This window comes from Cervus elaphus, chromosome 11 (assembly GCF_910594005.1).
Source record: "Cervus elaphus chromosome 11, mCerEla1.1, whole genome shotgun sequence".
Classification (NCBI taxonomy): Eukaryota; Metazoa; Chordata; class Mammalia; order Artiodactyla; family Cervidae; genus Cervus; species Cervus elaphus.
The window spans coordinates 985510-1112926 of NC_057825.1; the positions used below are offsets into that span (position 1 = coordinate 985510).

The 127417-nt window shown below is 64.2% G+C and overlaps 13 protein-coding genes across 33 annotated transcripts; 8 read left to right on the top strand and 5 right to left on the bottom strand.

The window, feature by feature from the left end:
* Nucleotides 1-3447: 3447 nt before the first annotated feature.
* Nucleotides 3448-8300, top strand: DPP7 (dipeptidyl peptidase 7). Its single transcript, XM_043917118.1, has 13 exons — nt 3448-3790; nt 4187-4300; nt 4378-4517; nt 4602-4765; nt 4969-5104; nt 5181-5262; nt 5984-6150; nt 6301-6361; nt 6767-6885; nt 7147-7303; nt 7441-7505; nt 7766-7836; nt 7942-8300. The coding sequence occupies exons 1-13, from the start codon at nt 3709-3711 to the stop codon at nt 8048-8050; spliced, it is 1467 nt and encodes a 488-aa protein (XP_043773053.1). The 5' UTR covers nt 3448-3708; the 3' UTR covers nt 8051-8300.
* A 1483-nt stretch (nt 8301-9783) lies between these two features.
* On the bottom strand, nt 9784-18975 carry LOC122702633 (endoplasmic reticulum mannosyl-oligosaccharide 1,2-alpha-mannosidase-like). Its single transcript, XM_043916262.1, has 10 exons — nt 18880-18975; nt 18523-18632; nt 17019-17204; nt 16204-16352; nt 15632-15820; nt 12797-12987; nt 12177-12297; nt 11529-11726; nt 11320-11451; nt 9784-10711 (listed from the first exon to the last, which is right to left on the bottom strand). The coding sequence occupies exons 3-10, from the start codon at nt 17041-17043 to the stop codon at nt 10508-10510; spliced, it is 1209 nt and encodes a 402-aa protein (XP_043772197.1). The 5' UTR covers nt 17044-17204; nt 18523-18632; nt 18880-18975; the 3' UTR covers nt 9784-10507.
* Nucleotides 18976-25340: 6365 nt separating this feature from the next.
* On the bottom strand, nt 25341-31815 carry UAP1L1 (UDP-N-acetylglucosamine pyrophosphorylase 1 like 1). Its single transcript, XM_043916261.1, has 9 exons — nt 31056-31815; nt 30251-30455; nt 29870-30045; nt 29388-29560; nt 29020-29213; nt 28443-28583; nt 27716-27901; nt 27105-27171; nt 25341-26650 (listed from the first exon to the last, which is right to left on the bottom strand). The coding sequence occupies exons 1-9, from the start codon at nt 31342-31344 to the stop codon at nt 26567-26569; spliced, it is 1515 nt and encodes a 504-aa protein (XP_043772196.1). The 5' UTR covers nt 31345-31815; the 3' UTR covers nt 25341-26566.
* Nucleotides 31816-37453: 5638 nt separating this feature from the next.
* SAPCD2 (suppressor APC domain containing 2) lies at nt 37454-44930 on the top strand. Of its 2 annotated transcripts, XM_043917219.1 has the most exons (6): nt 37462-38150; nt 40557-40669; nt 41591-41737; nt 41970-42077; nt 42163-42273; nt 42418-44930. In XM_043917219.1, exons 1-6 carry the CDS (start codon nt 37574-37576, stop codon nt 42544-42546), a joined length of 1185 nt encoding a protein of 394 aa, XP_043773154.1. In that variant the 5' UTR covers nt 37462-37573; the 3' UTR covers nt 42547-44930. The 2 variants fall into 2 exon arrangements, with proteins under 2 accessions (XP_043773155.1, XP_043773154.1); XM_043917220.1 differs by lacking the exon at nt 41970-42077 and having other exon boundaries at nt 37454-38150; nt 42125-42273; nt 42418-42552.
* Nucleotides 44931-50613: 5683 nt separating this feature from the next.
* Nucleotides 50614-52008, top strand: LOC122702571 (dynein axonemal assembly factor 10-like). The gene has a single exon (XM_043916139.1). It carries the CDS (start codon nt 50660-50662, stop codon nt 51743-51745), a length of 1086 nt encoding a protein of 361 aa, XP_043772074.1. The 5' UTR covers nt 50614-50659; the 3' UTR covers nt 51746-52008.
* Nucleotides 52009-54328: 2320 nt separating this feature from the next.
* ENTPD2 (ectonucleoside triphosphate diphosphohydrolase 2) lies at nt 54329-59754 on the top strand. Of its 2 annotated transcripts, none has more exons than XM_043917098.1 (9): nt 54329-54556; nt 55811-55928; nt 56522-56672; nt 56865-57024; nt 57103-57330; nt 57648-57902; nt 57996-58115; nt 59026-59091; nt 59195-59754. In XM_043917098.1, exons 1-9 carry the CDS (start codon nt 54440-54442, stop codon nt 59396-59398), a joined length of 1419 nt encoding a protein of 472 aa, XP_043773033.1. In that variant the 5' UTR covers nt 54329-54439; the 3' UTR covers nt 59399-59754. The 2 variants fall into 2 exon arrangements, with proteins under 2 accessions (XP_043773033.1, XP_043773032.1); XM_043917097.1 differs by having other exon boundaries at nt 54330-54556; nt 58957-59091.
* Nucleotides 59755-61452: 1698 nt separating this feature from the next.
* Nucleotides 61453-67322, top strand: NPDC1 (neural proliferation, differentiation and control 1). 2 transcript variants are annotated; one of them, XM_043917099.1, is made up of 9 exons: nt 61453-61724; nt 64403-64549; nt 65631-65765; nt 65853-66026; nt 66097-66163; nt 66348-66432; nt 66521-66600; nt 66697-66847; nt 66955-67322. In XM_043917099.1, exons 1-9 carry the CDS (start codon nt 61613-61615, stop codon nt 67021-67023), a joined length of 1020 nt encoding a protein of 339 aa, XP_043773034.1. In that variant the 5' UTR covers nt 61453-61612; the 3' UTR covers nt 67024-67322. The 2 variants fall into 2 exon arrangements, with proteins under 2 accessions (XP_043773034.1, XP_043773035.1); XM_043917100.1 differs by having other exon boundaries at nt 66751-66847.
* A 2294-nt stretch (nt 67323-69616) lies between these two features.
* FUT7 (fucosyltransferase 7) lies at nt 69617-73425 on the top strand. 7 transcript variants are annotated; one of them, XM_043917958.1, is made up of 4 exons: nt 69617-69736; nt 70723-70938; nt 71639-71750; nt 71819-73425. In XM_043917958.1, exons 3-4 carry the CDS (start codon nt 71738-71740, stop codon nt 72856-72858), a joined length of 1053 nt encoding a protein of 350 aa, XP_043773893.1. In that variant the 5' UTR covers nt 69617-69736; nt 70723-70938; nt 71639-71737; the 3' UTR covers nt 72859-73425. The 7 variants fall into 7 exon arrangements, with proteins under 7 accessions (XP_043773893.1, XP_043773895.1, XP_043773892.1 ...); XM_043917960.1 differs by lacking the exons at nt 69617-69736; nt 70723-70938 and adding an exon at nt 70261-70575; XM_043917957.1 differs by lacking the exon at nt 69617-69736 and having other exon boundaries at nt 70600-71179.
* Nucleotides 73426-75175: 1750 nt separating this feature from the next.
* ABCA2 (ATP binding cassette subfamily A member 2) lies at nt 75176-94662 on the top strand. Of its 3 annotated transcripts, XM_043916264.1 has the most exons (50): nt 75176-75328; nt 78730-78823; nt 79069-79071; nt 79761-79872; nt 80005-80168; nt 80396-80523; nt 80730-80816; nt 81183-81401; nt 81664-82031; nt 82236-82395; nt 83165-83293; nt 83382-83549; nt 83617-83713; nt 83994-84167; nt 84267-84369; nt 84446-84560; nt 84706-84896; nt 85002-85152; nt 85228-85432; nt 85548-85712; nt 85802-85982; nt 86057-86269; nt 86351-86547; nt 86628-86810; nt 86965-87149; nt 87353-87473; nt 87732-87968; nt 88047-88253; nt 88475-88577; nt 88675-88970; nt 89041-89254; nt 89345-89450; nt 89547-89658; nt 89809-89869; nt 89950-90124; nt 90260-90375; nt 90476-90623; nt 90697-90820; nt 90911-91043; nt 91157-91274; nt 91373-91551; nt 91629-91770; nt 91845-91979; nt 92276-92379; nt 92453-92545; nt 92792-92894; nt 92961-93098; nt 93172-93378; nt 93902-93956; nt 94400-94662. In XM_043916264.1, the coding sequence occupies exons 1-49, from the start codon at nt 75263-75265 to the stop codon at nt 93935-93937; spliced, it is 7266 nt and encodes a 2421-aa protein (XP_043772199.1). In that variant the 5' UTR covers nt 75176-75262; the 3' UTR covers nt 93938-93956; nt 94400-94662. The 3 variants fall into 3 exon arrangements, with proteins under 3 accessions (XP_043772199.1, XP_043772198.1, XP_043772200.1); XM_043916263.1 differs by having other exon boundaries at nt 93902-94662; XM_043916265.1 differs by lacking the exon at nt 79069-79071 and having other exon boundaries at nt 93902-94662.
* A 2258-nt stretch (nt 94663-96920) lies between these two features.
* Nucleotides 96921-99254, top strand: CLIC3 (chloride intracellular channel 3). The gene is made up of 6 exons (XM_043916274.1): nt 96921-97045; nt 97756-97865; nt 97938-98063; nt 98182-98288; nt 98364-98539; nt 98621-99254. Exons 1-6 carry the CDS (start codon nt 97010-97012, stop codon nt 98777-98779), a joined length of 714 nt encoding a protein of 237 aa, XP_043772209.1. The 5' UTR covers nt 96921-97009; the 3' UTR covers nt 98780-99254.
* A 144-nt stretch (nt 99255-99398) lies between these two features.
* PAXX (PAXX non-homologous end joining factor) lies at nt 99399-101436 on the bottom strand. Of its 8 annotated transcripts, none has more exons than XM_043916268.1 (7): nt 100797-101435; nt 100656-100716; nt 100381-100430; nt 100111-100301; nt 99956-100058; nt 99701-99785; nt 99399-99599 (listed from the first exon to the last, which is right to left on the bottom strand). In XM_043916268.1, the coding sequence occupies exons 1-7, from the start codon at nt 100919-100921 to the stop codon at nt 99564-99566; spliced, it is 651 nt and encodes a 216-aa protein (XP_043772203.1). In that variant the 5' UTR covers nt 100922-101435; the 3' UTR covers nt 99399-99563. The 8 variants fall into 8 exon arrangements, with proteins under 8 accessions (XP_043772203.1, XP_043772206.1, XP_043772207.1 ...); XM_043916271.1 differs by having other exon boundaries at nt 99399-99603; nt 100797-101434; XM_043916272.1 differs by having other exon boundaries at nt 99956-100030; nt 100797-101430.
* Nucleotides 101437-109962: 8526 nt separating this feature from the next.
* On the bottom strand, nt 109963-113364 carry LCNL1 (lipocalin like 1). Of its 3 annotated transcripts, XM_043917472.1 has the most exons (6): nt 112121-113317; nt 111675-111814; nt 111058-111131; nt 110827-110937; nt 110484-110585; nt 109963-110253 (listed from the first exon to the last, which is right to left on the bottom strand). In XM_043917472.1, the coding sequence occupies exons 1-6, from the start codon at nt 112217-112219 to the stop codon at nt 110228-110230; spliced, it is 552 nt and encodes a 183-aa protein (XP_043773407.1). In that variant the 5' UTR covers nt 112220-113317; the 3' UTR covers nt 109963-110227. The 3 variants fall into 3 exon arrangements, with proteins under 3 accessions (XP_043773407.1, XP_043773408.1, XP_043773406.1); XM_043917473.1 differs by having other exon boundaries at nt 110827-111131; nt 113079-113364; XM_043917471.1 differs by having other exon boundaries at nt 110827-111131.
* Nucleotides 113365-113464: 100 nt separating this feature from the next.
* Nucleotides 113465-116592, bottom strand: PTGDS (prostaglandin D2 synthase). Its single transcript, XM_043917475.1, has 7 exons — nt 116332-116592; nt 115470-115609; nt 115286-115362; nt 114811-114927; nt 114567-114668; nt 113965-113990; nt 113465-113615 (listed from the first exon to the last, which is right to left on the bottom strand). Exons 1-6 carry the CDS (start codon nt 116443-116445, stop codon nt 113965-113967), a joined length of 576 nt encoding a protein of 191 aa, XP_043773410.1. The 5' UTR covers nt 116446-116592; the 3' UTR covers nt 113465-113615.
* Nucleotides 116593-127417: the final 10825 nt, after the last annotated feature.

Here is a 127417-nt window from a genome sequence, read left to right on the forward strand (position 1 = left end):
TGATGCCATCCAACCATCTCATCCTCTGTCGTCCCCTGCTCCTCCTGCCTTCAGTCTTTCCCAGCATCAGGGTCTTTTCTAGTGAGTTGGCTCTTCGCAGCAGGTGGCCAAAGTATTGGAGTTTCAGCTTCAGCATCAGTCCTTCCAATGAGCACCCAGGACTGATCTCCTTTAGGATGGACTGGTTGGATCTCCTTGCAGTCCAAGGGACTCTCAAGAGTCTTCTCCAACACCACAGTTCAAAAGCATCAATTCTTCGGTGCTCAGCCTTTGCCTGACTACTGGAAAAACCATAGCTTTGACTAGACCTTTGTTGGCAAAGCAATGTGTCTGCTTTTTAATACGTTGTCTAGGTTTGTCATAGCAGTGATGTTGGAGTCCAAGAAAAGAAAGTCTGTCCCTGTTTCCATTTCCCCCCATCTGTTTGCTTGGCTGTCATCAAAATAACCTCTGCACGCTAGAGGACGCTGTCAGGAGTTCACAGGCCCCACGGGACAGACGGGAGAAGACAGTTTCCAATAAGGGTTTAATAACCAAAATATACTTTTTAAAACCTCTAAAACTCAAGAACAAAAACTCTTGAAACTCAACAACAAACGAAAAAACTAAAAAAAAAAAAAAAACCCAAATTAAACAACAAAAAAAACACAACAATGAATAAACGGTGGAAACACTTTTTATGTTAAAAGGGCACATTATGTGTATAATTTAATACATGCACACACATGTCAGCTTTGACACAACTGCGGGTGCCCCTTGGATCAGAGCTGAGAGCACTGAGCCCTGCTTGGAGACGCCCCTCGCCCCTTCAAACGTCTCTCCAGAGACTCACACACGCTCACAAAGTGCATGAGAAGGTGACGTCACTAGTCAGGAAAATGCCAATCAAAGTCACAGTGAGAGACCACTCCCACTGTGGCAATGCTATCTCTCAACAAAACAAGTGTTGGAGAGGATGTGGAGAAATGGAAACTTCTGTGCACTGCTGGTTGGGATGTATAATGATGCAAATGCCGTGAAAAGCAGAGTGGAGCTTCCTCGGAAGTGAACAGAATTACCACGTGGTCCTGCACTCCCACTTCCAGGCGTACCCGCCCCCACACTGAAAGCAAGGTCTTGAAGAGATTATCGCACACCCGAATTGACAGCCGCGATTTAAACACGGGTGAGAGGTGGAAACAATCTGGTGTCCACTGATGGATCAATGGATATGCACAATGTGCTCTGTCCATAAACGGAATATAATTGATATTTATCTGGAAAAAAGGAAGGGAATCCTGACACAGGCTACAACATGGATGAGCGTTGAAGACTTGATGCTCAGTGAAAGCCAGAAACAAAGATAAATTGCGTGTGATTCTACTTGTGTGAGGTCTCTAGAATAAGCAGACTCATAGAGACAAGACAACAGAGGTCATCCCGGGATTGGGGGGAGGGGGCTCAGTGGTAAAGAATCCACCTCCAGTGCAGGAGACACGGATTCGACCCCTGGGTCACGAAGATCCCTGGAGAAGAGAATGGCAGCCCACTCCAGTGTTCTTGCCCGGAGACGCCCACGGACAGAGGAGCCTGACGGGCTGCTGCCCATGGGGGTCTCAGAGTCAGACACGACTGATGACTGAACCATCAACAGCCTGGGGGAGGTGTTGTTTAATGAGTGAGGAGTTTCTGTTTGGGAAGATGAAACAGTTTGAGAGTTAATGATGATAGTTGCACAACAGTATGGATGAACTTACAGCTGATGTATTTAAATGTGGTTGAAGCGTGTAATTTCACACACACAGATGAACACGGCCTTAACTGCAGGTGCTGCGTGGGTCAGAGCTGAGAGCCCTGGGGTCTACTTTGGGAATCTCTGTGCATCCCAAGTGCCCACCTCTGGTTCCTGGCGGCTCTGAGGTCTAAAAGGGGTAGGGTAGACTCTGGTAAGGGGCTGGGCCTGGCTTCCAGATCCAGGGGCTGTGGAGGGGGAATCAGGCCCCAGCTTTGTCCCCAGAGTCAGTGGCCCTGGGCAGTTGGGGAGAGGGATCTGGTCCCCCAGACATACCTGCGTGCTCAGGGCCACAAGTCGTGGCTGGAGTCTCAGAGGAATCAGATGCTCCTCTCTGGGACTTCCCGCTGCTACCCAGGCATGGAGGAGCCGCCTGGAGCATCTGCAGGGGTTATGCGGTGGGCCTGCGGTGGGTCGGGGTCCAGCCTCTTAGCTGACAGAGGAGGGGCTGCCATCCATGGGAAGCGACTCCTCCGTGAAGAGGCGGGCCTCTCAACACAGGACAGGCGCCCCTAGATGCAGGGCCGGGAGCACAGGAACAGGCCCAAGGGGACGCGGGAGCAGGGCCACTTTGGCATGCAGAGATAAGAGGTGGGGGACACGGGGACGCAGGGGCGGGGGCACAGGGGCACGCAGGGGCGGGGGCAGAGGGGCGCGGGGACGCAGGGGTAGGAGCAGAGGGGGACGCAGGGGCGGGGGCACAGGGGGACGCAGGGCCGGGGGCAGAGGGGCGCGGGGACGCAGGGGTAGGAGCAGAGGGGCATGGTGACGCAGGGGCGGGAGCAGAGGGGCGTGGGGACGCAGGGGTAGGGGCACAGGGGCATGGGGACGGGGGTGGGGGCGCGGGGGCGCGAGGGACCCAAGGGTGTGTAGGGATGGGGACGCGGGAAAGGGACTGGGGTGATTGTGCTGTGGCCCTGGGTGACCTCAGGGCGGCCACACCCACAGGGCGGAGTCAGCTGGTGGGCAGTCATTGTCACCACACTGAGCCCAGCCTGGGGCCCCGCGGGGCGGGGCACGCGGCTCCCTCCCCGCCCAGCCCCAGGCCAGCTGCTTTCCAGCGGGTCCAGCACCGGACAGGCGAGGCCTGGGCAGGCACCAGGGTCCCGTGGGCCAGGGACCGTCCTGGGAGTGGGGACGGGCGGCTCCCTCCCCTCTGCCACGCGTGCGGGGCCACCCCCCACCCACCCGCTCCGGGCCCGGCTCACAGGCCGCATCCCCAGCAGGACTGTGGTCAACACAGCCCTGCCTGAGACCTAGCAGGCCACCTGCTTGGCCTGCCTGGCCCCTCCAGGCCCTGGACTGGCACCAGGGCAGTGGGGGCCCTTCTGTCCTCTGGGTACCGGATCGCCAGAGAGGGGCTGGCCTGAGGGGGCGGGAGAGGGTCCCAGGTTCCAGCTCAGCATCCGAGCGAGCCGCCCAGCTCCTGCGTGGGCTCTGAGGCCCGGCCCACCCTCCTCTGCCTGCCACGTGGCCCTCGAGGTCTCTCAGGCGCTGGGCTCCTTTCCCAGGGCCACTGACCCCACCCCTCACCCCAGGGCTTGAGAGCTGTCCTCCCGCCGGCCCTGTCTTCTGAAGTCTCCCTTCCTCCCCCCTCAAGGGCAGGCCTTCCCCAGCCGGGCTCTGGAGACTGGCTGGGCCGGGAGGGGGCCGGGCGGCAGGGAGGTCCCCTCCCAGCCACACGCGCGTGGCATGGCGCCTGAGCTCGCAGCGGCCGCGGAGGATGGGAGGCTGGGCAGGCACACCCCTGCCCCAGCACGGACCCTGCAGCCCTCAGCCCACTCCCGTGCCCCCACGGTGACCGTCTCCACGGTGACGCAGACGGAAGGGCGAGTAGGGAAGTGCTGCTCACAGCCCCGCCCGAGCCGTCACGTGAGGGGTTCCCGCTGGTCATGTGACCCCAACCGCCTGACCCGAAGCTGCGGGGCGAAGTGGACATGAGCCCCCATCCCTGGCTGACCCTGCCCTGGGCCCTGGTCCTGCTGCTGGGACTGCAGCTGCGAGGCCTGGAGGCCAGGGGTGAGTGTGGCCCAAGGCCCCCACCCCGCCGGGCCCCCTCCCATCCCCCTCAACCCGCGCCAGGCACCCCCGCACTCACCCCCGGGCTGCAACCCCCATCCCCCACGACCCCACACCGGACCCCCAATCCCCGCGCCCCCCCCACCCGGCTCCCTCCCATCCCCCGCGACCCCCACTGGACCCCCAATCCCCGCACCCCCCCACCCGGCTCCCTCCCATCCCCCGCGACCCCCACTGGACCCCCAATCCCCGCGCCCCCCCACCCGGCTCCCTCCCATCCCCCGCGACCCCCCCCCCACTCCCTCCCATCCACCTTGAACGCTCCCCGGGCCCCCCCACCCCGTCCCCTGCGGCCCGATGGCTGCCCCCACCCCTGCTGAGCGTGGTGCCCTCCAGCCCACAGACTCGGGGACCCTGAGTTTCAGGAGGCCTACTTCGAGCAGCTTCTGGACCATTTCAACTTTGAGAGGTTTGGGAACAAGACCTTTCTTCAGCGGTTCCTGCTGACAGGTGAGTGGCCCCGGGGACAGCGCCCACTGCTGGTGAGGGGGTGCCCTCCCCCCACCTCACCCACCTCCACCCGACAGAGAAGTTCTGGAAGAGGGGCGAGGGGCCCATATTCTTCTACACCGGCAACGAGGGGGACGTGTGGTCCTTCGCCAACAACTCGGGGTTCATCCTGGAGCTGGCAGCGCAGCAGGGGGCCCTGGTCGTCTTTGCCGAGCACGTGGGTACCGGCCAGGCCGGGGGGCATGGGGGGGTCGCCCTGGGGGCTCAGAGTCAGTCTGCCCACCCGCCCACCCGCCTGCAGCGTTACTACGGAAAGTCTCTGCCTTTTGGCGAGCGGTCCACAGGGCGCGGGTACACGGAGCTGCTGACGGTGGAGCAGGCCCTGGCTGACTTCGCGGGGCTGCTCCGGGCGCTGCGGCAGGAGCTCGAGGCCCCTGACGCCCCAGCCATCGCCTTTGGTGGCAGGTGTGTCCCTGTCTCCTCTCTCCCCCCAGCAAGCGTGCTTGGCCCCGCCCAGAGCTTCTGTGGGTCTGGGACGCTCCTGGGAGGCACGGGGTGGGAGGACGTGGGTGTCGGCGGCACAGCCTGCACGCTGAGAGGCCGCCGAGTCTCCCTTGCAGACGGTGGGGCACTGGGGGTGCCCTGAGCTAACTCCGCAACCGCACCAGCTACGGGGGGATGCTCAGCGCCTACCTGAGGATCAAGTACCCGCACCTCGTGGCTGGGGCCCTGGCGGCCAGCGCCCCTGTGGTCTCGGCGGCAGGCCTCGGCGACCCCTACCAGTTCTTCCAGGATGTCTCCGCAGTAAGCCAAGGCCCCGGCCCCTCCCTACCCTGGGCAGCCCCGATGGTGGGTGCAGCCCCACCCTTCTTCCCTCCAGGACTTCCAAGGCCAGAGCCCTGAGTGTGCCCGGGCCGTGCAGGACGCGTTCCGGCAGATCAGGGACTTGTTCCAGCAGGGAGGTGAGGTGGCTTCTGCACCCCGCCACCATCCCGCCTCCCTGCATGGGCCTGCAGCCCCCACAGGCCCGCGTCCCCCCCACCGAAGTTCCCACAGCCCCGCGTCCCCCCCCGCAGCCCCCACAGGCCCGCGTCCCCCCCACCGAAGTTCCCACAGCCCCGCGTCCCCCCCCGCAGCCCCCACAGGCCCGCGTCCCCCCCCACTGCAGCCCCCACAGCCCCGCGTCCCCCCCCACAGCCCCCACAGCCCCGCGTCCCCCCCCACAGCCCCCACAGGCCCGCGTCCCCCCCCACAGCCCCCACAGCCCCGCGTCCCCCCCCACTGCAGCCCCCACAGCCCCGCGTCCCCCCCCCCACTGCAGCCCCCACAGCCCCGCGTCCCCCCCCGCAGCCCCCACAGGCCCGCGCCCCCCCCCGCAGCCCCCACAGCCCCGCGTCCCCCCCCGCAGCCCCCACAGCCCCGCGTCCCCCCCCGCAGCCCCCACAGCCCCGCGTCCCCCCCCACAGCCCCCACAGGCCTGCGTCCCCCCCCACAGCCCCCACAGGCCTGCGTCCCCCCCCACAGCCCCCACAGGCCTGCGTCTCCCCCCCCGCAGCCCCCACAGCCCCGCGTCCCCCCCCACTGCAGCCCCCACAGCCCCGCGTCCCCCCCCGCAGCCCCCACAGGCCCGCGTCCCCCCCCCACAGCCCCCACAGGCCCGCGTCCCCCCCCACCCCCCCGCAGCCCCGCACATTGTCAGCCAGGAGTTTGGTACCTGCCAGCCCCTCTCTGGACCAAAGGACCTCACCCAGCTCTTTGGCTTCGCTCGGAACGCCTTCACCGTGCTGGCCATGATGGACTACCCGTACGCCACCGACTTTGTGGGCCACCTTCCTGCCCACCCCGTCCAGGCACGGCGCCCGCCCCTGCTGTCTGGAACCCGGGGCGGGGCCCAGCCACCCTGGGTGCTCAGAGCGGGCCGCCCCAGGGCCTTGTGCCCGCTCAGCCCTGGGACCGGAGGGGGGCGGGGGGCGCGGCTGCTGAGGCACCATGTTCCCCAGGTTGGCTGCAGCCGGCTGCTGAGCAAGAGCTCAAGGATCGCGGGGCTTCGCGCGCTGGCCGGTGCGTCTGCCCCCCTGCCCCGGCCGCTGCTGAGTGCAGGGGCCCCGAGTTGGTGGGGGGCAGCCAGGCCCAGGGAGGGCGGTGTGGGGTGGGGAGCACGGAGGCTGGCACTTGACCCCTGGGGAGGAAGAGGCCATCCCCCGTGGCCATCCCCCCGCGGAGCACGGCCTCTGGAAGGCCCCCAGTGCAAAGGGCGGCACACCCCACCCCAGACCCCCCTGCTGGGAGGGGCATGTCAGGTGGGCTGTCTCGCAGCCCTGAGCAACCCAGACAGAGCGGACAGCACAGCCCGCCCCCCGGGACCAACACCCCACTCCTCGCTGGGCCCACGGGGCCCCTGCAGAACCCCTCTATGCAGACAGGGTGGGTGTCCAGGCACCTGGTCCCAGCAGCCCTCTCCCCCAGGGCTGGTGTACAACTCCTCTGGCACAGAGCCCTGCTATGAGATCTACCTGCAGTACCAGGCCTGTGCCGACCCCACGGGCTGCGGCTTGGGCAGTGACGCCAAGGCCTGGGACTACCAGGTTCGAGTGGCTGGGGGCCCGGGGCGGCCGGGTACGGGGGGTGCTGGGGGCCCGGGGCGGCCGGGTACGAGGGTGCTGGGGGCCCTGGGACTGCCGGGTACGGGGGCTGCTGGGGGCCCGGGGCGGCCGGGTACAGGGGGGTGCTGGGGGCCCAGGGCGGCCAGGTACAGGGGGGTGCTGGGGGCCCGGGGCGGCCGGGTGCAGGGGGCTGGGGGCCCGGGGCTGCATGGGCCGGCCTGATCATGGCGCGGCATCCCGCAGGCCTGCACTGAGATCAACCTGACGTTCTCCAGCAACAACGTGTCAGACCTCTTCCCGGAGCTGCCCTTCACTGAAGCCCAGCGCCAGCAGTACTGCCTGGACACGTGGGGCGTGTGGCCCCGGCAGGACTGGCTGCAGACCAGCTTTGGGGGGGCTGGTGAGGCCTATGGCGGGGGTGGGGGCGCGGTTCCTCCCCCTGCACTGAGCAGGCTGTTTCCCAGGCTCCAGGACCCGGCTCCTGGGTCAGGCTGAGGGGGCCCCCCGTGCCCACCACGCTCCCTCCGCCCCTTTCAGACCTCACAGCTGCCAGCAACATCATCTTCTCCAACGGAGACCTGGACCCCTGGGCGCGGGGCGGGGTGAGTCACACGGGAGCTGGGCCGCGGGCGTGGCTCCTGGCCGCACTCCCCACACATCGCTGCTTCCTCTCCCTCCGTTGGTTCTCCTTCTCCTTCCGGTGGCCTGGCGTCTACTCGTTCACAGTCACCTTTCCTTTATAACGGAGCCACTTTCCTCAAGCCCCTGCGGGGGCCACATCCTACCTGCCGGGACGAGCAGCCGGGGGGCTGGGGGCTCAGCCCCGAGCTCGCGCCCCTGACGCAGTCTCCTCCAACGACAGATCCAGAGTAACCTGAGCGCATCTGTGCTCGCCATCACCATCCGCGGGGGGGCGCACCACCTGGACCTCAGGTGCGGCCCGCCTGGGGAGGGGGCGCGGTGCCCGGTCTGGGCGGGCGAGGGTGGCAGGGCTCAGGGCCGGCCAGCCCAGCTGAGCGCCTCCCTGCCCGCCTCCAGAGCCTCCCACCCAGACGACCCTGCATCCGTGGTGGAGGCCCGCAGGCTGGAGGCCGCTCTCATCGGCAAGTGGGTGGAGGCGGCGAGGGGCACTCGGCTCCGGGGATGAAGGCTGCCCGCCGCAGGGCCAGAGACCACCGGCTGGGGCCTGAGGCGAGGCAGGGGCAGGCGCCAGGCCCCAGCTCCTGCAGCCGGAGCCGTGCCAGGGTGGGCAGGGCCTTGCCCAAGGAGGCGCTGGACAAACACTGCTGGCCTGTCAGGCATGCCGGGTCCTACCCCTGTCCCTTCTGAGGCCCTGGACCCTGGCAGGCTCACACCACCTCCTCAACTCAGCTGTTGAATAAAGCAGAGTCCTCGGCTCCGCGTGCTGTCCTGCGTGTTGGGCGCGGGGCCTTTACCGCTGCAGGAAAACCCGAGCCACAACCAACGGCCGCCCCAACGAGCCTCCACCCTTCTCAGCCGTCCTCTCCCCCTAACTACTGCAGTGGCCCCGCAACCCCCAAATCCACCTGCTTGGGGCCAGGCCTGCACAGGGTGGAGGGCAACCTGCTTCCCTGGGCCGACTGTCCCCGCCGGGCCGCAGAGCGTCCAGGAGGAGGCCTGCAGTCCGGAGTTCGGACGAACCACTGCCTGAGCGGCCCCTGGGCTGCGGCGTGGGGGTGGGCGCACCGTGGACCCTCGGCTGGGCTTCTGCACACAGGCGGCCAGCAGCCACAGGAGGCAGGCCCTGCAGACCTGAGAGAAGCCCCGCTGGGCTGTGGGCGAGAGGGGGCGGCGGCCTCACAGGACGGACACAGGAGGGCCGCCGGACAAGTGCCCACTGTGGGTGAACCAGGGCGGGCAGGCCCTGGAGGCCGGGGGCTGCTGCGTAGGCAGAGGCTGCCAGCAGCAGCAGCATGTCTCCTCACACACCCGGGGAAAGGGTCAGCCCGGCCCACAAGGGCCCAGCCCAGGGATCTGGCTTCTTGCTGGAAAGCCACACCCTAGTCACTTCAGTTCAGTTGCTCAGTCGTGTCTCTCTGCAACCCCATGGACTGCAGCACACCAGGCCTCCCTGTCCATCGCCAACTCCCGGAGTTTACACAAACTCACATCCATTGAGTTGGTGATGCCATCCAACCATCTCATTCTCTGTCGTCCCCTTTTTCCGCCTTCAATCTTTCCCAGCATCAGGGTCTTTTCAAATGAGTCAGCTCTTCCCATCAAGTGGCCAAAGCGTTGGAGTTTCAGCCTCAGCATTAATCCTTCCAACGGATACTCAGGGCTGATTTCCTTTAGGATGGACTGGTTGGATCTCCTTGCAGAACCAAGGGACTCTCAAAAGAGTATTCTCCAACACTAGTTTGAAAGCATCAATTCTTCGGTGTTTAGCCTTTATGGTCCAACTCTCACATCCATACATGACCACTGGAAAAACCATAGCTTTGACTAGACAGACATTTGTTGGCAATGTAACATCTCTGCTTTTTAATAAGCTGTCTAGGTTGGTCACAGCTTTTCTTCCAAGGAACAGGCATTGTTTAATTTCACTTTCACACCCCGGGCAGCCCTAAGGAATGGGTGCTGCCGGCCACACAGGACCGTGACAGGCACCTTGAGAGGAGCAGCAGGCGCTGACACCCCGCACCCAGGGCAGCGGGCAGAGCACAGGCCCACTGAGGCCCACAGCCAGCATCTCACAGCCTCACCCTGGGGCCGCCTCACCCAGCGCCGGCGCTGTGGGAGGACATTTCCAAACTCCCCGGGCAGAGCCAAAGCTGACGTATGGACACAGGGGAGACCGGACCCACCGCTGCCCCTTGCCCCGACCTCACACTTGAAATCAAAAAATAGACGAAGCAATGCCATTCAGAACAAGTGTACTTTTAATGGATTAGAAGTCTGTCTGTTGGGCTGGGAGCTGGTGAACATGCCACCCAGCCCTGCCCAGCCTTGCAAAGGCAAGGGTAGATCCCTGAGTCCAACGTGTAAACACCGCAGCCAGCCAGGAGCCCGAATCCACATGAGGTCAGGACACCCCGAGCCCCTGGGTCGGGCGTGTTCACAGGCTGTGACCCCGAGCTGGGCTGCACCGGGCCGTACCCTCAGCCCGTCTCTGATCACATCGCGGGCTCTGGGCCAAAGTGGCCTGGGGTGACCAGACGCCCAGGACCCTGAGGAAGCCCTTGCAGGGCAGCGGGAGTGTGTTCAGGCTTCAGGAATGTAGTCATGATTTGATTTTCTAGGAAGAAGGAAGAAACTCGCTGAGTGGACAGGATCCCCAGAATCACACCGCCCATTTATTCCAACGTGTTCCAAATGGTGATCCAACAGGAACCAGGCGAGGAGCACAGAACCAGCGGCAGAGCACCGGATGCCCAGTGGCCACCCCGAGCAGCTACGAGGCCCCGAAACATCCTGGCCCTGTGGCCCACTGGCCTCTGTCACCAGCCCGGCCCGGAGCACGTGCCGCCAGCTGGGGGGACACCACACAGCCAAGGTCAGGGCCCGGGTCTTGCCGACAGGCATCCTCGCGGACAGCACACGTCAGCCTCCTGGGCAGCGCCTACTCGAGAGCCGTCCCGCCCTAGGAGGGGGCCCAGATGGGCAGGGGGTGAGCCTCTGTGTTGAACACGTAGGTGTCCAGGCTCAGCAGGTCGGGGTCGTCGGAGAAGAGCAGATACAGGTATTTGAGCGTCTCCCCCAGAAAGAAGCTCTCCATCTTATCCCTGGGCTGGGGGTGGCGGGGGTCCTGGACGTTGCTGATGGAAGAATAGCCGCCCGAGGGGACCTGCTCGAGAGCCGAGGCCACAGCATCACAATGCTGGCTCAGCCCTCTGGAGGGCTGCCAGCCAGAGGCGCCGCCCCCCCACCCCAGAACACACGGCCCCCCAGGGCAGGGCCTGGGGCGGGGAGGACACCAAAGCCAACAGGGGGAACGGCCACCCTGGAGGTCAGCCATGGTTCCCTTCAGTGATCAGATGCCAAGTGCCACCTCCAAAACCCGTGCAGGCCTCACAGAGGCCCCAAGGCCACCCGAGGGGTGTAGAGTCCACCTCAGGGGCCACAGGGCGGAGGTCAAGTCTCAGCCCTGCTAGGGTGGGCAGTGGGCCCTGGGCATAGCAGGGGGTGCAGCTGGTTGTGGCCCCCGGCCTGGGGCGTAGCGGCCCAGAGGTCACCCACCCGCTGAGTGGAAACATGCTGCCCAAGCCGCACAGAAGACCCAGGAGAGACACGTTCTGTGTGCCTCAAGCCACTGCAGGGACCCTCCCGACACAGCTGTCCCCCAGACAGGACAGACGGACGCCCCGACCCCCCGGGCCCTCACGGCAGGGCAGGGCCTCCCCATGCAGCCCCTGGGAGGCGACACTGAGGCCCTGGGGACACTGGGGGGCTCACCCGCGTGTAGGTATTGAAGCTATGCAGGATCTCCCAGCCCCAGTCCTGGTACTTGCGGTCGCCCGTGAGGCGGTACAGGTAGAACAGGCTCTCCACGGTCTCGGGCCGCAGCAGGTTGTGTCTGTCGGCCGCCTGGGGAGGCACATGGGCTCAGGCGGTGCCTCCCAGCACTCCCCTCTGGCCCCAGCCCTGGGCCCAGCCCGGCTCACCTTGACCTGGACGTCCTTCACAGCCTTCGTGTGGTGCAGGTTGAAGTGTGCGATCTCAGGGCTCAGCCCCGTCTCCATCTGACGGTACATCTGGTAGCAGGTGTCCATGAGCGCCTGGGCCAGCTCCATGTGCTCAGCAGGCAGGCCGTGGTGGGCACCCAGAGCCAGTGTCCCCGGCAGGAAGCACACCAGGTGGTCCTGAAACCACGGGGTCACCGCATCAGCGGGTCCAGCGCCGTCGGGCCTCAGACAGGGCACGGAGCTGCAGGCCAAGCACCTGGGGCCCCACACGGGCAGGGAGAAGCTTCTGGAAGGACCACCTTAAAGGTCGATGGAGCCCTGGCTGCAGGAGGGGGTGCAACTGGGAGTGGGGGTTCCCCGAGAGCATGGAAGCGGAGACTCGCTGCAGGGCAGGGGTCCTGGAGGAGGTGGGGGCTCTGGGTTGGGGGTCCTGGCACCCCACAGACCTCAGCCCCTCCTGCTGCTGTCACGGGACACCCACATCCACCCGGGACCGCTCACACTCCACAGCCAGGATCACGAGTTTCCCCGGGTCATCCCCGCTCTCAGAGCCATCAGACATCAAGCACAGAGGCTGGGTCCCCAAGCTGCCTTGAGGCCGGATCGGGGAAATACGCTCCCACTCACCATCTTGGCGCTGAAGCGGCCGTGGTTGAGCTCCCCCACAAAGGTCAGCTTCCTGGGCTCAGATTTAGCGAGCAGGTGCTTCCTGATCCCGTCCACGGCTTCCAGGTAGTCTTCCAGCAGCCTGTGCAGACCAGCGGGGCCTGTGTGCTCTGGCCAGGTGGGCGCACAGCCCTCAGTTCCACAAACAGGGCGTGACCCCAAGCTGCGGTCCCTGTTCTGGGATCTATGAGGCCCGGCCCCGCCAGCCCCATGGGGGGTCAGCCTCATGGGCTTCTGGGCCGCCCCCACTCCAGTGAGGCCAGTGCCTCCCAACCAGCCCCAAGGGGCCACTGGAGACCAGCCTCTGCCAGCCTGATTCACCCGGAACCAGCCTGCGGGCTCTCCTGTCAGTAACACTTCCTGGGCCACAGTCACCCCCAGGCTTGAGGCTGAGAGAACCCAGCACCCCACGGGGGTTTATCTCTGTTTTATAATTGGACAAGGAGCGACCACACAGCTCTCGGGGAAAGGGTGCGCTTTCCATGTCAAAGCGCTGAGTTCAAGGATACCCCAGGCCCTGGCTGGAGACACCCTTCCCCGAGCCCCAGGGGCCACCCCGAAGGCAGAAAAACAGGCCTCACTGGCTCTCCTTCTTCCCGCCCTGGATCCACTGCTTCAGCAGGTACTCATAGTAGCTGTCGGCCCTGGCGCCCAGGGTGAACACGCCCAGGTGGGTGAAGCTGCCGCTGTTGGTGTTGATGAACATGGGCACCAGCCCGTCCAGCTTCCCGCGCAGGGCATGCACGCGCCTCGTCACCTCCTCTGCGGCGGCCTGGGGCAGACAGTGGGGGCGGTGAGCGGGTGGGCTGCGCGGAGAGGCTGCCCTCCGACACAGTGACCTGACGGCCAACCACGGGACTGAACCCGTCCTCGAGACACTTCCCAGCCCCGAGCTGGGGGGACAGGTCAGGAGCAAGAGGCCTGCATGGTGTGACCGTGTCCCAACGACAGGACAGCACAGGACCCCCAAGTCAGTGCCTGGCGGCCAGGGACCTGCTGGCGCCCTCCTACACAAAAGACCGACGGCACACGGACTCACAACACGGAAGACACATGGCACATGGACTCACAACACGGAAGACACATGGCACTCGGACTCACAACATGGAAGACACACGGCACTCGGACTCACAACACGGAAAACACACGGCACACAGACTCAACATGGAAGACACGTGGCACACGGAGTGAAAACACGGAAGACACACGGCACTCAGACTCACAACACGGAAGACACACGGCACTCGGACTCACAACACAGAAGACACACAGCACACAGACTCACAACACGGAAGACACATGGCACATGGACTCACAACACGGAAGACACACAGCACTTGGACTCACAACACAGAAAACACGGCACACAGACTCAACATGGAAGACACGTGGCACACGGACTCAAAACACGGAAGACACACGGCACTCGGACTCACAACACAGAAGACACACGGCACACGGACTCACAACGCGGAAGACACACGGGACACGGACTCACAATGCGGAAGACACACGGCACACGGACTCACAACACGGAAGACACGGCACACGCACTCACAACGCGGAAGACACACGGCACACACACAACACGGAAGACATGGCACACAGACTCACAACACGGAAGACACATGGCACATGGACTCACAACACGGAAGACACACGGCACTCGGACTCACAACATGGAAGACACACGGCACTCGGACTCACAACACGGAAAACACACGGCACACAGACTCAACATGGAAGACACGTGGCACACGGAGTGAAAACACGGAAGACACACGGCACTCAGACTCACAACACGGAAGACACACGGCACTCGGACTCACAACACAGAAGACACACAGCACATGCACTCACAACATGGAAGACACACGGCACACACACTCACAACATGGAAGACACACGGCACTTGGACTCACAACACGGAAGACACACGGCACTCGGACTCACAACACGGAAGACACACGGCACTCGGACTCAACACGGAAGACACGGCACACACACTCACAACGCGAAGACACATGGCACACGCACTCACAACACGAAGACACACGGCACACACACTCACAACACGGAAGACACGTGCCATATGGACTCACAACGCGGAAGACACAGAGCACACACACTCACAATGCAGAAGACACACGGCACATGCACTCACAATGCAGAAGACACACGGCACACACACTCATAACGCGGAAGACACACGGCACGCGGACACACACACACACAGCAACATACCACTGATTAAAAAATCAAATCCAACTGGAGACAGCGTCACACACCCATATGGACAGACAACTGACAGCTGGATGGTGGACCAAGGCACGTCTGGACAGGTGGACCCAGCCTGGAGCCCTCCTGCCAACGTCCCCAGCAGCACACCGGCTGCAGCTTGGCAGTGACCAGCCCAGAAATGAGTCCACCACGTCAGGGGTTCTCTAAGCTGAGAAAGGATGGACCCTGACTGGTCCCGCCCCCTTGAGACAGCAGGCTACTGAGCACCCAGACTGCAGCCAGGGCACGAGAGGGCGGGGCCTGCGAAGTGCCAGGAAGCTCCGGACAGCAGCCTGTGTCCGGCTGCCCAGGGCGGTGGGGTAACGAACGGGGTGTTGGTGAACAGTGCTGGGGTTGCTCGGGTGGAGGGAACAGTTCTAGAGGGTGACGACGGCCAGACACGAGGGCACAGACAGCCACAGTCACAGGAGAGAGCGGGACCTCTCAACACAAACATCTCAACAAAAAAGATGGGGATGAGCGGAGAGAACAGGGAAACCTGAACAGATGCCGATACGCAGACAGACCCGCCACAGGAGCGGCCCTGGGGAGGAAGGTGGCAGACGCTGCTGAAGACACGGAGACAGCCAGACAGACACACAGGCCCGCCACGGCGCCACATGCACGGTCAGCACCGCGGGACGGGCCATGCCAGCACAGCACCCCACTGCCCCCAGGACAGCATGCGGGGCCCAGTCAGGGCGCCACAATGGGACCACCACGTCACCTACGCTGACCTGACTACAGAGCCCAGAGCTCCAACACACCCCGTGGCACTCAGCCACAGCAGAGCAGGCGGGCCTCGCCACTGCAGGAGGGCCCAGGACAACGGCAAGTGGACTCCAGGCCACGCCAAGCGCGGCAGGACAAGCCGTCAGCTGTCAGGGCCCTGAGGACACGGGACTGCACGGGGGCGGGCCAGGCAGAGGACTCAGCCTCCGGTCAGGGCATCTCCCGTCTGCACCTCTGGTATCACCAGAAAACGCGATTCTCCAGGAGAACGTGGGACAAGAACCAAAACCGACAGGACTCTCATGGCCCAGGACCCATGACCACACAGACCTGCACGTGCCTCCATGAGCCAGAGATGGCCCCGCAGAAAACCCGCACCAGCCGGAAGCAGAGCCCCTCCATACCTGAAATTTCTTATCCCCCGTGAGACGAGAGAGCTCTCGGAACTCCAGCTGAATGCTCGTCACCTCAGCCACCGTGCTATCAGAGGTCCATCGGGGTGGGTGAGCAACTCCGGTGCCGATGTTTACATCGGAGTATGGAATCTTAGAGGGTGTTCGGAAGGCAGGCATTAACCGATTTCCAAAATCCTCCTGATACACAACACAGCGATCAGTCAACGAGTCCTGCTGCTCAGAGGCTGTGTCTCCATGACACGACAGTAAACCCGATACCCATTTTCATGTAATTCAGTGGACAGACCCAAGTGTGCTGGCTTCACCTGACCTTAACCCTGCCAGCTACAAAACCCGAGCTGGACTCAATCAGTTCAGAATGACCTCACGGGCAGGCAGCAGGCTGGCACAACGCTGCTTCAGCCACCCATGTGCTCGGAAGCAGACTCAAGAGCGGGAGGAGGCAGAACTGGAAACAAACGCCTGCCGCAGCCCAATCCCACGAGAAAATCACTGACTGCTGAGCACTTGAGACCCCAGTCCCCCCCGGACGCGAGCAGCCCTGAGGCCGGGACACTCACAGCCTTCGTCAGGAAGAGGATGTCCCCAGACAGGTGGAATGCACTCAGCAGCCCCCCCAGGATCCGGATTGTGCTCTCAAACAGGTTGACGTCCACATCTTTCTGAAATAATAACCTCTTGGACACCCAATTCCTGGCTTCTTGAAATTCTACCACGTGGAACAGCAGAGGTACAGGAACAAATTAACAGTCCAGCATCCGCCTGACCGCTCCCTCTGGGGCTACGCACATCCCCTGCAGGGTTTCGGCACCACCTCCTCATGCAAGAGGGGGAGCCCAGGAGTCCTCCAACCGCACGGAAAACACGGGGCCAGCGGGCAGTGGGGGAAGGCCGTGCAGCGTGAGCACAAGCGCTCGACGTCAAAGCCACACGACCGAGGAGCACGAGACAGTGAGTGGTGGAGGCGGCAGTGCGATTGGAAGACGGACGGGGCCGTGAGCGCGCCGGCTCAGAAACATCTGGGGCACGCCGCCCGTCTTACCCTGTCTGCACCGACAAGCACTGAGAGGGAGACTTAGGGCGCTGCCGGCCGCTGCGGCGGCGCACGTGTCGCCTCCCACCACAGGGCCCTCCTGACCGCAACAGAAACACGGGCGGCAAACAGCCCTGCACTCCGCCCTCTGCCACACTCGGCGCTCTGCCGGAGGCGCAGGGCGCACGGACGTGTGAGGACAGAGCACAGCCACGCTGGCAGCCAGGACGGGGAAGCACAGCCCAGCAGGACGCGGCGTGTGGTCACCTCCCAGACCAGGCTCACTCGGGCCCGAGGGTCACGCGTGGCGAGCTCAAGCCCGCCGCAGGGACGAGCAGGTACCTTTCTTTAGCCCCAGAATCCACATGGTGTCCAGGGCGTCGATCAGCGTGAGGCCGAGGCCGAACCACTCGCTGAAGGACCTGGTCAGGGGCTTCAGCTCGTCGTGGCCCCAGGCGAACTTGCGGTATCCAGCCCACGCGTGGAGGAAGGCATCCACCACGGCCTTCTGGCGCTCGTTCTGGGAGGCTGGGAGGAGGAACGCAGGGCATGGGCACCCAGACAGAGCTGCCCTGTGGCCCCACAGCGAGTGAGGCTGCCGCAGGGGCTCCTTAGGCCGCAGTGAAGGCCCAAGCGGAAACTGCACCCGGCCCAGGCTCGTCAGCCTCCACCAAGTCCCAGCAGGGACCACCCTCCAGGAAACAGCGAAGGAGCGGAAGCAGAGGAACCAGTAAGCCTGGGTGTGCAGTCTGGTTTGTGGACATCAATCGTGCCAGGCGCTGGTGACCCGGACAAGAAAGCCTTGTCTGAACAATACAGAAGTTCCTTAAAACACTAGTAATAGAGCTATCATATGACCCAGCTACCCACTCCTGGCCATACCTCCGGAGAAAAACATGACTGAAAGGATGCAAGCCCCCCAATGTTTACTGCAACACTGTTTACAGCAGCCAAGACATGGAAGCGACGTAAATGTCCGTCAACAGAAATAAAGAAAATGTGTTGCATGCATACAACAGAATATTACTCAGCCACTCAAAAGAATGAAATAATGGCATTTTCAGCAACGTGGATGGACTTAAAAATTGTCATAGTGAATGAAACAACTCAGACAAAGAAGTATCCTATGACATCCCTTATATATAGAAGCTAAGAAAAACGATACAAATAAACTTACTTGCAAAACAGAAAGGGACCCATAGGCTGAGAATGAACCTTCCTTCCGGAGAAGGAAAACGGGGAGGAGACAGGAAGTTGGGACAGATGCCTGTCACGCTCTACTCTAAACGGGTCAACAACAAGGGTCTGCTTCACAGCACACGGAACCCTGCTCAGCGCTACATAGCCGTCTACATGGGAGTAGAGTTTGCCGGAGAGCGGATACATGTGTATGTACGGTTGAGTCCTTTCCCTGTTCATCTGAGACTCTCACAACAGTTAATCATCTACGCTACTGCTGCTAAGTCGCTTCAGTCGTGTCCGACTCTGTGCGAACCCATAGACGGCAGCCCACCAGGGGCCCCCATCCCTGGGATTCTCCAGGCAAGAACACTGGAGTGGGTTGCCATTGCCTTCTCCATTAATCATCTATACTAGAATACAAAATAAAAGCTAAAATAGCTGCAGCACTGGACCCTGAAAGACGTCTGTCCAAGAGCCAGACACCGTCACCAAAGCTACAGGGACGCCTGACCCACAGGAGCCTGGTCCACCTGGCTGTCCGAGGCTGAGCAGACTTTAGACGGATGGCAGGAGCTGCAGCGCGGCCCCAACTCTCAAGTGTGTCCTTCGCCGTGACCCTCGGAACCAAGCCAGCTGAGGCCCGGAGGGGGCAGGCAGACCCTACCTGGGTTGGCCTGAAACCTCACTGCCTTCGGGGAAGGCCTGGGGGGGAGCTCTGCCTTCTCGCCAGGAGGTTCAGTGCCCTGCGGTGGCTTGGTCCCTGCGCCCCTCCAGCTGTGGGGAGAGAAACGAGAATACTCAGGACAGGGACAGAGGTGTGGATGCCGCAGGCCGCGCCGAGCTCAGGCCCAAACGCGAACGCCGCCCAGGGAGGCCGCGAGTAGACGAGCCAGCAGCCGCCCTGCTCCACGAGGGTGCGCAAAGTGAAACAAGGAAAACACTTGTTAGCAATTTCTCTTATAAAAAAAAACACCAGGAAAAACTGGTGCCCACATTCAGACCATCTCTAAGCTCCCGGTACCTGAGGCCGTCTCTCTGCGCCTCTGCTCTCCAGCCAGCCTCTCCCAGCACCTCTGCCCTCCTCTGGGCCTGGGCCTGCCTCCTCTCCTGGGTGTCTCCATCGGGCGCTCTCGTCTGCAGGTTGGGGGGGTCCTCGTCGGAAATGCCTTTGGGGCTTCTGGACAGAGACAAGGGTCACTTGTGCGATGATTCCATCCCGCTTCTAGGACGCTCCCCCTCCCCAGTCAGACCTGGAACCACACAGGGAGCGCTGTGGACTGGCTGAGCAGCTGCAGTTTCCTAAAGGAAATGATTTCCATTTTTCCTACAATGCGCAGCTTTGGGAGGAGCCCCTTTCTCAGCAGCTCCTGGCTCTGACTGCCTGACGGAGGCTCTGCCAACGGGCGAGTGTAGCCCTGGAGGGTCGGTTAAGCCCCTGGCCAGAGCGTGTCTGGGAGTCAGACCCTAAGGGTAGCAGGGCAGGGTTGAGCCACCCCATCCCCGTCGATGGAGCCACAGAGGACACTGCCCAGGCCTGCGCCCGGGACTCCCACCTCAGCCTCGGAAGTCTGCGGCAGAGGCGGCCGGTCAGTGACAAAGCGCTGTGGGAGGGCGCACTCGTCCTGGCTCCAGCCGCCCAACAGGGGCTGTGACAGCAACTCCTCCAGCTCACAAGGACACAGACTCGTGAATGGAAAAGCCTCTGGCTGCAGCACCCATGGACACCTTGGAGGAGGATCCGTGAAGATACCCCCCTTCCAAGATTCAAACCCCACCGAGCCGGGCCCCCGGGTCACGAGAGCAGGTGCGGCCGAAACACAGCCCCACGGATGAAGCAGGTCTCGGGGACGAGTGTCGGACCCAGAGAGGAGGTGCCAGCAGCCTCAGGGTGCGCAGGGGCCCCAAGACTCGCTCCACAGGAGACGGAGATGTTCACGCCTTCATTTCCAGGCCCCTCCTGGACACCAGAGTCCAGGTCACCGAGGCTGAGGTGTGGAAACCTGTCTCTTGGTGGGGAGACAGCCACGTTCTGTGTCACGGACCGTGAAGTCAATACACAAGAGAGTGGCCACAGAAGTGACAGAAGGAACGCGCTTGGCTCTAAAGGGAGAAACCACTCTCTCACACACAGGCCTTCCAGAGAGACGGGGTGAGAGCAGCCTCCCGTCCCTCCCAGGCACACTGTGGGGCGTGAGGCCGGCATCAGTCCCAGAGCCTCTCCCTGGGGGCGCCTGGGCCCACGTGGACACCCCAGCCCGTGGGAGTGTGTCCCCACAGGGAGCATCCTGGGCTCTCAAAGGCCGGCTCCCCTGGGGGGGACTCTCCCCGGCTCTGGCTGACCCCATCACCCTCTAGGCTCCACGTGCTCTCCCGCCCACGCCCCCCACCCTGGACGGCTCCGGGCCCCCAGGACGAGGCCTCACCCCGCCCCACCCTTTGTGGATGGCAGGCAGCACGCACCTGCCAACTCCCAGTCCTCCCTGCTGACCCCACTGTGATGCTGAGGCCCCAGCACCTCCATCTGGGCAGGTCCAGAGTGGAGCCCCCGCCTGACCGCCCCCGGCCAGTAGCTCCCAGAGAAAAGGCTCGATCTGTCTCACCTCCCAAGGACCCGGAGCGCCACACGGGCAGAGGACGGAGGACAGGATGGCCCTCCTCCTCTCCCCACGTCTCCTCCGTCCCACCAGCCCAGAGCAAGGAGGTTAGGTTAAAACCTCAGACACAGGGCAGGAAGCAGAACTCTTCCCAGTCCCTCTCAAACAGCCCACGCTGTGCTGAAGCGCTTCTGGCCTGGACCCCAGTTACGACTCCACGTTGAGTTTACTCCAAGTACCTGAGGCGACAGCCCCGCCACGGTCTCTGGGTTCTCAGCTGCTTTCCGAGGAGCTGGCAAGACGGGAGGATTTGCTGGTCTCATCTGCCATGCTGCCGCCGACCTGCTGTCCACAGCTAAACAGGAGAGTCTATTTTATCTCAAATACACCTCAAGGTCCAGAGGAGAGCCAAAGGGCGCTGGAAACAGCACCTACACAGCCAGCACTCCTGGAAAGGGACAGGCTGGGACCTCCGAAAAGGGCAGGTCAAGGAATTCCAGAGTGGTCACAGGGAAGCAAACCCTGCCCATAGCTCCTGGCAGCTTGTCTTTATCCCCACCCACAACCCAAACACTTGGCTTTTATTTTTTCCACTTCAAGGAGGGCCCACAGTGGCACACAGGCCATTCACAGGAGCAAGCCGCGGGGCTCTGCAGCTGTCCTCCTCCGAGAAGCCAGGAGGGAGCTGCCCCTCCTCCCGGCACCTGCGCTTGCTTCCCAGCACTGCAGTGCACGCAGACTCCGCGTGTACCCTCGGACCTGGATCTCGGTGTGAGGCGGCTGGGACGTCACCCCCGCTTCTCACAGCATGTCTGGGAAACAGTCACACACCGCAGATTAACAGCCACCTTATAGCGGGGGACTGGGAACATTCTAGGTTTCTCCTTATCTCGCTTCCTGCCAATGCGCTGAAGTCTACACCTCCCGCCGCTGCCAGATCGCTGTGCCACCCCTTAGTCAGCCCTCAGGACCCCCGAGGATCACGCAGCTGGTACCTGTCCACTCATCCGCCACGTGGACATAGGACCGGAGGCCGAAGAGCATCAGGACTGCCAGCAGGAAGAGGACCACCGTCCGCTGCAACCTCGACAGCTGCTTCCATTTCTGAGGGACAGACGACTTTTTTACTGAAAGGGGCACAAGGAGCAATCTCTCCTTCCATGTCAGACTCCGGGAGGACGAGGAGCAATTCCCGAGGCCCAGTGTGGGGTCTGCTGCTTCTGAACTGGGGACGTTTCCTCCAAGCGGGGGCCGCAGGCTGGAGCGGTACTGCAGCCGACACCCAGCACCGGCTTCGTGGGTGCTCTTGGCTAGTAGCGTCCCACTCCATTGGAACCCCATGGACTGTAGCCCGCCAGGCGTCTGTGTCCATGGGATTTCCCGGCGAGCACCCTGGAGAGGGGAGCCACCTCCTCCTCCAGGGGGTCTCCCCGACCCAGGGATCGAACCCGCGTCTCCTCTCGACAGGCTGGTTCTTTACCGCCGAGCCACCTGTGAAGCCCCATTGGTCAGAGCTGGAGAAAGGAAACCCCCGCAGAGACCGTCTGTGCCCACAGTGGACGGCGGAGAGGGACCCGCAGCCCTCCTCGCCTGGGCCCCGCGAAGCCGGCCGCGCTCGCGCCCGGACCCCAGACCCCGGGCCGGGGAAGCGCCGACCTGGCCGCCCGGCCCGCCCCTCACCCGCCAGCACGAGCGACGCCTCAGGCCCTGGCCGCCATCGTAGCTCCGGCCGGGGCTCAGCGTCACCGAGATGAAGTCCCGACGCGCCGGCGCCGGCGGCGGGTACATGACGGCCGCGGGGGCCCGAAGGGCCTCGCCCTCCGGCGGCGTCAGGAAGCCCAGCTTCGAGCCGGGCTGAAAGACCAGTCGGCCTGAGTCGGGTGTCCGGCCATAGCGGCGCCGTCAACTCCCCGCCCATCGCGCCGCGCCGCCAATGCGCCTCTGCCGCGCCTCCGGAGCCCCACTGCGCCTGCGTCCGTTGTCGCGGCTCTGCTGAAGGCAAGCTCGGGTCCTACGCCGCTTGCGTCGGCTCGTGCGCGGTGACGTCACGCCCACACGGCCGCGTCTGCGCGCAGCTCACTGCCATGGCTTCCCGGCGCTGCGACAGGCTTCTTGAGGGGTTTAGGGCCGCTGAGCCGTCCTGTGCCCTCGCGCGGCTCCCCCGGGGCCTGTGGGCATCGAGGATCAGCCAGGGCTTCTCACGGCAGTGCTGACCGCGGGCAGGTGTCCCCCTGCTCCACGACGTCAGCCGGGAGCCCCTGAGCTGCGGACCCCAGGGCTGGACCCTGCCCTACCCAACCCCACGGGGGGATTTGACCCAGTTGATGCCTGGGTGGGCAGGAAGAAGCGGGGCCGGCTGCGGAGTTAGAAGCCCGGGGATTTTCATCCATCGGACCTGTCAACCGTAAAAGTAGCCAGCTGTTTGATCAGCAAAATGAGTTTGTTCGGGCATGGCGAAGGGTTTGCAGTTAAGAACGTGCAACTGTAGCAAATAATAGCTATGTCGAGACCAGGAGAGGAATATTACTTTTGTTGGTGTTTTCCAAGATCTGGCGGCCTAAGTATCGATGCTGAGTTTGATCAAATGCAGCTTTTCATGGAGACTTTATGTCCCTGTAAAACCGAACAGTTTTAACAAATTGGTGATGGCTTCCTGTGAAGAGGTTTGAGAAGAGCAGAGTAGTAAGTCGTCCCAATGCTGTCATAGCATGGAGCCTGCAGGAAACCTTGTATCGTCCAAATCAGCCTTTAAGGCTTGTGAAAGGAAGGAATTTCAGTGAAACCTCGGGGCATTCATGTCCAGATGCGTTGTTGTCCTTCCCAAGTGGAATCTGAGCTGTCTTGGTTAGCCTTATCAGCTGGCATGCAGGCGCACCTCATCTTATCATACTTTGCTTTATTGCACTTTGTGCATACTGTGTCTTTCAAATTGAAGGTTTGTGGCAACCCTGCATTGAGCAAGTTCATGGGCACCATTTCTCCAACAGCATTTGCTCACTTCCGGTCTCTGTATCACATTTGGTAATTCTTGCAACTTTTCAGTGAGCAGTTTTTTGCAATAAAGTATTTTTTAATGAAGTACATACATTGGTTTTTTAGACAATGCCTTTGCATGTTTAATAAACTACAGAAGAGTATAAACAACTTTTATATGCACTGGTACCAAAAGGTTCATTTGACTTGCTTTGTTGTGAGTCCTTGTTTTCAATGGTCCTGAATGAGACCCACAGTGTTCCTGTGCTAAAGAACACACAACATAACTACAGTGAAAATTGTTGCTTTCAGCAGGAGTGCTTGCAGAGGGTGGGGGTTAAGAACAGGCTGTTGAGGGGCAGCAGCGTTGATAATGGCCTGCAGGTCCTGGACAGACCTCCACCCTCAGTCCCTGGGCTTCCTCACGAGTTCCACTTAGCAGTGTTACAGGCACTATGCCCTGAGCCCTGGAACCCTGTCACGGGCTTCAAACCTGGAGGGGCTTCTCTACTTAGGGTGTTGGTTTGTTCTGGGGAGAGGATTTGAGGGACTTAAATTTGAGTCTTGACGGGAAGAGCACTTTGGCTTTTGTCAGTATCAGGTGGAGATGTTGCCCATAAGGAGAGTGGTAGCTGATTCAATAGGAACAAATGGTCAATGTCTCCAGAAACAGCTCCAGGACTGAGAGACAAAGCAAAGGTGGTGAGCAGTTTACGTTGTTGGCTATTTTGATTGTTACTGTGAATTCCTAGAATTACTTCCCCTTTTGGAAGAAAGAAATTTCCAGCACGGTATTTTCTAGGATGTCTTGGCCTAAAGAATGGAGGTGGAAGAATTGAGGAGAGGGAGTGGTGGGTATCTTGGGGAGCCTAAGCAAAAAGAAACAGGTTCAGAGACAGGTTGAGGTTCATCAGGGACCACCACCATTTGGACCACTTTAGTTTTCCAAGACAGGGGCTACTTTACCACAGTTGAGCTGAGTGTGGTAAGAGATTCATTCCCAAACTGGAAACTTGTTTCTCTGAGCTGATGATGAGCAAGGTTTGGAAAGAGCCTCATCTCTGGGGGCTAGGAGGGCGCTGGAAAGGCTGGTTAGAACCTGAAGGCACTTGAAGTACTTAAGCTTGTCACAGTCTCTTTCCAGTGTCCTGGCTTTTTGCAACACTAGCAGAAACTAAAAGGGTTTTGTTTAGGGACCATTATTCACTGGAGTTGAAGGTTAAGGATTTGAGAGGTCTCGCTTGGTTGAATAATGTAGGCTAAATTTGCTAAATCTGGAGTAGACATGGTTTCCTGTTTGATGCCAGTCCTTTGAACTAAAAGGGAAGGATCTCCTTTCAGCCAGTTAATGAACACAGAGCTGAAGGCTGCCTCAGTGAATCTGTTTTGAAACCAAACTCAGGTCCACTTGCCCACACACTATAGTCAGTCTCCTGATACCAAGATCAGCCTGCGGGCTCTCGTTTCCGCAGGGCCAGCAGGCTGCAGCCCCTGGACGGACGCAGACCTGGGACACCCAGCGCTGCTCCCACCACACTCGCTGGTCAGACAGTGCACCCGCCAGGCCGGGCTGGATCACAGCACCTTGTTTACTGGAAAGCCCAGCATTCTGGGAAAACTGAGCTTGTCCATCCTTCAAAACTCAGTTGCTTCAATTAGCAGCTGTCTGGGTGAGAGACGATGGGGGCACGTGGCTCCTAAGGAAGCAGGACGGAGGTGCTTGTAGCCATGGGACCCCGCGGCCCACAGGGAGCCTCAGCCGGGAGAGAGGACTCAGCACGACCAGGGTCTCCTGGTCACGGCGTTCGCGCATCGCAGCAGGACAGACATTGCAGGAGACGGCGAGGTGTACCCGGGACCTCTCTGCACTGAGCGAAACCTCACATGAAGGTGTAATTATTTGAAAATAAAAAGGTTTTGTGAAAGCAAGCTGTTTTAATAGTTTACCCAACAGACTCGATGTGGTAAAGAGGTTGCCCTGTCATGGCAGTGAGGAGCCAAGCGGGACCCTCAACCTCCTCCTTGGTGACCCTCTGCCCCAGGCCCTCTGCTCGCCTGTGGAGCAGCTGGGGGAAGGCAAGTAAGGCACAGTTAGGACTGATGGCAGAGCCTGGATGGATGGAGGCGCAGTCATCCTCCTGGCCCTGGCCCCGCCGTCACACCCGGGGCGGGAGGCGTGGACGAGCCACCGTCCACTCCAGGCCCCTGGAAGGGTCGCTGCCACTGAAGCTCCCGGGACAGCACCCTTCCTGGGGAAGACGGCTACACGTGGGCTGGAGGAGCGGGGAGGGGCGGGGCGAGCCTGGCTGAGCTGCGGCCGCACTTAGGACGCTCTTCACAGGAGGAGGGGGCAGGTGCCCCGTGCTGCTCTCCAGGCGGGAAGCAGGCAGGGCCCGAGACCACAGCCAGCCGGCTTCTCCCCGCCTTGAGCAGGCCGGGGGTGTGCAGTGAGGGGCTGTGCCCACCCCTTCCTGGGGGGCTGTGGGGGGAAGGAGTGTGAGCACTGAGTTGTCAGAAGCTCCCTATAGGCATGAGGCGTCGGTGAGGTGGGGCACCCTCCATGGGTCCCACTGTTTTCTGGGGGCTGAGGCCTTGGACGGAACTTGAGAGAACCCTGCCAGGCATGCAGGCCAAGCTTCCCAGAGAGCCAGCTCCGGACCTGCTGTGGGCCTCAGCCGGGCAGGGAAGGCGGGCCAGGTTGTGACCCACAGGCTCAGCTGTCCCCCCCAACATGGAGCCCTGCAGGTGCTGCCGTCCCCTCATCTCTGCAGAAAAGCGCAGCATGGCTGCTGCTGCTCCCGCCAGGTAGGTGTGCAGGGGCCCAGGAGCCCCCTCAGCTGACAGGCCCGTGCGCCTCTCAGCACCTTCCGCACCCGCCTTGGCCCCACCCCAGTCCCCTCAGTCCCTCTGCCTCCAGCCTGGACGCCACAGCAGGAGTGAAGCCAGAGCACCCCAGGGGCCCCGCAGGCCTGGGGTCACCTGGCGCCCGGGGACGGGGTGGCGGGAGGCCTCCCACCCCGGTGGAGGAGGCCTGCTCCCTTCTGGGCTCCCCGGTCTGCAGCCAGAATCGCAGAGCAGCTCTCCTGACCGGAGCCCAGGCGGGGCTGCGTCCTGGGCCTTGGGCCCCGGGGCTGGCGGAGGTCAGGGCTGCAGCTCCCTCGCCGTGGTCTCATCCAGGATGAGCGGGGGCCGGAACTCGCGACCTCGCAGGTACTCCTCCAGCCCCTGGAGAGAAGCAGGTCGTGATGACCAGATCCCACGTCCTGGTCCACCAGGCGAGGCCCCAGGTCGGCCCGGAGCCAGCGGGAAGCAGGGCCAGAGGGGCTTCTGGGAGCAAGGGCTGGATGCCACCTGGGTCCCCAGGCCCAGGTGGCCCTCCCACAGGGCCGGTCAGAACTGCCCACGGGAGGCAGGGTGGCTGTCCTCCCACGGAGAGGCTCCCACTGGCTCAAACCCCAGGCCCAGATGGACCTGGTCTGCCTTCCCCAACCCTTCCAGGCTTCTGACAGCTCGCTGCACCCCAGGTCTTGGACAGTCCTCTGCCACTGAGGGACCGCTGACCCTGCCAGTTGACCGTGGCAGAGCTGTGACTTCCCAGCCAAGCGCCCAGCTCACCCTGCCCCGTCCGACCCCGCCAACCCAACCCCAGGGGAGCCCCTGCTGGCTGGCCGGCTCTTACCTCTCCAGCGTATGACACCAAGGGTGAGATCTCACAGATGGCTGGAGGCTCTGCACTGCCAGGCAGGCTGGGGGGTGCACGCGTCAGCATCAGCTCAGGGTCCTGTCCCAGCGCCCTCCCTGGCCCCACCCACCAGGGAGCTGGCCAGTCCCTGCCCACCCGCAGCCCTTCTCCAGGCAACCTCCTCTTCCTCTAAAACCTGGCCCCGGGCACTGCCCCAGAGCAACAGGCCCTGACTTAGTCTGGAAAACCCTCCTTGCCTCCTGCAGGCATCTCACAGCCTGAATAGCCAGACTCAGGAGGTGGCTGTGGGCATTGGGGTGGAACCTAAGTTCCTGTTCTTTCCCCACCCTGCAAAGTGGCCTGCCTGCTGTTTTCTGGGTGCCCCGCCTGGGAAGGTGCAACCCTCACGTCCCCGGGGCCCTGAGCAGACCTCGAGGGCCGGGCACACGGCCACCTGCTTTCAGCGTGGTGCCAGGGCAGCGGCTCCCACCCCAGCTCAGCAGCTCCCACCTCAGCTCAGCAGCCACGCCAGCAGGGCCTTGGGGTGAGGCTTGGGCTGTGACACCCTGACACCACTGTCCGGGCCACACTCCGCAGCCCACACTCACCTGGGCTGCTCGGGGAGCTGGGCCCCATGCACGTCCAAGAAGCGGGCGCCGGCCTGCAGGGCCCACCGGCAGTGCTGGGCGAGCAGGGCCCGCCGGGACGTGGAGGGGCTGTCCCTGTCGGCCGAGTCGGCGTTCTTGAGGGGGGAGAACTCCTCCTCCCGCAGCACTTGGAAGGCCACGAAGTTCCTGGGGGGCAGGGGAGACAGCTGCAGACTGGACGTGCTGGCCCAGATGGCCTGGGCCCTAGCAGCTGAAAGCCAGGCCGGAGTGACACAGACTACGTGGGGTCTGTTCTCTGGGCCCCCGGGCATGCATGAGTCTTTATTCCAAGACCCTGGAGCTATCTTTGGTCCTACCTTCCCTCCCCTTCCCACCACCCTGACCCCCAGAACCTGGGACCCCCAGAACCTGGGACCCCAGCCACCTACCTGGGAGCTCCAGCTATTTCCCCTGTAAACAACTTCAGGGCCCCAGGCCAGGGCAGAGGGGGGCTCATGAGGAAGCACAGGTGTCCCCCCAAGTCCACAACCCCGAGGGTCCGACTGCCCTAGATGTGCCCTCCGCTCCCGCCCCAGGGACTGCTTCCTCTGGGCTTCTTGCACCAAAACCCGCCTGCAGCCCCCCAGGCCCGCTGTGAAGGGGCATCTCCATCTCCCTGCCTGTTGGGCCTCAGAACCACCACAAGTCGGGTGCGGGGGGCAGGAACAAACACGGCTTCTGCACTGACTTGGCAAACGGGAGCACGTCAAACACGAACTTCTCCATCTTGATCCCGTTCGGCTGGAGCGGTTTTACCGGGTTCCCGTGTTCATCCACACAGGGCACCTTCTTCACAGCCACGTGTGGCTGCAGCAGGTGCTCGAGTTCCCTGGGGACGCGAGGCCCACAGGAGGTAAGACACAGTTCAGACAGGACGCCTCAGGGCCCCAGCCTACCTCCCGCAGGCCTGGCCAGGCGGGGCACCTGGACAGACGGACGCAGCGGACACAGGGCGCTGAGGGCCCAGCTGAGCCCTGTCTCTGCAGAGCCAGAGAGCCGGCCACCATCAGCCTCACCCCTGCCCAGGCACAGAGGCAACGGCAAGCCCCGGGGTGGAGGTGGGCAAGCCCCGGGGTGGGCAGCACCCGCTGGCACAGCCTCTCTACAGGAGGGCCAGGCCCACTTGGCCGCACTGGCTGCCGAGCTCTCTGGTGCCTCCAGCTTGTTTAAACTCAAGAGCCTTTCTGCACTGCAACCCACAGCAGCTCAGGTCTGCTCCCGGGCCCCGCAGCCAGGCTGGCCGGGAAGCCACCTTCCACGCACACCTGGTGACCATCCGCAGGAAGTCTCGGGTGAAGAAGTGGTTGCAGATGTTGCCTGCGTTGTACAGCAGGCCCCCATCTGGCGCGCGCAGCTGCGCCACCTCGGGGCTGATCTCGCTGTACTCCACCACCTGGGGGACGCCGTCCACCTGGCACACCACACCCACCGGCTCCTCAGGGTACGCCTTCTCCACCACCTGTAGCCGCAGCAGGATGGATAGATGCCTGGCTGGGCCGATAAACTGACTGACTGGGGCGGGACCGGGCAGGGAGGGCGGGGCTGGGCGGGGCTGGGCGAAGGGCGGAGCTGGAGGAGGCGGGGTCAGGGCCGGAGGAGGAGTCAGGGCAGGGAGGGGCGCGCGCCGGCTCACCTTGGCTCCACAGTCGGCGCCCCGCAGCACGCAAAAGCCTATGAAGACTGGGTCGGCCAGCCGCACCAGGATGTTGTCCACACAGTACACGTGCACGAACTCCACTCCTCGCCGCTCCATGTCCTCTAGGATCTGGTGGTCCTCCAGCGCGCTGTACAGGCCCCCATTGCCATCTGCCAACGGAGGAGAAAGGGCCTTGCAAGGGCTCCGGCCGGCCTCCAGCTGATGGTGTGCTAGAGACAGGGGAGGCCCCTCGGGGCTGGACCTTGCGCCCAAGGACGCGCTCGATCGCTATCCAAGTAGCCCTGTGACTGTTCCACGTGACAGATGGGAATCAAGACCCAGAGAAGGGAGGCCACTTGCTCAGGACTACACAGCCTCTGGGCAGGGTATTCTGGCCTCTGTCCCAGGCCTCTTGACCCCGAGCTAGCTCCCCATTCTCGGCCAGGCAGACCCTTCCTGCCTCAGAGACGAGGGCGTACCTGGCGCCATGGCGACCTTGTCTTTCCTCTCCAGGATGGCCCTGCCATCGAAGGTCACAGCAGGCAGCATGCGCTGTTCAAACATGATCACGTTGTTGGGATCCAAGTGGAAAAAGTCATGCTCCTTGAAGAACTTGGCCGTGGGCCCCAGCGTGAACTCACTGGTCATGATGTACCTGCAAGGGAGGTGAGGCTGAGCCAGCCTTGCGGAGGGCCTGGTCCCCCGGCAGATGGGGCTGGCAGGCCTCCCTCTGGGTGGGGGCTGGGCTCCGTCTGGGGCTATGCTGGGGTTCAAGTCCCGGTGTGGAGCAGGACTGGGGCTACACAAGGTGGGGGACGGGGAATCACTCTGGGGCCCAGGGAGTGCAGGCGGGCGCACACCAGGGCACGGTGCAGCGGGTCCCGTGGCGCTCGCCGGCCAGCTGCTCCACCCGCCGGATCCGTTCCGCCTGCAGCTGGTACAGGGTCTTCTGGCTGGGCAGCCCGACCTGATACATGCCCTTGGGGTAGGTCACGCCCAGGCGGGTGCCCTGCCCACCGGCCAGCAGCAGCACGGCCACCTTGTTCAGGGCGATCTGATGGAGACCTGGAGGCAGGGGGCACCATGAGGGGTTCCCGAAACCCAGCACGCAACCACCGCTTCATTTTAGCGCAAACCAAACGAGCCTGGGGCTGCGAGCCACAGCGCACAACTTTCCAGATGACACTCTGACCTGGGCCGGGGCCGCACGCACCCCTAACCCTACCCCGGCCCTGCCGAGGTTCTGGCCACGCCCTCCTGAGTCCTTCAGGGGAAACACCCCGCGGGCCTGTTCGGGACCCGGGGCCGATCCCCTCCAAGCGCAACAGCCTCACCTACGGGCCCAGAGGCAAGGAGCACAGCTCGCCAACGCCGCTGTGAAAAGGAGCCTGTGCAAGCGTCCAGGGGTCCCCTGCTGTTAGTTAGCGGCAGCTGGCCATCCAGGGGCGCCCAGCACGAAGCACAGCCCCCGGGAATTCGGCCTGGGGGCGGCGGCCCCAGAACCAGCCCGAGCCGGTACGCGCGAGACGGCAGGCGATTTCACGAAGAAGGCAAATTGAGCTCCAATCTCCGCTTCCCCGCGAGCCCCGCTCCGCCCGCTCCGTGGGCGTGGCCCCTTCCGGCCGGCCGCCCGCGGCACCCGCCGCCCGGACCCCCACCGCCTACCTTCCTCCTCCCAGAGCCGCCGGGTCTGCGGGTCACCCTCGCTCGCGCTGCCCACGCGCTCAGGAGGCAGGGGCTGCAGCCGCGCAGCCAGGTCGGGCGGCGGGCCCGGGGGGCGCGCGCAGGCGGCAGCCGCGCGCTGGCAGTGCTGGCGCAGCGCCTCGGGCTCCAGGGCCTCGAGTTGGGCCAGCAGCGCGGCTCGGGGCTCCGGCGCCAGCTCGGCGCAGAAGCGCAGGAGGTGCTGCTGGCCGGCGCGCTGCAGCCGGGCGCGCAGGTCCGCCTCCGAGGCCATGTTGCCGCCACCGCCCCCGCCGGCCGCGCTGGCGCCTGTGACCAGCGCTCTCCGGCCGGTGTCACGGGACCCGGCTGGCGGCCCCGACTCTAGCCGGGCGGGCCCGGGGCGCCCCGCCTTGACCCCGCCCCGGCCCGGCCCGGCCGGGTCGCAGACCCCGGCCCACTCCGCCTCTCTTCCGCCCCCGATCCGCCCCGCCCCGCCACTATTCAGCCTGGGAGTCCGCTCCGAGCCCCGCCCCTGCCCGCGCTGGCGCTGGAGGGCGGGCTTCACTTTTAGTTCACCTCCTAGCCCACAGGCCCCAGGGGAGGCTAGGGTCCGTCCCTGCCAGTGCCCATGTTTGCGTCTACCAGGACACCTGGCGCCAGGGACCACAGTCCGGGGGCTCAGGGCCGGCAGACTGAGGGCTGGGCGGGGGCGGACAGAGCCAGATCCCCAGCAGGGCCCCCCAGAAGGCCAACCTTCCCGCTAGTGGGCCCCCTCCTTCTCATTCCCCCTCCTTCCCATGGCCGTGTGACCGGAAGCACGCAGGGGCTGCCCCTCGCACTGCCTTCTCACTTTAACCACCAGGTTTTAAACCTCTTGCTGTTTACAGCCTCCTTGGTGAAAAATATGAGGACAAAATTTTCCTTTAGAAACTAGTTTCATTAAGTCTAAAAGTCATAGGTACCCACAGTTAAAACAAGTTAAAATGGTGCTTTAGGACCTGAAATGAAAATATCTCTGGGACTTCCCTGGTGGTCCAGAGGCTAAGACTCTGATCTCCTGATGCAGGGAGGCTGAGTTCAATCCCTGGGCAGGGAACTAAGATCCCACACGCTCCAACTAAAGATCCCAGATTGTTGTTCAGTCATCAGTCGTGTCTGTCAGTGACCCCACGGACTGCAGCACGCCAGGCTCCTCTCCTCCACTGTCTCCTGGAGTTTGCTCAAATTCATGTCCATTGAGTCCATGATACTATCTAACCATCTCATCCTCTGCCACCATATTCTCCTCCTGCCCTCCATCTTTCCCAGCATCAGGGTCTTTTCCAATGAATTGGCCAAAGTAGTGGAGATTCAGCTTCAGCGTCAGTCCTTCCAATGCACATCCAGGGTTGATTTCCTTTAGGATGGACTGGTTTGATCTCCTTGCAGTCGAAGGGACTCTCAACAGTCTTCTCCAACACCACAGTTCAAAAGTATCATTTTTTTCTGCTCTCAGCCTTCTTTACGGTTCAACTCTCACATGCATACATGACCATTATAGCTTTGACTGTATGAACCTTTGTCAGCAAAGTGATGTCTCTGCTTTTTAATACACTATCTAAGTTTGTTATAGCTTTCCTTCCAAGGAGCAAGCATCTTTTAATTTCATGGCTGCAGTCACCATCCCCAATGATTTTGGAGCCCAAGAAAAGAAAATATGTCACTGCTTCCACTTTTCCCCTTCTATCTGCCATGAAGTGATGGGACTAGATGCCATAATCTTAGCTGTTGTTTCTGTTGTTTTTTAATGAGTTTCATGCCGGCTTTTTCACTCTTTCACCTTCATCAAGAGGCTCTTTAGTTTCTCTTCACTTTCTGCCATTAGCATGGTATCATCAGCATATCTGAGGTTGCTGATTTCTCCTGGCAACCTTGATTCCAGCTTGTGATTCATCCAGTCCAGCACTTCCCATGATGTACTCTGCATTTAAGTTAAATAAGCAGGGTGACGATATATAGCCTTGCTGTATTCCTTTCCCAATTTTGAACCAGTCAGTTGTTCTATGTCTGGTTCTAACTGTTGCTTCTTCTTCCTTTTCTTTTATTTAAATAATTTTATTCATTTACTTTTGGGTATGCTGGGTCTTTATTGCTGCATGGGCTTTTCTCTAGTTTCAGAGAGCGGGGTCCACTTTCCAGTTGCAGTGCATGAGTTTCTCACTGTGGTGGCTTTTCTTGCGGAGCACAGGCTTTAGGGCGCTCGGGCTTCAGTAGCTGCAGCTTCCAGGCTCTAGAGCACAGGCTCAATAGTTGTGGTGCACAAGCTTAGCAGCTCTGCAGCATGTAGGGTCTTCACAGAGCAGGGATGGAACCGGAGTCTTCTGTATTGGCAGCCTGATTCTTTACCACTGAGCCATCAAGGAAGCCCTAACTGTTGCTTCTTGACCTGCATACAGGTTTCTGAGGATACAAGTAAGGTGTTCTGGTATGCCCATCTCTTTAAGAATGGTCCACAATTTGTTGTGATCCACACAAAGGCTTTAGCATAGTCAATAAAACACAAGTAGATTTTTTTCTGGAATTCACTTGCTTTCTCCATGATAAAATGAATGCTGGTAATTTGATTTCTGGTTCCTCTGCCTCTTGGAAACCCACCTTGTACATCTGGAAGTTCTCCATTCACATACTGCTGAAATCTAGTTTGAAGGATTTTACCTTGCTAGCGTGTGAGATGAGTGCAATTGTGTGGTAGTTTGAACCTTCTTTGGCACTGCCCTGCTTTGAGACTGGAATAAACACTTAACCTTTTCCAGTCCTGGGGCCACTGCTGAGTTTTCCAAATTTGCTGACATATTGAGTGCAGCACTCTGACAACATCATCTTTTAGGACTTGAAATAGTTCAACTGGAATTCCATCACCTCCACTATCTTTATTCATGGTAATGCTTCTGAAGGCTCATTTGACTTCACACTGCAGGGTGTCTGGCTCTAGGGAAGTGACCACGCCATCGTGGTTTTTCCAACTTACAGTTCTTCAGTAAATTCTTGCCACTTCTTAATCTTTCCTCCTTCTCTTAGGTACTTACTATTTTTGTCCTTTACTGTGCCCATCCTTGCATGAAATGTTTTCCTGCTATCTCCAGTTTTATTGAATAGATCTTTAGTCTTTCCCATTTTGTTGTTTTCCTGTATTTCTTTGCATTGTTCATTTAAGAAGGCTTTCTTATCTCTCCTTGCTATTCTCTGGAACTCTGCATTCAGTTGGGCATATTTTTCCCTTTCTCCCTTGCCTTTCACTTCTCTTCTTTCCTCAGCTGTTTGTAAAGCCTCCTCAGACAACCACTTTGCCTTCTTGCATGTCTTTTTCTTTGGGGATGATTTTGGTCACTGCCTCCTGTACCATCCCGCATGCCACAACGAAAGATCCTGCAAGCCGCAACTAAGACCCAGTGCGGCAGGAAGGAGACAGAGAAAGAAAGAGAAGAAAAGAAAAACCTCCTCCGGCCTGTCCAGTGAGCGCCTGTTAAGGTATGAGCCCCATCCCTTCCAAGGACCCTTCCTGGGTTAGGAAGCAGAGCTCAACAGCCCCTTGAGGGCCCCCTGCACTTGCTCGGGACCTGAAAGAAGTGGGCCTGCCTCAGGGCCTTTGCACCTGAATGGCTTGTTTTCAGAAAGTCAGAGGACTTCCTGCTCCACTTTGCTAGATCTCTGCTCACAAGTCACACTTGGGGAGACCCTTCTATCTTTTTCTGTTCCTCCTTGCCTTTCTGCACCCTCCCCTGCCCGGCTTCCCCATGGGAATTGAACCCCCCAAGAGCTGGCTGTTGTCTGCTTCACTGCTGTGCGCCATCACTTGATCCATGACCAGCACACAGTGGACACTCAGCCAATGTGTGTTACCGGAATGATCATGCTGGGCCCCAGGTCTTGCACTGTGACTGGGCCGGACGGCTGTGAGGGTGCACGTGCTGTGTGAGGGGCTGGTCCGCTCCGTCAGTCTGTGGCCCTGAAGGGAGGTCTGCGGCAGGTGCTGCAAGTGGACAGTGTGCGTGGGAGGTTGGGACTCAGCTGAGGTCAGAAGGATTTGGACAGTTGAGGCCACGTAGCCAGAGGCACCTGCAGGGCCAAGAGTAGCGGGGCCGGCCCACCTGGGCAGAGGGGGCAGTGACAAACGGGGGTACCTAGGAGGCGCAGGTGGGTGACAGCTTCTTGGGCCACAGAGGACAGCGTGGTCAGTGGTCAGTGGTCAGTGCCCCTGCCGGCTCCAAAGAGCTCCTGGCTGCCACAGAGAAAATTACAACGAGGGTGTGTACCTCACAAGTTTAAAGGCCACAGAGGACCTACCTCTCCCATCCCCCACCAGGGTGACAGCAAACCTGAAAGCTACAGGTGGGAAGCTGTTGGGCAGGTTGGAAAGCAACATGGAAGGAGGAAGCGATCAGAGTTCAGGATCAGAAAGACATGGGGACCACGCCTTAGTCCCACGTCCAGAGCTGGCACTGACTCCAGCTTCTCCATGCCTTTCTCCAGTGCCTAGTGAGGGGCCATCGGAACACCCATGGACCAGGAGCCGGCAGGGCTCACCTTTTCCACGGCTCTAGAAGCCCTACGGGGCTTTTGCTTCCTTGGCACAGCGGGCTCAGGCTCACAAGGGCCGTGGCCTAGCCTGGGTCCCGCTGGGCATGCCGTCTGAGAGACAGCAGCATTGCCCGCTGCCAGCCGCCAACCTCCACACCCACGCTAACCCCACAGAGCTGTCCCCAGGCCGCCCCCTCCCACAGGCCTCACCCTGGTTCAGCGTCCCACCCAAAGATGCTCTTTCCGCTGCGACCTCCAGGGAGGTTTCCACTGAGCACCACTGTGGACCAAGAAGCACAGGGCTCAGCCTTCTGAGCAGGAGGGCGTTCCTGGCAGGAGACCCCCCAGTGCAGAGACTCAGAGCTGGAGGAACGCCAGGACCCTGAGCACAGGGGGCTGGGGTGGGGTGGGGGGTGGTTGCTGGAAGCAGAGAAGGGGAGACGAACGGGAGGACAAAAGACCTGAATGCCTCTGGGGACTTCGGCTGGTCCTGCCACTAAAGGGGGAGGCAGGGACAGACCAGTCTCCATGGGGTGACTCTAGGGTCACAGCTTTCTAGGTACCCCCCAAATTCCTCACCATAAGAGTCCTCACTCTGAGGGGTAACCCCAGGGGAGAAGTGGACCCAGGACACTCCCTGGCCAGGGCAGCTGCCCTTACAACAGCTTGAGACTCAGACCAGTGCCTGGGGCCCAAGGACAGAGGCACAGGTAGGCAGGCCAGCCACGGGGTGGAGCCCATTCCCGCACCAGGAGCCTGTCTGGAGGAGGTGGCCGTCAACTCTTTGTTCTTTTACCCGCCAAGGTAAACAGTCTTCTTCTAAAGCGGCAGGTAACTCATGTGCTCTGTTCAGTGGCAAAGTGGGGTATCAGTTACATGGAGAAGACCATCAGTGGAGGAAAGGGAGCGGGGCAGGGCCTCAGGGCAGGCTAAGGGGAGGGCAGGGTCCCAAGCGGGCAGCATCTTGGGTCCTTCCCTGATTTGGGGAAGGTCCCATCAGTGGGCCCTGAGATGAGCCCCTCCCAGAGTGACCAGGGAATGAAGCAGGGGCAGTGGGCCGGGTGCGAGGGGGGTGCACAGGCCTGCCTAGCTGGCTTCAGGGGGCCGTGAATGCCCTGGTTGCAGCCGGAGGAGGTGTCCAGCCAGAGGATGGGGCCACAGCAGAGGACCTTGTGAGCACACGGCAATCTGGGGACACAGGAGAAGTGTCTTTGTCCTGCGGCCGGCAGGAAAGGCCAGGCTGTCCCAAGGGGCCCGGCGGAGGAGCGAGCAGTGGCGGGAACAGAGAGGCTTCTGTGAGCGGAAGCGCCCAGCTGGCTGGAGCCCACAATCCCCTCGGGGCCCGCCTGGCGCAAGAGAAAGGAGCCCCAGGGCTGCGCCGAGGCAGCTGCGAAGAGCGCGCGGGGCAGCTCGAGGCGGAAGGGGGGTCCCTGGAGGGCTGCTCTCCCGCTTACCCCGGGAGGCCACCTGGGGACAGGTTACCGCCGGCCCCGGGCCCCGCCCTCCGGAAGGTGGGCTGGGCGGCCAAAGCCAGCGAGGTCGGGACCGCGGAGGGAGCGGCCGGCGCGGTGGGGTGGGGACAGGGGAGTCTACGGGGGTGCTCGGGGATCCCGCCCCCACCCGCAAGCTCGGGAGGGAGGCGGACTTGGGGGACCCCGCCCCCTGCCGCCGGGCGCCTCTGTGCGCCCCCGGCCCCTGTGGGCACGGCGGGAGCGCGCGAGCCACCGGCCCCTCCACCCGAAAATCAAACTGGGGCTGCCGGCCCTTCAGCCAATCAGAGAGGAGAAGAGCTAGCCTCGGCCAATGGCCGCAGAGAATGCTAATGAGCGCTGACGCCACGGGGAGGCCCATTCAAAAAGTCGCCGCTATTGTCGCGGCGGGTCGCGCGCCGCCGGGCCCGCCGTCGGGCCGCTCGGAGGCCGAGCCGGGGCGGCCCGAGGCCCGAACGCTGCGGGCGGGCGCCCATGGCCGGAGCCGCCATGGCCGAGCCGGGCGGCGGGCCGCCTCCGGCGCCCGGCACGGAGGGGCTGCCGCGCGCCTTCCTGCAGAGCCTGCGCACGCTCTTCGACATCCTGGACGACCGGCGGCGCGGCCTCGTGCACCTGCGGGAGATCGAGTCCCGCTGGCGGGGCGCCGACGCGCGCGAGCTGCCCCGCGGCGTGCTCGAGGGCCTGCGCCAGGTGGCCCCAGCCAGCGGCTACTTAACCTTCGAGCGCTTCGTGGCCGGCCTGCGCACCGCGCTGCCCAGCGCCGACGGCGGCACGCGGGCCCCTGCACGCGCCCCGGCCCGGGGAGGCTGCTCGGTGCCGCCCGGGGGCCAACCGCCGCCCCAGCGCCTGGTGTTCGCGCCGGCCGACGAGCCGCGGACGGTCCTGGAGAGGAAGCCCCTGCTCCTGGGCGCGCGCCTCCCGCCGGCTGGCCCAGGCGTCGCGAGTCGGAACCTGGAGAAGCCGTGCGGCCCGGCGGAGGCGGCGCCCGGTCCGGCGGAACCCGAGCGGCCCCAGGGCGCGGCGCTGGAACGGAGCCCGAGCAAGGACTCTGGTGAGTGCGGGGCGGCCCCTGGGCCCGCCCCGTAGCTCCCCGCGGGCTTGTGAACCTGGGTCACCCCGGCTTCCTGGAGGGAAAGAAGTTCCTCCGCACCTCGGGTGCTCGGGGACACGGCCAAGGAGCTGGTGGGAGCCCCCACAGACCCCACCAGGAGCCCACTTCGAGCTAAACCCGAGCGGGGAGCCGTTTCGGTCTGAGGGCTCTCCACCTCAGTACTTGCTCACACCCGGGCCCTTGGGTTCATCTGGTGAGTCAGGCATAGGCAGTTCTCACTGGTGTCGAGGGAGGGCCCCCTGGCACCTGGGAGGGATCAACCACAGCCCCTGGGGTTGGCCCAGCTTCCGGTCCAGTTGGCAGGGACAGGGCATGACTGAATGGTCCCCTGTTTATCCCCCAGAGAGCCTGCCCTAGGAACAAGACTGGCATTATGGGGGAGGGGGGGTGGGGCTCCTCCGCCCATTCAGCCTGGGCAGGTGCAGGGCTTCTGCTGGGCAGCTGCGGCCATTTCCATACTGCCCACCGCTCTGACAGCCTTGCTGGAACCCCTGCCCAGGCTCAGACATACTCCCCAACCCCATGACTGCCAGCTGGAGCTGCGGTGGCCCCTGCCTCCCTGTCGAGCCCCTCAGATCCTCGGCTGGGGGCTCCCGAATCCAGGCTCCTCGCTGCCCAGCCTCCGCATCCCCCCGGGTGTGAAGGGGAAGCGGGCTTCGGGGCGTGCGGCCCTGAGTGCAGCCCATGCTGTCCGCGTGGTTGCATGCGGTTGGGAATCCGTCATGGGACTGGGGTTTGCAGCCTCAGGCCTGTTGTCACACCAGGTCCATCACTGCAGTCCTCTAAGGTCCAGCTCCGGCGTCCACTGTCACCTTTAACTGGCCGAGGCCCAGATGGGGCTCATGACATACTGTTTGGGTTCAAAACCTGGAGGTCCAAGAACCCTTAGCACCGCAGGAAGAGAAAGCTGCCCCACGTTCACAGCCCCCCAAGCCCTCCCTGCCGTCCAGGCCCTCCTTTCTGTTCCCTGTTGGGGTTCAGTATGCACCCCAGGCTGGCCTTGAGCCCCATAGGTACAGGCTGCTAGATCCCGCTCATCCAGGGTCAGGTGGGGTGGGGTGGGGCGGGGTCAGGGATGCCTCTGCCTGCTGGGCCCCCAGCGTGCTGTCATCTGGGGGCCCTGGGCTGCAGACCTGATGGTGCAGACCAGCCCAGGTGTTCCGGGGTGCCCCCAGCACCCCTCTGCTGTGCCTTCTCTGCCTGTAGCACAGCTCGGCAGGTTGGAGCGTGAACTCAGCCTGCCTGGAGCTGGGCTGCCAGGGCTGGCTGGTTGGAGCCGGTCAGCCAGGGCTGGCTGGTGGCCCACGTGACCAGCTGGTGCCAGCCCTCCGGATGTGTCCCTGTCAGACATACCTGTGCCTGCTTCTTGCGTCACCTGCCCACCGCCGTGCCAGGCAGGGTATAGGGCTCGGGAGCCCAGGGAGGGCGCCCTCTTCACCTGCACCCCACTCCCCCCTCACGGGCAGCCCTGCTCGCCCACCCTGTCCTCCAGGGAAGCTGGTGGCCCTCCAGGAGGTCTGCCCAGGGAAGCCTCTGGCCTTCTGGCTGCACGCCAACTCTGCGGGTGGCCACGTGTGCGTAGGAGTTACTGCTGGGGCTCCGCTGGTGCAGGTATGCAGAGACCATGCTGTAGTCTCCTTCCTGGGAGAACGCTGGGCTCTGCTACCTATATGTCCTACATTCCTCCTGCTTGAACTCCGTGTGTGCTAAGTCGCTTCAGGCATGTTTGACTCTTTGCAACCCCATGAACTTCTGTCCCTGAATTTCTCCAGGCAAGAATACTGGAGTGGCTTGCCATCCCCTCCTCCAGGGGATCTTCCCGACCCAGGGATTGAACCGAGTCTTTTTGTGTCTCCTGCATTGGCTGGGGGGTTCTTTACCACCAGCACCACCTGGGAAGCCCCAGTCACCCTTAAAGGGCCCGGGCGGACAAGGAGAGAGGAGTGGAGGCCAGAGGTCACCTCTCTGGCTCCGAGTCCAGCAGCCTTTGAGCCCTTGAGTTATGGGCCCTGGGTGTGCAGAGACGAATGAGATGGAGCCCCTGCCCCCCGGGAGCTCGCACAGATGGTGCAAGTGCAGACCTGCACCTCAGTGGCCGCACGGCTGTCTGCGAGGCAGGTGTGAGGGCTGAGGGAGGGCCAGACTCCGCCAGGCCCCGGCAGGGTGTGGCCGCGGCAGAGGCTCTGGATCGCTGAGGATCCCAGAGGCACGCAGGCCTGGGCACCTGGCTTTGTGCAGCCAGGGTTGGTTGGGGCGTGGCTCCTGGATGGATCTTTGGGGGCTTGGGGGAGGCAAGCTTGCCTCACAGGCCTGGAAGTGAGCCAGGCTGTCACTTCTCTGCTGCAGGAGCAGTGACCTACAGGGCCCAGGAACTTGGCATGGGGGATGCCCCCTGGGGGCCCCGAGCCCGAGGGGAACGGCGGAGACACACCATCACCAACGGTGTGGACTGCGACCTGGTGAGTAGGGCCCGGAGGGTTCTACCATCTTTCCTGGGTTTGGACTCGGCCCCCACACTCGTGGTTTCCCAGACCATTCCTCTGCCTGGGAGGGGACAGCTGGGCTTGGGTTCCAGGGGACCCTGTGGCAGGAATGTCGGCGGTTCTAAACCTCAGTTCCTGTCCTGGGTTTGAACCCACCTGGGAGCTGGCCCACGGTCAGGTCAAGAAGTCCTTTGGTCAGCCCCTCCCTGGCACTGCACTGGCCCCTACCTGCTTCCCTGGCACGTCAGGCCAGCCCACTCGCTGAGAGTGACCACGTGCCATAAAGAGGGGGGAAGGTTCCCTTGGGGACGCTGTGTGGAGGGGCTGAGGAAGGCCAAGACTGCCCCCAGCCCCCGGAGGAGGAGCAGGGCTGTGTTCCCAGTGCAGAGGCTCACAAGGACTCCTGTTGGTACCGGGGTGTGTGAGTGCAGGCGTGCAAGGAGGCGTGTGTGAGCGGGGGTGCGTGCGCGGGCCGGTAGTGAGTTCCAGGCACGGGCCGGTGCAGGCCATCCTGTCCTGCTGCGTGCCGCGTGGTGCCCGTGGGTGACATGGTGCGTGCCTGTGTGTGCCCGTGGGTGACGTGTGTGCCCGTGGGTGACGTGTGTGCCCGTGGGTGACATGGTGCATGCCTGTGTGGTGCCCGTGGGTGACGTGTGTGCCCGTGGTGACGTGTGTGCCCGTGGGTGACATGGTGCGTGCCTGTGTGGTGCCCGTGGGTGACGTGTGTGCCCGTGGGTGACGTGGCACGTGCCTGTGTGTGCCCGTGGGTGACGTGTGTGCCCGTGGGTGACGTGGCACGTGCCTGTGTGTGCCCGTGGGTGACGTGTGTGCCCGTGGGTGACGTGGCACGTGCCTGTGTGTGCCCGTGGTGACCTGGCACGTGCCCGTGTGCGGCAGCTGAAGCAGATGAGGGAGCTGCAGCAGGAGCAGGAAGTGCTGCTGCAGGGCCTGGAGATGATGGCGCGGGGCCGGGAATGGTACCAGCAGCAGCTGCAGCGCCTGCAGGAGCGCCAGCGCGGCCTGGGCCGGAGCAGGGCCGCCTCGGTGAGTGACGCTGCTCCCGGCCCATCGCCACCCCCACCCCCAGGCGCAGCCACCCTCCCCCCGCAGAGCCCCTGCCCAGGTGGCGCAGCGATGGGCAGGGGACAGTGGGTGTCTCTCTACCCAGCATGCTGGGCCACCCCCCCGCCGCGATACTCCCCACCTGTGACACCCCTGGGCTCCCTGCCCCTGGGGCCCCCCTGCTCCCTGACTGCCCCTCCGCGCTCTCCTCCAGGACCTCGGGGCTGAGGGCAGCCCCCGCCTGTTGGGGCAGCTGCTGCCCAAGGTGCAGGAGGTGGCCCGGTGCCTGGGGGAGCTGCTGGCTGCAGCCTGTGCTGCCAGGGTGAGTGTCTCCCAGACCAGCTCGTGCCACCCTCGCCCTTGTCCTAGAGGCTGTGCCAGGCCCGCCTGACCGTGCCCTCCTGCAGGCTCTGCCCTCGTCCCCCTCGGGGCCCCAGGGCCCTGAGTCGCCCTCGGCCCCCGACTGGCAGCAGCAGACCATCCTCATGCTGAAAGAGCAGAACCGGCTTCTGACCCAGGTGAGCGCGGGCGGGGCGAGGGGTGCCGGCGGGGGCTGGGGGCGTGGCGGGGACTGGGGGCGGGGCTGGAGCTGGGGCGGGGCGCGGGCGGGCGCTGGAGGCCGGGTGCAGGCGTCGGCCCTGACCGCCCTCCCACCTGCCCAGGAGGTGACCGATAAGAGCGAGCGGATCACACAGCTGGAGCAGGAGAAGTCCGCCCTCATCAAGCAGCTGTTTGAGGCCCGTGCCCTCAGCCAGCAGGATGCCGGGCCCCTAGACTCCACCTTCATGTAGCCGGCCCCGGGCACGGACATGGGACTTTGCCGCCTGGCCGGTCTCTCAGCTCCGGGCAGGGGGGCATTTCCTTGGCCCCCGCTCTGAGGCAGAGGTGCCTGGATGTCGCCTCCCTCCTCCCTTCCCATCTGGGCTTCGGGGCTGGCCGGGGGGAGACTCCGTCTTGCTGGCACACAGCTTGGAGCTGCCGCCGGTGTCAGTGGGGAGTGGGGACCCTGGCCTCAGCAGCTCTGGGCAGGCCTGCTCCCGTGTTCTGCTGGCCTGTGTCCCCTCCACCTGGGGTCTCCAGTCCATGGCCCTGCTCACTGCGCTGCTAACTGGCCTTGGAGCCTGCATTTGGGTGTCTCGGATGGGGCCTGGAGTAGGCGACCCTGGGGTGGGACGCCTCAGACCCAGTGGTGATTGGCCCCGCGGGTCCACCGGCATATTTCCTCCCTCGGGATGAGGGGTCCCGCCTCAGCCAGGAGTCCAGGGGCTTCTACTGGTGTCCAGCTTTGGGTTCACTGCATTCCTGCCTGAGCCAGAGCTGGCCTGCTTTCCCTTCCTCGCGGACCTTAGACACTAGACGAATGGGCTGGCAGTCATCCCTGCTGGCCCAGACTCCACTGAGCAAACAGTGACCTGGGCCCAGAGCCTTCCTTGGGCTTGCCAGGGCCGTGGTCACCAGGGAGGCTTAGGGTGCCCTCCGTGGGGAGGGCCCTGTCCTCAGGGCGGGTGGTAGCCCTCTGGCATGCCCCAGGAAGTCCCATAGACCCAGCAGCCTTAGCAGCACCCCCACCAGATGCCCGCTTCCCAGGGAATGAAGACCAGCTGCCCCACTCCAAGCCCCAGCTTGGGCCTGGGTCTGGGTCCGAGGAAGGGGGACCTGAAGGACGCTGGAAGAGCCAGGCAGCGGGGCCCCGCCGGGGGTCGTTTGTTGCTTGTTCCCCCACGCCTGGCCTGCTCTCAGGGAGACCACCTGCTCAGCTGGCCTGTCGCCACCCCGGGAGGGGCTCCGAGCGCCCCCAGGGCCCTCCCCTGGAGCTGAGGGTGCCCAGGCTTTGCAGGCAGGCCATGTGGTCAGGGGCCTGGACACGCGTGGGTGCTTACAGAACTGGGATCTGAGGGCTGACTGCACAACCTCATGTGCCTGGGAGTGGCAGCCTGCCCAGAGAGGAGGGGCCCAGGGTGCTGCCCCATGGGGCCCAGCTCTGCCTGTGCCAGCTGGAGCCCTCCCCACCACCGGCAGCCAGTGGAGGAAGGTGGTTGTCTCAGGTCCACACGCAGGCTGCTTGACCTTGACCTGGGCAGGTTCCCAGGGATGTGAGGCAGAAGGGGAGCTGGACCCAAAGGGCGGCACTGGGTCTCCAGCATCCAGGCCAACTTGCCACGCGGTGACTGGGCCAGGCCCCACCAGGACCGCCCGGAGGCTGCCCCTTTCCTGGTTCCCCTGGTCGTCCCCCTCTGCCAGCCCTTGACCAGCCCCCCACACCAGCTCAGGCCCTGAGCCCCTCACTAGGAGTCCACTTAATTCCAGAACTGAAAACAGCCCTCCCCAGCTCCAAATCCTTCTCCACCCACGAATGACTCAGGCCAGGCCAGGCCCCAGGCCGCGGGCCATCCTGGCTCTGGGCTCTGCAAGTGCTGCTCTGGCCCCGGGAGCTCCCTCCCCCGCTTCACCTGACCAGCTCCTGCCCAGCCCTGCCCGAGCCTGCGGGGGCCGGAACAGCAGAGGTGGCAGCCTTTGCCCTGAGGGGCTCTGCATCCCTGCTGAGAGCTTGGTGTTCACCCCAGGGGTACCACCCACTGCAGGCGGTCCCTTCAGTTGCAGGGTGAGGGGGAGAAACCCGTGACTCGCAGAGTGGCCTTTAGTGATGATGCTGGCCTTCCATGCAGGATGGAAGATGCACCCTCCTTATTTGCAGCCTCACTGGAGGCTGCCCTGGAGACCCCAAGGGAAGAACTGTGAGCGCCTGCAGGCTGGTGAGCCCAGGTGGCTGGCAGAAGCAAAACAGCCTTTCCAGAGCAGCGAGTGTTAGCCACACAGGCAGCGTCTGGGAACGGGGAGTCTTGGGGGCTGCCCGTGCCCTGAAGAATGTTGAGCAGCATCTGTCCGCTAGATGCCAGCAACACTCAGTGTGATGCCAGCGCGGGGGTGGGGGGCGGGGGCGAAGTTGCCCTTAGCTGAGCATCCCTGCCAGGGCAGCTACATTAGGCCTCGGGGATTCCCTGTGGACTGAGGCCCAAGGAAAAGGAGCATCTCCAGATTAAACCTCACAAGGGAAGGGGCCACCGTGAGAGCCAGGAGAAAACAGGCTGTGACCATTTCAGATACTGGGATGATCAGAGAAGACACCGATGTTCCGTATAGCTGGAGAAATAAAAGAGATGCTTGAAAACACGAACACGGAATAGCCTGTAGTTTCTTACTCCAGTGAAAGTGTCAACCTTGACTCTATAAAGGTGGCCAATAAAATGAAAAGAATCTAATAGAACTAGAAATTTGAAAGTAAAATTTAAAACTTGACTGGGCTTGACATGGAAAATTTCAGCACAGCTGAAAGGAGACAATGAAACAGCTTAGGGAATGATTTGAGGACCATTCAGTTAGAGAGTCAGGAACTATGAATGACAGGAGGGTCTTGAGAAGGGGAGGGCTGTTTGATTAAATTTCCTGAAAGAGGATGGGGAGGAGAAACAATATATGAAGTTAAAATGGCTTAAATTTTTCCAGAATCATCTTAAAAAACCCATTCCAGAAATCCCAGTGGGTCCCAGGCAAAGATGAATTTAAAAAAGGACATTTTCTCTTATGAGATCATTAAAGAATCCAGAGACAAAGCCAGTTACCTTCAGAGGAGGTGCCACAGTGACATCAAAGTCCAGAGACTGGAAAGCCATCAGAGGCTGATGTTACTAATCCAGAAGCCTACACTGCCTTTCAAGAGTGAGGGGCAGGGTGGTCCAGTGGCTAAGGCTCCACGCTCCCAGCGCAGGGGGCCGGGGCCGATCCCTGGTTGGGGAACTAGATCTCGTAGCCACAGCTGAAAGATCCCATGTGCAGCAAAGTCGCTATTTTTTAAAACACAAAACAGTGGCTTATGTACGCACACTGGTGTCCGACTCTTTGCGACCCCATGGACTGTATGTAATAGCCTGCTAGGCTCCTCTGTCCATGGGATTCTCCAGGCAAGAGTACTGGAGTGGGTTGTCATTTCCCCCTCCAAGGGAACTTCCCAACCCAGGGATTGAACCCACGGCTCCTGCATTAGCAGGTGGGTTCTTTACCACAGAGCAAGCAACACATTTTCTTGCCATTTCTGTGGGTTAGGAACTGCTGGCGTTGGCCTGGAATTGCGTGAGGCTGTGGCAGAGGCAGTCCTCGGGACTGCAGTCTTCCCGGATGCTGAGTGACCAGGGAGGACTCACTCCCGAGACGGCGCACCCACACGCATCAGGGGGCCTCCTCCCTTTCTTGTCTGCTGTGACAGTCATTCTAATGAGGACGAAGGTGCTGACCTCAGGGAGTCGAGTAGAACCCAAATGTGGGGGGAGCCGAGGCATTCTCAAGTATAATTGTTTACAAGGCAGGAAAAGACACCAACTGTATTTATTTTACTAAGTCTGTAAGTTACAATAACTGGGAGAACCAGATAAGATAATAGCTAATAGTATACCTTTCAAAAAAAAAGGGAGGGACAGGGAAATGGAGGAGAAAAGGGAAAAGAAATTGAAATCTAGAAGAAAAAAATGTAAAAATCAGAAAACACATAAGGTCGAAGAAATATATTACTGTTCACAGTATATGTGAATAGATTAACTCTGGTGAGTTATCACATTGGGTTTCTAGAAATTCAGATATAAGCTGTTTTAAGAGACACACCTGAAATATAATGATACCGAAACAACAACAAAAAAGAAAAACTCAAGCAGTTGTATTAATCTAAAACAAAATAGATTTTAAGGCAAGAGATGTTAATAACATTGAAGAGAGCAACAATCTCAAAAAGTTTAATTTACCAGGAAGATACAGCAACCCTAAAGTTGTACTCCCCCGACTGTAAAATATAACTCACAAAGACATGCAGACATTTCACCGAGGAGGACATAGCTTGTAAGCATGTGAAAAAATGTTCAACATTATTAGCCATTAGAAAAATGCAAATTAAAGCTACAGTGAGAATGGGTACACCCCAATCAGAGTGGCTAATGCGAAAATCTGTTAGCACTACACGCCAGTGAAAATGTGGAGAGACTGGACCGCTCACATATTACTGGTAGGCATGTCCAACGATACAACCACCCTGGGAAATAATTTGGTCATTCCTTTCAAAGCTGAAATCACCACATGTGATGGCTAATTTCACGTGTCAGCTTGACTTGGGTATGATCCCCAGTCCTTTGGTTACAACACAGAGGTTGCTGTGAAGGAATGTTTTAGACGTGACTGACTTTTACATCAGTGACCTCTGAGTTAACCAGTCTGTCTTCCGTAATGTGGGTGGGCTTCGTCCAATCAGCCGAAGACCTTAAGAGAAAAGACTGCGATCCCCCAAAAGGAAGGAGGTCTGCTTGCAGGCTGCCTCTGCACTCAAGGCTGCTACATCACATCTTCCTGGGTTCCAGCCTGCTGACGAGCTTTGCAGACTTCAGACTTGCTGGCTCCCACAACTGCGTGCGCTAGTTCTTTAAAATAAAGATCAGTTTCTCCCCTTCTCCCTCCCCAAATATATATTCCTATTTGCTCCCCTTCCTTTCTCGGGGGCACCCTGACTAATACATTATATGCACAGTGATGGCATTCCTGGGCGTTTTTCCCAGAGGAACAAGACTTGTTTTCACGCAGGAACATGTACGAGATGATTCACAGCAGCTTCACTGGTCGTCGCTCCCAGCTAGACACAGCTCAGATGTCCTTCCTTCTCCGGGTGTCTGTTCGGACACTGGTCCATCCACACCGCAGGATGCGAGTCAGCAACAAGGAGGAAGGGACTGCTGGTAACGCAGCAACGTGGGTGAGCCTCAGGGAAGCGATGCCGGGTGGTGAGACCCAAACTCAAAAGGACACGTGACGCATGACCCATCCCTATGCCAACCGGGACGCACACGGACGGAGCGGGGCGGCGTGGGGCGGCTGGAGCTGGTGCAGGGACCTCTCCGGGACAGTTCGGTCGGATTTCCTAATTGTCACGGTGGTTACACAGGGCTCCACACGGGATAAAACTGCAGAGAGCTACACACACGCACACGCATGCAAGTAAAACCGGTGAAATAAAGTGAGCGCCTCAGATCGTACCACTGTCAGTTTCCTGGTTTAGCTGTTGTCCAGTTGCTAAGTCATGTCTGACTTTTTGCGACCCCATGGACGGTAGCATGCCAGGCCTCCCTGTCCCTCACTGTCTCCTAGAGTTTGCCCAAGTTCATGTCCTTTGAGTCTGTGATGCCATCCAACCATCTCATCCTCCGCTGCCCTCGTCTCTCTCCTTTCGCTATTGTACTATGTGTTTATATGTGTATATATACATATATTTATATACATATATACATTTATATACATATATTTATATACTTAATTATTATACATATATATACAGCAAGACTTGTCAGAACTGTAAAGAAAAATGAGCAAACTCATCATCACAGTGAGAAGTTTTAACATATCTCTTCATAATTGATAGGATATAGTAGATTTGGACGTTATTGGTAAAGGTGATGTAGTGTACAAATCCAGGCCAATGCACTCACTAATTGGAGAACACACATTCTTCTCCAGCACACGAGGAACATTTATATCTCTTTATGACACACACTGGGCCCAAAACCCAATCCAACAGATACCAGAAGACTGCTCGCAAGCAGACTACATGATGTAACCACGATGCAGGTACCTTAGAAAAAAGCCCAGGGACTTCCCAATTCAGGGAAGACTCCACGCTCCCAATTCAGGAGGCCCAGGTTCAATCCCTGGTCAGGGAACTAGGTCCCGCGTGCCGCAACGTAGACCCAGTGCAGCCAAATAAATAATTTTTTTTAAAAGCCCAGACTTCTGGGTTTTGAGACACACACATGTCCTCAGAAAAACAAATCCAAAACAAAGCAAAAGCAAAAAGAAACAATCAAAAAAGGAAAAAAGAAAAAACATGAAAAAAGAAATTTAAAAAACACACCCATATCTAAGCAATTCATGTGTCAAATAAGAAATCACAATGAAACTGGAAAAAAAAGGTAAATGAAGACAAAAAGTGCATCAAAAGCAGAGACCAGAGGGAAATGTACAGACATTTAGACATTTACACTAGGAAAGAAGAAGCCTTGCAAAGCATGAATTAAGCACTGAACTTCAGATTCTGGAAGAAGGAACCAATGCACAGAATATAGAAGAAATGGTAACACGTCAGTTTAAAACATTTTTGTTGAGTGTACATATGTGCCTGACAGGGCTTCCCAGGCGGCTCTCGTGGTAAAGAACCCGCCAGCTAACGCAGAAGGCATAACACACACGGGTTCGATCCCTGGGTGGGGAAGATGCCCTGGAGGAGGGCATGGCAACTCACCACAGTATTCTTGCCTGGAGAATCCCATGGACAGAGCAGCCTGGCGGGCTAATGGGGTCGCAAAGAGTCGGACACGACTGAAGTGACTTAGCATGCACGTACATGAACCTGACATTTCTCTTGATGCTGGGTCACCGCTGAAAGAGATGCGAAAACTCCTGCTCACGTAAAGTCATATCTGAGTATAAATAATAAAGATTAAGGCAGGAAATAGTGAAATAGAAAACAAGCATCCAAGGACCTCCCTGGCAGTCTCGGGGTTAAGACCTGGTGCTTCCAGTGCAGGCGGTGCGGGTTTGACCCCTGGTTGGGGACCCATGCTCTCACGCGTGTGATATAAAACATCCACAAAGGGGCAAAAACTTGACTGAGAAAACTCGCAAAGTGCAGAAACATCTGCCTGGATTAGTGAAGAATAAAAGACATAAATTTAAAAAATGATGTTTGTTAGGAATTAAAAAAAACCCAGAAATAACAACAAATGCTGCAGAAATAAAGCAGACAATAACGAGATTTTAAACAAAATCACGCCAATCCACTAGCAGTGGATAAACACCTCATGGCAGATTACACACACAAGACCCAGAGGGGGCAGAGGACAGAGCAGAAAACCGATGCGTCAGACTAGTCAAGAGCTCCCATGATTTCACCGCAAAGGACTCACGGCCAGAGTGTGCATAAAAGCCCTGCAAATCAGCAAGGAAAAGATAACCATCCCCGGAAAATGAACTAAAGATTCAAACGGATGCTTCACGGAACACAAGAAACACTCGACTTCTCTAGTAACTGATGAAACAGCATGAAAAGCTCAAAGAGATTTCTTTCTCACCAGCGTCTCAAAAATCCAAGAGTTGCAGGGGACTTCCCTGGAGAGACCAGGTGGCTGAATGCTTAAGAATCTGCCCTGCAATGCTGGGGACGCAGGTGTGATCCCTGGTGTGGGACCAAAGACCCCTCACGCCTCGGGCAACTAAGCCCGCGGACAGCATCTCCTGAAGCCCGCTCGCCTCAACCAGAGTCCATGAGCCACAATGAAAAACCCCTCACGACAGTGACGGTCCCACATGCTGCAACTGAGACCTGACGCAGCCAAATAAATAAATACATAAGTGTTTTTTTTTTTTAAAAACCCAAGAGTTGCAGAATACCAACCAAAACAGTGGCGCGCGCCCTTGAGGCCACCAGGTGGCGCTGCCGTGCTGTAAACGGCGGTACTGGCGGGCGACGCCGAACGCACGCGTGCTCTGGTCCCCAGCTCCCAAGCTCTTCCCCAGGGAAAGGCCCGTGTGCAAGTGTGTGTAGCAGCAATCTTAGTGAAAACAGCCTGACGCCAGGACCACGAACACACCCACTATGAAATGTGAGGTTTGCGACCCTCGTACCAGAAGACAGTGTTTCGCTTGTCAGCGTTACAAATCTCAAAAATCCAAAGGCAGAGGACGAAGCAAACTCCAGAAGAGCATTCCAATACATTAAAAAAAAAAAAAAAGGAGAACGTTTGGACTCTGGTTTCCAGGTTAGTTTCTCAGGGTTTGTCGGCCGAGTCCCGCTTGGCGGAGGCGAAATCTCTCGGCTGAACCATGTCGGCCTTAGAGAAGCCTCAGATCATCTCGCATATCCAGAAGGGTCTCAATTACACGGTGTTTGACTGTAAGTGGATGCCCTGCAGTGCCAAATTTGTGACCATGGGCAACTTCGCACGGGGCACCGGCGTCATTCAGCTGTACGAGATCCAGCAAGGGGACCTAAAGCTGCTGCGGGAGATTGAAAAGGCCAAACCCATTAAATGTGGAACATTTGGCGCAACATCTTTACAGCAGAGATATCTGGCCACTGGAGATTTTGCTGGAAACCTTCATATATGGAATTTGGAAGCTCCAGAGGTCCCGGTGTACTCTGTAAAGGGCCATAAAGAAATTATAAATACTATAGATGGTGTTGGTGGACTTGTAATTGGGGAAGGGGCCCCTGAAATTGTGACTGGCAGCCGAGATGGAACTGTAAAGGTGTGGGACCCAAGGCAGAAAGATGATCCTGTTGCTAATATGGAACCTGTACAAGGAGAAAACAAGAGAGACTGTTGGACTGTGGCATTTGGCAACGCTTATAATCAAGAGGAACGTGTCGTGTGTGCCGGCTACGACAACGGAGACATCAAGCTGTTTGATCTCAGAAATATGTCCTTACGGTGGGAGACAAATATAAAAAATGGGGTGTGTAGCTTGGAGTTTGACAGAAAAGACATAAGTATGAATAAGTTAGTAGCTACATCTCTGGAAGGAAAGTTTCATGTTTTTGACATGAGAACACAGCATCCAACCAAAGGTTTTGCTTCTGTTTCAGAAAAGGCTCATAAATCTACTGTGTGGCAGGTCCGACACCTGCCCCAGAACCGGGAGGTCTTCCTGACAGCGGGGGGCGCCGGCAGCCTGCACCTCTGGAAGTACGAATACCCGATTCAGCGATCAAAGAAAGATTCCGAGGGTGTAGAGATGGGAGTTGCAGGTTCCGTCAGCCTTCTGCAGAATGTTACGTTGTCTACTCAGCCCATTTCAAGTTTGGACTGGAGTCCAGATAAGAGAGGTCTGTGCATCTGTAGTTCATTTGACCAAACGGTGAGAGTACTGATCGTTACAAAACTCCAAAAAATTGATCTTTGGACTTGAAACCCTCCAAAGCAAATACTCAGAGAATGTAGAATACGTTCTGGGATCCTCTAACCCTCACTGAACAAAGTGCGGTTTGACTGATGGGAAAAGGCCCCAGACAAACCTCTGGGCCAGCCTCTTTCTGGCTGTGAAAGGTCACACGGCCTGACCAGCGTCCTGACTGGGTGGTGGTTTGCTGTTGCACATGGAGTACCAAGGTCTCCAGAGCCAACTCTGTTTCTCCCCCCTCCATTTCTAATAAAAAGTTGCAACTTTTCTATAAAAAAAAAAAAAAAAGGAAAAACAGCGTAATAGATTATTTAGAGATGCATCGAGGGGTGGAAAGCTATAAACAAAAGCAAGGGAGTCAGCAGTACTAAGGTTGGGCCAGGTCAGGCCGGTCAGGGCTCTGTGATACGCCAGCCCCCAAACAGGACTCTGCCACCGGCCCGGGGCTGCACCTGCCATGTGTCTGCGGCGCCTCGTGAGGCACCCCTCCCCGGCAGGCGGCGGGTCCTCCCGAACACCACACAGCCTGCGGGGCCTGGTCCTCAGAGGGTCCCGCAGACGTCTGCTGAGTGACTTCTCCAGCACAGTGAGTGGCGACGAGTTTCAGCCACAGGAGGCCGTGACTCCCCACGAGGGGACGGAGGCAGGGGCGGTGGCGGCCTTGGCCGCCGGGACCCCTCCCCGGGAGGTCTGGGTCCTGCGAGGGCAGCGGGTTGTGGACCCTCCCCCAGGCCCTCTCCTGGCACCCCTCTGCAGCCACATTCCTCTGCCTGGAGCCAGGGCCAAGCATGTGCAGAACATCTGGAGCCCCACCTCTGCCGAGGTTCCCAGAGGAGGAGGTTCCCTGCCAGGGCCTCCCTGTCGCCTGCCCCCAGCCTGCCTTCCAGAGTCCAGTGGTCGTGGTCGAAGGGAGTCTCTAGGCCAAAAGGCGGTCCTGCCCCGGCTCCTGTGGGGAGAACTCGCTCCCGTCTCGCCATGGCTGTTCCATGCCCCCACTTCCTCCCATTGGCTCTCCCCAGGCTGGTCTGGGCCCTTGGCATGAGCATGGGGGCCAGGCCTCGTCCCTGTGGCCCCCTCCCCTCGGGCCTCGAGGGCTGGGGGCAGTCAGGGCCGGCCGGCCGGCACACCAGCTTCTGCCAGGCTCCCTCTGGGCTGCCTTTGTCTCCTCCTTCTCAGCCTTAAACGGCCGGCCTCTCCCTCCTCCGAACCTTCCGGGGTGGAAGAAAGGGCCTGGGGTGGGAGGGCTGGTGGGGGAGCTGGCGGGAAACCAGGGCCTGGAGCCCTGAGTCGGCCGCACCCAGTGACTCTGCTGGGCCCCAGCCAGGAAGGTTTGGGGAGGCCAAGCGAGGTCCCGGGGCTCCCACCCTTCCCGCGGGTCCTGAGCTGGGAACAAGGCTCCATTGCTGGGCCCGAGACACCAGACCCTCAGCCTGGGCAGCCGGCCCGGCAATCCCGATTGTCCCCTCCGGCTCCAGCCGGCCGCGCCACTGCCCAGACCCTGTGCCCATCGAAGGCTGTCCTTCTGGGCCCCTCCCCCCTCCACTGTTGCTGGCACTCCTGGGTGGCCTTGCCACACAGCTCCCTGCCGTGGGAATTCCCGTTTTGCACAAAGTGGGGGTGGCCCTTGGCCCGGGTAAGGGGTGACGCTTGGCCAGGGTGGCACGCAGGGTGGCATAGGGGTTCAGAGCAGAGCAACCAGACATGTTGTGGGGTGCAGGGGCAGAGCTGGGGCTTCGGCCAGTCAAGCACTTGTCCACCCCCCAGTGTGCCCACCGGCCAGCCTGCGGCCCGTCTCCCACCCGCCCCGCCCCACGGCCGACGGGATGAGGCCTCCTGTGCAGAGGCCCCTCCTCCCCGGTCCAGGCTTCTGGGCTCCTGGGCGAGGGCCCTGCGCTGGGGAGTGGTGGGGGGGCCCCAGGCCCCTGAACAGGGCTCCCTGTCTCCAGGCTCCGTGGGACTGTGGGCTCCCCGCTCTGCTCTCTGCCTGCATCCTCACCCGTCTCCTTGGAACCGTGTGAAGTATGTCTGGCTTCCCCCTGCTTGGCCCTCAACTCTCAGCTCTCAGCACCTCCAGGGCAGGCAGGCCCAGCCTGGGTCAGCACAGTATCCTGGGGCTTGACTGGCACGGTGCCCTGCCATGAGCCCAGGACTGGGTGGGAACCGCGGGCAGGTCGGCCCTCCCCTGCAGGGACCCAGCCGGGAGCCCCCGTGGTTCCTGCAGCTGGGGTAGTGCCTCTTTCCTTCAGGATCAGGCCAGGGGAGAGCCGGCTCTCCAGGAGCAGGACCCTCCAAACAAGTGCGCCCAGGAGGCCGCCAGGCCAAGGCCTCAGAGGGCAGGGTGTTCTCTGGGTCCTGCGGGAGTGCCCAGCGGCCCAGCGTGGCTGGCAGGCTCTTAGAGGTTGGGGTGGGGGTCCTGTCAGGAGGGATGACTCTGGGGCAGAGCAGACAGGAAGGGGAAAGTGGGCAGCGAGCCGGGCGCCTGGGCTGAGGCCGGGACGCCGAGAGGGGCGGTGCGGGTGACTCAACAACCGAGACTCTCACCTGCGCTCGGGGCAGGCTGGAAGTGGGCGGCCCATCCCGCAGTGGGCGTGGCCTCCGCGGACGGGTCCCCGCCCCGGGTGCCAACCCCGAGGTCCCCCGACCTCGCTCGGCCTCCAGGCTGCCAGCCGCCGCGCCGTGCACGCCCGGCCCGCCTGCGCACCCATGGCCGGGAAGGCGCTGTCGCTGCTGCCGCCGCTGCTGCTGGCCGCCGCCGGCCTCGCCGGCCTCCTGCTGCTGTGCGTCCCCACCCGCGATATCCGGGAGCCGCCCGCCCTCAAGGTGCACGCTCGAGCTCCCGGGCAGCCCGGCGCAGTCCGCGGGGACTTGGACCGAGCTGGGCCGGGCTGCGCCCGCGTGGCAGCCGGGACCCCGCGCGCTCCGCAGCCGGCCCGGCGGGGTGGGGTCCGGGCCCCTCAGCCGCCCTCCGGCCCCGGCCCAGGGCGCTGCAGCGGCGCTTCCGGGGGACGCGGTGCGGGAGGCCGAAGTGCCGGGATCTCTGCTCGCTGCGCCCGCCGCGGAGCCGTCTCGGAGCGGCAGACGGGGAGTCTCCCCGCACCCCCAGGGCCCAGGCCGTGGCCGGGCCGCGCCCCCAGCACACTCGGCCTCCCTCGGGGTTTGGCCCAGATGGGGTGCGACAGGCGCTGGGCCCAGGGACCCCTCCCCAACCTCGCCGCTGGCTCTCACGGTGCGGGGGCAGCCCTGGCCGGTCCTAAAAAAAAAGTTGGAGCGGACTGGGCCTGATTCCCCCACCCGCCCCCGCCAGACTCGACCTCCGGAAGCCTGGGCTCCCTTAACCCTCTACTGCACTGAGGGTCAGTCTGGTGCCTGGGTGGAGGCGGGCAGTCGCAGCCCCAGGCGCTGGGGATGCAGAGTGAATGCTCTGTTGCCAGGGGAGACCCCCGGCTGGGGTGGGGTGGGGCGAGGCCGGACCGCTGGCTGGTTCTGCTCCTGGCGTTCCAGGCTCCCCCTGCTGGAATGCAGGCCCCTGGGGCAGGTGCCAGAAAGCGGTTCTGGCAAGCTGGGTGCTGTCATCTTCTGACCCTCAGGAAAGACCCCTGCGCTCCCCTGACCCTGCCCTTGAGGCCCAGGGATGGGGCCTCTGCTCATTGGCCAGTGATCAGCCTCGGTCCTGGCTTCCCTGGGGCCTCCATTTCACATCCTCAGATGCGGCAGAGATCAGAGAGGCGGGATGGAGGGCTGGAAGGAAGGAAGGGCCGGTCTGAGGGGCTCTTGCTGCAGCCTGAGGGCCTCAGGCCCCCGGCCAGGGCTCCCAGGGTGGCCCCCGACCCCTGACTCTGACTGCGCCTCCTGCAGTCAGCGGGGGCACGGCCGATGGTCCTCCACCCCCATCTCTGCCCACCAAGCCGTGTCCCGGCAGTTGTCCCGGCCTTCTCGGAGCCTCAGAACTTCATTCTGAAGCTTCCAGTCTGGACACAGGGTCGGGCAGGGTGGGCCAGATAGCTGAGAGAGCCACAGGGCATGGCTTCACGCCCTGCCCCACTCCTAAGGCTGACCCTCCCCCCTCACCCGCAGTATGGCATCGTCCTGGACGCGGGCTCTTCCCACACATCCATGTTCATCTACAAGTGGCCGGCGGACAAAGAGAACGACACAGGGATCGTGGGCCAGCACAGCTCCTGTGACGTGCGAGGTAAGGGTCCCCTGAGCGCTGGACGCCCCCGACTGCATACCCGCTCACTGTGGGGCCTCGGGAGCCCTCCCTGGTCTCAGCTTCTGCAGACTCGGGCCGTCAGACCCCTCTGCTTGGTGCCAGGGGGCCACTCCAGGCAGGAGCTGCAGGAGCCCCCCCCAAGGGAGGCTGTGTCCCTGGGTCTCGGAATGGCTGTGGACAGTTCCCAGAAAAGAAGCCCCAGGGAACATCTGGAAGGTTTGGGCCTTGCCTGGCCCGAGATTGGCTCTACACCCCAGGTAGAGCGGGAGGGGTCCCGAGGAGCTGGTGGGCACACCCAGGCAGGCCCCGGGGAGGCCGGGCCGGGCGGACAACACCCAGGGCTTTGTCCGAGCACCTGTGTGCACACCCACTGGTGTGGGTGTGGCGGCTCGGAAACCATGGGTGGCCCACAGGCAGCCCTTTTATCTCTGAGCCGGGCGTCTCTGAGAATTGAATTTGGGAAATTTGGTGTAAGCTGCCACCTGGCTTGGGAGCACAAGCCCCCCCAGTCCTGCTGGCCTGCGGACCACCTAGAGGCTGCCCACCAGGCCCATCCTGCTGCCTCCCTCCAGGTGGGGGCATCTCTAGCTATGCTGACAACCCTTCTGGGGCTGGGCAGAGCCTCGTGGAATGCCTGAACCAGGCGCTTCGGGACGTGCCCAAGGAGAGACACGCGGGCACGCCGCTCTACCTGGGAGCCACGGCGGGCATGCGCCTGCTCAAGTGAGTGTCCTTCCCTGGCTGCTGACCTCCTGGCCCTGGGGACCATGGCAGCCTGAGCCCAGGGTGGGCCCTGCACACCCCCAGCAGCAGCCCTAGGCTGGGGCCCCTCAGCTGGCTGGGCAGACGCTGAGCACCCCAGCAGTAGGATCACGGCCACCTGGGGAGGACTCTGAAGTCCTCCCTGTGTCACAGCCTGACCAGTCCAGAGGCTTCAGCCAATGTGCTCGCTGCCGTGACGCAGACGCTGACCCAGTACCCCTTTGACTTCCGCGGTGCCCGCATCCTCTCAGGCCAGGATGAGGGCGTGTTTGGCTGGGTGACCATCAACTACTTGCTGGAAAACTTCATCAAGGTGGGCCCGGCGGCCAGCCCGATGAGCCGGGGGTGTGGGCACCACCCGCTGGCTGACCCCAACCTCCACTCCCCACAGTACGGCTGGGTGGGCCGGTGGTTCCGGCCAAGGAAGGGGACGCTGGGGGCCATGGACCTGGGGGGCGCCTCCACACAGATCACCTTCGAGACGGCCAGCCCCGCGGAGGATCCGGCCAACGAGGTCCAGCTCCGGCTCTACGGCCAGCGCTACCGAGTGTACACTCATAGCTTCCTCTGCTACGGCCGTGACCAGGTCCTGCGGAGGCTGCTGGCCAGTGCAGTCCAGGTACCCTCTACTGAGTCCTCCTGGAAGTAGGGCTCGGGGAAAGTGGGGGCCAAGGGCCCAGAGCAGAGCCTGAAGCGTGGCCAGAGCGGGGCTTCTCCAGGATCCCAAGTGAGTAAGGAGGGCTGGGGCCAGCTCTCAGAGGACCTACACTGCCTAGCCAAGTGCTCTGGGTTTTGTCCAGGAAGCGAGGGGGAGCCATGGATAGCTCATGTGTTGAGAAGAAATGCTGTCCTCTGGGGTGGCCCTCCAAGGGTCCTAGGGCGGGTGTGGCTGGTAACGCTCAGAGCGGAACTGATGCACACCCTCGTCTTCCCCAGACCCGTGGGCCCCACCCCTGCTGGCCGCAGGGCTACTCCACCCACGTGATGCTCCGGGACATCTATGAGTCGCCCTGCACCGCCGCCCAGCGGCCCCAGGCCTTCAACAGGAGCGCCAGGGTCAGCCTGGCGGGCAGCAGCAACCCTGCCCTGTGCCACGGCCTCGTCTCCCAGCTCTTTAACTCCTCCTCCTGCCGCTTCTCCAGATGCTCCTTCAATGGCGTCTTCCAGCCCCCTGTGGCTGGGAAGTTTATCGTGAGTCCAGAGGACAGGAAGCGTTGGGGGGGGGGGTGCCGTGCCCTGAGGTGCCTGGGGTCTGGCCACAGTGTGACTGTCCCCGCGTTTCAGGCCTTCTCTGCTTTCTTCTACACGGTGGACTTCCTGAGAACGGTGATGGGGCTGCCCGTAGCAACTCTGCAGCAACTAGAGGCGGCTGTGGTCACCGTCTGTAGCCAGACATGGAGTGAGGTGAGGCCTGCCCCCCTACTCCACCAGGGCTGTGCAGGGTGGTGCTGGGGTTTCTGTCAGCCGGCATCAGACCTCCCGATCTTTCTTTTGCCCTGTGAGTAGAAGGGTGTGGGGACACAGTGCCAATCAGACTTGAAAAGTGGCCAGGCTACAGCTGGGAACCCAGCAGTCAGATGAGATGGGATTGCAGAAGCCTCTCTGAGGCCTGACTCCAGATCCAGGATCTGGAGGGTGGAGGGGACAGCCAGTGCAAAGGCCCTGGGGCAGCAGGGAGTGTGGAGTGGACAGGGCAGGGAAGAATGTGTCTGGGAGAGCGTGGGGGAGAACAGACAACCCGGGGAGAAGTAGAAGGACCCGGGGAAACTCAGCAGGTAGAACAGGCACGGCTTGGGGGAGTCAGGAGTGGAAAACAGCTGTGTCGGTCCCAGGTGAAGTAAGACGGAGGGGTTTGGGCCTGCGGAGGAGGAGGTGATTCCGGAGAAACACGCGCGTGTCTGTGGGGCTCGTCCTGTCCTCTCTGTGTCTAGTCCCAGGCAGACTCGGGCAGGTGGGGCAAGCCCAGCACCCAGGGCCAAGCTGGGAGCTTCTGCTCCCCTGACCTCTCCAAGCCCGCTGCAGCCCCTGCTCCCAGGGGCCATGCCGCTGTCCCCTGGCCTCAACCTCACAGGCACGGCACCGCTGCCATCCAGAGGTCAGGCTGCTCCTGCCCAGGGGAGAGCCCTGCCTGCTTCTTTCTGGGACCTGCAGCACCGTCTCCAGCCCCGCACTGCCCTCCTGTGTCTGGTGGGGCAGAGACCTCCGGGGGGGTCACTGGCCCTAGAGTCTCCCACTTGGGTCCCAGCTGCAGGCTCGGGCGCCGGACGACCGGGCCCGCCTGCCCGACTACTGTGCCGGGGCCATGTTCGTGCAGCAGCTGCTGAGCCGCGGATACGGCTTCGACGAGCTCTCCTTCGGAGACGTGACCTTCCAGAAAAAGGTGGGAACCCGGGAGCGGAGGGGCGGGGCCACCCGGGCCGCGGTGCAGAGGGGCGGGGCCGCCTGGGCTGTGCAGAAGCTCAGGCCGGACCTGTGGCCCGCAGGCCGGGGACACTGCGGTCGGCTGGGCGCTTGGCTACATGCTGAACCTGACCAACCTGATCCCCGCTGACCCTCCTGGGCTGCGCAAAGGCACAGACTTCAGCTCCTGGGTCGTCCTCCTCCTGCTCTTCGCCGCCATGCTCCTGGCCGCGTTTGCCCTCCTGCTGCAGCAGGCGCGCTCCACCAAGTGGGCGAGCACCATCTAGGGGCCCCCAGCGCCAAGCCCCCCATCTCTATATCCCCTCACCCCTCACCCCACCCCGCCACCAACGTCTCTGCCCTAATGCACCCCAGAATCAAGGCAGTGCCGACACCGGCATCCGGTCAGGATGGGCAAAGGGAACCCAGCCCCCCCAACTCCAGCCTTGGTCTCACCTCAAGGCCTCCTGCTCCCCCTCTAACTGAGGTTGGGGGTCCTCAGGCTGTGAGAGCAGAGTCTGGTCCCCGGGAGTGGAGTTCTGAGGACGCCTCCCACCCAGGATTGGGTATTGGAGGGTCAGGGTCACAGCCCAGGGCCTACTTGTACACATTTTTTAATATTGAATAAAAGGATTTTCGTAGAGCAGTGGCGAGAATGTCCAAGGGGCGGAGCCTCTGCTGCCTCCCTCCTCCGCTGCCCCAGCTGTGTGGGCCACACAGGTGCCCCCCCACCCCCCACTCTGGTCCCGGGGGAGGACCCTGGATCTTCCTACTTCCTTCCTCTCTGGGCTCAGGCTGGGGGAGTGCTGACTCTGGTCCCTTGCTGCACCACCGTGGCCTAGAGTAGCTGTCTGGTGGCTGCTCTAAAACAGAGTTCCTGAGACTCCTGCCAGACTGGAGCCTGGGCCCTGGTCTCAGGTTGGCCAGGGTGGGGGTGGGGATGGCAGACGAGGGAGTGATGGGGCCAAGCGATTGCCTAAGTTGCAGGCAGTGCTCAAGGAGGCTTCCTGAGCAGCTCAGCGGTAAAGAATCCGCCTGCAATGCAGGAGACGCAGGAGACGTGGGTTCAATCCCTTGGCTGGGAGGATCCTCTGGAGGAGGTAATGGCAACCCACTCCAGTAATCGTGCCCGGGGAAAATCCCATGAATACGACTGAACACGCAGGCCTCTCAGGCGGTGCTCAAGACACTGAGGGAGGTGGGGGGAAGGAGGGGGCAAACCCTCCACAGGAGGCGGGTGGTGTGGGGGGAGCCAGGGCCAGGAGGGACGCAGGGCCCCATTGCTCAGGAGGATGAGCCTTGCAGAGAGCCTGGCTCTGGTCAAGCCGCACAACCGCACAGACTTCGCTCCACCTGCCGCTCGGGCAGCCGCTCCCCAGGCCCTGTCTCCCGCGAGTGGCAGGCAGGCGTGGTCTTGCCTGCATCTCTCCGCCCCCCCCCCCCCACTTTCTGGGAAGTGAGCTCTGACACTATTTCTGTCTGATCAGTGCCTCGTAGGGGACGGGGGTGGTCCTTGTTCTGCACACACACACACACACACACACCCGCACACCCTACATACACGTCTGCCAGATTCTGAGCATTTCACAAACCTGAGGGCCGCCAACCCCATCTTCGGAGTTCTGAGACTCTAAGAGCCGAGAGGAGCACGCGCGGGGGCGGGGGCCCCGCCCTGACCTCTCAGGGACGGGAGCCTGGGAGGTTTCCAGGTGGGACGCGGAGGCTGCGCTCCCAGGAGGCAGTAGGTGGGGTGAGGGGGTGCACCCCAGTGCTTGCCGTCGTGGGGCACCCCGGAGCTAACAGGCTGTCACCTGGGCACCGTGGACAGCTCCCCGCTGGCTGTCAGCAGCCGTTCCAGGTCACTCTTGCCCCCTGGTGGCCTCACCGGGAGCGGCCGTCCCACTCCAGTCATAGTGGCCACCGGCACCGGGCTAGTCCTGTGCGCCTGTGTGTGCCTTTGCCGTGCGTCTGAATGCCTGGTCGGCCTCCGGGTACACCTGCGCGTCCCCCTGCGCCTGCCCAGCTGTGTGCGCCTGGTGTCCCTCCAGACCCAGGCGGATCCTCCGCCCCAGGAGGGTGGGGGGCGGTGGGTGGGAGTTATCAGCCCGAGAGGGATCGGCTGGGGAGGCGCATCCCGGGGGACCCAGCCCGAGCCAGTGCGCCGCCTGGAGAAGGTCCGGTTTGCAGAGGCCGCAGAGGCAGAGGCGCCCGGAGGGCTGGCCGGGGGCCGAGGAGGGGCTCGGAATCCGAGGGGGGGCGCAGCCTGACGGCGGTCCCGCCTCCGCAGGTGGGGCGCGCAGGCGCACTCCGACTCGGCGCCCTCGCCGCCCCCGCCCGGATCCTCTGCCGCAGCGTCAGCGCCGCCGCCGCCGCCGCCTGTTTTCCTCGGCGTCCGCCTCCGGCCTCCGCCCCCTCCTCGCCGCCGCCTACCCCGGCGCCCCGACCCCGCGCCCGGCCCTGGGACGCGCGGTGCCATGCTGCCCCGGCCGCGGCGCTGAAGGATGGCGACGCCTGTGCCCCCGCCCTCCCCGCGGCACCTGAGGCTGCTGCGGCTGCTGCTGTCCGGCCTCGTCCTCGGCGCGGCCTTGCGCGGTGCGGCCGCCGGCCGCTCCGGTGAGCTACGCGCTGGGCAGCCGGCTGCGGGGCGCCCCGGGGTCGGGGGTCGCCGGGTGGGGCTTTGGCCGCGCGGCGCCACGCTCACCCTCGCCGCCGCCGCCGCCGCCGCCCTGGTCTGGGCCCGCAGGCCTCGCAGGCCCCGCCGGCCTCGCCTGGCCCTGCTCGGGTAAACAGTCCCCGGCGGGAAGGGCGCGGCGCCGGACCGCCGAGGGACTCCTCTGGACGGGGATTCTCCGGGCTCCTTGGCGGCGAACCTGAAGTCCATCCGCTTCTTGTCTTTGTCTGGGTTCGTGAGCCGGTGGGTCGGTGTCGCAGGCGGGCTGTCTCGGAGCGGGCCGTGGCCTGGAGCCGGTCCCACTGGCGTCTCTCTGTGCGCGCGTCTCCGGTGCCTGCTGGCCTTCCTGCTGGTGGCCGTCCTGGAGCAGGAGCCGCAGCGCTGGTCTGTCCCTGCCTCTCGGGTGGTGGACACGCACCTTGCTTTGCTGCTGTGGCCGCGTCTGAAGTTTCGCGGGCATCTGACAGCTCGTCCCAGGCCTCGGGGCTTGCTCTGGCCTCACTGGGGGCGGGAGGAACTCACAGCCTCTGCTTCCTCACTCACCCTCTGCCCTGCAGGGCCGCTGCATTCCGTCTTCTGTGCCTGGCGGTGGGGGCACCCCCCAGGGCAGATTCAGGCAGAGAGGGATGAGCCCAGGGTCCTGGGAGACCCTGCCAGCTTCCCAGATGGCACTGAGGCTCCAGAGTTCTGCAGGAACCAGAATCCCGAGCGCACCCTCCCAGGAGGCAGGACTAGGGGGCTCTGTACCCAGGCCCCATTTCTCCCAGCAGCTCCATAGGATAGGTGCTGCCTTTAGCCCATATCACAGATGAGAAAACTGAGGCACAGAGAGGTGAAGTGACCAATATGTGATGCAGCTGGGATGCTAACCTGGGTGGTGTGGTCTGCATGTGCGGCATCAAGAGGCCAGAGCAGGGCAGGCTTCTTCCTGGGCACAGCACCCCTGGACAGGGACCTGGCCTGACCAGAGGAGGCCCCAAGGAGGCCTGAGGTCCAGGGCATGGCTGGCCAGGAGTGGTGGAGGCCTCCTGCTGACAGCCTGGCTCCAGGCTGTGCAGCGTGGGGCTCCCGAGGAGACGGGGAGGCCGGGTGCTGCCCCAGCAGCTCATCAGCTCTGTGCTCGCCCAGATTCGGGGCAGCATGCCAGCCGCTCTCCCGGTGCCGTTGTTCCTGGGGCCTCGTCCCACACTCTAAGAGCAGGGACCTTCCCAGGATCAACAGCCAGCACCGGCGGCTTCCTGTGGCGGGGGGCGGGGAGTGAAGGGAGACCCCTGGAGCCCAGAACCGAGAGCCAGCTCTGGAACACAGGCCCCTAGCCCGGGTCAGTGCACCCCGGGTTCTCAGCACCAGGGGCTGGGACTGCCTGGCTCCCTGGGGGCCCAGCTGGTGGGTGGGGTCTAGACAGACCTGCTGGCACAGGCTTAATGTTTAACCAGCCCCAGCCCTGGGTCCAGAGCACTGATACTGGCGCCTGCCGACCCAGGTTGTGCAGGAGGTGGGATCCCTGGGAGGGGAGCCCCAGCCCACTTGCCCACCTGCTGTAGAAGCTGCTGGAACTTCCTCCAAGGGATACCTACAGCCGAGGGGCTGTATCAGGTTACCGAGGAAACCAAGTCAGGCTAGCTGAAGTCTGGAGGACAGGCTGACATGTCACCCTCCTGCAGGGGGGGGCTGGGCAGAGGGAACCAGTCCTGGTCCTCCAAGATACCCCCACCTCCCTAGGCATGATTGACAGTCCTGTTGGGTCTCCCCGTGGCTCCCCAGGCTCTGCTGTCTAGTGACTGGGGCCAGTGTCCAGGCCTTGAGACTTTCCCCAGTGTGGAGGTTCTCACCTGCATCCAGAGAGGAGACTGAGGCTGAGAGGGCCACTGCCCTCCACTCCCCAGCATCAGGCTGGGAGCCACGGCTGTGTGTACAGGGCACACGCACGTCTGGGCCCCGAATTAGAAGCGGCCTCCTTGCCGTGGTTCAGGCTCCTCAGCCCCTGGCAGCGCTGGCTGCAGGCCTGCCCCTGCCTGGTCTCTGTTTTTGGAGCCAGTGAGGCCGGCAGGCTCCACCCCAGGCTTCTCCCCTGCCCGTCCCCAGCAGCCCCTCTCTGTGCCGGGACGAGCCAGAAGGTAGATGTGGCGGAGCGACTGGATCTGGGCCGTTTCCCGGCCGGGCTTTCTAGGGCTGTAGGATGTCGTGATAAGGTTTGAGTGGCAGCCCTGAGGGGACAAGAGAGAGACCAGGGCCCCACTGTCTGGGGCTCCCTGGCTGGGTGAGAGGCTTGCTCTGGGTCAGCTTGAGGCCAGAAGCAGGGCTTGGAGGGCTGCACGGCCCAGGAGAGCTCTGTGTTCTCAGGAGGACAAGGGACATTTCCGTGCGGAAAGCTGGCCTGAGCCTGGGCAGTGGCCTCTGGGGAGTGGGTGGGGCGAGGGAGTTCCGATAAGTGTCAGGACTGTTTGTCTTCCTGGTTCTGATCCCTGATGCCGGGGAGGCAGGGCCTGCCCAGAACAATGGCCGGAGCCCGGCTTGGCCAGCTCTGGAGTGGGGGCGGGGCGGCCAAGGCGGCACCACTTCTGGGCAGGGGCTGAGTCAAGCCCGCCGAGACCCTTTTCTTCTTTTGCTTCCTTTCCAGATGCCGCTGCCTGTCCTGGGAGCCTGGACTGTGCCCTGAAGAGGCGGGCACGGTGCCCCCCGGGTGCACATGTCTGTGGGCCCTGCCTCCAGCCCTTCCAGGAGGATCGGCAGGGGCTCTGTGTGCCCAGGATGCGCCAGCCTCTGGGTACGGGCTCCTCCCCCCGACCTGGTACATTTGGCCCCCTCCTCAGCACTGCTCCTCCACAGTGTCCTGCACCTTGTGGATGCCAGGACTTGCCAATCTCTCTCCAAGTGGCCTGGTGACCCTTTCCGGATGGCACCAGGGCAGAGTTGGGCAGTGGGCTGGGGCCTGGGGCAGTCACCCTTCCCAGGGCCACAGGTCCCCAGCATGAAGTGCCAGGGTGATCCCGGGAGAGACAAGGTCAGCGTTCCCCAGGCCTGAGTCTCCTCAGAGTCAGGCACCCAGCTCTCCACCCTGCCGAGCTGCCTCTGCTCTTTGCCCAGCATCCCTTCTCTCTCCATCACTCCTGTCTGCTTGAATGCCCTGGTGCTGCCCTGACCCAGCGTCTGTTGGGATGGTGCCAGCCAGAGTGACTTCAGGTGTGATGGGGCACATTACAGAGGGCATTGTGGGGGCTGAAGAGTTGGACAGGGTGGGAGGGGCTTCCTGGAGGAGCACGTTCCTGGCCACAGGTATATGGTTCCTGAAGGCACATGATCTGCTCTGCGGATGCTGAGCACCAGTGTCTCCTGGGAGCCTCTGTCTGGGACGGGGAGGCCCGTCCACAGTCCCACCCCGGCCGCTGCCCTCCCTTCCTCCTGGTGACCAGGCAGAGGTGGGGGTTAGGACGGGGCTCCTCCGCATCCCTCGGGAAGTCCTGCCCCCCTTGGCCGAGGAGGCCCACGTGGCCCGGTGACGCACTGTCCCTGCTTTGTGGGTAGTGGGTGGCGAGAGGGCCGGCACCCCGCCCTGTCCTCCTGGCCTCGGCGTGCTCCCCGGCACTTGCCCCCTGCCTACTTCCCTGAGAGCTGCAGCACACACAGTTCCTACAGTTGTCACCATGGCAACTAGGATGGCCAGGGCCTGTGGCTGGCACCCGGTCCTCTGGCTCCTGGGGCCTAGGAGGAGCCTGCGGGGAGGAGACCCAGGCCTGGGACTGGCTAGCGGATGGGCCTTCCCGCTCTCTCTGGGAAGGCCACCTGTAGCTGGTGTTGCCAGGAAGGGCTCAGGGCCTCTCCAGCTGATGGCCCCTAACCCTCGCCAGGGGAGGGCTTGCCGCGGCCCAGACTGGAAGAGGAGATCGACTTCCTGGCCCAGGAGCTAGCCCGGCAGGAGGCGGGGCGCCCCGGGCTCAAGGCCCCACCCCAGCTTGAGGGACAACAGCGGCCCCCGGAGGCGGGTGAGACCCTGACCCGCGCGCCTGTCCGACTCCCCACACCCTTGGCCCCAGCCCGTCTTGCTGTGCTGACTTGCCGTCTCTCTGCAGATGCCACCCTGGGGCTCTCCGAGCGAGGCCGGGGACTGGACCTGGGCCTCCCCTCCGCGCGGGGAGCCCCGGCGCCCACACCTCGCCCCTCCCTGGGCCCCGCTGTGTCGTCCGGGCCTGTGCACGTGTCCCCCCTGGAGCCGCGGGGCGGGCGCGGTGATGGCCTCACACTTGGTAGGTCCGGCCGGGCGGGGAGGCGGGGTCCTTCCCCGAAGGCTGCCCTCACCGCGCCCCCTCCCTGCAGTGCTGATCCTGGCCTGCTCCGTGGCCGGCGCGGCCGCGCTGGCGGTGGCGGCTCTCTTCTGGTGGCGGTGAGCTCGGGGTGGGGCGGGGCCGGGCGGGGCCGGGCGGGGGGGCGGGCGGGAATCGTCTAAAGAGGAGGGGCGGGGCTAAAGGGGTGGCTAAAGGTGACGGGCGGGGCTGGTGGGCGGGGCTGGTATAAAGGGGCGGGGCTGGGGAGGAGGGTGACCCCGAGGGTCTCTTTGCTCCCCGCAGGCTGCAGCGAGACATCCGCCTGACCCAGAAGGCCGACTACGCGGCCCCACAGGCGCCCAGCTCCCCAGCTCCGCCAGGGATCTCGGTGCGTGGCCCCACCTTGCCCCGCCCCGCCCCGCCCCGCCCCTTCCCTCCTGTCCGGGCCTGACCCTCCCGCCTCCCCCCTCCCGCAGCCCGGGGATCAGCGCCTGGCACACAGTGCCGAGATGTACCACTACCAACACCAGAGGCAGCAGATGCGATGCCTGGAGCGGTAAGAAGCCCCGCCCAGCGCGGCCCACCCACCCACTCCGGGGCCTGCTGCCTCCTCCTCAGCCCTGCCCACCTCCACCCCCTGCCCTCTGCCCAGGGCCACTGGCACCTGCAGGGTGAGGGGCACCCAGCGATCCTGCCCTCCACCCAGGCATAAAGAGCCACCCAAGGAGTTGGACTCCGTCTCCTCCGACGAGGAGAACGAGGACGGCGACTTCACGGTGTACGAGTGCCCCGGCCTGGCCCCGGTGAGTGCGGGGCTGGGGGTGGGCGCACGGGCCGGGGGAGGGGTGCAGGGGGCGGCGGAGGGCGGTCCCTCCCCTGCTCTGGGCCCACCTAACGCCAGCGTTCGCAGACGGGAGAGATGGAGGTTCGGAACCCATTGTTCGACCATGCCTCGCTGTCTGCGCCCCCGCTGCAGTGACCCGAAGGCTGACGCCCACCCTCTCGCTCACCCTCTCGAGGACGTGATGCCCACTGGTGGGGAGGAGCAGGGCACCCGCCCTTTCCCATTAAAGAGAGGGTGTCCTGACGCACGCCTGCTCGTGGGGCCCCAGCGGCTAGGAACTCCTCGCGGGGCGGACTCCTGCCTGCCTGTGCCCCATTGTTGCGCCTGTCCCCTCAAGTGTGGAACCCCCCAGTCGAGGGGAGGAGGAGAACCCGAGACCAGGCATGGGTGGGTAATACCGGAGACAAGCCAATTAAAGTACATTTCAAACCTTTGCCTGAGTGTTCTAGAGACTGACCTCGCCCCCAACAGTGGGCCATGGTGGATGGAACCTGGAGTGGGTCCTCGGGCCTTCTGCTGCACCTCCAGCCTGGGAAGACCCTGTCCCCGCCCGCTGGGGAAGAGGGCTGGGGAGGGGAGATTATGGGTGCATGGCCAGGCCAGTCTGGAGTTGGCGCTCTTCCCTCAAACACCCCATCCTGTGCATGATGAGAAGGGCTGGGAGTGGACACTGAGGCCTCCGTTCCCGCCCTGCGTCCACCTGGGCCAGGAGGGCTGGGCTGCACAGCCTGTCTGTGGGCTTACTGCGGGACCACGGGGACTCAAGAGCCCCTGCAGCATACGTAGGGGGTATGCCAGGCAGAGGAACCTGGGCGACACACAGGCGGGTAGACCAGGGTGGGCAGCGGAGGTGACAGAGGTGGTGGGGTCCCCGAATGTCAGGAGGCACCTCTCAGCTGACCCCAACCCCCCACCAAGGAGCAGGAAAGCCAGTGGAGGGGGAGGTGACCTTCAGCTGAATCCCCAGAGTGGGCTCCAAGTTTTGTGCTCAGAAGTGACAAGGATACTGGGCTGGGAGGAGGGGCTTCTGGGGCCCATGGCGCAGTGGGGGCCTGGTGCAGACAGGGTGGGGGTCAGGCCTGTCTGCCCCACCAAGCCTGGGGAGGAATGGGGGGTGGGGTTCAGAAGCCCCTCAGTGAGTCCTCAGGGTGGGGTTCCGAGGTTGCCAGACCTCTGGCTCCTGGTGGGGCAGCCCTGCAGGGGGTGGACACGGTCCGCTTGGGGCAGCCTGGTCTCTCAGGTGGGGCTGGGCAGCGGAAGCCGGGTTGGCCCTCCTTAGAGCTAGTGGCTCTGCTAAAGCAGTGTGTCTCTGGGGCTATGGCCTCGGGCGGGCCCCCAGCGGGAAGCCACGGTGTCCTTCTGGTGCGCTGATGGGAGATGTGGGAGATGGACGGGGGTGGGGACAGGGAGCTGGGAACGAGCGCAGGGTGGCATGTGGGCAACGCGTCGAGAACCCCTGTCCCCTGTTACTTAGTCCATGTCATGAGGGGGAACGGCCACAAAGAAAACTGGGGGACAGAGAGGTCAAGGCCTCCCTTAAGGGTAAAGGCCAGTCACCGGCTGAACCCTGCAGACCCAGGACTGAAGGTTGCCCTGGAGCCCTGGGCTCTGTCCCTGGAGTCCTGGCACTTGCCCCTGCAGCCTCGTGCTGCTCTGACCTGGGCAGAGGACAGCCACCCACGTGCCCTGGTGGACCACCGACTCCTTCCAGACAGCAGCGCCTAGGTGGGGCGGAGGGAACACCCCGCCGCAGCCTGAGGGGTGCCTCAGGGCCAGAGGGCCAGAGCACACCTGTCTGCCCCCAGGGCTGGCCCAGCCCAGCCGAGTGGGGCCACGGGCCCGGAGCGCCCCCTGGTGGCGGAGCTCGGCCGCGGGCTCCTGCAGGAGGGGGCGAGGGCAGCAGGGGGCGCTTTTCTCCAGGGAGAGCGTTGAGGCCAGGGCTTTCGGGAGCCCCTTGGGGAAGAGGGGTGCACAGAGGCTGGCAGTTGGCCAAGGGGGCCCCAGGTCGGGTGCAGCTGTGGGGGCGGCAGTCACAGCAGGCGGCTGCCTTCAGCCTCACCGCAGACCACCCGAGGCTGCCAGCCCCTCTAGCCCTCCTGCCCTTCCCACCTGGCCAGAGGTCCTGGCCGCATCCCATCCAGGGGGAGCTCCAGGGCCTGCCGGGCCCCCTGCAGGGCCCTGCGCCCCACAGCCTGTCCCGGCTCAGCCCCGAGGGCCGCTCAGGCGGCAGAGGTGTGTGTGCGGCATGGGGGCTCCAGACCCGCCCACCCCCTGGGCTGGCAGGGGGCTGGGGGGGGGCTTGGTTCCAGCAGCGGTTGCAGGAGTCTGGCTGCTCTGCTTGAGCTCACCGGGGCCAGTGGCGGGAGCAGGTAGTGGGCTCCGTGGGGCCGAGAGCCCGGTGAGTGGGCTGAGGGGCCCGGTCCCAGGCCCTGGTCCCTCATCCCTGACCAGCGGCCAGCCCTGGTTTCACTGCAGAGGCCTCTGGAAGGGGGATCCTCTTCCCTTGGGCCCTGGAGACCAGTTAGGGACCCTCCAGGCGGGTCCCCCCGGGAGGCTGGTCCTGGAGCAGCGCCACACGCAGCTGGTCTGCGGGGGTGACCGCGTGTTCCGGGTCCCAGGTGCTCATGGGCGGCTGAGCCGGAGGTGAGTGCCCGCCTGCACCCCGTCGACTCTGGGGCCTGGCACCGAGCTGGCAAGAGGCCCCACTTTCCCTTTGACTCAGGCTTGCCCGTCTCTTTCTTTTTTCCGCTGAGAATCTCTCATTCTGACCCATTTCTGGCCAAACCCTGAGCCCCATTTCCCAGCAAGCATGTTCTCATGAATGGGGCCCTGGCTGCTCCCCGAGCGGGTAGGTGTGCAAGGGGCCCCGGGGGCACCCCAGGCGAGGGTGGGGGCGGCTCCTGCGAGCCCACCCAGGAAGGGAGCGGGCTGCGGGTGTGGCTGTGGCGCTGGCAGAGCCCCCGCCACCTGGCAGTGCAAACAGGAAGGGCAGAGGCCCTGGCACCAGGAGCCAGGTCGCCAGCGGTCTGTGGGGGGCGGCTCCTTCCTGCCCTCCCCTGCTGCCCTCGGGGTGCCTGCCACAGGCAGAGGGGTGGGGTCCTCGGGGGCGCCCCTGCCAGGAAAGAGACACTGGGTGGGACCCAGGTCCAGGGCCACCGTGGTCATCTCCCTGAGCGCTGGGTGCTGGAAGGGCAGGGGTGCCAGCCGCCCTCCGCTCTGGCCGGGGCCCGATGCTGCATCCACCCCACCGGCCACCAGATGGTTTCCGAGAGTTCCCATGGCCCTCCTCCTGCGTCCCCCGCCCCCCAGTGTTGCACAAGAGCCTCACCACTACCGCTCAGAGCCTCTGCTAGGGGTGAGGAGCCTCACAGGGGCCAGAGTGCCCCCCTTCTCCCGGACCAGCCTCTGTCTCCCCCACGGGTGTGCTGATGGCCCCTCAGTTCCCGTCCTGGACACAGTCTGGTTCTCACTGGGAGAAGGGAGCTGGGACAGGCTGGTAGTCCCAGGAGCCCGAGAGGACAGGGTGAAGGGCGGCCCCCAGGACGGCTTGGGTGGCAGGCCTGCTGAAGGTTCCAGGCCGGCGTTCCTTTCGTGACACCCAACCTGCAGCCTCCAAGAACTGGACCGGCCTGAGGCCCTCAGGACGCTAGCGCCAGGGCTGGGCCTTGCCGGCCACATCCGGCTGGGGTGAGGGAAGCTAGTGACCAAGAGCTGAGTGGGCCGGAGCCAGGGCAAAAGGGGAAGGAACCGGGCCTCCACGCCTGGCCCCACGGCTGGCGGACGGCGGGGCGGGGAGAGGGCCTCTGGACTGCAGCCTTGCTTTTCCTGGAGCAGGTGCCCACGTCAGGGACACAGCGACTCCTTCCCTTTCCAGCCTGGAAAGCCCCCTCCGTACTCCCCCGCTCGGGACTGTGGAGCCGGGAGGAAGAGACCTGGAGCCCCCAAGGGCAGCGTCCCAGCCCAGGTTCCCGCGTCTCTTCCGGGCCTGGCCAGACCCAAGGCCACCCAGGCCGGGGCTCCTGCGACCGGCGCCCTTGGTGGGGAAGGAAGGTGTGGCAGCCCCCCAGCCCCCCAGGAGCCAGGCCCAGCCTGGCGCTGCCCATCGAGGGCTTGCGCTGGGGCCCTCTGTGGGCCCTGCGACGGAGCCCCTCCCGGGGAATCCGGGTTCCAGGACAAAGGTGTCCTCGAGGCAGCAGGGGTGGGTGGCATGGAGAGGCCTGGCTAGAAGCAACGCAGGGAGAAACCTCATCCTCCCGGGTGGAGCTGAGCGCAGCGCATCTGCAGCCAGAGGGTCTGGGGGCCCACCGCGGAGCCGAGAGGGGGGAGCGGGGGAAGTGGGTGATGACACGGCGCCCGAGGAGGCAGCGGCCCCAGGGAAGCACACCTGCTCTCCGCGGCACCCCTGGCAGGGCAGCGGGCGGCCACTGGGTCCTCAATGTCAGGGTCGCCCTTTCCGGGTGGGGGCCACCTCCACTCGCGAAGGCCTCCCCCTCCCTGAGGCCTGGTGGGCCCTCTCTTTCCCCGGGCCTGCCAGCAGGTCATCTCCAGGCCTTCCCAGAGGCCGGCAGGGGTGGGGGACACAGCCCTGAACCCTGGCTGGATGCCCTTCCGGGGGCCGCCGCCCCCCAGCAGCCAGGGGCCTCGCGGGGGAGGCGGGGTTAGGATGCTGGTGGTGTCAAAGGTCACCGGGGGCGGGGGCGGGGGCGGGACGGGAGTGGGAAGATACTCTGGTGGCCTTCCTCCCGAGCAGATGAAAGGAGAGCATTTCCAGGCGGTACCCAGTGCAGGGGAGCAGCTGTGGTTTCAGGGCGTTCCCGCGGAGTGGCTGCCGTGATTTGAGGAGCCGTGAATGCAGAATGCTGGTGAGTCTCTGGCCTTGGGGGAGGCCTGGGCTGGGAGCCCGGGGCCCGTGGCGAGCTGAAGGACACAGCCTCTCTTCCCGTGTCCCCTGCAGGGCTCAGCCCCGCTCCGAGCCTCCGGGCTCTGGGGGGCCTGGCTGTGGCGGCCCTTCTCTCGGCTGTCTGGCTCTGGTGGAGGCTCGGGGCGGCCCCCGGGGGAGCCCCGGCCCCGCAGCCCACGATCACCATCCTCGTCTGGCACTGGCCGTTTGCCAGCCAGCCCCCAGAGCTGCCCGGGGACACCTGCGCCAGGTACGGGGTGGCCCGCTGCCACCTGACCGCCAACCGCAGCCTGCTGGCCGGCGCCGACGCTGTGGTCTTCCACCACCGAGAGCTGCAGACCCAGCGGGCCCGCCTGCCCCTGGCCGAGCGGCCGCAGGGCCAGCCCTGGGTGTGGGCCTCCATGGAGTCGCCCAGCCACACCCGCGGCCTCGGCCGCCTCCGGGGGGTCTTCAACTGGGTGCTGAGCTACCGGCGTGACTCGGACATCTTCGTGCCCTACGGCCGCCTGGAACCCCGAGAGGGGCCCCCGCCTCCACTGCCGGCCAAGCGCGGGGTGGCTGCCTGGGTGATCAGCAACTTCCAGAAGCGGCAGCGGCGCGTGCAGCTGTACCGGCAGCTGGCGCCGCACCTGCAGGTGGACGTGTTCGGCCGGGCGGTCGGGCAGCCCCTGTGTGCCGACTGCCTACTGCGCGCCGTGGGCCGCTACCGCTTCTACCTGTCCTTCGAGAACTCCGAGCACCGGGACTACATCACCGAGAAGTTCTGGCGCAACGCGCTGTCGGCCGGCGCCGTGCCCGTGGTGCTGGGCCCCCCGAGGGCCGCCTACGAGGCCGTCGCCCCGCCCGACGCCTTCGTGCACGTGGACGACTTCGGCTCGGCCCGCGAGCTGGCCGCCTTCCTCGCCGGCATGAACGAGAGCTGCTATCGGCGCTACTTCGCGTGGCGAGACCGGTTCCGCGTGCGGCTGTTCAGCGACTGGCGAGAACGCTTCTGTGCCATCTGCGCCCGCTTCCCCCAGCTGCCCCGCGGCCAGGTCTACCAGGACCTCGAGGGCTGGTTCCAGGCCTGAGCGCCGCCTGCGGAGGGGGGCAGGGAAGGGTGGCTGGGGAGCTGGACATGTGGGTAGAGGGCTGGGTGTTGAAATCAAACCAGTGGCATCCGACCCGACCCCCGTAGGCAACCGCATGCCGGATGTGGAGGCTGGGGTGGGGGGCCGGGAAGCAGGGCGTGGCTGGGCAGCCTGCCTGGAGGAGGAGGCTGCTGGGTATTGGAGCCACTCTTTGGAGGCAGAGGCGAGAGCAGGGAGGGAGGAATGGAGTGCGGGGTGCTGAGGTCCATCAGATGGATGGCCACACAGGCCCTCCGTCCCCACCTCGATCATGTCTTGGGCAGGTTAGGGCTGCCCTCAGATGGGCAGGGGCTGAGAGAGGCTGGAGGCAGGGCCCTCGGGGCCACCGACATGCCCCCTGAGATCTGTGGGGGCAAAAACTGGGCCCTCGGATAGCTGGGGTCCCTTTGTCCCAGATGAGCAGTCTGGAGCCCGGCATGCAGACCCTGTGGCCTGGACCCCAGACAGCCAAGCAGCCTGCCACCCCCTGGGGAGGGAACACCAACCAATAAAGACAGAAGCAGAGCACGCGTGGAATCTGCCTCCCTTGCGCCCCGGCCGGATCCTGCCCCCTGCCCCCAGGCTCGTCCTGAAAGGCTCTGCAGCAGAGAGCCCGCCCTGACGCCCCCCCACCCCGAAAGGCCTGGGGCGGGGAGCAGAGGCCCAGCTCAGAAACGCGGGCGCCCTGAGACTTCATTCTCAGGCTGCGCGCATCCAGGCTGTGACGAGGCCCGGTTAGATGTGGGCTCCCTCTCACTGGGGGCAGCGTGGGCACGGGGAAGCACCAGGTTCCTGCTGCACCAGGGGGTCCTGGTGTGCAGGTGAGGGGGGTGGGGGCTGGCGCTGAGCCTCTGGGTGGCGCTGCCAGGGCCCCAGGTGGGGTGGGCAGTAGGTGGAAGCAGGAAGCTGCTGCCCTCCCCCTTGGCAGTGGCTTCCTGTCCTGACCTAGCCCCACGTCCTGACGGAGGAGAAGGAAGTGTCCTCAGGCTGCGGGGGGAGGGGAGAGGACGGGGGATGGAGCCCCACCCCCTCCCACTGCAGGGAAGGCGCTGGGGAGGGGTGGGGAGCGGCGGGCTCCCCAGGCCTGGCGCTCCGTTTAGAGCCTTCCCTCTGCAGCGCAGACTCGACACCCCTCGGTCTGCCCCGCCCATTCACAAACTGGGAAACTGAGGTTGGGAGGAGCCCACAGAAGCGCAAGGCAGGACGCTTCCTGCGGCAGGGGCGGGCCTGCCCTCTGCTGGCCTCCCTGGGAATGGGCCTCCCCACCCGGCTCAGACCTGGCCAGGCGCTGAACCAAGCCTGCGGTTGCACCGGCCGCAGGCGCCCCGTGCAGAGGCCACACTCAGCCGCGCCCACAGGGAGAGAAAGCAGCCCCTCACAGAGGGCGCAGCCTCAGCCCCCCTGAACACCGGCCCGCCTCGCCTTCCCAGGGCGGTTCTCTGGGTCCCTTCTCCCCCTGGCTGAGCCCAGCCAGGGCCGCCCTGCTGCTTGGTCACCAAGTGGCTCATTCACAAGGAGCACAGGAAAGTCTTACAAGGGAAGGACAGTCCACCTGCCACCCTTCTCGCCAGCACGCCCCCGCCCCCCCAAGGTGCAGGTGGGGTTGCCCCCAGTCTGGCAGGAAAGCCAGCTCTTTGAGCCTTTAGAGGGGTGCCCGCCCCGCACAGGTAGGACCCGAATCCGAGGCTGTGCGCCCCCTCCCAAGTGTGGGTGGCTGTCCCCCTCCAGCCCCCAAGTGCCCCGGGCGCTGGGATCTGGCTCTCAGGTTCAGATGAAATTCCTGCCGCCGTCAGCTCTTCTGCGCGGAGGGCAGGCAGAGGTGGGGACCTGGTGGGGGGCGAGCATCCCCCAGCATCCCCCCAGGGTCCACGGGCCGGGGCCAGGGTCGACCTCGGAGCGCCTCTAAGGGAGGGCTATTTCAGGGGGCTGCGGTGCTGCGCCTCGGCTCAGCGTCCCTGGAAAAAGAGCGCCCTGGGACTGAGTCGGGGGTCTCGGTTTACGTGTGGGCTCTTGGGCGCATCACCTCAATGCCTAGCGGGAGGCGGGCAACCAGAAAGCCTCTCGTGGCGGGTCAGAGCTCCGAGAGCCGCCCAAACGCTGGTGGGCAGGCGACCCGGGAGGGGCGGCGGGCGGAGGGCACCCGGCGGCCCCTTTAAGCGGGGGCGGCGCGGGCAGGGCGCGGGCAGGGCGCGGGCGGGGGGCGGCGCGAGCCGCGGCCGCCGGGGCGGAGCCAGCGCCGAACCGGTCCCGGAGGCTCGAGACCCCGCCCCGCGCGGGCGATGCCGAGCGGCGCTGCGGGCGGCGGGCGGCGGGGCGCGCAGAGGAGCGGGCCGCGGCGCGGAGGCGGCCGGAGCGCGGCCCCGCCATGGGCTTCCTGCACCAGCTGCAGCTGCTGCTCTGGAAGAACGTGACGCTGAAGCGCCGGAGCCCGGTGAGCGACCCCCCGCGCCGCGGGCCTGCGGGAGCCGGAGTCTGCGCGCACCGGGGCCGGCGGCGCGCTCCCCGCGCGCACGTGCGGTGGCCCAGCCGGGCGCGCGCGGACCCCAGGCGGGCGGGGCGGCGGGTGGTCGCACCTTCCACGCCTGCCCCTGCCGCTGCCCGCGCTCTGGCCTCCGGAGAGGGGGCTCGGCTGTACCCGGCCCGCCGCCCGCGTCCGCTGACATTCGTGGAGCTCGGCTGAGTCACGGGGCGGGCGCCCTCCGCAACGCGCTCTCTCGGGCCAGCCTCAGGGCTGGAAGGTGGCCCCGGGCCCCTGGGGGCGCGGGAGACCCTGCTTCCCTGGGCAGAGGACCGGCTGGGAGTCTGGATCTGGCTCAGAGGCGCTGCAGTCTCTGGGCCCAGCCCTGGCGCCCCTGCAGGGACCCTGTCCCTCCTCCGGGCGCAGCCCTCTGTCCTTGGACAGGCGCCTCTCCTCGCGCACATCCACCGGCCCTTGCTCACGGGCTTGCACCGCGTCCTTGCTGTGCCTGCCTCGGCCAGCCCGGGCCCTGCTGCACGCTTTTGTCCTTTGGGGCCGTCCTCCCTGAAGCGGTCCACTCTCCACTCCCCCCACTTGGCCTCCCCCCGGGACTGGGTCCTGTGACCACCACGCTCCCCAGCTCTCTGCCCTGTGCTCAGGGGCTGAAGCTCTGGTGAGGAGCGGGGCTGGGGCGGTATGGGTGTCATCACGCTGACCGCCACTGCTCTGGCCTTGGGAAGGGCAGGGGCATCTGCTGGCCTGCCTAGCTGGCACCAGCCACATCACAGCAAGGCAGCAAGCCATGGGCAGCTTGGGTTCCTGACAGGACACCGGGGATTTTTCAGGATGGGGCTCAGGGCGGGTTGGGGTCTGGAGATGGAACCTGAGGTGGCGGCATCTTCCTGCTTCTCTGGGGTTTGGGGGCTCCTGTCCCACCTGGCCCTGGGGCCCCTTGAGCTGGCCAGCTCCTGCCTGGGCCCGTCCCCGAGAGGGGTTTCAAAGTGCACAGCGGGAAACCCAGACCTGCAGATGGGCAGGGTAGCCGTCATCACCCTGGCCTGGCAGGATTCCCCTGGGCACCTGGCCCTGGCAGGGAGCCAGGCTTGTGTTCGCTCCCTGCCCACGGCGCCCCAGGCTGACTGGTGCTGGGCTCGTGGATCAGACCTGCAGCCTCTGGCGCTTCCTCCTCCGCTGCAGGTTTTGGGTCACCGGGGCCAGCAGGGCGGGGCGCTGGGGAGGGATTGAGACTGGACGTTGGCATGTGTCAGTGTCACCCCCGAATTCCTGGCAGGGAGGATGGGAGCTGGGAGCAGAGGCCCCAGTGAGGGCCCCAGCATCTCCTGGGCACCCCAGGGCTCAGGGACATGGGCACCTGGCAAGCAGGGGGAGGTGCCCACTGACCTTCACCCAGGAGTAGCCCCCGCATGTCAGGCTGGGCCTCCCCAGAGCCTTCCTTGCCCGGCCCCATGGCGCCCCCAGGGATGGCTGGGCTTGTGGAGGTCCTTGGCCTGTGGCCACAGCACAGCAGGAATTCTTCCTCCAGGGTGGCTGAGGCCTCGCTGCGCTCATGCCAGGGGCTGGGGCAGGCCAGGTGGTGGGCGCACTCCTCCACTTTTCTGGGAGGGTCTTGGGCATCACGGTTGGATCCCTGGACTTGGCTGGCAGAGGGTCTGGCCTGTGTGCTGTGTGCCTCGCTAAGGGTGCGTATGTACCCTGGGGGAAGCCTGGGCTGGGGGGTAGGAACCAAGGATCTCTGTGCCTGGCTTGCTCCATCCTCCCAAGCTCTGTGCCTCGGTTTCTCCATATGTCGGTGTGGACCTAGGTCTGGATAGCGGTCTGTCCTGGGGCTTCTGGCTGCTCCTGGTGGGCGGACCAGGTCCCTGGAGTCAGGGGCAGCGCCTCCGTCCTCAGGCCTCACCTGTTCTCTTCTGGACGCAGCAGGAGGGGCCCGGTGGGGACACACGGGGCACTGGCCCAGCTCCAGCGACAGGGGTCTGGCCACCTTGCAGGCCGCTGGGTGGGGCGCCCAGGTGGGGCTGAACCTGCACTGCCTGTGGTAACCGGACGCCCCTCTGGCCGCCCGCCCGCCAGGCAGGCCTCCCTCCTCCCAGCAGCTCCTGTGCGGCCGTTGCTATAGCAATGAGGAGGCAGCAGGCCTGCTGCTGCAGTTACTGGCGGAGGTGCCCGGTGGCAGGGCGGGGGTGGGTGGGGCCGGTTCAGCGGCCGTGACCCCAGCCGCGCTGGGTGTGCACGCAGCAGGCGCCTGTCCTGGTCCACGATGCCTCCTGGGCTGGCCCCGGGCTGGCTGCTGGCTCAGGGCGGGGGTGGAGGCTGGCACGGGCTGGGGCGGGCATGGGGTGCAGACACACAGCAGGGTGTTCCACACCACAGAGCCCTATTGTCAACCCAGTAAACACAGCAGCATCTGGCCCCGCCCCGGGGGGGACCAGGGCTTGGGCCCTGGGCCAGAGAGAGCGCCGCTGGGTCAGCGCTCTGAAGAGTGTTTGGGTGAGGGGTGAGGCTGAAGGAGCCTTGGTGTCTCTGCAGAAGCTCAGTAGGGCTAGGGGTCAGCACGGGCCCTCAGGTGGGCCAGGGCCCCCCAAAGGGCAGCCAGCCCAAGGTCCTCCTCCTTCCACCGCGCCCTCCCTGAGCCAGGAGGGGTGCAGGTGGGAATAGAGGGAAGTCTGAACCCCGGGCACTTCTTTCCCGCTCCAGGCGGGTCCCAGCAGGGCTCACCTCGGTGCTGAGCCTACAGCCGAGTCGCCCTGGGAACCCTGATCAGAGGCCCCAGGCAGGCAGGGCTGCACCCACCTGAGCCACCTGGGCGGGGGGCAGGGCAGAAGGCACCTGCGTCTCAGGGTCAGGGGGCTGTCAGACCCCTGACCAGGTCTTCCCAGAGGCTCAGGGCCCAGGGCTACAGCCAGGCCCTCCCCTGCTAGGCCTCACCTTCCTAGGAGGGAGGAGGGCTGACCCCAGGGGAGGGTGGGAGACGCAGGCCACTCCAGACTCTGAGATCTTGCCCAGGCGGCCCTGCAGGCAGGCGAGGAGCTGGGCGACGGACGTGTGGGTCCACGTGGGCCACAAGCCGCTTGATTTGTCCCTGCCGGCCTTCAGTGACCACATCTGGACTGGGTGTGGAGACCCAGTCGCTTGAGCCAGAGAACACTGATCCTCTCGCTCCTCAAAGAGGTTCTGGAACGAAGGGGCTGTGATCTTTGTGGCCTTGGGGGTCCTGGGTGGACCTGTGGCCCCTGGGGGGGGGGCATGCAGGGTCCAGTGGGGCTGGGCTGGCCCTGGTCTGTGAGGGCGAGGGGAGTTTGGGTGTGTCCTGTCCAGCCCTGGGCAGGTGGCCTCACTCCGCCCACCCTTTCCAGTGGGTCTTGGCCTTCGAGATCTTCATCCCGCTCGTCCTGTTTTTCATCCTGCTGGGGCTTCGGCAGAAGAAGCCCACCATCTCTGTGAAGGAAGGTGAGGGGCTTCTGGGGGCCCAGCCGGGAGGGGCGGGCAGGCGGCCCTCACGGTGTCTCGCACACCCGTGCGTGTGCACACGGCTCCTCCCAGCACAGGGGTGCCCGTCCCCCGGCGCGGTCCCACGCCCCGCGCCTGGCCGGGCTGGGGAGACCGCGGCGCTGGGTCTCACTGTCTCCTCTGTTCTGTTCTGCCCCCCCCCCCGCCCTGCATGGTGTCTGTCCTCCTCCCGGGCCTGCATGCAGTCTGTAAGTGTGCGGTCGCCTCCCGGCTGGCCCGGGCACCTTCGGGAGCCCTGCGGGGCCTCCTGGTGAAGCTTGCATCCTCCCCTGCCCCTCGCTTGCGCTAATGGCGTCTCCTGGACAGCTGGGTCCTGCAGGGCCCCTGCCTGCTGTCAGGAACAGCTGGCTCAGTGGGGTGGGGGTGGGGTGGTGGGAGGTCAAGGCTGGAGCCCCCCAGACTTCAGTGGCTCCCCGGTCAGGCTCCCTGGTGTCAGCCAGGGTGGGGGTGCCTGGCCCTGCCGTGCAGGGCTGCAGCACCTGGCCGCTGTCCACTCAGACCCAGGGGGCTCCTGCATTCACTCTACTAACCAGCTGGCCAGAGAGGTCAGAGGTCACTGCCCAGGAGGGGCCCCCTGTGCTCCTGAGCCCTGGGGGCAGTGCTGCCGCCTGTTCTTGGGGAAGCACAGCGCTGACCTCGGCTGGGGAGGGAAGAGGGTCGCTCTGGCAGTTGTGGGGAAGGGATGGTGAGATGCACTTTGACCTCTGACCTGCCGGGGTCATCTGCAATAGAACACTTCAGCCGTCTGTTTCCTGTCTGCTGCCTGCAGCTGCTTTTCTTTCTGAGTTTCTCTAAATCTCTATTCTCGGCCTCTGTCTCTTCCCGCCCCGACCCCGCCCCCCACCCCCGGCCCTGGGCCCTCTCGCCTGCCCCCCAGCCTTCTACACGGCGGCGCCCCTCACCTCCGCCGGCATCCTGCCGGTCATGCAGTCGCTGTGCCCCGACGGCCAGCGGGACGAGTTCGGCTTCCTTCAGTACGCCAACTCCACGTGAGTGCCCCGCCCCCGGCGGCCCCACCCCGGGCCTGGGCCCCGCCCCCAGATTCCCCGCCCCGGGCCCCGCCCCCCGGCGGCCCCTCTCCGGGCCTGGCGGCCTGCGGGTGACGGCCGGCGTTGCTGCAGGGTCACACAGCTGCTGGAGCGCCTCAACCGTGTGGTGGAGGAGGGCAACCTGTTTGACCCGGCGAGGCCCAGCCTGGGCTCGGAGCTGGAGGTGCTGCGCCAGCACCTGGAGGCCCTCAGCGCCGGCCCGGACCCCTGGGACGGCCCCGCGGCCCGACCTGCAGGTGCGCCCCGGGGCGGGCCGGGGGTCAGCAGGGTTTGAAGCCGGGCTCAGGCGCTTCCTGCCGCAGGCCCCACGCCCACACCCCTGCCCGGTGCTCACCAAGCGCCCGCTGCCCGTCACTGTGGCCCAGCCACAGTGGGAGCTGCTGGGAGCTCAGCTCGGAGGCCCTCTGGGGCACTCTGGCCCCGGGTGGGGCCGGCCTTCAGCCCCGTCCGTCTGTCTGTCCAGTGTCCTCCTTCTCTCTGGACTCGGTGGCCAGGGACAGGTGGGAGCTGCGGCGCTTCCTGACGCAGAACCTGTCGCTGCCTGACAGTGCGGCCCGGGCCCTGCTGGCCGCCCAGGTGGACCTGCCCGAGGTGAGGGCTGGAAGCCTCAGTGGGGCGCCTGTGTCTTCTCCTGGGAGTCCCCCGCCCTGGCCCTCCCCTGGCTCCCACGGGGTGCAGGGCTCCTGTGTCTGCTCCTGGGGGAGCCCCCAGCCTGGACCCCCGCCCTGGCGCTCTGCTGACTCCCCTGGGGGTGCAGGGCTGGAGCCCCAGCTGAACCGCGACCCCCTTGCACTCAGGTCTACCGCCTGCTTTTCGGCCCTTCGCCTGGCCTGGACGGAGGGTCAGGGCCCCCCAGGAATCAGCAGCCCCTGTTCCGGATGGAGGTGAGGGGCACACGCTGCCTGCTTCTGGGTGAAGAGAGGGCTCTCCTGGAGGGTGAGGGCTCCCCAGGAGGGTGAGGGGTCCCCTGGAGGGTGAGGGGTTCCCAGGAGGGTGAGGGGTCCCCTGGGGGGTGAGGGGTCCCTTGGAGGGTGAGGGCTCCCCTGGAGTTGGTGCCTGTCACAGGGAGGCAGGGTGGGAATGCGTCTCTATCCCTCCCCCTGCCCCCACTTGCTGTTGCAGGACCTGGGTGGTCTCGAACCCGGCCCGCTGGGTGGGGCAGGGTGAGGCCCTGGGCCGTCTGGGCCAGGCCTTTGGTGTCCTCTTGGCTGGGGCACCTTTTCAGCCGTTCCCCTGCACCCTGCCCCTAGGAGCTGCTGCTGGCTCCTGCCCTCCTGGAGCAGCTCACGTGCATGCCAGGCTCCAGGGAGCTGGGTCGGGTCCTCACTGTGCCCCGGGGTCAGCAGACAGCGCTGCAGGGTTACCGGGACGCAGTCTGCAGAGGGCAGGCTGTGGCGCGTGCCCACCGCTTCTCGGAGCTGGCTGCTGAGCTCCGGAACCAACTGGATGCGGCCAAGATCGCCCAGCAGGTGAGGCCTGCCCGCCAGCCAGCCTGCAGATCTGGCACCTGGGCTGTGCTTGGGTCCCCTGCCCCGGGCCTTCGGTCCAGCCTGTCTCCCCATCCCTGGTCGGCACTCCTTGACCCCCAGGCTGCTCCCCTGCTCGCCTCCTGTGTCTCCTGCGGGTGTCCTCCCTGTTCCACGCTGACCTCAGCCGCCCCTGCAGAGCAGCCCCCAGACCCTGCGCCCTCCCCTGGGCCTGCGTCTGCCCACTCACCCTGTTTCCCCTCAGCTGGGCCTGAACGGCCCCAATGGCTCTGCTGCCCCGCAGCAGCCGCCACCCCCACCGCGGCTGCAGGCGCTCCTGGAGGACCTGCTGGACGCCCAGAAGGTCCTGCGGGACGTGGACGTCCTCTCGGCCCTGGCCTTGCTGCTGCCTCAGGGCGCCTGCGCAGGCCGGGCTCCTGGGCCCGCAGCCAGCGGCCCTGGCGGGGCGGCCAACAGCACTGGGGCTGGGGCGGGCCCCAGCTCCAACAGCACGGCCGAGGAGGGGGCCCCGCCCGCTGCAGCCCCGGCCCCCTCGGACGCGCTGCAGGGCCAGTGCTCCGCCTTCGTGCAGCTCTGGGCCGGCCTGCAGCCCATCCTGTGTGGCAACAACCGGTAGGTGGGTGGCAGGGGGCGGGGGTGAGGAAGGCGGGGGGCGCTGGGCCTGCCCCCAGGCCTGGCTCTGACACCCCCTCCCTGGTCCCGGCCCACGGTCCCCCACTCCCTGCCAATGGTTTGCCACCTGCACCCGCTCGGAAGCCCCGCGCTCACCCCTCCCTGCCGGTGCCCCGTCCCACGAGTCTCGCCTGCTTGCCCCAGCACCATCGAGCCCGAGGCGCTGAGAAGGGGCAACATGAGCTCCCTGGGCTTCACGAGCAAGGAGCAGCGGAACCTGGGCCTCCTCGTACACCTCATGACCAGCAACCCCAAGATCCTGTACGCGCCCGCGGGCTCCGAGGCAGACCGTGTCATTCTCAAGGTTTGCACCTTGGGCTGCCCGTGTCCTCTGGGGCAGGAACTGAGGGAGCTGGGCAGAGGGCTCTGCAGGCTGGGGGCGTCAGTGGGGGGGCGGCTGGTGGTAGAATTGGCATGAGAGGGGTGCAGCCCTAGCTCTTGAGGACTCCGGGGCTTGGCTCTCTGGGCAAGGGGACCTGTGAGCAAGTTCTAGGTGCGGGGGCACTTTGAAGGATGGCCGAGCATGGCCAGGGCTGGGCAGCACTGGTGAGGAGAGAGGAGGGCCACAGGCAGAAACCGTCCAGAGCCTTGTCCAGGGCAGGGCAGCTGCGTGGTTTGGGACCAGCTGAGGGCACAGTGTCTGTGGCCCTCCCAGGTTGCAGTCTGGAAGAAGTAGAAACCAGGGCTGGAAATGGCCCAGGAAGGGGAGGGGCTGTGGAGGGCATCTCTAGGATGAGCATGGGGGAAGATAAGAGCCAAGTGTCAGGGCCGCTCAAGAGATACATGGAGAGGTCCCACAAAGGGGCGAGGAAGACACCGCTGGTGGCAGGGGGTGGGGAGGCTGTGCTTTCCTGGGAGCCGGGCAGAGGGGGTTTCAGGGGAGGCGCTGAGCAGAGGCCTGGGAGGGGAGGGCTCGGAGCTTCCAGGGGCCATCTGGCCAGACCTAGATTGGTGGTTGGTGGGGACTGGCCAGTGGGTGGCCTCCAGCCATGGAGGGAGGTAAGGAGTGAGAACCCCCCCTTGCTGGCTGGGGTCCTTCCATGAGCCCCATGCTCTGCCCTCACCCTCTGCAGGCCAATGAGACCTTCGCCCTTGTAGGCAACGTGACTCACTACGCCCAGGTGTGGCTCAACATCTCGGCAGAGATCCGCGGCTACCTGGAGCAGGGAAGGCTGCAGCAACATCTGCGCTGGCTGCAGCAGGTGCTGGGGGGCTGGGCTGGGGTGGTGTGGCAGGGACCCGCCTTGGCCAGCCCAGGCCACCCTCTGAACCGGTCTCCCCCTCCCCCAGTATGTGGCCGAGCTGCGGCTGCACCCAGAGGCACTGAGGCTGTCACCCGAGGAGCTGCCGCCTGCCCTGCGCCAGGACAACTTCTCACTGCCCAACGGCTCAGTCCTCCTGCAGCAGCTGGACACCATCGACAATGCGGCCTGCGGCTGGATTCAGTTCATGTCCAAGGTGGGTGGGTGGGCCCCGCGAGGCCCTGCGGCTGCCCAGGTCGCCTCTCACGACGCCCCTCTTCTAGGTGAGTGTGGACATCTTCAAGGGTTTTCCAGATGAGGAGAGCATTGTCAACTACACCCTTAACCAGGCCTACCAGGATAATGTCACCGTGTTCGCTAGTGAGCCAGCCCCCTGGGCAGGTCCCCAGCCTGGGTCCCCCGCCTCTCCCCTGCCCAAGACCTTCCCGTCCAGTACCCCGTTATGGTCAGTCGCCGGCCCCGCCCCACCCTCAGCCCGCCCCGCCCGGCCGGCCCCGCCCCACCCCCGGCCCCGCCCCGCCTGCCCGGCCCCGCCCCCACCCTTGGCCCCGCCCCAGCCGGCCGGCCCCGCCGTCCCTCTCCCTTCCTCGGCCCCGCCCCTCATCTCCCCCTCTCCGCCCCACCCCTCCTCCTGTCCCAGGTGTGATCTTCCAGACCCGCAAGGACGGCTCCTTGCCGCCCCACGTGCACTACAAGATCCGCCAGAATTCAAGCTTCACGGAGAAAACCAACGAGATCCGCCGGGCCTACTGGCGGCCAGGGCCCAACACCGGCGGCCGCTTCTACTTTCTATATGGCTTCGTCTGGATCCAGGGTGAGGGCCGACCCTGGGGCCGCGGGGGGCCACGGGGGGCTGCGGGGGCCGGGGTGCAGCCTTTGCTGACTGCCGTCCTCTTGCTCCTCCCACCCGCAGACATGATGGAGCGCGCCATCATCGACACCTTCGTGGGCCACGACGTGGTGGAGCCAGGCAACTACGTGCAGATGTTTCCTTACCCCTGCTATACGCGGGACGAGTGAGTGCAGAGGAGCGCTGGGCGAGCGCTGGGGCCTGTCCACCGGCCTCCGCCTCACGCCCCTCCCTCCCCCCAGCTTTCTGTTTGTCATCGAGCACATGATGCCGCTCTGCATGGTGATTTCCTGGGTCTACTCTGTGGCCATGACCATCCAGCACATCGTGGCAGAGAAGGAGCACCGGCTGAAGGAGGTGGGGGATGGGAGGTGGGGGGAAGAGGGGAGGGCTGGAGGTGGGGGGGGATGGAGACAGGGGAGAGGTGGAGAGGAGGACAGGTGGGGGGCAGCTGTGGGCAGCCCTCCCTCCCCTGGCCGAGTGCCCTGCCGCCCTCGCGCAGGTGATGAAGACCATGGGCCTGAACAATGCGGTGCACTGGGTGGCCTGGTTCATCACGGGCTTCGTGCAGCTCTCCATCTCGGTGACGGCGCTGACCGCCATCCTCAAGTACGGCCAGGTCCTGGCGCACAGCCACGTGCTCATCATCTGGCTCTTCCTGGCTGTCTACGCCGTGGCCACCATCATGTTCTGGTGAGCGCTGTGTGGCCGCAGCGGGCGGGCGGGAGGGGGGCTTGCTTCCAGTGAGGATCCAGGACTCGGGTGTGGTTGACGGCCCATGGCCCCACCTGCCCCCAGCTTCCTGGTGTCCGTGCTGTACTCCAAGGCCAAGCTGGCCTCGGCCTGCGGTGGCATCATCTACTTCCTGAGCTACGTGCCCTACATGTACGTGGCTATCCGTGAGGAGGTGGCCCACGACAAGATCACCGCCTTCGAGAAGTGCATCGCGGTGAGGGTCATGGCGGTGGCCCAGGCTTGGGGGTGTCCGGCCTCCTTTCCCGCACTGACACTGCTGTCTCCTCAGTCCCTGATGTCCACGACTGCCTTTGGCCTGGGCTCCAAGTACTTCGCTCTGTACGAGGTGGCGGGCGTGGGCATCCAGTGGCACACGTTCAGCCAGTCTCCTGTGGAAGGCGATGACTTCAACCTGCTCTTGGCTGTCACCATGCTGATGGTAGATGCGGTCGTCTATGGGGTGCTCACGTGGTACATAGAGGCTGTACACCCAGGTACCGAGCCCTTTGGAGGGGAGGGGAATAGGAGAAGGGGGCTGTCTCTAGGGGAACACATGGCCTGGGGGGACAGTGACCCCAGGCCCTGGTTCAGCCTCCCCTCTCCCCATAGGCATGTACGGGTTGCCCCGGCCCTGGTACTTCCCACTGCAGAAGTCCTACTGGCTGGGCAGTGGGCGGACGGAGGCATGGGAGTGGAACTGGCCGTGGGCTCGCGCCCCCCGCCTCAGCGTCATGGAGGAGGATCAAGCCTGTGCCATGGAGAGCCGGCGCTTGGGTGAGTGGACACCAGGGTGGGCACTGGGGCAGTTGCTGACTTTGGGGGGGTTGGGGACAGCCCTGTGCTGACTCTAAGCCCCGGTGCAGAGGAGACACGGGGCATGGAAGAGGAACCCACCCACCTGCCACTGGTGGTCTGCGTGGACAAGCTCACCAAAGTCTATAAGAATGACAAGAAGCTGGCTTTGAACAAGCTGAGCCTCAACCTGTATGAGAATCAGGTCGTGTCCTTCCTGGGCCACAACGGGGCTGGCAAGACCACCACCATGTGCGTGTTGGCGGGTGGGTGGCAGGGAGGGCTCCCTGCAGGAGGTGGGGCCGTGACCTCACCTGTCTGCCCAGGTCTATCCTCACTGGCCTGTTCCCACCAACGTCGGGCTCGGCCACCATCTACGGGCACGACATCCGCACCGAGATGGACGAGATCCGCAAGAACCTGGGCATGTGTCCCCAGCACAACGTGCTCTTCGACCGGCTCACGGTGGAGGAGCATCTCTGGTTCTACTCCAGGCTCAAGAGCATGGCCCAGGAGGAGATCCGCAAGGAGATGGACAAGTGGGTGGGGCTTGGGCGGGTCGCGAGGCTGCAGGCAGCAGCACCCGCTGCTCCCACGGCTCACCTCCCATCTGCCCTCAGGATGATCGAGGACCTGGAGCTCTCCAACAAACGGCACTCGCTGGTGCAGACGCTGTCCGGCGGCATGAAGCGCAAGCTCTCGGTGGCCATCGCCTTCGTGGGCGGCTCCCGGGCCATCATCCTGGATGAGCCCACGGCCGGCGTGGACCCATACGCGCGCCGTGCCATCTGGGACCTGATCCTGAAGTACAAGCCGGGTGAGCGGGCGCCGAAGGTGGGGAGAGTGGGCCCCTGCCTGGCCCCACCTGGCTGCCCCTCTGATCCCCGTCTCCCCCAGGCCGCACCATCCTCCTGTCCACCCACCACATGGACGAGGCTGACCTGCTCGGGGACCGCATTGCCATCATCTCCCACGGGAAGCTCAAGTGCTGCGGCTCGCCGCTGTTCCTCAAGGGCGCCTACGGGGACGGCTATCGCCTCACGCTGGTCAAGCGGCCTGCCGAGCCCGGGGGCCCCCAAGGTCTGTGCGGAAGCCACCTGCCCCAGACCCCTCCTCAAGACCAGTGAGGTTGAGGGGCTGGGCTCTCACCATTGCCCAGTGGGCCCAGGGTGCTGGTTGGGCCTGGCCCACCCTCTCCCCCAGCCCCTGAGTGAAGCCCTCCCTACCTTCCCAGAGCCAGGGCTGACAGCCAGCCCCCCAGGTCCGGCCCAGCTGAGCAGCTGCTCCGAGTCCCAGGTTTCCCAGTTCATCCGCAAGCATGTGGCCTCCTGCTTGCTGGTCTCAGACACCAGCACGGAGCTCTCCTACATCCTGCCCAGTGAGGCCGCCAAGAAGGGGGCCTTTGAGCGCCTCTTTCAGGTGCGTGAGTCTGGGCTGGGCTGATGGAGGAGGTGGGACTCGGGGCAGAGGTCTGTAGGAAGTGGGGGCGACCAAGGAGGTGTGTTCAGCAGAAGAGGTGGTTCTGGGCTCAGGGGCGGGGCCAGCAGAGGGGTGTGGTGGGGCGGGGCCAGTAGAGGAGGCGGGGCTGCCCAAGAGGTGGGCCTCACGCAGCTCTTTCACAGCACCTGGAGCACAGTCTGGATGCACTGCACCTGAGCAGCTTTGGGCTGATGGATACGACACTGGAGGAAGTGTTCCTTAAGGTGTCGGAGGAGGACCAGTCGCTGGAGAACAGTGAGGCAGGTGAGACTCCAGAGCTGCTGATCAGCTCTGCCCCCATCCCCTGGCTCCGTCAGCTCTGAGCACGAGCCTGGGGTTGTCACTCTTTCCCTGTCTCTGGGGGCCAAGGGTTTTAGGTGTGGACACGGAGCAGGACGCCCCAGGTTCAGGCTGGGGCCGGAGCCTGGGGTGGGTGGGTGAGTGTGGAGTCTGGGGTTCCCAACAGGCCTGCAGGTGAAGGCCGCCCTGAGTCCCCATGCGTCTCCCCTGGCCCCTCTGCAGATGTGAAAGAGTCCAGGAAAGATGTATTGCCGGGGGCTGCGGACCCGGTGTCGGGGGAGGGTCCCGCCGGCAACCTGGCACGGTGCGCGGAGCTGGCCCAGTCACAGGCGTCGCTGCAGTCCGCGTCCTCGGTGGGCTCTGCCCGTGGTGATGAGGGGGCCGGCTACACCGATGTCTATGGCGACTACCGCCCCCTCTGCGACAACTTGCAGGACCCTGACAATGTCAGCTTGCAAGGTGGGGGCTGTTGGGTACAGCTGGGAGGGTCCCTGGAGGGTGGAGCTGGTCCGTGCTCAGCTCCTGCCTCCCATGCAGAGGCGGAGGCGGAGACCCTCGCGCGGGTTGGCCAGGGCAGCCGCAAGCTGGAGGGCTGGTGGCTGAAGGTGCGCCAGTTCCACGGGCTCCTGGTGAAGCGCTTCCACTGCGCCCGGCGCAACTCCAAGGCACTGTCCTCTCAGATCCTGCTCCCCGCCTTCTTCGTCTGCGTGGCTATGACCGTGGCACTCTCCGTTCCAGAGATCGGTACAGCTGCCTGGCCAGGCACCTGGACATCCGCCTGCTCGGAAGCTACGTGGGGGGGCCCTGGGCGTGGCAGCTGAGGCTGTTGGGCACACTCTGGGGTTTCATTGGGGTGCAGACCCCAAGCTTGGGTCCCCTGTGGGTACTAGGAAGAAGGGACCCAGGCCTGCGGGTTGCTGGCAGGCTGTAGGAACTTGCTGAGGCTTCCCCGTGTATCCCACCAGGCGACCTGCCCCCGCTGGTCCTGTCCCCCTCCCAGTACCACAACTACACGCAGCCCCGTGGCAACTTCATCCCCTACGCCAACGAGGAGCGCCGGGAATACCAGTGAGCCACCAGTGGGGCCGCAGTGGGGGGTGGGGGCTAGTGCGGGGGCTGGGGGGCTGGCCCGACCCCCACCTGGACTCACTCTCTGCTTTCCCAGCTTGCGACTGTCCCCCGACGCCGGCCCCCAGCAGCTGGTGGGCACCTTCCGGCTGCCGTCGGGGGTGGGCGCCACCTGTGTGCTCAAGTCTCCGGCCAATGGCTCGCTGGGGTCCACGCTGAACCTGAGCAGCGGCGAGTCGCGCCTGTTGGCCGCGCGGTTCTTCGACAGCATGTGCCTGGAGTCCTTCACACAGGGGCTGCCGCTGTCCAACTTCGTGCCGCCCCCGCCCTCGCCTGCCCCGTCCGACTCCCCCGTGACCCTGGACGAGGACCTGCTGCCCACCTCCGGGCCAGGTACTGGCTAGTGGGGCCGCCTGGGGCTCGGGAAAGCAGGGGCCGGGCTGACCGTGTGCTCTGCCTGCAGAGAACTGGACGTCGGCGCCCTCCCTTCCACACCTGGTGCGGGAGCCCATCCGCTGTACCTGCTCTGGGCAGGGCACCGGCTTCTCCTGCCCCGGCGGTGTGGGTGGGCACCCGCCCCAGATGCGGGTGGTCACGGGCGACATCCTGACCGACATCACCGGCCACAACGTCTCCGAGTACCTGCTCTTCACCTCTGACCGCTTCCGGCTGCACCGGTGAGCAGAGGGGAGGGGCGTGCCGGCCATGGATGGGGAGCGGACCCCCATTGCCCGCCTGGCCTCACGGGTGGTCGGCTTGCCACCCAGGTACGGGGCCATCACCTTTGGCAACGTCCAGAAGTCCATCCCAGCCTCGTTTGGGGCCCGGGCCCCAGCTATGGTGCGGAGAATTGCAGTACGCCGGGCTGCCCAGGTGAGCCCCGCTTGGCCCCAGGCCCTGCCGCGTCCCACCCTCTCCCAAGGTCTGCAGGGACGACAGGCTCTGGGGGGTCTCTGTGTGCCCCCTCAGGTTTTCTACAACAACAAGGGCTACCACAGCATGCCCACCTACCTCAACAGCCTCAACAATGCCATCTTGCGTGCCAACCTGCCCAAGGGCAAGGGCAACCCTGCGGCCTACGGTGGGTGAGCGGGACGGGGTGGGTGAGCGGGACGGGGTGGGTGGCGTGGGGCAGGGTGGGTGAGTGGGACGGGGTGGGTGAGCGGGACGGGGTAGGTGGCGAGGGGCGGGCGGCAGGCAGAGCAGGTCCTGAGGCTGCCCCTTGCTGCAGGCATCACCGTCACCAACCACCCGATGAACAAGACGAGCGCCAGCCTCTCTCTGGATTACCTGTAGGTGTAGGCGGGGGTGGGGGCAGGGTGCTGCCGCGGGGCCGCGTGCCGGGCAGGGCTGAGGGCCTCCTCGCCCCCAGGCTGCAGGGCACCGATGTGGTCATCGCCATCTTCATCATCGTGGCCATGTCCTTCGTGCCGGCCAGCTTCGTGGTCTTTCTGGTGGCCGAGAAGTCCACCAAGGCCAAGCATCTGCAGTTTGTCAGCGGCTGCAACCCCATCATCTACTGGCTGGCCAACTACGTGTGGGACATGGTGTGCCCCCAGACCCCCGGCTGTCCCCCACGCCCCCGCCCCTCGCTGGGCCCCCCATCCTGCCCTGGGGACCCTCACCCCTGCCCCCAGGCCTCTCCGCCTCTGGCCCCTCACCTGCCACCCCTGCTCTGGTAGCTGAACTACCTGGTCCCGGCCACCTGCTGCGTCCTCATCCTGTTTGTGTTTGACCTGCCGGCCTACACGTCCCCCACCAACTTCCCGGCCGTGCTCTCCCTGTTCCTGCTCTACGGGTAAGGGGGTGATGGTGGGGGCTGTGGGGGGGGGCGATGGCGGAGGGGGCAGCACAGGGGGGCGGATGGCCCAGTGACGCTGCCTGGCTGCCGCCCACAGGTGGTCCATCACCCCCATCATGTACCCGGCCTCCTTCTGGTTCGAGGTCCCCAGCTCGGCCTACGTGTTTCTCATCGTCATCAACCTCTTCATCGGCATCACCGCCACCGTGGCCACCTTCCTGCTGCAGCTCTTTGAGCATGACAAGGTGGCCCGGGGTGGTGGGGTGGGGGGCTGCGGGGCTGAGGCTGTGCCCTGACACCCGCCCTGTGACCCTACAGGACCTGAAGGTTGTCAACAGTTACCTGAAGAGCTGCTTCCTCATCTTCCCGAACTACAACCTGGGCCACGGGCTCATGGAGATGGCGTACAACGAGTACATCAATGAGTACTACGCCAAGATCGGTGAGGCTGCGGGGCTGACAGCACGGCCCCTGGGGAGGCGGGGCGAGCGGGTGCTCCCGAGGCCCCAGCCCTGAGCCAGCTGCCCCACAGGCCAGGTTGACAAGATGAAGTCTCCCTTCGAGTGGGACATCGTCACCAGGGGCCTGGTGGCCATGACCGTCGAGGGCTTTGTGGGCTTCCTCCTGACCATCATGTGTCAGTACAACTTCCTGCGGCAGCCGCAGTGAGTGCTGGGGGCCCTGCGGGTGGGAGCGGGGCTGGGCGCTGCCCTCCGGCGTGGCCATGGCGTGTAGGCACCGGCAGCGTCAGCCACGTGCTGCCCCTCCTGCCCCCCAGGCGCATGCCCGTGTCCACAAAGCCCGTGGAGGACGACGTGGACGTGGCCAGCGAGCGGCAGCGAGTGCTCAGGGGAGACGCCGACAACGACATGGTCAAAATCGAGAACCTGACCAAGGTGGGCCCTGGGCGGCTGGGGGCGGGGCCCGGGGAAGGCCGGGGCCCAGGCCGGAGCTCGGGGGGCCTGCTGAGCGGCCACCCCCTCACCTCCACCAGGTGTACAAGTCGCGGAAGATTGGCCGCATCCTCGCCGTGGACCGCCTGTGCCTGGGCGTGCGTCCTGGCGAGTGCTTTGGCCTCCTGGGTGTCAACGGCGCGGGCAAGACCAGCACCTTCAAGATGCTGACGGGCGACGAGAGCACGACGGGGGGCGAGGCCTTCGTCAATGGGCACAGGTGCGGGCGGGCAGGCGGGCGCGCGGGTGGGCGGGCTGGCGGCGGCCCCGGTGCTGACGGCACTGCTGTGTCCCCAGCGTGCTCAAGGACCTGCTCCAGGTGCAGCAGAGCCTGGGCTACTGCCCGCAGTTCGACGCCCTGTTCGACGAGCTCACGGCCCGAGAGCACCTGCAGCTGTACACGAGGCTCCGGGGCATCGCCTGGAAGGACGAGGCGCGGGTGAGGGTCGCCCCGCGGGAGAGGCGGCCGGCGTGGGGGTGGGGGTGGGGCCCTGACATCCCCGTCACTCCCAGGTGGTGAAGTGGGCCCTGGAGAAACTGGAGCTGACCAAATATGCCGACAAGCCCGCCGGCACCTACAGCGGAGGGAATAAGCGGAAGCTGTCAACAGCCATTGCCCTCATCGGGTACCCAGCGTTCATCTTCCTGGTGAGCCCAGGGGTGGCATTGAGGGGAGGATGGGGGATGGGGAGAATGAGGGCTGGGGTGGGATGGGGAGGATGGGGATGGGATGGGATGGGATGGGGAAGATGGGGAATGGGGGAGGATGGGAGATGGAGTGGGTTGGGGGTCAGGTACCCCAACCTTCATCTTCCTGGTGAGCCCAGGGGTGGGATGAAGGTCAGTACCCCATCTTTGTGTTTTTGGTGAGCTGGGTGGGAAGCAGCTGGTGGGGCCAGCTGGGGTGGATGGGGTACAGTGGCTGAGCCTGGCACCACCCCCAGGACGAGCCTACCACAGGCATGGACCCCAAGGCCCGGCGCTTCCTCTGGAACCTCATCTTGGACCTCATCAAGACGGGGCGCTCAGTGGTGCTGACTTCACACAGGTCCGTCCCTGCCCCCGCTCCACCCCCCCACAGGCCCCCGCACTCTTTGCCAGCCTGTGGGTCTCGCCCACAGCATGGAGGAGTGTGAGGCGCTATGCACGCGGCTGGCCATCATGGTGAACGGGCGCCTGCGCTGTCTGGGCAGCATCCAGCATCTGAAGAACCGGTGAGACCCGGGGGCGGGGGCTTGGAGGGGAGGGGCACGGGGGGTCGGAGCGGGGGCCTGGGGAAGGGGCACGGGGGCGGGGCCTGGGGGAGGGGCACGGGGCGGGGCTGGGGAGGGGCACAGCGGGGCGGGGAGGGGGGCGCCCATGCGGACAGGGCCCCACCAGGGAGCCACAGGCTGTTGACGAGCCAGGCCAAGACTGGGCCCCTCTGCTGGCTGGGGTGTGGCCACGAGCCTGTCCCGCAGGTTCGGGGACGGCTACATGATCACGGTGAGGACCAAGAGCAGCCAGAACGTGAAGGACGTGGTGCGGTTCTTCAACAGGAACTTCCCGGAGGCCGTCCTCAAGGTGGGCAAGGCCTGGGGGGTGGGAGGGGGCACCACCCGAGCGGCCTCTGACCTCTGTGCCCCCCAGGAGCGGCACCACACGAAGGTGCAGTACCAGCTCAAGTCCGAGCACATCTCGCTGGCGCAAGTGTTCAGCAAAATGGAGCAGGTGGTGGGCGTGCTGGGCGTCGAGGACTATTCGGTCAGCCAGACCACCCTGGACAACGTGAGTGCCCCGGGCCCGGGCCGCCCTCCCCCTGGGCCGGCTCCCCGCCCACCCCCTTGCCCCCACCCACCAGGTGTTCGTGAACTTCGCCAAGAAGCAGAGCGACAATCTGGAGCAGCAGGAGACGGAGCCACCCTCGGGCCTGCAGTCGCCGCTGGGCCGCCTGCTCAGCCTGTTCCGGCCGCGGCCTCCCCCTACTGAGCTGCGGGCGCTGGTGGCCGACGAACCCGAGGACCTGGACACGGAGGACGAGGGCCTCATCAGCTTCGAGGAGGAGAGGGTGAGCCGGGGGCCGGGGTCAGGGCCGCGGGCTGGCCAGGGGGCCGGGCTCGGGTTGGGAGGCGGGGCCGGGCTCGGGAGAGGGCGGGGCCGGGCTCGGGAGAGGGCGGGGCCGGGCTCGGGAGAGGGCGGGGCCGGGCTCGGGAGGGGCGTGGCCGAGCTGGGGCGGGAGCGGGGCCTCGGACCCCTGCTGGTTTGAGCTTGTGGGGCAGAGGGACCCACCTGATACTCGGGAGTAGAGTGGACCTGGGAGGCCCGGGTGCAGTCAGGGGAGACAGACCACGCCGACCTCCTAGCACCTTGGAAACGGAGAGCATTTTGGAGCCAGGCAGAGCTGAGGTGGGCGGAACAGAGCCTGAAAACAGCAGCCACCGGCCTGGCAGGGGCAGACCACGGGGATGGGGGCGGGGGCGGGAGCACCGAGAGGTAGCTCGGGGCGGACAGAGGCAGGAGAGCCGGCGAGAGGGCCGGCCTGGGGCGGGTGCGGGCTCACACACCCCAGCCAGCCTGTCGCTGTCCACCAGGCCCAGCTCTCCTTCAACACGGACACGCTCTGCTGACCGCCGGAGTTGGGTCGAGGTTAGCGGTGGGAACAGAAGTCAGGCGGTGGCCGAGGTCCCACGTGTGCCCCCCCACCCCACGCCCACCTGCCAGGCCCTGGAGCGGGCGGTCCAGGACCAAGGGCTTCAGCCCCCTCCAACCCCCCTCGGCCGCCGCACCGCCCTCCCCTCGTTGTGCCAAAGGCCGGCCCGGCCCCGGGCTGCGCACACCCTCAGCCTGCTCTGCCTTAAAGCCTTGGGGTCTGGCCGGCCCCTGGCCTCTGCCCATGCCCAGCTCTGCCCACCACTCCCAGGGCCGCGGGGTACCCGGGCTGCCAGGACCGCCCGACCTCTCCTGGCGGGACCTGGCGTCCCCATGGGCTGAGCTCTTAGACCCAGTTTGGTTGGTGGCTGCTGCCAGCCTTGGGCTGAGGGGAGGGGTGGGTTCGGCCCCACCCAAGGCACCTATTTATTTTGCTTTAGGATAAGGCTCCCTCACCCTGGCTTCCTGCAGGGAGGCCGTTGTCGTGGACCGGGCAGTGGGCTGCCGGGGGCAGCGGGCCAGGTAGCAGGAATGGAGAAGCTGGCCCCACCGGCTGGGCGAGGGGCCTGACCCCCTCCCCACCCCTCCTGCTGCCATTGCCCTCCCCCCAGCTTGGCCCCCTGCCCTCCCACCTGGGAGCCAGACCTGTACATAGCGCACAGATGTTTGTTTTAAATAAATAAAAAAAGTCCACGCAAGCCTGTGTGTGTGGGGTGGGGTGTGGGGTGACGGGGGCCCACTGGATGCCAGGACACAGCACCTGCCCGCAGGCACTGGGCTCAGGCTGGGGGAGGAAGACGGGGTCAGCCTGGAGGAGGGGCTGGGCTCCTCTCCCCTCACTGTCCCTTCTAACCAGAGCTGTCAGTGCTATTGGAAAGGGCCCGCGGGCAGGGGCTCAAGAGAGACGAGTTTCCCCCAGATGTGAGGCCCCGCGGGGGCCCTGAAGGGGAAGGTGGGCAGCTGCACGGGCCCCTCCGGCGTCTGCTCTGCGGATGTGGCAGGGGTGGCGGGGAGGGTTAGAGGATCCAAGCGCCCCGGGGAGGTTGTGGTCCTATTAAGGTTGGTAAACGGGTTTGTTCTCACTTTTTTAAAAACATGGTAGGCATTTCAGACAACACAAGCGGATAGAAAGCACAGATGGCCTGTCTGTGTTTCTAGTGTCAGAGGTCATTCTGCAGGATACACGCGTAGGCTCAGAGTCACAGGTATGAACGCATGGTATTTTCAGTTTGTTGGGTTTCTCTCTCCCTCTTGGCCTGGTTTGCTAGGGCCACCCTAACAGAGTACCACGACCAAGCAGCTTAAACACCAGACACCTACTCTCTCACCATCTGGGGCCAGAAATTCAAGATCGAGGTGCTGGCAGGTTGGATCCTCCTGAGGCCATGGGTGGCAAGAGCTCCCTGTTCTCCCAGCTGCTGGGGGTCTTGTGGCCGTCTCCGGTGTCCAGTAGGAACATCGCCTGGTTCTCTGCCTCCAGCTCTACACGGGGTTCTCCATCTGCATGTGTGAAGGTGTCCACATCTGCCCTTTTTATGGGGACGTGGTCATACGGGGCTAACGCCTATTGCCATGACCTCATCTTGATCACCCTCATCTCCAAATACAGTCACATTCTGAGGGTGGGGGCTGGGGGGAGGACCCGAACATGTGAATTCAGAGTGGGCAGCAGTAATACCAGGAAACCTCAGGCTAGTGGGACCTGCCCTCTGTCCTTGTCAGTGGATGCACCAGGCTCCCAGCCCCGGGGGACTGCAGACCATTGATTCATCCTTCGTGTACTTACGGGCCGTCCCAGAGGCACTGCTGTCTACCAGGGGCAGCCCCAGGAGTGCGTTTCCCCACATCCTTGCCAAGAATATGGTTGCCACATTTCTGTCCGTTGAACCACAAACCATTATCTATCTTGTTCTGATTTGTTCTTGAAATAAGTGTGCAATGAAACCCTCATGTGTTCTGTTGGGTGTTTTATTTCCTTTATTCTGAGCCACCTGTTCATTGCACCATTTTCCTAACGGACGTGTGAGGGTGTTTTTACACACAGGCCATCTGGTGAGCAGGTCCAGGTGTGGAGGGCCCAGGCCTCCTCCAGGATGGGTTGTGTGACAAAGCAGGAAGCCAGCTGGTGACCCCCTACCAGCGGTTGCAGAGCTGCCCACGGTGGCGGCATATGGGTCCGAGGCCCAGGCCCCGAGGCCACAGTACGTCCAGGTCAGCCCGGCTCGTGGCGGGGCCCGTGCCCGGGGCCCTGACCAGTGCTGGGTCCGTAGAGGGGCTGTCAGGCTGGGTCCAGGCGGGGCGGGGCCCTGGGCCTGGAGGAAGGCGCGTGCAGACCCCATGGTGGCCACCAGGCGGCGCGGCGCCTCCACAGCCCTCCCCGAGGCCCTGCCCCCAGGCCCGGCCCGGGCGGGGGGCGCTGCGAGCGGCCTCTACCGGGCAGGTGCACGCGCACCTGGGGGCGGCCAAGCCCCCGCCTCTTCCAGTCCGGGGGGAGGGCCGTTCCCAAGGGTCAGAAACTTGGGGCTTCTAACACCAAAAGCGCTTCCTTTCAAAGGTTAAGGACCGGGAGAAACACACCCCGACCGCACAGTGGGGGCAGGGGCGTGGGGTGGGCGCGCCCCGGGGACAGCTCACAGGTGGGAAGCGGGCATCCCTTCCAAATGGCTTCCCACTCTTGCGGCGCCCTGGTCGGCAGGCGGGGAAACGGAGGCTGTGGCCAGGCTCTTCCCAACTCCCCCGCTCCCTGGCCTTCGGGGCGTCCACTGGACGGAGGGCGGTGGGGTTCCCGGCGGGGCTGACCCTGACCCGGAGCTGCCCCCGCCCAGTCCACTGCCTCTGCCTCCATCACTCTGCCCCCCTTCCCTCCCCCGGGACCCCTGGGGGCTGTGGTCCGGTCTGAGCACCCTCGTGCCCGCCCCGCAGGAGCCTGGCAGCCTGTCCCGGCTGAGGTGACTCCACTGGGCGGGCCGGGGCTGCGGAGGGCGGGGCGCTCGGAGAACGTTAAAGAGGGCTCCCGGGCCCGCCCAGGCCCTGCTGCCGCGGCCCCCACCATGGCTGAGACCGGCAAGCTCCAGCTGTTCGTCAAGGTACCAAGCTGCCTGGGCTGGGGGGCGGTCCCGGGGAGGAGTGCTCTGTGGGGCTCTACTTTCTGGGGCAGGCTGAGGCAGGGGTCTGCAGCAGCGTCCTCTGAGGCGGTGGGCTCAGGCTGTCTCTTGGAGGCTGTGTAACTGGGTGGGGGGGGGCGCGGGCGGTGCATTAGAAGGGAGAGAGCGCCATCCCCAAAAGGGCTGTGGTGGCCCCATTCTCCTGGGAAAAAAGCCCCTTAGGGGCTGTGCCAGGCAGCCCACTCAGTGCCCAGATCTGTGATCCCTGCGAAGGGACTTCCAGGTCCTGGCCTCCTCCCACCCTTGGAGCCCCGGGCAGCAAGGTGCCCAACGGGATGAATCACTCAGAAAATAGCTCCATCGGCCCGACCCACCCTTGTGACCAGCCTGCAGGGCCTGGTGCCCAGGGGCCTGGCCTCTGCCCAGGCTCTGAAGGGTCAAGGGGCCAGGCCCCAGAGCCAGGGTCCCACCCCCACACCCTTCATCCTGGCGCCCTGCCCAGCCTCCGGGCCCTTGGCAGCTCCGCAGACCCCTCCTCCCAGGGACCAAGTCAAGGGCCCTCACCAGCCACTTGTCGAGGCTGTGCCTGAGAGAGCTGGAGCCCTGGGCTTGCTCTGGCCTCTGGGCAGCGGGAGCCCGCAGGACTCCTGGGTGTGCCGCCTGCCCTGGCAGCCCCGTGTCCCCCACCCCAGGCCAGCGAGGACGGCGAGAGCGTGGGCCACTGCCCCTCTTGTCAGCGGCTCTTCATGATCCTGCTTCTCAAGGGCGTGCCCTTCACACTCACCACGGTGGACACCCGCAGGTGAGCCCTGCCCCGAGTCCCTGGCCTCGCACTCCTCTGCCAGCCACCTCCCGCCCTGCCTCGTGCCCACAGGTCCCCAGAGGTGCTGAAGGATTTCGCTCCGGGCTCCCAGCTGCCCATCCTGCTTTGTGACGGCGACGCCAAAACCGACACGCTGCAGATCGAGGAGTTTCTGGAGGAGACGCTGGGCCCCCCAGAGTGAGGGCTGGGTGGCAGAGGGGCCCGCAGACAGGCCACCCCCGGGGCAGAGCCCAGGAAGGGCAGAGCGGGCCGGGAAGGTGCAGCGCGCTCTGACCCGAGCCCCCTCCCGCTCCAGATTTCCCAGCTTGGCGCCCAGATACAGGGAGTCTGCCGCGGCGGGCAACGACGTCTTTCACAAGTTCTCCGCCTTCATCAAGAACCCGGTGCCCGCGCAGGACGACGGTGAGGATCTGGAGGCGCGGCGAGGGTGGTGGGCGAGGCGCCCTGGCCGGTCCTCACCAGGCCCCTCGCCCTCAGCCCTGTACCAGCAGCTGCTGCGCGCCCTCACCAAGTTGGACAGCTACCTGCGCGCGCCCCTGGAGCACGAGCTGGGGCGAGAGCCGCAGCTGCGCGAGTCCCGCCGCCGCTTTCTGGACGGCGATCAGCTCACGCTGGCCGACTGCGGCCTGCTGCCCAAGCTGCACGTCGTGAACGTGAGCACCGGGCGGGGCGGGGCGGGGCCGGGCGGGCAGACTCTCCAGGAGACCCTGACGGCGCCCCTCGCCTGCCTACAGACGGTGTGCGCGCACTTCCGCCAGGCTCCCATCCCCGCTGAGCTGCGCGGCGTCCACCGCTACCTGGACTGCGCCCTGCAGGAGAAGGAGTTCAAGTACACGTGTCCACACAGCGCTGAGATCCTGGCGGCGTACCGGCCCGTCGTGCGCCCCCGCTAGCGCCCCCGCCGCCCCCACCACCTGCCCACTCGTCCGCAGCCCCATAAAGGCACCTCTGCCCCAGTGAGCGCAAAGGGGCATCGGAGGGATCAGAGGCCCCTCAGTTTCTGCCACTCCCAAACGCCCACCGTAGGACGCTCAGCTCCAGACAACAGCCCACAAGGATCAGCAGAGAAGCCCGTGGGCGGGGTGCGGTCCATCGCCCTACTCCTCGGGGAAGGCGGGACTGGATTGGGCTCCCAAACCAGTCAGGCCAGGGTGGGGCCGCAGGACGGCTAGGGAGGGTGTGGAGCCAAGCCTCATCTGGGCAACTCCGGGCCAGAGGGTGGGCCCCACATTCCTCAGCTCTGCCCAGGTGCAGGCAGGCCACCCCCCACTCCCTGGCCATCGTGTGGGGTCTGCATCACTGAGGCATGTGCCCGCTGGGGCGGGAACAAGATTTCTAGCCTCTCAGAGCCCCACCCCACCTTGCACAGCCAGCTGGGCTCCTGGGTGTGCCAGGCAGGGACAGGTGGGCAGGGCGAGACGAGAGCCGGGCAGTCTCACCAGAAACCACAGACCTGACACGGCCCCATGCCTGGCCCGCGGGCCTGGGAGCCAGTGCCTGGCCACGACCTGGTGACTGTCTCCAGATGAAGATGTTTATTTGACGGGGGAGGGGCTGGAGGAGTGGCCTTGTTCAAGCCTGGCAGCCGGCTGGGCAGGTGCGGGCGGGAGGTCCCAGGGGCCGCCCCTGCCCTCCCCTCAGAGGCACAGTCCTGACGTCACACTTTCCGCGGTGCCTTCAGGGGTCATCAAAGTCTACACCACCTGCTGGCTTCTTACTGGGAGAGAAGAGGGGATGACGCTGCAGGGTGTGGAGGGGCGGGCGGGGTCCACGCTGGACCCTGGGCACGGGAGGGGCGGGGGGCGGGGGAGCACCTCTTGAAGCCTGGGTTGATGAGAGACTCCCCTGGACACCGCCTCTTGACCCCAGGTCCAGGGCCACCTCTCTGAGGATCTGGGTCTGGGGAAACAGGATGACGGCGGGGGGCTGAGTCCAGCAAGATCCCAGGCCCACGAGCCCCTCTCCACAAGGACAGATCCTCTCTCTGAAGCTTGAGGCTTGTTCTGGGGGAACCGAGTCCCAGCAGAGTCAGCGCGGCCTCAACCCAAGTCACAAGTGACAGGCCTTACCTGGTAAGAAGAGATGAGGCCCCGCCTGCCAGGCGCTCTTTCTGGGGCTGGTGGCCATCTCCTCTGCTGCAGCAGCTGGGGGGTGGAAAGCAGGAATGCAGGCCTGGCCGGGGGACCCTAGTGAGCCCAGGCAGGGGGTGCCCACCCCCACCTACCTGCCAGCCGCTGCTCCAAGCTGCACACACGCTCCGCCAGGTCCAGCGTCAGTGCCTGCAACCTGGAGGCTGCCTCTGGGCCCGGCACCTTAGACAGGTCAAGTTCCAGCGCCGAGGGTCCCCCTGAAAGGGTCAGGGACGCTCTGTCCTCCTGCAGGGTGAGAGTCACAGCTTGCCGCTCGCAGGCTGCCCTGGGGAAGGAGGGGGGCTGAGTACCGTGGCCACATCCACTGCTCCCCACCCACCCTGCCTCTCTGCTCAGAGACTCACCTGAATCGGAGGGCAATGTCTTCAGTCGCACTGAGGCCAAAACGGGCTTTCTACAGGGCAAAAGGGCTGGTCATCAGGGGCCTGAGATCCTACAGCCTCTGGGCACACCCCCAATCTGCCCGACCAGAGCCTTCCGGGACAGCTGCAGGGCCATAGGAAGGGTGCCCAGGTGCTTCCGGGGAATCCCAGGCCGCCCCCTGCGAGCCCACAGGCGGTCCGCGCTGCAGGTGTGTGGTCCGGGGGGCTCCCAGCCGCCCAGGAGCCCCGTTACCCACCAGGGCAGCCAGGCGGTCCGGCGTGAAGCAGGTGCTCCAGAGTTCCGCGGCGTCCGTCACACTGCGGAGCAGAGGCAGTCAGACCCGGCCGCCCGCCCAACCGCCCGCGCCCCTCGCCGCCCCGCGGGACCCGCTACTCACCAGAGGTTGAAGCCGCCGTGTTCCCCGGGCCCGCCGCCCTCCCCCTCGCAGTAGCACACGAAGCGCGGGGGTCCGGGGCCCGGCGGCAGCGTGCAGAGCGGCGGCCACCGCGGCGGCGGCACCATGGCGCCTAGGCGGGCGGAGGGATCCGGCGGGCAGGGCCCCGGACCCGCGGCGCCTGTTGACCCCGGGCGCCTGCCGATCTGGGGGCGCCTCGGTACCTGGGGCGCCTGCGCGGGCAAAAGGCTTCCGGAGCGCGGCGGGCTGGGACAGGGCTTAGCCCGGGGCGGAGCCTGCGCCGTGGGGCGGGGCTACGTGCCCGGCTCCGGCTCCCGGGCTGAGCTCGCCGAGCCTGGTCACCGTCCGGGGCTCGGCCCCCCGCGCACACTTGGGGGCCTCTTTGGACCTTCCCTCTGTGCGCCCCCAGCCCCCGCTGAGTCCGGAGTTCCCCCCTTGGCGCAAGCCCTGAGCGGGCGCAGGCTTGGCCGCCCACCCTTTGGCCTCAGATAGCTTTGTGCCCGCTCGATGGTCCCTGCGGCCGCCCCCTGGCCTCCGCACCCCGCTTCCAGTGTCAGCTGGAACAAGTCAAAATACGAAAGAGAATAAAGTGTGGTAACCCGCGCCAGCCTCCCGCCCCTCGTCCATTCGCTCCGCCATGTTTAGCCAGCGCCCCTTCCTTGGTGGTGTCCCGGCCCGGAGCTCACCTTGACCGGTAGGCAGGTCTCTGATCTCCTGGAGCTGGGGAGCGCCCACAGGAGGGACAATGAAGCATGAAGTCCTCAGGTCGTGCCCAGTGTCCTCAGCTGTGACCTGGAAGGAGAGAGGGACGGAGCGCGCCAGGAAAGGGGGCGGCCTCTGCAGACGCCCTGCTGTGGGCACAGATCAGCTCTGCCCAGGGCTTTGTGGGGCCAGGGTGACAGGACGAGGCATGCGGAGGGTGGCTGGCAGGTGGGTTTGTAAGCTGCGCTGATGGATTTCAATCACACTTGCAGCCAAGCCTGCCCCCCTGGCTGCTGCATCCTTTTTCACAACCCTTACCCCACCCCCGCCAGGCTCCTGCCTTGGGACCTCTGCACACGCTGTTGTCTCTGCCTGGCACCCCTCCCCAGACCCATTCCCTTCAGGTCTTTACACAAAGGTCCCTTACTGGTGAGGCCTTCTCTTGTTTTACACCCGATTTCAACACCCTGCCCCACATCTCACGTCCTCTCTCCTCTGTATTTACTTGTTTTCCAGCTTGTCACTATACAAAGTACCTCTGATTTACGTGCAATGACAGCAGCCTCTAAGATGGTCCCCAACCGAGTGCCTCCTAGGTTTGCACCTTTGGGTACCCCTCCCCTGAGCCTGTGCTGGATGGAGTCCCTCGCAGATAGCCAATAGAATGTGGCAGAAGTGATGGACTGTCACTTCTTTCTTCCTCTGGAATTGCTCACACGGCACGAGGAGCCTGGTGGCAAAGGACCAAGGCCTGGCCAGCAAGCAGCGAGGAAGCCCGGACACCGACCCTCTCCCAGCAGAGCCTTCTGATGGGAACACGGCCCCACCAGAGGGCAGAGAGCACCCGAGGCCAGCTTCTTGACCCTCGGAAACAGGGAGACAGTACATGCTGCTTTAAGCCACTCAGTGTTGGGGGTAATCTTTCAGCAGGAGGTTACTAATATGATTATTTATTCTCTTTCTTGCCCATTTTCAACTTGAGGTTCACAAAGGCAGGACTTTCTGTCCCTGTCATTCGCCACTGTATTCTCAGTGTTTAAACGGTGGCTGGCACATTTTTATTGTTCAGTTGCTAAGTCATGTTGGACTCTTTGTGACCCCATGGACCACAGCACGCCTTCTCTATCTCCCGGGGTTTGCTCAAACTCATGTACAACGAGTTATGATGTCATCCAACCATCTCATCCTCTGTTGTCCCCTTCTCCTCCTGCCCTCAATCTTTCCCAGCATCAGGGTCTTTTCTAATGACTGAAAGAGATATTTTATACAAATGAATGAATGCAGAGTGGGAGCTGTTGGCGGGTTTAAGCAGGGGTGGGATGGAGGTGGCACTTCTGATTTTTGTGTATAAAGCCCATGTTGAATGTCATGAGGCGGGAGCATCAAGGGCTGCAGGGATGAAGGCGAGGGGGGCAGGGAGACTAGCAGAGGGCTGCTGAGTTCCTAGGGCAGAACTGATGCAGGCGGGGCCAGGGGCTCAGAGTGGAGTTGGAGAGAGGTAGCAGGGAGGAGGGGATGGATCACGGATGACCCCTGCATTTCAGGAGGGTAGAAAAGCCCTTCCCAAGATGATTGGGGCAGGGCAGGATTGGAGGAGACCTGGGGCCTCTCCAGGTTCATTGAGTTCCTGACATGACTGTTTGTCTGATGGGGCCTCTCCAGGTTCGTTGAGTTCCTGACATGACTGTTTGTCAGACTGTTTGTCTGACATGACTGTTTGTCTGAAAGCTGCTGTGCTTGCAAGACTCTCCTCTAGATGATCAGGCCGGGAGGTGTGAGTGTGGCATCACCAGCCCCTTGTCATCCAGTCACTAAGTCGTGTCCACCTCTTTGCAGCTCCATGGACGGCGACACATCAGGCTCCTCTGTCCTCTACTATCTCCTGGAGTTTGTTCAGACTTGTGTCCATTGAACTGAGACAGTGATGGTATCTAACCATTGACTCCTCTGCTGCCCCTTTCTCCTTTTGCCTTCAATTTTTCCTAGCATCAGGTCTTTTCCAGTGAGTTGGTTCTTCACTTCAGGTGGCCAACATACTGAAGCTTCAGCTTCAATAAACCTTCCAGTGAATATTCAGGGTTAATTTCCTTCAGGATTGACTGGTTTGGTCTCCTTGGTATCCAAGGGACCCTCAACAGTCTTCTTCAACACCACAGTTCGGGAGCATCAATTCTTTGGCACTCAGCCTTCTTTATTGTTCAACTCTCACATCCATATATGACTACTGGAAAAACCATAGCTTTGACTAGATGAACCTTTGTTGGCAAAGTCATATCTTTGCTTTTTAATACACTGTCTAGGTTGGTCATACTGTTTCTTCCAAGGAGCAAGCATGTTTTAATTTCATGACTGCAGTCACTGTCCACAGTGATTTTGGAGACCAAGAAAAGAAAATCTGTCACTATTTTCCACTTTTTCCCCAACTATTTGCCATGAAGTGATGGGACCATGGTGGGCCTTAGAAAGCATCATTATGAATAAAGCTAGTGGAGGTGATGGAATTCCAGCTGAGCTATTTCAAATCCTGAAAGGTGATGCTGTGAAAGTGCTACACTCAATATGCCAGCAAATTTGGAAAACTCAGCAGTGGCCACAGGACTGGAAAAGGGCAGTTTTCATTCCAATCCCAAAGAAAGGCAATCCCAAAGAATGCTCAAACTACCGCACAATTGCACTCATCTCACATGCTAGTAAAGTAATGCTCAAAATTCTCCAAGCCAGGCTTCAGCAATACGTGAACCGTGAACTTCCAGATGTACAAGCTGGTTTTAGAAAAGGCAGAGGAACCAGAGATCAAATTGCCAACATCCATTGGATCATAGAAAAAGCAAGAGAATTCCAGAAAACCATCTACTTCTGCTTTATTGATCACGCCAAAACCTTTGACTGTGTAGATTGCAACAAACTGTGGACAATTCTTAAAGAGATGGGAATACCAGACCACCTGACCTGCCTCCTGAGAAACCTGTATGCAGGTCAGGAAGCAACAGTTAGAACTGGACATGGAACAACGGACTGATTCCAGATTGGGAAAGGAGTACATCAAGGCTGTATGTTGTCACCCTGCTTATTTAACTTATATGCAGAGTACATCATGAGAAACGCTGGGCTGGAAGAAGCACAAGCTGGAATCAAGATTGCTGGAAGAAATATCAATAACCTCAGATATGCAGATGACACCAACCTTATGGCAGAAAGTGAAGAACTAAAGAGCCTCCTGACGAAAGTGAAAGAAGAGAGTGAAAAAGTTGACTTAAAACTCAACATTCAGAAAACTAAGATCATGGCATCTGGTCCCATCACTGCATGGCAAATAGATGGGGAAACAGTGGAAACAGTGACAGACTTTATTTTCTTGGGCTCCAAAATCACTGCAGATGGTGACTACAGCCGTGAAATTAAAAGATGCTTGCTGCTTGGAAGAAAAGCTATGACCAACCTAGATAGCATATTAAAAAGCAGAGACATTACTTTGCCGACAAAGTTTCGTCTAGTTAAAGCTTCAGTTTTTCCAGTAGCCGTGTACGGATGTGAGAGTTGGACCATAAAGAAAGCTGAGTGCCCAAGAATTGATGCTTTTGAACTGTGGTGTTGGAGAAGACTCTTGAGAGTCCCTTGGACTGCAAGGAGATCCAACCAGTCCATCCTAAAGAAAATCAGTTCTGAGTGTTCATTGGAAGGATTGATGTTGAAGCTGAAACTCCAATACTTTGGCCACCTGGTTTGAAGAACTGACTCATTAGAAAAGACTCTGATGCTGGGCAAGATTGAAAGCAGGAGGAGAAGGGGATGACAGAGGATGAGATGGTTGGATGGCATCGCCAACTCAATGGACATGAGTTTGAGCAAGCTGCAGTTGTTGTTGATGGACAGGGCAGCCTGGCATGCTGCAGTCCATGGGGTCACAAAGAATCAAACACGACTGAGCAACTGAAGTGGACTGAACTGAGGGGGCCGGACGTATAATTTTTTGAATGTTGGTGTTTTAAGCCAGCTTTTCCACTCTCCTCTTTAACCTTCATCGAGAGGATCTCTAATTCCTCTTTGCTTTCTACCACTGGGATGGTGTCATTTGCATATCTGATGTTATTGATGTTTCTCCTAGCAATCTTGATTCTAGCTTGAGTTTCATCTAGCCTGGCATTTCGCATGATGTACTCTGCATATAAGTTAAATAAGACAATATACAGCTTTGATGTACTCCTTTCCTAATTTTGACTCAGTCCATTATTCCATGCCCATTCTAACTGTTGCTTCTTGACCTGAATACTGGTTTCTCAAGAGGCAGGGAATGGTCTGGTATTGCCACCTCTTAAAGAATTTTCCAGTTTGTTGTGATTCCACAGTAAAAGGCTTTAGTGTAGTCAATGAAGCAGAAGTAGATGCTTTTCTGGAATTCTCTTGCCTTTTCTATGATCCCAAGGATGTTGGCTATCTGATCTCTGGTTCCTCTGCCTTTTCTAAATCCAGCTTGTACATCTGGAAGTTCTTGGTTCACATACTTTTGAAGTCTAGCTTGAAGGATTTTGAGCATTACTTTGCTAGCATGTGAAATGAGTGCAATTGTGCGGTAGCTTGAACATTCTTTGGCATTGCCTTTCTTTGGGATTGGAATGAAAACTGCCCTTTTCCAGTCCTGTGGCCACTGCTGAGTTTTCCAAATTTGCTGGCATATTGAGTGTAGCACTTTCACAGCATCATCTTTCAGGATTTGAAATAGCTCAGCTGGAATTCCATCACCTCCACTAGCTTTGTTTGTAGTGATGCTTCCTCAGGCCCACTTGACTTCACATTCAAGGATATCTGACTCTAGGTGAGTGATCACACATTGTGGTTATCTGGGTCATTAAGACCTTTTTTTGTACAGTTCTTCTGTGTATTCTTGCCACTTCTTCTTAATATGGAACCTCCTGACTCCATTTGAAATATGGTTTCTATTTATTAATCTTTACATTTCCTCCTTTGAAGATGTTTCTCTGAAAGCATTGCTGATCAATCGGCAGGTTTTTTTTTTTTTCCCCAGATACAGCAACTTTTTCCCCTTGATGCCAGGGAGGAACTTTCTTGGATATTGTGTCCCTTGGGAAAGGGAGCATGCACATATTGGAGATCTCTTCAGGTCACACTCAAGTAACAAGAACGGGTCGGAGGGAGCGCTCAGAAATCTCCATCTGAAGTCAGTGTCTTAGGACAGTGGATGCAGCAAGAGCACGCTCGACCCGGGGAGAATTAAACAAGCACTCTGGGGAGACATAGTTGATGTAGGAATTAAGGCATGGGGGAGTGATTCTGGATTACACATAATTTGACTTAAACTTTATGCTAATTAGAGCAGCCTGTCAAACATTAACTGTGCATCTGCTTTAACCATTACAAAATGAGGAGGAAGGGGAAAATGCATTACCTGAATGTTTAGAATGTCCACTCTGAATACAGGGATAAACGCCACCTCCTGCCCCCTCCTCCCCAGTGACGACACTATATTCCTTCAAAGATGAGATTCCCTTCCCAGACACCGAGGTCATGCTGACCTGCTGTGAACCTGCTAATCTGTCTTCAAACCTTGAGAAAATGTATCCCTGTTATGTTTGGTGTTTGTTGTTCTGACAAGATATAAAACTGGTTCAGGCATCCACATTGGAGCCGGATGGCCATTGTGGATGTGGGATCCTGCCTCACTGGGAACTTGAATTTTTTAAACTGTATCAGACTCAAGGTCATCACCAACTGTTCTTTGCTAGTCACCACCACCTGCGACATTATGGTCTCACGGTCTCTCCTTGTAACTATGTATTTCGGACCCCAAATGATCTTGCTCTCCCAACACTCTCCCTCCCTGTCAGCTTCAATCCTAATTCCTGACAATTTACGTATCTTTGCAGTTTTTGCCTGTATACACATCCCTCCCCATTTTGCAGCCTGGGGAGCACAATTCAGTGCTTCTTCTTCAAGCTGGGTCCCCTGCTCTACAGTCCTCAGTTTAGCTCAAATAAAACTTTTCTATTCCTATTGTCAATGTAAATCATCAATAACCAATCTGAGCTGATTAACAAGCAGAGCTGCAAAGAAAGAAAAGACACAGTTTAAGGAAAAAAAAAATAGAGAGCGAGAGGGTTGGGGGACTCCGCCGGCAGTCCAGTGGTTAGAACTCCATGCTTCCAATGCAGGGGGCATGGGCTGGCTCCCCGGTGGGCGGACATGCCATGTGGGGTGGCCAAAAATAGAGAGGAGATTTGGGAGGAGCCCTAGTGATTCCTAGGAGCCCGGTGCTGGGGGTTGGGAGGACATTGGACAGGCTGGTTAGAGGCTGAAACTGAAGGCCCCTGAGCGCTTAGGCGTGGAACATTTTCCCAATGACCTGGCTCTTGGCAATACCGGTGCGGTCAGCGGAGGGGCCCTTGCTGGCCACCTAAGGTCCTTGGCCTTTACTCTCTGAGAGGGGACCCGCGGGCGGCTGTGAGCCGAGGAGTGGCGCGCTGTCACCGTGCAGCCTTGGGACGCGGCTGGGCAGCTGGCTGAAGGCTGCCCCCTTGTGGCCAGAGCCGGGCGTGCAGGACTGGGCCCATCGGCAGGCGCCAGGGGCCGTGAGGGCAGACTGCATCTCCTCACGCCAGACCCTTCCCGGGGACCCTGGAGGGGACAGTGAGCGGGGAGAGTAGGGGCCGAGAGCCTGCTGGAGAGGCGGCCCCCGCCCGCCCCACGGTGAACCCCGCTCTTACGCGATTTCCACGCCATCTTCTATCGGTCTGTGTGGAAGCCAAATGTCAACCAACGAATCAGCCGATCAGCTGCGAATTCCCTGGCGGCCCAGCGTCTAGGACTTAGCGCTTTCACCGCCGGGGCCCTGGGTGTGCTCCCTGGCTGGGCAGCTAAGATCCCACAAGCTGTGCGTCTCGACCAAGGGAGCTGGCGGAAAGCACGCTGAATAGATCCACTGGTTCATCGCTGGCCCCTCTGCAGACGCCTGTCCTGTGGGCAGCTGGCATCTTGGGTGGGAGGGGCTGGCTCTCTGGCCTTCCCACCTACTGCCCGCCTCTGCGGATGGGTGTCAGGCTGGGGGCAGGGGGAGACGGAACAGGTCCCGCCCTGTGGTGCCCACAGCGGGCCAGAGTCTGGCAGGTCAGCCGGGCAGCAGCGGCACCGGTGGGGCTCGAGGTGTGCAGGGGTGAGGGGCTGTCTGGGGCCCCTGGGACGTGGGGGCTCTTCCTCCCAGTGACCGCGCTGCCCGGAAGGGCCCAGAGGGAGAACGCTAGTCTGGTAGGACGGGGCTGTGTTTCCACTGAAGAACATCTAACCAGCTGAAGAGCGGAAACAGTGGCATAGCGAGCTGTCACCGGGACCACGGTCCACTTTCGACATGTTTACATCTTGCGCGATTGTTTTCTGAACGAGTTACATCACAGATACCATGCCATTTTACCCTGAGACGATTCAGGGCCAGCCGTGAAAGGACAGCACTGTTTCCCTCATCAACACAATGGCAGGACAGAGATCTGTGGGCAGGGGTCAGGGAGAAGGGTGCCAGAGGGCAGGCTGGGATGGATCCAGTGCACGCACCCCCAGGGCTGTGGTGGGGGGGACCCCCGGGCTGTGGTAGGGGGGACCCGGTGGGGGGGACCCCCGGGCTGTGGTGTGGGGGACCCCCAGGGCTGTGGTGGGGGGGACCCAGTGGGGGAGACCCCAAGGGCTGTGGTGGGGGGACGCAGTGGGGGGGCCCCGAGGGCTGTGGTGGGGGGGACCCTGGGGCTGTGGTGTGGGTGACCCCCAGGGCTGTGGTGTGGGGGACGCGGTGTGGGGGACCCCCAGGGCTGTGGTGTGGGGGACCCTGGGGCTGTGGTGTGGGGGACCCCCAGGGCTGTGGTGGGGGGGACCCGGTGGGGGGGACCCCGAGGGCTGTGGTGTGGGGGACCCCCAGGGCTGTGGTGGGGGGGACCCGGTGGGGGGGACCCCGAGGGCTGTGGTGTGGGGGACCCCCGGGCTGTGGTGTGGGGGACGCGGTGTGAGGGACCCCCAGGGCTGTGGTGTGGGGGACACCCCAGGCTGTGGTGGGGGACCCCTGGGCTGTGGTGGGGGGGACCCGGGGACCGAGGAGCCCAGGTGTGTAACCGGCGTGGGTCGGGGGTCACATTCTCAGGTGGCTGCAGGTCTGCACCCCTGACCTGGCGCCTGGGGTCCGAGGGGGACTCAAGGAAGCCACTGAGACTCCTTGTCCGGCCACCAGAGGAGCCGCCTCCCTCGGGCCTAACGTCTGCCTAGGCGGTGGGCAGGGTTGCCGGGCAAGTGTCCTGCCCTGTCCCTTCAGGGCCCGGGAACCAGCTGCGGAGCGCTCCCCGGTGGGGATGGAACCCGAGCCGCACACTGTTCCTCTCAGGCGGCCCCTCTCGCGGGGCGCCCCCGCCGCGGCCCAACCGGGCCCTCTGCCCCTACGTCCAAGAAAGGCGCCGCGCCGGCTTAAGGAGACTCTTTATTGTGCTGGGGGCTGGGTGGAGAGGCAGCCGCTCCTCGACAAGGGCTGGGCCGCGGGCGCCGGGACCACCGCCCGGCTCCAGCTCCTGCGCTGGGGCCCCGCTGGGGTGGGGCTCGCGCCTCGCCCGCCCCGCCCTGCCCCAGGGTGGGCGTGGGTCCCAGGGTGGGCGGGGACTCCAGGATGGGTGGGGCCTCCTGGGTCTGCCGGGCGCTGGGCGGCTGTGGTCCAGGCCGGCGGCGCTCATCTAAGCCAGGACCTCCGCGCACTGGTCTGTGGAAGAGAGCGGGTCCTGAGGAAACGCCCGGCGCCCCCTCCCCACCTCCCCCGAGGGGCCAAGCCCCTCTCCCGCCTGTGACCCCCTCCTCCCTCCTCTGGCGCTCCTGTTGTGCGTCCAGCGCCGGAGGAGCGGGCCTCGGGGCCTCCCGCACCCCCCACACCCCAGCCTGGGTCGGGGGTCCCCCTGCCGGTGCAGCGCTGGGCGGCCTGGAGATGGAGCTCACCCGACTTGGGCAGCAGGACTCCCTGGCTGGGGTTCAGGCCCAGCTGCGGCGCCAGCTGCTGCATCCTCTGGGCGCCTTCAGGAAACAGCTCCGGGGCCCGGGCTGAGGGCAGGGCACCGTGAGCAGAGCGGGCGTGGGCGGGGGAGGCGGGGCTGGGGAGGGGCCCAGGGAGGCGCTGGGAGATGCTGGTTCCACCTGCCTCCCAGCCAGGGCTCGCTGGGGAGGCACGGGGGGACGCTGCAGGGCAGACCTCCCACGTGACCCCAGAGGAAGGCCGGATGGGGCCCGGGTGGTGCGAGCGCGGCCCTTCAGGCGGGCGGGTCTCCCACCACCCGTCACCCACCGTAGAGCTGCAGCCAGACGTTCTTTACGCCCCCCTTCTGGGTCTCGAAGTACATCACGGCGAAGTGCTTGTAGTCAGTGAAAGCCACCCTGATGTCGGTCTGGGCCATAGCTGGGGGAGGGGGCGGGAGCCTGCTGAGCTGGGCGCCGGCCCGGACGCCCCCTGCCTGTCCCCACGGTCCCGCGAGCCGGCCCCGCCGCCCGGCCCCGCCCCCCAACGCGCTGGCCTCACCCGCATTGCTGAACTGCCCGTCCACGGCCCCCTTGGTGAAGGTGCTGTCCGTCTCTTGGCACCCGCCATCGGGCCTGGGAAGGGGACCCCAGCGGCCTGAGCTGCAGCCCCTGCCCACCGCCCAGCCCCAGTGGGCGTCCTGAAGACAAACTGCCTGACCGCGACAAAAACGGCTGCCACTTTGCTGCCAACTGCCCCACGTAGGGGGAGATATCCAGCCTGCCCCAGGGCCACCTGTCTCCCATCAGAGCAACGCTTGATCACACAGGTGCTTTATGATTCACTTACAGGAGAGGAGACACCCCGGGGCAAAGGGACGCAGCCAGGGGACGCGGGGCCTGTGGGGTCTCCCCGTCTCCCCTCCAGACACCAGCACACCTGCATGCGTGCACACACACACACACACGGACACAGCTCCCCCACGCCCTCAGGTGGGGCCCCTCTGACAAGCAGGTGGGCGGGGCTGCTGTTTCCCTGGCCCTGCAGCCTAGCACGGATGGGGCCTGGCTCTGAACCCTGATGGGTCGAGCATACCCCTGCCTCCTCCTGGCTCCCACCTGACCGCATGCTGGCTGGACCTAAGGCCAGTCCAAGGTGGGACTCCTGGGATCACTTACGTGGGAAACCCAAACTTGATGCCCAGGTCGCCGTTGGCCAAGGAGGTCACCAAGACCACGGGCATCTTCATGTTGTCCTTGGCATCCAGGAAGCCCTGGTCGTCCGATACCGCCCCAACCACATACCAGGGGCCCTGGAACTGCAGGGGGACAGGGTGAGCTGGGGGCAGCCCCGGCTGCCACGTCAAGCCTGACCCAAACTTGGGGGGCAGCTGCAACTCATCTGGCTGGTGGCCCGGCAAGTGGTGGGGACAGAAGTCAGGCTTGGGGCTGAGGGGCCTACTGTCCTCTGCAGAGGCCCCCCCCACCAAGTCAGCTGGGCAGACAGTCACCTTGAGCTGAGCTTGAACCAGAGTGGGGGCTGGGCTGGGTTCCCCCAGCCCTCTGGCCTGTCTCGTAGAACACAATCAGAGAGAGGCTGCCAGCCTGGGCATGTCCGTGCACACCTGGCTGGCATCGAAGTCGGCCTGGATGGGGACCTGGGCCGGGCCTGGGGCTGCAGTGAGCAGGGCGAGTGTCCCGCTGATCAGCAGCATCTGCAGCATTCTGGAAGGTGGCTCTCGTCGACGGCACGGGTCTCGGGAGCAGGACAGGAGGGTTGGGGTGGCCTCTCCCACCGTGCCTTTATGCCCCTGAGACGCCCTGGGGCGCCAGCCTACCCACCTGGGACAGACCCCACTGTGATAGGCTCTGATCGGGTTGCTCCCTGGGGCACTGGCCTGCCCGCCTGGGACAGGCCCCACTGTGCTAGGCTCTGATCGGGTTGCTCCCTGGGGCGCTGGCCTGCCCACCTGGGACAGACCCCACTGTGATAGGCTCTGATCGGGTTGCTCCCTGGAGCACCCTGGCCCAGCGGCCCCCACCAGACCCCGCCCATCCTTCCTGGGGAGGGGGCCAGATGCCCCAGGGCAAGGGGAGGGGAAGGCCTGGCAGGCCCTGTGGGATGTGGCCTCCAGCCCTGGGCTCAGGCAGAGCCTCGGGAAGCCATTCCAAAAGCTCACCCTCACCTCTGACCCTCACAACCTGGGTGCCTGGACAGGGCCTGGTGGGCAGGTTGCTGTGGGCAACACCTTGTGAGCCAGGAGGGCCCAGGACAGGGCCCGAGAACGGTCAAGCGGGCGGAGGACCTGGGGGACAGCAGGAGGTGAAGGGCGGGCTGGGAGGGAGACCTTGCACGAGGCTCTGGGTTAGCTCGGGTGCCAGAGGCCGGCGAGTGGGCAGGGCTGTGCCCTTGAGGCCCAGGCCAGAGGCTGGGGGCTGGGGGCTCTCAGGCGGCCCCAGGAGATGGGGGAGTGGCCGTCTCCAGCCCACTCGGTCAGTCCTGTCTAGGGTGCATGGACACTCCAGCCTCCTTCCTCTCTGTGCCCTCAAACCCTTCTCTCTGCCCAGTCTGAGGACGCTAACCCCATTCCTTCAGAGCTGCCCTGGGCCTCGGCCTCTTCTGGCCGGGTGGGGGCAGGCTGTGGGCACCTGCCCAGAGCTGGCCGGCTGTAGCTGCGCCTTGAGGGGGTGGCCGGAGGCGCTGCAGTGGGTGAGATCCGGCTGCGTGGAGTGGTTGGGGACACAGCTTCCCTGGGCTGTCCAGGCTTCCGGCCAGCCGCCTCTCCCACGCCTTCAGGGGCTGAGCTAGTGCGCCCCTGCCCGCCCCCTTGGGGCGTCCCGCAGAGCTGCAGATTTCACAGAGAGTGAAGGGACACCCAGGCCCAAAGCAAAGTGGGGGGCAGTCAGGTCCCTGGAGAGCTGGCTAGAGCCAAGCCCAACTGCAGGACAGACAGTCGTGAACCAGGAGCTGATTTGCTTCCGGAGTTTATTCTCAGAGCCGGGATAAAGGCTGAGGGGGGGTGGGGATGGCAAAGGGGCTGGGGTCTCGGGCGGGGGTCTCGGGTGTTGCAGGAAACGGCCGAGCAGGCAGGAGGGCCAGGTCCTGAGAGCCGGGCTCACCTGGGCAAGAGAGTGGGACCTGTGGGTGGGGCCGGCCACGCACCCCCCCCACCCCAGGACCCCGGCCCCTCAGTCTCAGGTCGCAAGGGCCCGTCCACCGAGGCCTCTCAGCAGAGGGCGCCGGCCTCCCCGCCGTCCCCTGGTCGTCCCACCCCAGTCCTGTCCCGGCCGCCCGCTCTGCCCTCTCCCAGTGACCTTGCTGAACCCCAGCGGAGGCCCCTCCGTGAAGCAGCCCTCGTCGGCCGGGGGCCAGCCCTCGTGGCAGATGGGAGGCTGTTGGTGAGCGCATGCTGAATGAACGAGTGAGGGGGGCCTGCTGGGTGAAGGTGGCCCCCAGCCCCCCACTCACCTATGTGTGCTCCTCCATGCACTTGTCTGCCAAGAAAGAAGCCCAGGCCTGCGGTCAGTGCCCCAGACCCACCCCCTCCCACCCCCAATACGGCCGTGGAGAGCATCTCGTGACCCCTAAACTGCTGACTATCACCCCCATCACTCCCGCCCCTCCCCCAGGCTCTGTCTGCCCCTCCAAGAGGAAGATCCAGTCCCCGCCGGGCCCAGTGCGGGCTGCCTTGGCAGGGAGGCCGTGGGCGCTTCAGGGAGCCCGCTGAGCCCCGAAGCGGATGCCCGTCCACAGGCTCTGTTTCTAGGGCCTGCCCTGCCCCCTCCCAGGCTGGGGACCTTCGCATCCCGGGGGCACACCAGGGGCCTGGCACACGGTGGGCGCGTGGTGAATCCGGAGGAGGAGCGGCTTGCTGGGCCAGGCCCGGGGGCTGCAGGCCAAGGTCACGGTGTGAGGACAGACTGCCCCCGCTCCGGAGGCCGTGCCCCGGTCAGTGGGCAGTCTGGCCGGACGGACTCCACCCCTCGGCCTCCCCCGGATCAGGGATCAGGAGACGGTCTGTCTGCCTCTAACCTGACCTTAATCCCCTCCCGTCAGATTAGCACGCTCACCAGTCTTCGGCAGGAACACAATGCCTTCCTCTGTGAAGCCCAGGCTCTTGGCGAAGGTGGTGAACTTTTCCTTGACCTCAGCTCTGGGGGTCTGGGTGCGGCCTGGGGCAGGGAGGAGAAGCCTTCAGTCTCCGTTGGTCTGCAGCATCCCCGCTCTGCCCCTGCTCCTAAGGCCAGGGCGCCCCCAGACGCCCCCACGGGTGGAGCCCCAGGCCGGGCGGTGGGCGCGGCATGGGGCACGTACTGTACAGCGTGGCCATGTGGAAGTCCTGGCCCGGGCCTCGGACACTCTCGGTGGAGAGCAGGGCGTAGGTCTCGTAGTCCGTCTCCACCACCGATACCTCGTGGGTGCTGCTCCAGTCTGGAAACCCGGGAGACAGCCCCGCGGGGCCCAGTGTCCCCAAACCAGAAGGGCTCAGAAAATCAGGGGTGCATGGGACCGCCACAAACCCCCGCAGCCACACCCCTCCGGGGAGGAGGAAAGATGGCCGGGGGAGGTCATCCCCAGGCAGGGGCAAGGAGGGCAGGGGTCCTGGGGTGCAGAGCTGCCGGAGGAGTGAGGGGAGCGCGGGGCACAGACAGCTGGAGAGAGAGCCCTTCATGGGGGGGTGCTGGGCAAACCCAGGCTGACCCTGGTGGGGCGGCCACCCCCCCACTCTCCCCTGTACTGCCGGGCGGGGTGTGGCCAGCCAGCAAGTGTTGCTCCTGGCCGCACTCACGAGGGCTGGTGTAGCTGTAGCAGCCTGGGGGGCCGGCGGGGCGCAGCAGTAAGGTCCGGGTCTCACACTGGTCTTTCCTGTGGGCAGGTCATCCTGGGGTCAGGGGTCAGGCGTTGGGGGTGTCCCCAGACTGCGACCCTGCGCCGGGAGCATCTGGGCCCCAGATGCCCGCCCCGCCGCCCACCTGAGGAAGGTAGAGGTGAGGTTGAGGCCACCGTCCGCCGCGGGGCCCACCACAGACTTGCACATGGACAGCACCTTCTTCTTCTCCAGGAACCAGCTCGAGTTGGAGGCGAGGCCCGAGGTGAACCAGAGCCCCAGGAACTGCGGCGACAGGACCCCACTCCGGTCGGCCGGGACCCTCCAGGACCCGCCGGAGGTGGGCGGCCCGCCTGGCTGCGTCCCCCGCCCTCCGGCCCACCCCTCCCCCCCTTCCCCCCTTCCCCCCTGCTCCGGCGCGGCCCCGCCCGCTCACCCCGGCCCCGCCCCCCCGCGGGGTCCCGCTCCCGCCTGCCCGGGGCCGGCGGTAGAGGGCGCCGGGCCGTCCCTAGCGGGGTCGGATGCGGGGCGCGAGGCGCGGGGCGCGGGGTTGGAAGACCCGCTCCAACGTGCTCCCGCAGAATCCCCGCAGGCTCCTGCGCGCGTGTTCACGCGGGGGAGGGGGCGCGCACCGGGGCGCACTCGGTTCTGACGCCATTCCTGGCGCCACCCCGACCTCCTCCGTCATCTGCGCGCTCGCGCACGGAGGTGTGTCCCCGGCCCAGGTGTGGAAGGTGTGCCTATTTTCCCTGGGCGTCGTGAGCTCGTTGGGCTAACCGTGTTGGGTTAGGGGTGGCGGGCGCGCAGGTGGCCCGCGGGTCTGACGAGCGCGCGCTCCCGCTCACAGGCGCGTCCCTGCCCGTCGGTGAATCGCCTGGGGAGGCCTCTCCCGGTCAGCCTTCTTCCGACGGGCCAGCCCTCCTTCTCTTCTGCTCCCCCTTCCCAGGGAGAGCACCCCACTCCCCACGGGTACCGTCCTGTCTCTGCGCCAGGCAGGGAGCCCTCACCTTGTCCTCTTGGAAGTTGGGCTGCAGGGCGGCCTGGGCGGGGGCTGGGGTCTGCAGGACCCCCAGGACCCCCAGCAGGAGCAGCCCCATCCACAGCTTGTTCGGAGTGGCCATTCTCCCAGGACTGGGCTGGCGGCACAGGCAGAGAGACAGGCGGGAGGCAGGGAGGCCACCCGGAGACCCCTATTTATGGGCCTGGCTTGGCCTCCACCCAGGCCCAAGGACAGCCCACTGCAGGCTCGTGACGCGGGGGGAGGACAGGGCAGTGGCGGCCTCACCCCCACAGGGCTGCTTATGTAAGAGGCACCGACTGGGACGGCCTGCGCCTGCCCCCCGGCCCAGCTGGGGGGCAGAGGCCCCGCACGGCGGGCCCCTCCTCCAGCCTCGGAAGGCCCAGCCCAGCAGCCTGGTTGGGGGCAGGGGCAAGGGCCTTGGTGCTGCCCTGCCTCTGGGGTCTCTGGTCACTTGACTCCCCTCACAAGCCCCACCATTGTTCTGTGTCCGGGCCTGGTAACCCTGGGAGGCGACACGAGGCCCTGTGTGCACCGCCTGAGTTTCGTCCCGGAAGGCCCAGCAGGCCAGGGGGTGATGGGAAACTTGAGCCAAAGGAAGGAAGCCAAAGCTCCCCCAAGTGGAGCCCGAGGGCCTGGTGTGCGACACAGCGTCCCCAGAGCCAGCTGGCGGGGTCTGGCTGGGAGCCCCCGGGGCGTCCTTCCCCGCCTAGGACCCTCTGGCCTTGGGCAGAGGTCCATTCCTGGCACCTGCACATCTTCACACCTCCACACCTGCACATCTGCAAAGGCCCCACCCAGCCTGTCCTATCACCTGGGGTGCCAGCTGGTGCCTCCCAAGGGCCAGAGGACGTGAGGTTCCCCCGCCCTGCAGAGAGGGCTGCCTCCCTGGGTTGACGAGCTGTCTCTGAGGTCCTGGGCCCTGTTCAAATCGGGCAAGTGTCCCCTGTCCCTCTGGTCCTGACCAAGGCCGCCCCAGACTAGCCGGGGCCTCAGCACAGGACCGAGTGGGGTCAGCAGCTCTCAGCAGCAGGGAGTGGGTGTGTGCGCGTACTTGGGGTGGGGGCTGGGGAGGTGAGGCTGGGGAAGGAGGTCCCGAGCGTGGTGCAGACACGGGGGGGACACGGCTGTGGCGGGGGGCACGGAGCTGGCCCCCCTCCGCCAGGGCCCAGCCCACCGCGGGGTGCAGCCCCTGCCCGGTGCTTGGCACCATCCGCCTGGAAGCTGGGTACTTGGCAGCCCGGCCTCTGGCTTTGGACCGGACCCAGGGCTGTCCGGAAACCGCGCGGAAGGGGAGGCGTGGACTGGGCCAGCTCCCTGAATGGAGCCAGCGTGGGCCCTGCCACCCACCTTGCAGGGGCAGGGCGGCGGGCCCCAGGCCCACAGGGGTCCTAATGAGGGCAGGGTGCCTGCACCTCGGTCCCCTGGCTTCCTGGGCCCGGCCAGACCCCTGCTGTGGGGGGCCCCCGCCCAGGGTCCCAGAGCACAGAGTTGGGTTTTTTGAGTGGCACCATGAAGAGGGTCTCCTGCCTTCTCACTGGTGCCAGGGCTGGCGGGGCCGTCCCCGGAAGAGGCCAGTAGAGGGGGGCCGTTAGAGGAGGCTGGGGGCGCGGGCCGGGGGCGAAGGGAGGTGGGGTGAGGTGGGGAGGGCTGCGGTGCCGGGGCGGGCCCAAGCAGGCCTGAGATCCCCACTGCTCCGCCCTGGCCTCCCGTGCACCCTGCCCCTCCGCATGCTCACGGCCGTGGGGGGACAGTCTGTCAGAAGCAGACAGAAGTTGGGGGGCTGGTCCTGGGCCCTGCACCGCCCCGGGGCTGCCCCAGGCTGCAGCCTGGCCCAGGGGCAGAGCAGGGGGCCCCTTTCAGGACAGCAGAGGGGCAGAAGAGGAGCGTGGGTGGAAGGCCTGGGACGTCTGTGTGGGCCCCAGGCCTCCTGACATTCACTGCTGAGCCGGGCGGCTCTTTGGCCATGGGGAGGCTCCTGGCTCCACGGGGCTGAGCTGAGTGCCTGCCCAGCCCCGGTCACGCCTAGACCAGGGCGCCTCCACCAGCAGTAAACATGTCGCAGAGCAAGGCAGGGGGTTGACGCAGGTGGAGGGCAGAGAGCGTGCCAGAGGAGGCGGCCGAGGACGCGAGGACCGTGGACCTGGGCCTGCACGTCTCTCGTGGGCAGGCCCTGCCTGCCACACGAGGGGCCCTCAGGCCGGGTTCCCCGGGTCCCTCTCTAGGGAGCAGAGAGGCTCCGGGGACCCAGGGCGCCCACCCCCAGGCCCAGGGTTAAGGAGTACATCCGCCTCCCTCTTCTGCCCACAGACACCACTGCCTCCTCCCTCCTCTCCTCCCCTGCCCCCAGACTGGCCACTGCCGCTGACCGTGGCCTGGATGAGGCTGGGGGTCTGGAGGAGCAGGAACGGCATCGGCCCCTCGGCCTCCCTGTGGCCCAGACGGAGGTGGGCGGCTGGGCTGACTCGTCCACACTGTGGAGTGAGGAACTGGGCTTCAGACCCCTTCTGCGTGGGCCGTGTTCAGCAAGACCCCCGGGTCTGCAGGGGTCAGGGCGGGGGTGGCTGCTCTTCCCCCGGGTCTCCAGGGGGTGGGCTGAGGACTCCTGAAGGCCCCTAGAGGGAAGTCACTGAGTCCTCCCAGTGGAACACCTCGGAACGCTGGCTGTTGGCGTTCCCATTGCACGTTGCCCTCCAGGGCCCCGCAGGGTGGGCAGCTGGGGTTCAGCCCTGCCTGGCCGGGAGGCCGGGCTCCCCATCTGCCTGCTCAGGCCTCTCCCTGAGAGCCATGACCGACAGCGGCCAGGGCTTCTGCAAGGAAGGACACTTAGGTGGCCTCGCTTGGCTCCCACACGCTGCCCAGGCCCATCTGGGCGGTGGAGGCCTTGAGACAAAGTTCTCACCCTGAGGATCGAGACGAGGGTGGTGGGCGAGGGGAAGCCCGTCCAGGCAAGATGGAGGCAGGGCTGCAGCTAGAGGGGCCCCCGCCCAGCCCACGACACAGGAGGCCCCCCTCCGCTCAGATGGGCCTGGTCTTCCCTCGGGGCCTGGCCGGCCTGCTGCCCTGGGCTCTGGATCCTGCTCAGACCTCCTCCTCGGGCTGCTCCCCGGGGCGGTGGGGGGCTTCCCTACCCCTGCCCCCCCATCTCAATGCTGACCCTCTGAGCCCCAGTCTGCTCCGTGCTACTGACCCCTCCCCAAGCCCGACCAGCCCCATCTTCCCTGTCCCCCATCCGCGTGCCACCCTCCCGCCCCCACCAGCCCTGCAGATCCCCCAGTGTGGCCTCCCCCCTCCAGGCCGCTCAGCAGCACTGCAGGGCAGCCACTCTGATGGCCGATGGCTGGAGGAGCAGCTCTTTCTGCCTAAGAGCTTCTGCCTGTCTTCCTAATGCGTTTCTCACCAGAGAGAGGCTGGGCAGCAGAGGGGCTGGGGCTGGGCGGAGGCCCCAGTACGCCCCGCACCCCGCCCCTGCCGGCACCCCTGGGCAGCCTGGCCTGGGGCCGGGGGAGGGGCGGGGGGAGTGGGCTGGGTGAGCCTGGGCTGGAGGACAGGGCGGGCTGGTCTCCCCGCAGCTCCCCGGAGGGCGGTGTGCTCTGCCCGCGGGCCTTGTGGGAGGCAGAGCGTGCATCTGGGCGGCTCTGTTCTGGGAGCCTCTTTGCAGCGCTGGGGGCTTCTGCAGGCAGGGCTGGGCTGAGGCTTGGGGGCCCTTCCCCAGTCCTCCCAGAAGTCAGGCTGCCGGGACCCTGAGCAGAGTGTGGTTGGATGGGGGCTTGGGCCTGGCCCTGCTCCGGAGGACCCAGGGCACGATTTCAGGGCCCAGGAAGCGGTGCCAGGGCAGCTGCTGGGCCCCACAGTGGGAGGAGGCAGCCTCCTGAGGGTGCTGTTGATGGGGGGCACACGGCACCACCCCCCCCCGGGGGGCAGCGACTCGGTTCTGCCAGGTCCAGGTGAGGTGGGGCCCTCGCCAGCGACTCCCGCTGGAGTGCCTGCACGGTCTCTCCCCTCCCTTCCCGCCCGCGGGCCATGCAGGATGGCGGCCGGGGAGAGGCGGGCAGGGGCGTCTCGGGCACCGGGGCTCCCCACGCACAGTCCCGCTCCCGTGGATCTGCTCGGAGCTTGGCCTGCCCGTGGTCAGCCCGGCAGGCCAGGCCTCCTCTGCCCTCCAGGTGGGGGCTGCACGCGGGACGTAGGGAGGCAAGGCCCTTCCTGGCACCCGCTGAAAGTCGAGCCACCGGTCCTGGGAGCCCAGGCGCGCTCGCTGGTTCTCCGAGGGACAGGCAGGTGGGGCGGCTGAGAGGGCACAGCCCTGACCTGGGAAGGCAGGGTGGCTGCTCTGAGCCCGGGAGGCTGGAGCTGGCTTCTCAGGAGCCCACCCCCAGCCCTGGCATCAGAAGGGGCCCCCCAGAGGCTGACCCGGGGTCCCCCTTAGGCTCCTCCCGTCCTCCGGGCCCATCGCGGTACCCGGTAGCTCTGGACGTGACTGGACCCGGGCTGTCTGTGGGCCCCGGGAGCACGTGAGCTGCAGGTCAGCAATAAGCAGAGCTGAGGCTGCAGTTTCTGCGGAGCCCGGGGTCTGGGCGTGAGGGGGAACGGGCATCTGCCTGGGAGGGTAGACGCTGGCTGCAGGCGTGCCAGGGGTTGGCCTGGACCTTGGGAGGTCACGGACGCCATCCGCCTCCTTCTGGCTGTGCGGGTTGGAGCCAAGCCCCAGCCCCGGCTTGATCTCCCTGGGGGCAGTGACAGGTCCCAGCCTCAGCACAGCGTCCCCCAGCATGGCTGGCCCTTCAGAGCCCAGGCTGTCCCCACCCCCGGTGGCCCCTCGCTGACCCACATCACAGGGATTCATAGGGCCCTGGTGGATCGCACCTGCTTGCTGCTCGGCCATCAGCCGCTCCCCCCACCCCACCCAGCCTGCGGGAAGGGGCTCCGAGGGAGCTGAAGGGCAGGGGGCAACCCCCCCAGACGCCACCTCACCCCTCAGGCCAGCCCCTCACCCTCCTGGTGGCTCACAGCCCTCGGGGCTCCCCCCTTCCAAGATGCTCCTCCCATGAGGGGGTCCCCAGCACGGAGATTTTAAGTGGAAGAGGGGCAGAACCCTGGGTCACCCAGAAACTGCTAGAAAGAACATTCCAGAAAATGCCTGAAGGCCTCCTCCCCTCTCCCTGAGCCCTCGCCCGGCTCCTGGATGGGTCCCACGTCCCAGGCTGCCCTGGGAGAGACCTGGGGTGGCCAGGTGGAGGGAGGCGCAGCATGGCCACGTTCAAGGAGGGAGCGGGGGCTCCGGGCCTGCAGCTGGGCACCGCCAGGGCTGGCGAGCGGAGGGGCTCAGGACTCCGCCGCACCCGCCCAGGCCCCAGAGCACAGCTGCTATGCGACTTAAGGAGGCGAGTTCAGACCCAGGCTGCCCCCAGGCGAGGCCGTCTCTGAGGTTCTGCCCGGACCACGTGGGCCCACTCTCCCCTGGCGGTCCCATCTGTGTCTCTGTCCACTCTGTGCCCTGGGCTGGCCTTCGCTGACCCCGGTGATGACCACATCTCCACTCCACATCTTTTTTCCCAGCCCGGGGGCCCAAGGACACTCCCGGCCAGCAGGGCCCAGGGCTGCTCCGCCGCCCCCAGAGAGGCAGAGGTGCTGCAGCGCTCTGCCCCAGAGAGGGGTGGGCAGGGCTCCGGCCGCACGGCCGGCCCCTCACGCCCCGGCCTGTCCCGGCCTCCCTGGGGCGTGATGCTCAGTGTTCCGGCTTCCAGAAGCGTCCAGCCTGGTGGAGGGTGGTCGGAGCTAAACTTGTCTCCTCCCCTGCGGAAGGCCGCGTGGGTGGTCTTTGGGAAGGCGGGGCCTGTGGGCACCACGTCCCCTGGGCCACCCCCGAAAGGGCCCCAAAGCCGAGACTGCTCATGGGGTCTTGCGCCGCCAGGGCCTCAGGGGAGTCTCTGGATTCTGGAGTTTTTCTCTCCTCCGTAACTTGACCGTGTCAGGCCGACCTGAGGGTGCGCAGGGTCCCCTGGTGCCGGCAGGGGCCGCAAGGCGGCCACTCAGGTCTGGGCCCGGGGCCCTGGGCTGGGCACAGTGCTGCGGTGGGCGCTCCTGCTGCTCAGGGCCCTGGGGGTGGGAGCCCAGCTCCAAGCAGGGCCTGCAGCAGGGGCGTCCTTGGGGGGCACTGGGCTCTGTCTGGGTCGCCCCCAGCTCCCCGCTCCCTAGGCCCCTGCTGGGTGCTGGCGACAGTGGCCTGTGTGTGAGGAAGGGCCCTGCTCTGCTGGTCCTGAGAGCCCAGGACGGCCAGGAGCGTGCCCAGGCGCGGGGCGGAGGCCAGAGAAGGATGCCTGGACAGCCCCGGAGAGGACACTCGGGCTCCGGGGGCCCCGCAGTTTGCTCCGCGGCCGGGGCCACCCCGGCGTTGGTCGTCGTGCGGTGCTGCCCGCTCCCCCCGCACCACGCCCACTGCTGGAGAGGGCGGGCGGGCACCCACGGCTGCGAAGGACAAGGGCCAGGCCGTGACCAGCAGTGAGGGCGGGGCAGCCCAGGGCTGGGCGCAGAGGTGGGGGCCCAGTGTCTCAGGAGAGGGGCGCACCTGGGCCATCTGGGAGCGGACGCCCCGCAGAAACAGGGTGGAGGCTGGAAAGAGACGGGGGTGGGGAGACAGACCCTGGAGGGAAGAGGAGGCCTGGGGCAGCGGGGGGGGCCCAGGCCGCCCTCTCCTCGCAGTAGGTCCTGCCTCTGCCCTGGAAGCCCCCGCGCCCGGGCCTGGGCCACACCCCTCTGGGGACAGAGCACTGGTCAGAGGCGCAGGGCCCGGATGCACGACCCCTGCCCCCAGCCCGGCCTCGGGAAGTGCCCGCGGGCCCGCGGGTCCAGGCACAGTGGGCATGTGGTGGGCGTGCACGCACTTGGGAGCGACTGTGTACCTGAGAGCATCCTTCTGTGCACACGTGTGTGTGTGTGTGGGTGTGTGAACAGCGTGTGCTGGTGGCTATCACGGGAAAGGGCAGGAAACGGGTCGGTGGGGGGGCCTGGATGGGGAGGGGTACCCAGGGTGGGAGGGGAGCCTCGGTGGGAGGGGATGCTGGGTGGGCAAGGGGGCCTGCAGGAGGGGGCCCTGGGGCAGGGGGACCTGGCTGGGGAGGGGGTTCTGGGGGGGGGGTCTCGTCCGGGGCGGGGATCTGGACCTATGGGCAAAGACACAGGCCCTGGGTCCGGGGGCAGAGTGCGGCAGGCGTCCTGGGGCTCCTCGCCCCGCCCCACATTCCTGATGCACTCAGTGAGGCCTGGTCAGGCCCTCTCACTTGCTGGGTTTCTTCTGAGGCCCTGAAGCCAATCTTGCGTTTGTAGCTTTAACCTTTCATCTCGAGAGTGCCCCCTGCCCAGCCCCCCAGCATACTCCCCTGGGCCTGTGCCTCCTTCAGAGACGCACGTCCTCTGTGCCCTCGGGGTGGCCTCCTGTGCCCCAGCCCTGCCCCCCCCCCCGCCCCCTGTCCGGGCCCCCTCCCCCAGCCCCCTGTCCCAGCCCCCTCCCCCGGCCCCCTCCCCTGGCCCCCTGCCCCAGGCCCCCTCCCCCAGCCCCCTGTCCCAGTCCCCGCCCCAGGCCGCCCCCGGGTGCCCTTCCCTGGCTGCTGTTCGGGACCTTCTGTCAGGGGCCCCAGTCCTGCCCTGGACTCTCTTCTGGAGCCATTGCACCCAGTCTCGCGCCTGGGTCCTGATGACCTCCTTACCAGGGGGCCTGGGCCAGGACACGGGGGCCTGGGGTCCACTGTCAGTCCCTCCCCAAAGGACCCCACCCCACCCGAGCGCCTCAGCCCCTCGGGGCTCCTGGGCCCTCACCCTGCCCACCTCGGCCTCCCGGGGCAGGGTTTGGGCAGGAAGGCAACGTGGTCACAGGTGATGCCCAGGCTCTGGACAAACCTGATGAATTTCCCCCTCCTTTGTTCAGCTCTTCCCTCCGCCCTGGGAAGACCCTCCCTCCAGAGCCCGCCTTCTGCCCTCGGGGACCTGCCCCGACCTCCAGCACTGGGCTGATGCTGACAGCATCTCCTGTCTCCTTCCCCCTGCTGGGGAGACTGCTGACCGCCGCCCACTTCTGGGTGTCCCCCAGGCCTCCCCTGGCTGCCCTGTGACCCGGGGAGCGGCTCCGGGTCCTTCCTGGGTGGGGGGCCCACCTTCCAGGCCCCCGGGGACAGGGTGTGGACCCCGCGCTTGCAGGGTGGGGCCGAGTGGAGAGAGGTGGGCAGAGGGGAAGGGGTGAGGCTCCAGGCTGGAGGGGCTTTGGGGACGGTGTGAAGGTGGGTGAGTGGGGCGGGGAGGCTTGGGCACCTCAGGAAGGATTTTGTGCCCACATTTCCCAAGGGGCCGTGACCCTCGGGGGGGCCTGGTAGGTGCTGAAGTTGGGGTGCCCTGGGTGAAGTCAGGGTGTCCTTGGTGAAGTCAGGGTGGGAAGCCTGGTGGATGCTGAAGTCGGGGTGCCCTGGGTGAAGTTGGGGTGCCCTGGTTGAAGTCAGGGTGTCCTGGATGAAGTCGGGGTGCCCTGGGTGAAGTCGGGGTGTCCTGGATGAAGTTGGGGTGCCCTTGGTGAAGTCAGGGTGGGAAGCCTGGTGGATGCTGAAGTCGGGGTGCCCTGGGTGAAGTTGGGGTGTCCTTGGTGAAGTCAGGGTGGGAAGCCTGGTGGATGCTGAAGTCGGGGTGCCCTGGGTGAAGTTGGGGTGTCCTTGGTGAAGTCAGGGCGGGAAGCCTGGGGGATGCTGAAGTCGGGGTGTCCTGGGTGAAGTCCCCGTGTCACTGGGCCCACCCTTCTGCCACCAGCCCAGGCCTGGGCACCTTCTCCATCCCGCCGAGCTCCAGCTGCACCTGCCTGGCTCCTCCCCACCGAGGGCAGTCGGCCTTCCCACCTGTCTGTACGGGGGTCACCCCAGGCTGCCCCACCTCTCGGCAGGGGCCCTTGGCGTCCAGCCTCCCCCGAGCAGAGAGCAGTGATGGGAAAGCGATGGTCATCCTTGAGCTTGAAGATGGTTGAGGTCGTCCTGAATCAGGCCCAGTCCTCCCTGAAGGAGCTGCCCACCGGGCCAAGGGGGGACTGTTGTCTCTGAAACCGCGGGAGCTGGGGCTGGGCGGGGTCCCGGAAGCCCTGTCCACCCCGCCCAGGAGTCCTGGAGCCAGGGACCCTCTCAGCTGGCAGAGCCCTGCTGGGGCTGCCCTGAGGTGCCAGCCGGGGCCAGAGGCTCCCCGGGGTTGGCGGGACAGGCCAACCCTGGCCTCCCTGAGCTGAGACGCAGAGATGGTCCCGCCTCCCTGGGGCTCCATGGGCCCCGTGCGCCTGCCCTCACCCTCTTCCCTCTGTTCCGGCTGCTCCAGGACCCTCAGCCTGGGTACCCTCTCGCCCCACCCTCCTCAGCTTGTCCCTGGGACAGATCTCCTGGAGAGGCCTGCTGGGGCCCCGGAGTGACGGAAGCCCTGGAACTGGTCGGGGCCTGGGGCCTGGCTCTGCATGCTCCTGGCAGGATGATGCCACCCACCGGGGCCCCGGGCTCCTTTCCCGAGAGGCCTGGGCGGCTGCTGCCCTGGTGGGGGGCTGTGGGTCCCTCTGCCCAGCCTGCCCCGTTCTGGGTCCTGGTCCCAGCTGGGGTGGGGCGGGGGTGGGGAGGGGCCCCTGCTGAGACCGCCGGCTCGTGGGAGGGTCCCCGGCCCCGGCCTCTTGACACCTGGCGCGCCCTGCCCCCGTGCCCGCAGTCTCAGCACTCAGCGCCCCATCTGCATATCCGGATCTCCTGGGCCAGGACAGCGGCGGGGAGCTCCCAGCCGGGCCTGGGGGGCTCACCAGCAGCGCCGGAGCTGGACAGCCACCCTGGAACACACGCCCGCCCGCCCGTCCTGGTCTGGTGGGCGCAGCCGTGGCCCAGCCACCCCCGCTGGGAGACGGCCCAGCCGTGCTCTGGTCCTGGGGGGCGGGTGGGTGGTGGAGACGGACTGTGCTGGGCCGGCCGGGCACTGGCCCGCTCTGCACCAAGGTCGGGTCTCAGTCAGAGCTGCCTGCGGCCACTGCCCTGTCCTCCAGCTCCGTCCCCAGGCCAAGCAGAGTGGCAAGGGCCACTGCCCCCACCCCACCCCACCCCCTGCCCCGTGGTGGCTGCCGGCTGGCCATGGAGGCCCCCTTCCCCTCCCTTAGTCCTGAAACAGGTGCCCCTGGTGAGGCAGACCCAGCCGGGGGCCCCTGAGAGACCCCAGGCCGCTCTCTTGGCAGAGTACTGCTGGGGGCTGGGAGGATGCTGGGAGTTTCTGTATTCAGGGCTTGGTGCATGGACTCCGGGGGCACCCTCACCCGCAGAGCTTGCCCCTGCGCCCCGCCCCAGGCGCAGCACCAGCTCTCAGCCGGGATGAGCTGACCCGAGTGTCCCCGAGCCCCGCCTGGTCTCTGCACACGCCTGAGGGCCATGCCCTCGGCCGCCCACTCCCCGGCCTGCTCCAGAAACCTGGGGTCCCCTGAGGAGCGGGGGCACCGGGCAGCCTGGCCTGTGAGGGAGCTGCAGCCCCTGGGCTGGGGCTAGGGGCTCAGCCGTGCCCCAGGCTGGCCAGTTGCCCGAGCTAAGGGCACCCAGAGAGCCGGAAGAACCCCGTTCCTGCTGTGTCTGGGGGGCGTTTAGGAGAGAGCAGCCCTAAGCGCCTGGATAGAGCGGGAGGTGGGGGGTCACTGGGCCGGCCTGAGCCGTGTCCCCCTCCCTCGCCACAGACACCCGTGCCCCGGGTCTCGCACACCCCCAGGTTCCCAGGCCTTCAGTCTCGGGCTGAGTCACACCCCCACTCCCCGGGCCCAGCGAGCTGACTGGGGGGCTCTTCCCCAAAGTAGATCTCCTTGAGGCCTCTAGACCACATCCTGTGGGTCCTGTTTCTCTGCAGAACTCACAGGGGCTTGTAGACAACCCGGGAGTGGAGCGGGGGTGGCTGACTTCTGACCCTGGGCTCTGGGCCAGCAGAGGGGGGGAGCTGCTGCCCGGAAGGGTGGGCCTGGGGGAGCGGGCAGCCGGGGTGCTCTGCGGGGCCGTGAGGACCAAGGATTGGTTAAAGGGTAGACTATGAGAGCCAAACGCTGAGAT

What these genes read in the sequence shown, in the direction of transcription:
- DPP7 (XM_043917118.1), top strand. Translation starts at nt 3,709, where the DNA reads ATGAGCCCCCATCCCTGGCTGACCCTGCCCTGGGCCCTGGTCCTGCTG. An exon ending in GCGAGGCCTGGAGGCCAGGG is followed by an intron (nt 3,791 to 4,186) that starts GTGAGTGTGGCC and finishes GGTGCCCTCCAG; the next exon opens with CCCACAGACTCGGGGACCCT. An exon ending in ACCCCTGGGCGCGGGGCGGG is followed by an intron (nt 7,506 to 7,765) that starts GTGAGTCACACG and finishes CTCCAACGACAG; the next exon opens with ATCCAGAGTAACCTGAGCGC.
- LOC122702633 (XM_043916262.1), bottom strand. Translation starts at nt 17,043, where the DNA reads ATGTGGATTCTGGGGCTAAAGAAAG. An exon ending in GCCGCTTCAGCGCCAAGATG is followed by an intron (nt 11,727 to 12,176) that starts GTGAGTGGGAGC and finishes CCGTGGTTTCAG; the next exon opens with GACCACCTGGTGTGCTTCCT. An exon ending in TGAAGGACGTCCAGGTCAAG is followed by an intron (nt 11,452 to 11,528) that starts GTGAGCCGGGCT and finishes GTGCCTCCCCAG; the next exon opens with GCGGCCGACAGACACAACCT.
- UAP1L1 (XM_043916261.1), bottom strand. Translation starts at nt 31,344, where the DNA reads ATGGCCTCGGAGGCGGACCTGCGCGCCCGGCTGCAGCGCGCCGGCCAG. An exon ending in ACCCGCTGCACCGTGCCCTG is followed by an intron (nt 30,046 to 30,250) that starts GTGTGCGCCCGC and finishes CCTCCCTTGCAG; the next exon opens with GTACATCATGACCAGTGAGT. An exon ending in GCGCCGACTGTGGAGCCAAG is followed by an intron (nt 29,214 to 29,387) that starts GTGAGCCGGCGC and finishes CTGCGGCTACAG; the next exon opens with GTGGTGGAGAAGGCGTACCC.
- SAPCD2 (XM_043917219.1), top strand. Translation starts at nt 37,574, where the DNA reads ATGGCCGGAGCCGCCATGGCCGAGCCGGGCGGCGGGCCGCCTCCGGCG. An exon ending in GAGCCCGAGCAAGGACTCTG is followed by an intron (nt 38,151 to 40,556) that starts GTGAGTGCGGGG and finishes TCTCTGCTGCAG; the next exon opens with GAGCAGTGACCTACAGGGCC. An exon ending in GCCGGAGCAGGGCCGCCTCG is followed by an intron (nt 41,738 to 41,969) that starts GTGAGTGACGCT and finishes GCTCTCCTCCAG; the next exon opens with GACCTCGGGGCTGAGGGCAG.
- LOC122702571 (XM_043916139.1), top strand. Translation starts at nt 50,660, where the DNA reads ATGTCGGCCTTAGAGAAGCCTCAGATCATCTCGCATATCCAGAAGGGT.
- ENTPD2 (XM_043917097.1), top strand. Translation starts at nt 54,440, where the DNA reads ATGGCCGGGAAGGCGCTGTCGCTGCTGCCGCCGCTGCTGCTGGCCGCC. An exon ending in TGCTGGAAAACTTCATCAAG is followed by an intron (nt 57,025 to 57,102) that starts GTGGGCCCGGCG and finishes CACTCCCCACAG; the next exon opens with TACGGCTGGGTGGGCCGGTG. An exon ending in CTGTGGCTGGGAAGTTTATC is followed by an intron (nt 57,903 to 57,995) that starts GTGAGTCCAGAG and finishes CCCGCGTTTCAG; the next exon opens with GCCTTCTCTGCTTTCTTCTA.
- NPDC1 (XM_043917099.1), top strand. Translation starts at nt 61,613, where the DNA reads ATGGCGACGCCTGTGCCCCCGCCCTCCCCGCGGCACCTGAGGCTGCTG. An exon ending in GCGGCTCTCTTCTGGTGGCG is followed by an intron (nt 66,164 to 66,347) that starts GTGAGCTCGGGG and finishes TGCTCCCCGCAG; the next exon opens with GCTGCAGCGAGACATCCGCC. An exon ending in AGTGCCCCGGCCTGGCCCCG is followed by an intron (nt 66,848 to 66,954) that starts GTGAGTGCGGGG and finishes CAGCGTTCGCAG; the next exon opens with ACGGGAGAGATGGAGGTTCG.
- ABCA2 (XM_043916263.1), top strand. Translation starts at nt 75,263, where the DNA reads ATGGGCTTCCTGCACCAGCTGCAGCTGCTGCTCTGGAAGAACGTGACG. An exon ending in GCTGGAGAACAGTGAGGCAG is followed by an intron (nt 87,474 to 87,731) that starts GTGAGACTCCAG and finishes GCCCCTCTGCAG; the next exon opens with ATGTGAAAGAGTCCAGGAAA. An exon ending in CCTGGAAGGACGAGGCGCGG is followed by an intron (nt 91,771 to 91,844) that starts GTGAGGGTCGCC and finishes CGTCACTCCCAG; the next exon opens with GTGGTGAAGTGGGCCCTGGA.
- CLIC3 (XM_043916274.1), top strand. Translation starts at nt 97,010, where the DNA reads ATGGCTGAGACCGGCAAGCTCCAGCTGTTCGTCAAG. An exon ending in AGCTCCAGCTGTTCGTCAAG is followed by an intron (nt 97,046 to 97,755) that starts GTACCAAGCTGC and finishes CCCCCACCCCAG; the next exon opens with GCCAGCGAGGACGGCGAGAG. An exon ending in CCAAGCTGCACGTCGTGAAC is followed by an intron (nt 98,540 to 98,620) that starts GTGAGCACCGGG and finishes GCCTGCCTACAG; the next exon opens with ACGGTGTGCGCGCACTTCCG.
- PAXX (XM_043916266.1), bottom strand. Translation starts at nt 100,921, where the DNA reads ATGGTGCCGCCGCCGCGGTGGCCGCCGCTCTGCACGCTGCCGCCGGGC. An exon ending in CGGACCGCCTGGCTGCCCTG is followed by an intron (nt 100,431 to 100,655) that starts GTGGGTAACGGG and finishes TTTGCCCTGTAG; the next exon opens with AAAGCCCGTTTTGGCCTCAG. An exon ending in GACATTGCCCTCCGATTCAG is followed by an intron (nt 100,302 to 100,380) that starts GTGAGTCTCTGA and finishes CTCCTTCCCCAG; the next exon opens with GGCAGCCTGCGAGCGGCAAG.
- LCNL1 (XM_043917471.1), bottom strand. Translation starts at nt 112,219, where the DNA reads ATGCTGCAGATGCTGCTGATCAGCGGGACACTCGCCCTGCTCACTGCA. An exon ending in CCGACTTCGATGCCAGCCAG is followed by an intron (nt 111,815 to 112,120) that starts GTGTGCACGGAC and finishes GTCCCCCTGCAG; the next exon opens with TTCCAGGGCCCCTGGTATGT. An exon ending in CGTCTGGCTGCAGCTCTACG is followed by an intron (nt 110,586 to 110,826) that starts GTGGGTGACGGG and finishes CCCTGCCCTCAG; the next exon opens with CCCGGGCCCCGGAGCTGTTT.
- PTGDS (XM_043917475.1), bottom strand. Translation starts at nt 116,445, where the DNA reads ATGGCCACTCCGAACAAGCTGTGGATGGGGCTGCTCCTGCTGGGGGTC. An exon ending in CCACATGGCCACGCTGTACA is followed by an intron (nt 114,669 to 114,810) that starts GTACGTGCCCCA and finishes TCCCTGCCCCAG; the next exon opens with GCCGCACCCAGACCCCCAGA. An exon ending in TGTGTTCCTGCCGAAGACTG is followed by an intron (nt 113,991 to 114,566) that starts GTGAGCGTGCTA and finishes CTTTCTTGGCAG; the next exon opens with ACAAGTGCATGGAGGAGCAC.